The sequence below is a fragment of the Ambystoma mexicanum genome, chromosome 10 (genome assembly GCF_040938575.1).
Source record: "Ambystoma mexicanum isolate Mex_15411 chromosome 10, UKY_AmexF1_1, whole genome shotgun sequence".
Classification (NCBI taxonomy): Eukaryota; Metazoa; Chordata; class Amphibia; order Caudata; family Ambystomatidae; genus Ambystoma; species Ambystoma mexicanum.
In genome coordinates, this window is record NC_090932.1 from 1,087,078,838 (window position 1) to 1,087,223,016 (window position 144,179).

Genomic DNA, 144,179 nt, shown 5'->3' on the forward strand with positions numbered 1-144,179 from the left:
CTGTGCCATCTGAAGGTCCTCCCTGCAAAATGAAGCTTCCTGGGCCTACAACTCCCAGGACTCTACCTGCCAGCGTGGAGGCCACCCAGAGCACTATGATTGGCTTCTGGAGGAACATGCAACACTCTCACCCCCTTATTCATGCTCACCTGGGAGTCCAGCTTGGGTGTCTGGAGACAAGTACCAAAAGCAGCATAGAGTGACTCCATGTTTGGGCATATTGGTGCTTGAAAGGGACTATGCTCAGAATGACTGCTCCAGCCAGACCTTCACCAAGCTCACCACTTTCCTGACTTCTGTTTCCATGCATATGATCCTTCAACCCATTGAATATCCATTCACTACAGAGCTTTGGTTATGCCACAGCACCAAGGAACCCTGCTGTTCTGTACCTGTCAACTGTCTTTTTGGTTTCTTATTGCCCCATTCTAGCCCAACTCAGAACTTAAACTTGCTCCTATTCAGCCAACCATCCACCCCTTCCCTTGCCACTCACCGATCTACCCTCTCTATCTCTTGGGCTGCACCCTTTCTTCATTGTCTTCACTTGCCTATTTATTCTACACTTTATCATGCATCTTGACTATGCTCCATTCCTCCATCTACTTACCCCTCTCCACTTCTCTCATAGCCTTCAGCCTCAACTTGGTGTAACTTCTACATCACTCTCTAGCCTCTCCTTCTTCCTCATTTCCTCCTGAACCAGCATCCCTCAAATAAGATCTCCTGTGTCCCTAGGATCCCCTACTTCAACTATTCCCCTCACCTACTGCACAAAACCTGCTCCACTATCCCACCTCATGTCACCCTTTGACTTGGCCTCTGGAATGCACAATCCCTCTGCAACAAGTCTTGCTACATTACTGACCACTTCGACTCTTATCACCTTCAACTTTTACTTCACTTCTTTCAGAGAAACCTGGACCCCCCCTCATGACTATGCTATACTAGCATGTCTGAACACTGATTCTGCTAACCTCTCCCACTCTCCTTGACCAATTGGGAAGGGCAGCGGTGTGGGGTTCCTTATGAATAAGTCCCTCTACATTGCCACTCTGCCCCGCCTGACAACTCTTCTTCTTTTGAATATGCCACTAGTCAACTCCTCCCTTCTTCTCCTCTCACTGTTCCAGCTCTTTATCATACACCTGGTCCTCTCGTCTCTCTATTCCCTGATCTGATCCTTCTTTTTGAATCACTTTGTACTGCATCCCTATCATCATGCTAGGGGACTTTAACCTCCCAAGCCCTCTACAGCCACCTGCCTTGAACTTAACTCCCTCCAATCTGACCACACCCTTTGCTCCCTCCACGACCAGCCTACCCACTCTGGTGGGATCTCTCTTGACCATTCATTTCTCTTTTATTCTCTCTCTTCATCTGACCTCTTCATTGAACTCTCACCCTCAGATTACTCAATTCTTCACTTAAACAACTCGGACCCTCGAACTTTTCGGTCACTCCGAACTGCTTGGTCCCATCTCGGTCCCTCCACCTATCTCCCTTCTTCAATGACTAAGAGGAAATTCAGCAGGGCTCTCTTGCCCCTTACCTTGATAATTTGAGGAACTATTTCCTGTCTCTTTCCGCTATTCATTCTTCTTCTATTCACTGGGACTACTCTGACTTTCAATATGCACTTATGACCGGATTAGCCCAACACTATCATGCTAGCACATTCACACCTCCCCATCCCCGTCCTCAGCCTTGGATCACCTCTGAAATCCAGACCCTCTAAACAAACATGCGTTGTGACCTACAACAGTGGTGCAAATTACAGCCACCTACCATACTCTTAGCCTACAAAAATGCCCTTGCTGCCCTAATCTTTTCACTGGACTCTGCAAAATCATCATACTTTACAAACCTAATCTTGTCCCTTTGCAATCACCCAGGCAAACTTTCGCATAGGGGATGGGTTGTTTGGCAAACCTTGTTATATAGCTGTGCTGGTGGGTGGTTTTAACCAATGGTTGTAGATATGGATCACTCGATTTCTGTTTGTTGAAATAATGGAGCATCTTGTGACGGGTTGTCATAGATGAAGGTTTTAATGTTGGTACACAATTAAAACAAGAAGCCTAGCAGGAGATGCTAGGTGCATGGTCAAGGGGGATCCAACACGTGTTTCGACCGTAGTCTTTGTCAAGGCAGTGCAATAGTTGTAGGTCCTATATAAGGATTGATTGAGCCAGGTGAGTAGTTCCCAATTTCAATGGGCGGTGGGCTGGTTAGCCAATCTGATTGCGCGCTCCTAGTGTGTCGTAGTTCAGTGTTCCGACAAGCTGTACTATTATTTATCACCAATGAGAGCAGACCCTTCAAACTTCAACCAACCACATAAACTTTCATATAGCCTCCAATATTTGCTCACACATCCCTATCCATCACCTCCTCCTTTTCTGCTAATGACTCTGCTCACTACTTTTCCTCTAGAATTTCTACAATTCTTGACACTTCTTCATCACTACCCTCTCTCCTTCCCCAATCCTTCTTCTGTCCACCGCCTCTCCCATCCATCTCTTCTAATCTCAACTACTTTCCCCTTGCCTCCTCAATTATATTATTACATTTGGACTTTTCAGACGGTTTCAACATGGTTGACCACTCCTCCTTACTCTCCAGGAGCTTGTGTTTGCAGATCTGCTCTTGCATGGATTGCCGCCCACCTGGAAGATTGATCCTTTAAAATCTTTTTGAACTCACTAACCTCTGACCTGCACCGTGCCCTGTCAGAATCCCCCAAGGACCTGTCCATGTACCTCTGTTCTTCACCCTCTATACCTCTACCATAGGAAGACTTATCTCATCCTTTGGTGTTCACTATACCCTTTTAGCTCATAATACTCAAAAAGGTTTTTTCTTTCCTTTCTTCAACCCAGCCATTTTGGAATGTATTACAAACTGTCACACTGCAATGGTTCACTAAATGGCTCTATGCTGCCTCATGCTGAACTCTTCAAAAATCGAAATCAACATCTTCCAATGCTATCACTACGCTCCCTTCTCCCATCTCTTTCCCGTCTCACCTTCTTGCTCACCCAATCCTCGCAATCTTTGGTCCTCTTTCGTAACAACCTATGACTGCAAATATTCATCACTACCACTGCCTTTGCTGCCCTTATTACCCTCCTCAACATTCTGAAAATTCATCGGTTTCTTACTAAGCACTCCAAAAAAACAGTATTCTCCACCCTTTTGCTCAATAATTACTCCTCATCTCCACTCCTCTCTGCTCCTTCCTCCATCTAGACAAAGTCCGCAACTTTGCTACCTAAATGCTCTACGAAACCTACCCAGATTCTCACAACTTATTTCCCGAAAACATGCTTATTGGCTCTCCATGCAAACCACGCCCTTGTCAAGTTCTTTCACCTAGTCTACAAAGCTAGCAATTGAACTTCCTTCTTAGTGCCTGTCTGATTGTATTTGAGTTTACACACCATCTCGTTCCCTCCGATTCTCCTCCATCTCATCGTCCCATCTCCACCTCACCTTCCCATCTCCCTATGTGCCCCGTCTCGCTTCCACTCTTTCTCCTTACTCCCCCCATTCCACTGGAATCCATGGTCCATAAAAATCGAAGCCAGTCCAACTGTGGATCTCTTTAAAGCTTGGCTTAAACTTCACTTACTTGCTACAGAGCAACCCCACGCCCTCTCCACCATTCTCCCAACCATCGCCTCCACTGATGCTTAAAAATCTAATATTGAATAATTACCTAGTACTCCTTTTTAGTTTGAAACATATGTCCCCTTAGATTAACATTACCTTTGTAAGTCACCTGTTTTCTTACATATATATATGAACAAGTGGTCTGTTGCCCGTGTTGCTATCTCTGTCCTGGACATTATATTTATTAAAGCCATTTTTTTTGTGCCTGTAACACCCTGGCTTCCTGTTTCTGTGTTTGGTGAAGACTACTCGCCCCAAACCTCTTCCTGGAGTGCCATCTACTTTCTTTGTACCTTCGTACAGGTATTTTTCTGAATATATATATATATATATATTATATATATATTACTGTACTGTATTGTGATTTTTGCACAAGTAGTCATATGTAGTTGTGTTTACCAGCAAGATTTTGCACAAGCCTTTGTCATCACATTTATATACCATTAACGGGCAGTTGCAATGGTGATTTTTTCACTCATGTGTTTGATGTATTTTTATCCAAGTATTCAGCACAGACCGTTTTTTAATACAGTATTTTGCTGCTTATTTACCTGGTCCAAGGATGGATGCTTGAATGTTTTTATTCTTCATGCGTGAGCATGATTTGCATTATACTCCACTATGGTAATTAGATTACATTCTTAATGACACGGCGGAACTATTCAGCACCATGCACTTTATTGGCAGTATTAAATCTGTCATGACGACTATTTGGCTGTATTTTTACAGTGGCCTGTTTGTATATTGGACATGCACTTTATTGTAGTCTAATTGACATTTTATGCACATTGGTAGTATTTTGACATTATGTCATTATTGTAAATGGCTCAGACACAGTGTGGAATGTGAGCTTCTTTAATGCAGGTACATACTTAGTCAAGGATTGTACTTAGAATTGTCTTTTGCTTTGACTTAAACCTACGTTACTTTGCAATCTCAGGTTTATAGATCAAACCCATGTTTTCTGTGCATTTAACCCGCTTGTAAAGATACCAGTCCAGAATGTCTGCCAGTTTTTTTGTTCAATGCACGCCTAATGCTCCGGCACATTTTCCTTGTTTAGCCACAGTTACAACCATAGAGCCAGCATCTGAGGTTTCAAATACCGTGTTCTTTCACACTTTTGTATTGTGAATAAGCGGCTGGAAAGCTGCGAAACGTGTTAACTGCCAGAACTTTAATTATCGTTCCACTGCACAAATGAAGGCTATTTTTTTCGTAAAACTTTGATGGTGCCTTTTTTTCTGCAGCCCGCCCATTTCGGTCCTCTGCTGCTCTCTGGCATGCTCTCCACTCATATCTACTTGGGTACATTGTTTTCTTTATTACACAGCCACGGTAGTGGCCGTGTAGTTATGGTTAAGTTGCTGTTTCCATAGGAAGAGCACTTTTTGGACGGCTTATAACTCCGCTCCCCTTGGACGAATCCTCACCAAACTTTGCAACAAAAAAAGTATATGGACCACTCTGGATTTTTTTGCAAAGTTTGGTGATGTTTAGTCCAGGGGGGGCAAAATTATAGGGGAGGTTCCAAAACGTCTTTTTTTGCCATAGACTGAATGGGGGAAAACTTTGCGCACGGCTACAGGCCAAACCGCTGGACGGATTTACCCCAAATTTGCGGCAGGGGCAGGGGCTTGGTCGCGAAAGAATGCTTTTCAAAATTTTGTGACAATCTGTCCACTAGTTTCCTTAAAAAAGATAAAGAAGTATGTCTCTAAAAATGTGTGATATCTATGTCCTCTCCGCGGTCACACTTCCCTGTTCGCTCCGTGGAGAAGATTTGAATTGGCTAGTCCATGGCGTGCTGCCCGCGACCATGTTGCGCTTTCACCAATTGGTTGTGCCACAGTGTGAAGAGCGTCATAATCTTTCGATACGTCTGCCATGTTTACTTCGTTTTCTGTTGTACGCAGACATCACCGCCAACATACATAAACGAAGAAGACACCAATGCACATGTTACACTTATGGAACACTGTTTCGAAAGGTGGGCGTTAATGAGATGTGCCAGTAGAAAGTCAACCACTGGTGTATTCTTGTTAGGACTGTCATACGGTACACTGGGACTTGCTACTCATTGTACCAAATGAACTTACTGCGTCCATGTTGCAATACATAAACAACATTACAGAGGTCAGACTGGCGTACTACAGTTTGAAATGTAAGCTAGCCACCTGCACTATTTCGCACACACATCACTTCTGCAGGTGTAAGGGAGTAGTTGTTTGCATGAATAGCTGCTGATATGTGGTTGCAAAATGAGAATGTATTTCCATTCAGAGTGAAGGTCACTTGATGTTCTCTTTTCAATATGAGCTCAGTTCGGACACATATTTGTCGGCACCCATAAGGGTCACTTGTTTTTTAACCTTGAGCTACAGGGAAAAAGCAGAAAGAATGCAGGGAGTAACAGTTTGAAAAGCATATCGTTTGATAAGGTTATGCTTCAAAAACATTTCTAACAAACATGAAATATCTGTTCCCGAAGAGGCACTCTTCCAAAAACACTACTGTCTGACTGAATTGAATGCAATGGAGGCAGTCCACATCATGTAAGTTTATTTTTGACGCCTGTATACTGACATGGCATTATATTTTTAATTTCGAAAAGAAAAAATGTATTTTTGCTAATGATTTACAAGTTTTCTGTGCGGTTGATTTTCTTTTTTCATTTATGGATATTGCACATTGTCGCCTTTTATAGGGTGCCACTACATTTCCCCACATTAAATTAGTATTTAGTAAAAATGGTATGTGCTACAACTTTGTTTTCTGCACAGGTTGCGTTTTGATAAAAGTTTTATTTCCCCTTTCACCGCTCAGCTACTTCCAAACAAAAGTTTTATTATAAATGAAGACGTTCCAGCTTTCTGTGCCATTGACATTTTTTCCCATTACAGAGATTGCACATTGTCGCCGTCCATAAGGTCCCACACCATGCCTTCCAATTGAATTATTTTTTAATGAAAATGTTATGGATTACAACTTTGGTTTCTCCAAAGGTTGCGTATTGATACATGTTTTATTTACTCTTTCCCCTTCAGCTACTTACTTCCCTATTGTGATTGTCAGGGATTGCAGCTGCCGAGTGACAGCTTTTTTAACCGTCAAATGCAACTGTTTGTCACTGGTTGTCTGTGCGTCATAATTCAGTGGGATGACCGTGTCGGACCTCTATGTCCTTACGCTGCTGTCACCAAGGAGTAACATTCCATCCTTTCTGGTGGTGTAGATCACAGCGATTGACGTCGTCTTGCAAATCAGTGTGCGAGGAAAACGACTACTGTGCCGGCAACGCTTACTTTTTCTGTGCGAAAACAACAACGTGGCCATTACCATTAACATTTTCATAGTCAACCAAAGAGACAAACTTACTACTTCTATGGACATGTGAATAGGGCGATCATTTTGCAGAGTTTATTGTGAAACAAACCTACTTTACTAATTGCATAGAGCGATGATTTTGCTCAGTTTATTGTGAAATAAAACTACTTTACTAATTCTTAAATGTTAGTGTTTTTTTTTTTACAAATTTACTCTCCTATTTCAAAATATGGCGTGCTACGTTGCAGGTCGTAATGTGTTCTTTTGTAGGTGATGCATCACGGCACATAAGTCCTTACGGATGCATTTGTTTACGCTGGCAAGGAACGTTATGGAGAAAGGTATTGCATACCAATTGCTTTGGCTACGGGAGGGTCAGGCCCATCTCATGTGCTTTAGTGCCGTCAGGCCAATTTCTCTCACTGTTAGGCTAATTTCTATCACCCAGATGCCCCATTACCCAACATTAGTTCAGAATGATTAGTATCTTTCTAAAAGAGGAAATATGAGGTAGGGCCCACTGAAAGTGTTTGCTGCACAGAAATATTTGTAAAATAATACATGAAAAACAGTATAGCTGAGGTGTGCCAGGGAGTGGAAGCGCTTGAGCAATTAAATCACATGCTACTTGATAATGTACCAAAACTAGCTGCTGCACTCTGATGAAACAAGCAGACACCTCAAAACCTACTTCACGTAGAAAAGAAACAGTAATTGTTTCACCAAGTAAATGTGCTGCTAGCACCATAAGAGTTCAAAGCCTTCAACAATAAGGTTCAATATTGCCACTGAAGCAAGTCCTCAAAGATGCTATTTATGGAAATCTCGAAATTGTATTTCAATATTTAATAGTGTCCATATTCAGGAGTCAGAGTTGTGTGCCAACACGTGTTTCGACCTCCACAGGTCTTTTTCAAGGCAACGCTCTGCTCAAAGTAAGTGATAACAGAACATGTAAATGCATGATGTAAAACACAATCCATATTGTAAAACCAAAAATTGGACAAGGTGAAGGATTACAGGGCAAAACATACAGAGTAACAAGAAAAATACATGTGGATAAAAACTGGAAAAAACACACACATAGGGTATACATTACCAAGAACAAATTGGCGTATAAAGTAAACAGGAACATTTCACCACTGATACATGGAAAAAAAGGAAAAATGACAAAAGAAAACTAATGCACAAAAAGCAATTGAAGCAGAAAAAATTGCATGAAATCCATATAATGTCTAAATAAAATGTGAAGTGGAATAAAATCTAACCGATTAAAACACATGATTCACCAACTGAAGCCCAGCACCTCCAAAAGTTATGCCTGCCACCGCATCCGCTGACGAAAAGTAAAACGTTTTGCACACTGTGTAAAATGTAAAAAATGTAAAAAGTGTAAAGGATAGCCTGGTTTGTACTCATGCCATGCACCTAATTTAAGTGTCAATTCCCATCAAAATGGCATGCACCGTCACGGTTGTGTAACATAAAGGGTTAATTACCCAAATTTCAGTTCTTGTCAAATAATGCTTGTTTCTAAATGTGTTCATATGTGACAGCACTCATAAAGCTGACGTCCTAAATCAATAATAATAGGGGACAAATCACTAGAAACAATTCTTGAGCCATAATGCTATGGTCATAATAATTCAAGGTGAAACTTAGCACATACCTCGAAAAAAGACTTCACTGTTGTAGAAATGAATATACGTCATAGAGCAACTCGTATGTGGATACCCGATTAATCCCAACGTTTCAAGCTTCAAATTGGCGTGACCTATCGGAGCAAAGGGATGTCTGTGTTAGAGACTCACCAGACTCCCAACACAAAAGTTTAAGATGCATCACTGTGGGTGTGCGATGATAAGCAAACTTACCAAAATAGATTGCCGTCTGGGTCTGACAAGTCCGTGCCGCATAGTGGTCTGACCGGCGCTCGTTTCCATATACAATAAGTAAATGTAAAAGGAGGACCTTGCGAGCACCTGACGCGTCACTCGACCCGTCACATGATCTGATCACGTGAGCCGGAATTGCGTGTGGGATAACGCTAAGCGTTCATTATCAACAAACTAGGAATTATTTGAAAGTGTGCCATAAGACATGGATGTCTTGTAGTATAATACAAAAGAAAAAATGATAAATGATGATCCAAGCAATGTATCACGGTACTAATCACTTGACCCAATGCAGTCACATGGTCCAAAGTAAAAAAGGGGCAATAAAGACACTTACGTGGTAAAGAATATTGGTTATTCAGTTGAGTGTTAATTATGTGAATTATTGGAAAATATAACAAAATATAACAATAAGCCCGTAACACAAATGTAATTGCGTAAGTATGCAATAAGTCAAAATTGGAATTGAGCATAATACACGTGCAAGCTACTAATTTGGTGGCACAGGAGAATGTGTGTAACAGTCCCCATAACAGCTCGCAAAGTCCTATAAATGGGACTTTGTGTAAGAAATGTAAATAAGGTTGGTAAAATCTTAAACGCTAGGCTGTATCCAATGTTATTATCCAGCAGGCGCAATGCAGGCACCCTGTTGGTATCCCAGGCTCCAGTGGTAACACATGTGATAATAGTAGTTCGATAAGAATTCAATATTCAAAATGGATGTCACACCACAATGACCACTTACATGAAGACATGTAATTCGGTGTCACTATTCAAACCCAGGGTGGTACAGCGTAATCTACAGATTGAATTTGTGCTTCCGGTTGTCGTAACAGTGCAAGGCGGTCACCCCCCCTGGGGTGAGATCGCGCTTGCATCAAAACAATAAACTATAGGTCTCTGATATTATCCATTTGATGGTGTTCTTGCCAATGGATAGACAATGGCAATTTGGAATCAGTCTTCTTTAGACTGGCAAAATGTTCTCGTATGCAAATTCGCAATTCCCTAATTGTTGAACCCACATAAACCTTACCACATAGGCAAAAAATTGCATACACCACGTTTTTGTATCGATAAACCTTTGTGACACGAAAAAGAATCCAAGCTGATGGGATGCTTGCAGAAATTGCATGTTCCACATCTGAAAAAACCCCTAGGTTTCGAAGGTAGCCAGGTTGCCGACTCTGTAGAGTTAGTTAAAGGAGCTAGGAAAGAAGGACACAGGTGATCTTTAAGTGTCTGCTTCTGAGTAAAAATAAATTTTGGTTTATCAGATATGTATGGACATATGTCCGGATCCAACTGGAGTAAATGCCATTGTTTGGCTAGTAGTCCATATAACAAATCTGAATTCTGAACATATTTAGTAATGATGCGCACATTAGAGTAGCTGTTACGTTTGCAAGTCTTTTTCGCACAAAGTATTTCCTCTCGTGGTATGCTGCTGGCTTGTTGCATACCTTGTCTAATGTTTTTTGCAGAATAGCCTCTGTTCTTAAATCTGTCATAAATTTGACCACATTCATCAATAAAGTCAGATGTGGCGCTGCAGTTTCTGCGAGCTCGGTGGAATTCCCCAAATGGAATGTTATCAATCACTGATCGTTTATGACAGCATGTGGCATGAAGGACTGAGTTAACAGCTGTGGGTTTTCTGAAGGTCTGTGTACGTATCTGACAGTCCGAAATACTGATGACTAGATCCAAAAATTCAATGCTGTTTGAGCTGACATGCCCCACAAATTCAATGTCAAAATTGTTGTTGTTCAAATAATCAGTACATTTCCTGAAACATATCTATAGTGCCGTTCCAAATCAATAAAACATTGTCAATGTACCTCTTCCATACTACAATGCAAATTTATGTGGGTTGTAAATGTAATGTTCTTCAAAACTCCCCATAAAGAGGTTGGCAAGCGAGGGAGCGTACTTGGCCCCCATAGCCACTCCTCTGGTTTGAACGTAATAGTGGCCATTAAACAGAAACTGGTTATGTTCTAACGTAAATGCCAAAAAGTCTTTGATCATGGATATATGCTCTGCAAAAGATGCTGAGTGATTCCGAAAAGAAAAATCATTAGTGTCAAGCACAAGATGGTGTTGTATGGCAGTATACAGAGATCTAACATCAAAACTTGCTAACATATATTTTTCTGACCATTGAATTGAAGATAGCACTTGTAGAGTATGCGTGGTATCTCATAAGTAAGCAGGTAGTGCGATAACCAAACCTTTAATTGCTGTATCAATAAACTGGGACAGACCTTCTGTTGCCCATCCCAAACCACTTAGAATAGGCGTAACTTGTGGCAGTTCGTGGAACTCTTTGTGAATCTTAGTTAAAAAAAATATATTCGGCATGACTGGAGTTGGCCGATATAGAAACTGTTTCTCATCATCAGAAATTAGTCCCCGTGATTGTCAGTTTTGAATTAGGTTTGATAGGTTGAGAACTTTTTGTGAGGTCGGATTACCAGGTAATGGTCGATAACAGCCCGCGGTGGCTAAATGGTCATTAGCCATCTTAATATAGTCAGCTCTATTTAATATAACTATATTTCCGCCTTTATCGACTTCCTTTATGACTATGCCTGAATCATGCATCAGAGTGCTGAGTGCTTTATGCTCAATAGTAGAAACGTTGTTATATTGATGCAACATCTTCCTGGGGTGATCTATAAAGTGGTGTAAATCCTGTGTGACTGCCTGAAGAAACATATCTATGACATTCTCATTCTGCGAAGCGGAATACATTTATATGCCTTTTATGTTCCGGTAATTTTAAGTTCAATTGGTGAATACCTAAATCTTGTTGTAATTGTATTACCTCGAAACCAGAATCATCTGCCAAAGACAAGAGCAAAGTAGTATCCTCAATATCTGATAGCATGAACTGACTTGGAGGGATAGAAATACCTCTCGGTTTATAATACTGCACCTGTGTATGAAAGAATTTTTTGAGCTTCAGCTTCCGTATAAACTTGAACAGGTCTATTTGGAAATCAATAAGATCAGGCTTTTGACTTGGTGCAAAGGACAAACCTTTATTCAATACAGACATCTCCACCGGGGAGAGTACTTTAGAAGAAAGATTATAAACTTTAAAAGATTATAAATGTCATGTCGCCAGTGGTGTCATCAATGACATTTGTAATGGCATCCTTCATGTTCATGGGGATAGTGGTAGCAGTGCACAGTTAATTAGTTCTTAATGTTAATAAAAAAGTGTGAAGGATCATTGGAATAAATTGGTAAGCTAAGCAACCATAACTCGCGCCACCACCATGCACTGCTAAGACTAACACCCAGGACATCAAAGATGACATCACAATAAGATTTTCCAACATTTCCATGTGCATTTTGTGTTATACTAATGGCAATATTGGGGCATTCATCCTCCGTGCCAGTGACTGAATGGTGGATACCGGCCCAGCAGCCCTAGTTATCAGCCCAAGCGAAGCGAGGGTGGATAACAAGGTCTCTGGACCATTATCACCCCATTCCACCCCCTGAAATGGGGGATGAAGACCAATAGCAGCCTAGGCTCCCAAAACGGAAACCCGAGTTGCTAAAAAACAGGATTATTCTATGGCATACCAGTTTAGGAAGGAAAATCCTTTTCCAACATGGCCACCATGGAATGAGAAGGCAAGGGTTCCATACAGGGCCCTCTTCGCTTTCCATGGCAGCCTGCAGAAGGCAAAAAGAGAACCCTATGACCATATTACCACAAACACATTTTTCTTCCCTTTCAGATCTATCTTAATTTCGAATAACTTCGTCACAAAGCCAGTCCCAAGTGGACATGGTCACATGGCCACTTTAATCCTATGTTTTTTCCCTTGTGGTCACGGCCAGTAGCCAGATTGTCCAGATCATGACCTTATTCCATGAACCGGACAATCTGGCCACTGCCCATGGCCACATGCTACCCCTCAGTCAATAAAGGTATACTGCTATTTTTTGTAACTACATTAAGACACTTGTTAAATAATAAAACACTGGCACATTTACAAACCATACTTGTAGATCCTTCCAATGTGCCTTACACATGTTTGCTGGAAATCCACCCATGTTTTATTTTTTCAAAAGTGTCAAATGAATGCACATACAATCGTCGTATAACCTAGCCCCCACTTCACAAAATCCATTCAGAATTTACAAAAACATGTATATCTAGATCTATAATCTTTTTGCACACCTTTGTGTAGATTTGTCAAAGGGCACCACATTTATAAGCCTTTACATTATTTTGGCACCCCCCTCTAATTTTTCCCCCTCTTGACATAATCCCACTAAACTTCACAAAAACATTTATATCTAGATCTATTATCAGTTTGCCAAATTAAGTGTACATTCGTCAAATGGCACCTCATTTATAAGCCATTACATTATTTTGGGACCCCCCTCTAATTTTGCCCCCTGTGCAGAACATCCCACCAAACTTTGTAAACTTATTCGAAATCAAATCAGAAATATCCCATCCCATTCTCATCACCCCTCACCTCCCCAGAGATTATTTCATAAGTTTGACCAGTGCAATGCTCAGAAAATATTATTGTCCCAAGGGTTCGGTCATGTATTTTTATACATACGTTGATCTATCGCAAACATTTCCAATGCACCTTACCTCACTTTTCCTCTTTTATAAACATGTGAAATCTGACAGCAGGGCGCATCCATCTTGTGCTATTCTTATCCATTGAAGCATCGGCCTAAAGTAAAATGCCCTGACGTCACTAAATTACATGCCCCACCCCTGAGCCTCACATCACCAAACCTAGTGATGTTCTCCACCTTTCTCGGTGACATTCCTCTTCAGCATTGCCAAACGCGCCCATAATCATCTACGTGACGTGACGCAGAACCCGAAAAATCAACACAGATGGACTCATAACACAGCACGTCACAATTCAGAATATTAAACTGTACTTTAAAAGAAAACAAAAAAACTGTACAATTTGTATAGTACTTTTATTTCACAATAAAAGCTCTGAGAACATCCGACTATTGCCATATTCAAACAAATTGCAAATTTGTTTTTTCGGTCGCGATCCAAAATGTTTATCGTGAGGCACGCGTTGTTCTTTTTGCGTACACAAGGTGTTTGTTTTCGGTAAAAGCAGCCCTTGGGTTGCACAGTGAATTCCAGTGCTTCTCCATGAACTTGGGCCTAGACCACCATAAAGGATGTTATGTTGCTCCAAATTGCTAGTACAGCATAAGGACAAATGGGCCCATGGCGATCGTCCCAAAATATAGTCACTGTGATCCAGTTATTTACAATGATCTGCAGCTGCCGATTAAAAAAGCCATCAGTTGGCATCTGGAATCGATGACAATTACAGAATGGTAGCATATACCTGTTTCGAAAACATAACAGAAAATGTGTCTCGCTACCCGTACTTGATTACAATTTATCTATTGATTTATTCAGCATAGAGTTTAAACTAACGATTAGCACAGGCATCAAACCATCTCAACAGAAAGAAAACAACATGGAAAGTGATACGCAATTCGACATGGTCATAATGTAACCCAAAAATAATCTTCAGATAATATTAAGTTAATGCTCATTCCAGTATACAATCGTTGCAATCAAACTTACATTATATTCACCATTTCCATTCTCTTGGCGTAACTCAGACCGTAATGCTCACTGAGTTCGCACCAACGAATCTTCATAAACAGAATTTACATGTTCCTTACACACTTTTGGAATGCATACACTTCTCATATCTTCATTATTGCAAACTCCCTTTCATTGAATTGCTGTCGGAATGGTCCCTTTCTCTCAAGGTCAAAAAACAATTGAACCTTACACTGTATGTCCAATGCATGGGCTTCCTTAGCTCGCAACCAAACATTCAAAGCTGCTAACCTTCACTCAGAATCAAAATACATTCCTACTTCGCAACAACTTGCCTAACCACATCCATGAGAAGTGTTATTCTCATCCGCGTCCATCAGGCACTGCAGGTGGCTGCCTGACGTACCAGGCTCTAGGGGGCGCCAGTCTGACTCCATTAATATTTTAATTACATTTTCACCCAGACACATTAACGCTTTATTTGCCGGGCTCTTGGTGTACCACCATCACATCAATTTATAAACATCAAGCGTTTTAATTAAGAGTGTAAAATAACCCGAAATTCCTTCTATTTAATATTAATGTATAATGGGCAACCAATATAAAGAATATAGAGGAACGGGCATTGGGAATGTAGTTTTACCCTGTAATACCACAAGGTAAGGTTGGGATTGCAGACTTCAGAAGCAACAATCTATATTTACAAGTCCACAATTCCATGATTATACATCTCCATCCCTTGAATGCCAGAATGCAATGTGTTTCGCCTGTACTTTACGCACATATTGTGGAACACATCCAAATGTACCGTGTGACTTTCGTGACAAAAAAACACCAATTTTCTGCTTCTAGCAGCCATATCCCATCCCATCCTCATCAGCCCTCACCTCCCCAGAAATTATTTGTAAAGTTTGACAAGTGCAATGTTGTGTTTTTTAATATGTTTTACCGCTCTGTCTGCGGACACCAAACATGGATCCAATATGGCGGGCGCATTGGAACAATCTGACGCACTTCACGCTCTTCATCATCCAATCAGCAAACGCGTCACATGTCCAAGCCGATTATCCAATCGGTGTCCTGCCCGCGGAGCAAACAGGGAAGTGTGTCTGCGGAGCGGACATAGATATCTCTAATTTTTTTAGATCTACTTTTTGATTGTTTTAAAAAAAACTACTGAACGGATTTTCACCAAATTTACAAAAGCACGCTTTTGGGACCAAGCCGCTGCTCCTGCCGCAAATCTGGTGAAAATCCATCCAGCGTTTTGGGCTGTAGGCGTGCGCAAAGTTTTTTCCCCATTCAGTCTATGGGAAAAAAAGAAATTTTGGGACTCCCCTATAACCTTTTCCCCCCTGGACCAAACCTCACCAAACTTTGCAAATATTTTCAGAGTGGGCCATATACTATTTTTGCAAAGTTTGCTGAGGATTCGTCCAGGGGGAGCGAAGTTATAAGCCGCCCAAAAAGTGCTCTTCCTATGGGTTTAGCAACTTAACCATAAATACACGGCCACTAACGTGGCTGTGTAATATATACATGTATTTCTTTTGTTCTGTTTGTTTTGTCCCTGGTAAATGTCTTACTTGTATACATCCTTATAAACTTGCTCACCACCTGTTCTCCTCTTTGTGCTATTGTGCAGACACCCTTCATGGAAATGCCACTGCCACTGTAAAAATATAATTGTAAGTCATTTTCAGATCGAAATTGACATCCTTGTCATTCAAATAATTACAAATGCAAATATGCCATGTCAGGGTGTGCCATGTGCCAGGTCTTTGCATGTTATTGCTGGTCAGAACTATGAAGTGCAAGCAATGCATCTGAAAACAAGTGGGACCAGGCTTACATTTCTCGCCTGCACCAACGTGTACATTTCTCCTGTCATGTGTGCCTGGCAGGGGGGATTTACAATGAGATTTCTATGGGAATCCACCAGCTTTCAGCAGCTCTTAACAGCAGAGTATGCTGGAATCCAAGGCACTCACTGTGTCAATAAAATCAGAAGCTGCCAAAAAAGAATGCGTTCCTGACAGGTGGGGGAGATGAGGTTTCAGTTCATGTCCAGCGCCGCCTCTCAGAAAATAGAAAATCTGCAGAGTGTTAAATGAAGCATAAGAACTTGCGGACACCCTTCACATGTGAGTAGAGTTTGAGACCCTACACTGTAGCGCCAGGTACTGAGATGTTGATGAGAGTACATCCTCTCTAATAATGAGTAGGAAACTTGGTTTGAGAAGGGTAACAAGTGTTTTATTTGTGTAGCTGACGTGTTTCAACCCACAGTCATTTCCAAGGTCAGGCATTGACAGTAGATACATGCAATTGTTTGGTGGATCAGCCGATAGTGTTTTGGGTTCAATCGTGGTTGAGGTTCAAAATGCATGTGACATTGTATGGTGAATGATTGACAATTGAAAAACAGCACATACGTAGTCATTTGGAACAACAGTTGGAGCAATAGTGGGACACGTGTTTATGAAAGTAATGCGGTAGTGGTGGTCATGTGAGACAAGGTATACAGACAGAAAAGATGGGCGATCGTCCCAAAATATAGTCACTGTGATCCAGTTATTTACAATGATCTGCAGCTGCCGATTAAAAAAGCCATCAGTTGGCATCTGGAATCGATGACAATTACAGAATGGTAGCATATACCTGTTTCGAAAACATAACAGAAAATGTGTCTCGCTACCCGTACTTGATTACAATTTATCTATTGATTTATTCGGCATAGAGTTTAAACTAACGATTAGCACAGGCATCAAACCATCTCAACAGAAAGAAAACAACATGGAAAGTGATACGCAATTCGACATGGTCATAATATAACCCAAAAATAATCTTCAGATAATATTAAGTTAATGCTCATTCCAGTATACAATCGTTGCAATCAAACTTACAATATATTCACCATTTCCATTCTCTTGGCGTAACTCAGACCGTAATGCTCACTGAGTTCACACCAACGAATCTTCATAAACAGAATTTACATGTTCCTTACACACTTTTGGAACTCCCCTTTTGGATACCCTGACATGATGTTTACATGTCAGGGTATTTGAAGTACACCAAAAGGCATTGCTTACCACTGTTGCATAACTTGTGACTTGTGATGTGAAACATCTTTGAAATGTACCAATGAGCAAAATGCGTGTCAACAGTGTTTTGACAAATGTATTATTTTAACTGCCAGTCACATAACAAACACCTACAGAATCAGAGCAAAATGTAAATGCAGATTATGATTAAAGTGGCACTTGAACATGTCAAGATGAGTATGTTATGTTACGTGTATGTTGATTGGCATTTGCAAATCACACTTCTGCCGTAGTGTGTGCATCCGTCAAGCACAATAAGCCGGTGGGAGTTGCAGCTTGAGCCCCATATATGTTGACAGCATGAGGAGCAGCAGTGGGTGATTGCAACAGTGGGCGGGGAGATGCCCATCCTGACGTGTCATGGGCGTGTTAGAAAATATTTTAGCACAGGCACTTATTTCTTTAGGAATTAAGCACTGGGCAGCTGTCAGGCTCCCATGAGGAAAAGCCCTGCGCTGAACCCGTTTTTTTTTCCAGCAGCACTCAGCGCATCAAGGAAGAGGCCCACAGAGGCCACAGTTTGTCTTGTTTGGAAGGCATGGCTTGGCCCTCCATGGAATGAGGCTCCGACAAGGCAACTTTTACCGGAAAGTCATTCATGGGCCCTGTTCATGCGGTGGGTGAGGGGAGGTGGCACGTGTTGGCAGTGTGAAAAGTTCAATCAGATGGGCACTACAACAGGTATGATCACATGCTCCAGGGTACTTAGTGAAGCACCTTCCACCATCTCCAGATCCGTACCTCAAAAATGTGCAAGAGGCGATTCAGTCTGCAGTGCGCGCTATACAAGAAAGCTCCCTCCCTTACTAACAGTGCTTCTCAAATATGAATTTTCATTAAATGCCTCAGAGAGCGGGTCTGGTGCATGTCAGTGGCACAGGAGCAGATATTGAGAATGGCTACCATGGAGAGTAATAGTGGAATATTGAAGTGTTGCCATGGTAACCCTGATGAGAAAGAACTCTAGTTATTAGCAAGAAATCATTTTGTGCATGTCAGGAATCCCGCGCCTCAATTCTGGGAATATTGTGTTGCCCTAGAAAAGGAGAGATGTGCAGAGCTATCTCATTAGCTTTAGTAGTGCAGACAGTTGGCCTCATTATGAGGTGGACGTAATGGGCGTTAACGGCCCGGAAATGGTGCCGGTGCCGGTAAACCCATTCCGCCCTATTACAAGGTTCCCTTGCGGGACCCACTCAGGGGGCCTCACTATAAGGTTGGCGGAATGGGTTTACCGGCACCGGTAAAGGTGCCGGTGCCGGTAAACCGTTCCACCATATTACGAGGTCTCCTCGTGGGACCCGCAATGGGCGCCTGGAAAAACGTCATTAACGGGCACGTTGTTAGCTCCATCCCCATTCCCATTGAGCCCTATAGGGGCTCGAATGGGAATGGGGATGGACCGGGTCTGGGTTCCTCGGACGGGGAATTACCGGGTCCGCCAAGGTTGCGATGGCCCGGTAATTCCTCATTCGAGGAACCTGGGCCCGGATTGCGGTATGGAGGCAATCATGCCGCTAAAAGCGGCATGGTTACCTCCAACCTTCTAATGAGGCCCAGAACGTCTGGTCAGACCAGACGTCCTTTGCGGGTCCCGCAAGGGGACCAGGGAGCTAATAACGGGCCCGTTATTAATGGGCCAGTTATTAGCTCCCTCCCCATTCCCATTGAGCCCTACGGGGGCTCAATGGGAATGGGGATGAGTTTTTTGAATGAGGAATTACCGGGTCCTCCAAGGTTGGAATGCCCGGTAATTCCTCACTCAAGGGACCCGAACACGAGTTTGGAGGCAGCCATGGTGCTAATAGCTAATAGCACCATGGCTGCTTCCAAACTCATAATGAGTCGCAGTGTGTCTGCTTATAGAGGCGCGGAACGTGGGCCTACTGACCGAGCATGAACAATGGGCCTCCAGACAGAGGCCAGACGGTGGGCCCACTGACAGAGCACGATCGGTGGCCCTACAGACAGAGATCGGATGGTGGGCCTACTGACAGAGCCCAGACAGTGGGCCTATTGACAGAGCCCAGACAGTGGGCCTACTGACGGAGCCCAGAAGGTGGGCCCGCAGACCTCCGGACTGACTGACTGAGCACAGACGGTGGGCCTACAGACAGAGCTCGAACGGTGGGCCTATTGATGGATGCACAGACAATGGGCCTGTTGGTGGAGGTATCAATCGGGACACAACTTGGATAGGGCTGTAGAAATGAGGTGTGAAAAGTCTAGCCCATGGGGTAAGGGCTAAATTACACCAAAGCTTCATGGGCGAGGCCAACTCTTCAGATTGCAGGTGTGTTGCAATCTTCAGAGACTTTGGAGGTGTGGCAAATTTACTTGTGGTTGGCGTTCTCCCCAAGGAATGTTTGTGGGAACAAGTGAGAAGTTAGGAGCAAATGATGTATTTAAAGTGCATCAGGCCACTGACACTGCCCTTAAAGATATATATTGGTACTTGCCATGATTATGGTGTGATGCGCTGTGTGGATAGCTATGTCAACTGCTGATTAACCGTGTAAGTCCAGCTTCATTGTTCACAATACCATTTAAACCAGAGTGTCACTACGGTTGGATTGTCTTTCAGATGTCAGAAGGGAGGCCACAGGCTACTGATTCCAAATTGTGGGCCCTCGAGTAGTGCCCTGGCATAGTGTAGCTTGACATAGCATGGATTAGCTGAACATTGCATAACAAGGCATAAAGGCTAGAGAAACAATGCATACATGGACATAAACAGACAAAACAATTGCCCCTAGTTGTTGAGCAAGGTACAGTAACAACTAACACATTGAAATCATTCTACTTCCATCCTAAACGACAACATATCTTGACACAGAACTGCAACACCAAAAGAAAGGAGGTTAGCACAATAGAACACACTCCACCGAAGACCATTGGGTCAACACAAAATGTCCCTAAACAACAGATTAGTGGAGAGATATGACAACAAAACTCTCCACACCCTCCTTAACCACTACTCTGCCATGCACAACAGACAACCACACAACAATTTACGTTATCAACCTGTAGTGCACAATAACCAATCCTCCAGTCAACTCACAGCATCGTGAAAACGTACACACCACAGACTGCCCTTACTTTTCAGATCTGCACTGAACAATTAAACAAAAAGCAACTGTTCCTGCTCATCCTACTCGTATGTTAGGCCCCTACCACTACTTTATTAGATCCAGAAATGCCAAGCAGCCATGAAAATGGCTCAGGTTGTGCTGTAGAGGACACAATAGAATAGCATAACAGGGTACTGTAGAGATTTTCACTCGTACTCCTTTGAGACAAAGCGCAGGCCTGCCTACCCTAGCAACTCTGATGTTGTCATCAAAAAGGGAGGACATTAATGCTGTCCCTGCTGCAGTCAGTCGGCTATACTAGGATCCAAGGTGGAGTGATGGGCTGCTGAGACAGTATATGCTTCTAAAATCAAGTAATGTGGGACTTAGGGAAGGCCAGGGCAACAATGCCGCAATTTTGGGCAGAGGCCCTGCGAAACACCAACAAAAGGAGCATGAGGTTAACTATTTTGTTATTGAAATCATTAAATCTGCCCCACTAAAAGGGAGATATTTAAATAGTGTGAGTCACTTCCAAGGGCTCCAGTGTTTGCACTTAAGGAACAACGAGATTAAAGGATTTTGCCCAGGATCAAACACTTTGGTTAAGCAGTGAACTCATAACGTTCACCCACTTAATTTAGGCACCTAACTACATACCTTGAGTTATGTCAGAATTGCTATTTTGGGGATTTCAGGGACAAGTTTTGGGGCGCCTCCATTTTTGATTTCTTTTGTTCTCTTTTTTGGCTCTTTGATTTCTTTTTGGTGTCCAGACGGACTTCTCCATCCGGAATGTCCCTTGCCATTACAACCCTTTATACCTTAGTTAAGGTGATATGATATGATAGGTTATTTATAACATGCTTAATATCCAGAGGTTTCTCAGCGTGGACCCGGGGATCGAACTTGTGTTGCTCTGTGTCGTCTTGCTTCCAAGGCGAGCACGTTGCCGCTGAGCTATCCTTCCAACGGGTGTATGGTATTGGGTCGCCCCTAAAACGCTCAGTCTCAAGGTTGCCTCTCAGACTCCCCATTTTTGTGTAGGTTAGTGGAAGCTGGACCTTTTTGTTTTGGCTTCACAAGGGTGCAAGTTAATGTACTGCATGGTTAGGCCCATGTACAATTTGGGTACCAATGTTTTTTTTTGTATCCTGCTCTCATCCATTGTGTCCTTCAGTGATTCCTTTTTTTGCAGGGGTCTAAATCTTTGGTTCCCCAGATGTTTTGGACTACACCTCCCATCAGCCCCAACTTGCATTGGTGCAAGACCATGGGAGTTGTAGTCCAAAACATCTGGCGAGCCACAGGTTGCAGACCCATAGTGTAGGGTGACCACGACATTTGGTCCGAATGGCTATACTGACCATGCTGACTCTTTGTGAGCCTACAATGGCAGCCTCCATATTGTTCTAAACTGGTTTAGGCCTGTTTCGGGCCCTGGACTATCCCTCTCATTTCCTATGGGGCGAGGGAGGGGCTTTGGGTTCTACTGAACAATCAGAATGGTTGGTCATCTGGCCCTTTGCCCCCAATGCCCTGTGGTGACTGAATGGCTGGTCTTGGCCAGACACTTTGAGCAAGGGTATTTAGGCGTTGCCGTGCCCCTACTTCTCTGTTTTGGTGCTTTGTTCTTACAACTTTGAGTGGCTGGACTGCCAACCTGCTGAAGGAGTTTTCATGCTGATTCCCACAGTTTTTGCCATTTTTAAAGCCCTGACTTGGCATCAATTTCAATATGTAGTGGCTTGGGAATATCCCATTTTGTTTTTTTCTGCCTCTGTTGGAGCAGAAGACTCCTGCTGACTCCCCACATCTCCTGAGTCGAGCCCTCCGCACTGGGAGCATTTTCAGAGGTCTTTACCACCATTGCCACCTTTTCCTGCCAGGGTAATATGTTTTGCTGTCAGTTACTGCTGGTGGCCAGAGGAGAAGGTGTATGAGAGTTATAGAAAAAGGAATTATTAATCAAAAGAATTTAACTTCTTGACGCCTACCAATACCAGAAATCCTTTGATATACATTTTACCTAAAATACATAAAAACACAATTGAGCCCCCAGGTCGGCTGATTGTATCCCTGAGTGGATCGAATTTAGAACCTATCGTCAATACTTAGACTTTTTCTTTAAACCTTTGGCTAGAAACACAACGATATATCTGGCTGACACTTCTGATGTCATCAGATTAGTAGAACCTCTGCCTTTCAACCCGGACAGTGACCTATTGATCACACTGGACGTAGAGTCCTTATATTCTAATATTCCTCAGAGAGATTCATTTGGAATTATGAAAACATTTCTTGAGACAAGGAGGGATAAAGATCTAGTACCAAGCAATTTTCTGATAGCTTTGTTAGAAATTGCTTTAACTAAAAATCACTTCAGATTTAAGAGCACATATTTTATGCAAATCTAGGGTACGGCCATGGGAGTGGCTTTTGCGTTCAACTATGCCACTTTATACATGTGGGATTTTGAAGAAAATAACATGCTGATTGATTCTAACCCCTTTAAGCCTGCCTTAAACTCTACAAAAGATACATTGACGATATGTTTATCGTCTGGGACAGATGTAAGGGAGATCCGAATATATTCTTTCAATGGATCAATAACCTCAACTCATATTTAAAATTCACTATACAAACCAGTAAAAAAGAGATCCCTTTTCTAGACCTTTTGATTAAAGTGGAAAATATTGTCCTTCTAGTAGACCTTTTTAGAAAGGAATCGGACAGAAACACCATTTTGCACCATCAACATTTCCACTCTCAATCACTCAAGTCCAACATTCCATATGGACAATTTATAAGGGCCTGAAGGAATTGTTCCAAGTTAGAAGATTATAAGAAACAAGCAACAATCACTGAAGAGAGACAGAACGATGGGGGTTATCCTAACAAACTACTTAAGCAAGCGATGAAACAAGCTAGATATCAATACAGAGATGATCTCATTAAAAAAGACAATAAAAAAAAAATTGAGAGATGACCAATTGGTTTGTGCTTTAACGTACAACATACAGCACAACAAAATTAAGAAAATCATAGCCAACCATTGGCATTTTCTCTGTTTGAAAATTCCAGCTCTACCCAAACAAATGTATGCTTTCAAAAAAGGAAGGAACATAAAAGATTGGGTTTCCAAGGCAGATCAAAATATTGCACAAGAAAAACAAAACAAGCTAACCTCCAGCTGGGGCTTACCACTTGTCTTGGGTCATTATCTATGCAGCAGTTGATCCAACTGTGCATCGACCACAGAAACTACTAACATTAACATAAATGGGAGAAATTTGCTACTCAGGAATCATACAACTTGTCTCAGTGCCAATGTTATATATGTGATACTATGCCCTTGTAAAAAAGCATACATTGGAAAAACTTCACGCACAGTGAAATTACGCATTAGCGAACATAAATAAAAAATCAGAACCAAACAACTAAATGCCCCTCTGGTCACCCATTTCCTGGAATGTAATCATAGTGAAGAGGAGATAAAATGGTGTGTCCTTGAGAATGTCTTTGGCATAGATGCTGCGAACACTGCTAGTCGTCTGTCACAAAAGGAACAGTGGTGGCTTTACCACACACAGAGTTTTCTAAAAGGGTTGAATCAGCAAGAAGAATGGAATCATTATTCCAAATAGAACATTGGTTCATTTACACCTTATAGGAAGATATATGTAACATTCTTGTACTTTAAGTCAGTACCTTTAAATCTCTCCCCATTTTTTGTCTAGTGCAGGCGTTTTGGAACTAATGCTCCATATATTGATTGGGCACGTTATGGTCACCTACTCCCATCCCCGTATGAATGTTTGAGAGGGAACCATTGTGACCTCGCCACTCCACCTGGCCGGAAAATAGGAATCTTAATGACCCACGGGCTGCTACATTTTTATTTACATTTTTATTACATTTTTTGTTTACTGATAAACAACTTCCTTGCTTATGGAGCATTGGAGATAAATAATAGACATGCTCCACATAACACACAAAATTATTTACCAATGGAATTTTTTCAAAAACCTTGCCGTCACACCACGAAACAGCTTTTTGTCCCTTTTTAGTCTCTAGCACACCTTGAGACTACTGATACGAAAAGCATGCCTCTTTTCCCCTTCCGGGTCGAATTGTAGGTACGGGACACAGAGAAGAGGCAGGCTACGAGGTAAGAGCGTTTATAGATATAAACAAGACGACATGCACCTCGCCCATAATTGAACATAATGGTTACATTCTCTTTTAAATTTTCTTTTTGACGGTCCGTTTGCAATGTGCAGATTCATTCGAACAGCCCTCCATGTGTCTAGTAGGACGCACTTTTTGAGTTTGTTTTGAGTATGCACGCTAGTAATCATGGGTGCTGCAGCCGCAATTAAGTGAAGGAAAGCTTTATAGGTAAGCACTTGTTCGCGCCAGCCGAATGGATTCAATTAAATGACTTCTGATTGTTTTTTTTTTTTAAGCTAACACGTGTTTTTTATTTCCAGCTAAAACGGTTTTGCTTTATGTTATAGAGCAACACTGAAGGTTTACTGAAAAAAGAAAAACGATTGGCAGATTAAATGCACGACAGGTTTTTTAAGATGACAAAATCCTTAAAATGATGTCTTACTTAAGAAAAGAAAACAGTGAAGGTATTTTGTCCATACACTACTTTGCTGAAACAATGCTTAGACCGGGTGGAGGTAGCTCAATTAACCCAGCAACCCTTTTTGCCATGGCTTTTCTACTTCTCCCCGTTAGGCTAGCGGTTCTCCCGTTTTTCACGCTGTTCCAATGAGTATTATATATATTTTTTGTGCTCAGGTATCCACAAGAGAATAGTGAACAGCTTATCAGTTTTGTTAAAACATTTTTCAAAAAAGCTGCTTACTTTGATCAAGGAGAAAGCATTTTGTCTACATTTTATGCACAGTCAGACAAGTATGTTTACCCCCCTTTTTCTTTGCTCTAGTGGACCATAACTTTCACGACTAGACCATGCGAATCTTTAAGACTGAGATTCTTGGAATGTTCTGGAATCTTGCCCACAGGTAAGAACCCAGAATGATTTTTTAATTGATGACTGCACGTGTGGTTAATGAATGCTTACCAGCCATAGGTGTCACTGATACTATTCTAATTATTGGCATGCCCCTAAACATTTGTTATAGAGGTTATTGAAAAGATATGCACATTCTGTTTTTTGTGAAGACTCTGACAGAATCCACACTCTAGACTAATTAGAAAGATGTGATTTTATTTCTATTTCCCTTTCTTTCTTAGCTTATATAGCGGGCCCGATTGAAAACGGGTATCTTTTGAGTTCAGAAAATAGTGAACCGATGTATAAGCCAGACATTGAAAGTAAATGTTCACATATCCTGAAGAAGACCTACAGATTTGGTCTGGAGGACAGCTATCAGACCCTGTTGAGTCGGAACTATTTTTACAGTGGAAGTCCTTTATAAATGAGAGAATCATAATTGGGGACACCTATAGTCGATTATGTTTATAATGTGGACAAGTAGTAGTGAACATCATTTGTCACTAAACACATTGTAATTTAATACGTTTATATGAAAACTTTGAGCTCTTTGAACAATGAACTGTTTTATAATTGAATGGGATGTATGCAGTATGAATTAATGTGTTATTGAATTGGTATTTACATTTGTATATTTTTTACAATTTGAATTTATGAATTATATTTAATCAGAATGAAATAAAATAATGAATCAGTATTTACAGCTCTAGTCTCTATCTCATTAGTTTCTTCTAATTATTCCACCTGGCACTACACCTGTTTTATGCATGAGAGTAATAACTACTCAAATCCCTTTTGCCCGCATTTTTTAAAACGTATTTTAAGGCAAAAATGTGGGTCGAGGCCCTCTTACCTCCAGCCCTCATCCTGTTCTATATACCAATTCCTATCTATATATTTGCTGTAAAATGCCCTACATAATTGTGGGGAAACAGGATTTGATGAAATGGGATGTGAGAAAATGGGGGACTACCCAGAGGAGTGTTGAAGATTTACTACCTCACCATTCCTTCAGTTTGGGGCAGATGAGGGCGCCTCCAGCCATTGTCCCCAACCTGGAAGGGTTTGCTGCTGTGCTGCCTTCGTGTTTTGTTCATCGAGACCCAAGGATCTGTCTTTGTGTGTTCCTATATGTTCCTGGGGTCCTCCTCGCTGGAACATCGGGTGTATGTTTGAGAGTCAATGTCCTGGGAAGAGCCTGTGTTCCTTTCCTGAGTTGCTAGTATCGTCGCGGGATCAGGGTGGAAGTCCTTTGGGAACTGAATGCTAAAAAACGCACCTGTGGAAGAGAGATGTTTACTTACTGGGTTGTTTCATGCTGTTGGAGCCCTTTCAACCAGAAACTACCAATGTGATGACCTCTGGTAGTGGCCCGACATTTATAGATTGGCGTTAGGAGAGTATTTTCAGAGACATTACAGTTTTTTAGGATATGTGTGGTATCGTTTAATGTTTGTATTATTACCTAAGTATGTATTTGACCTAAAAGAGTTTTATGTATATCTTTTGTAAAGTATATTTTCAGTATATCAGTGTGGCAAATTTTTTAGAGGTATGAGTGTGGACTGATTGTACCTTTGTGTCAGCCTACTATCCCTACCTGAGAGTTTGGCCTCATTGCTCTGACCGTGTTACCTACACTTCAATAGCGGTGTAGCTTCCCTTTCTTGTCAGGTGAGTTCTCCTACCATGAGGGTTACTGTTTGTAGCACCCTCAAAAAAGAATGGTACAGAAACTGCCTTAACACCCCCTGGTCTCTATTTAGTACAAACATTTGTTTTGGATTTCACGATTTACAAAAATACAGTCTTGTAGTGTTTACTTGTAAAGTACCCAAACAACCTAACGCAAGGCTCTGCAACCTGAGACTCTCGAGATATTTCAGACTACAACTCCCATGACCCTTCACCATTAACTATGCTGGCGAAGGCTGAGGGGAGTTGTAATCCAAAACATCTGGTGGGCCAAATGTTGCAAGCCACTGACCGAAAGCAACCTGGCAATATTTAAGCATTATATAAACGTTTTAAGCCAAAGCAGCATCATCCTCAATGGAAGACTACAAGTCCCAGAATGCAAACCAGATTTTTTTTCCATATTAAACTAGTAGATCTCATGGCTATAAATTCAGCTTTGAAAAGTAGATTAATGTTGTGACTCTCTTTCTGTGGGCACTCTTGACCCAATGTGGTGCTAGAGCATCTACTTTATTTACAAACACGTCTGTGAGACTCTTACTAGTGAACGCCCTATCACGGCTTCAATTGCCTAAACATTTAGCACTGCTGCTGACATTGAAATGTGCTGCAGAAGTAGCTGTCGATCCTTTGTTAACAGCACAGGTCCAGACGGCAACTACCATCTGTGGGGACTCAGTCTCGCGAGATAGCTTCCCTATGATCTCGTGAGATTTCCAGAGCGCGAAGCGCGTGAAAGTCGGAAGGCGCACAGAATTTGCACGGAGGTGGCGCTCCTCCTGCCATAAGGCCAGGTATTGACTGGGTCTGCCTACAGAGGCCCCCCATCCAGTCAGAGCATAATCCCAAGGCTGAGGGCTGCCTCCTGCGTGCTCTGGCTGCTGCAGTGTGTGAAAGTTAGCACACACAACTTGCAGTCAGGTAACTGCATGAACTGGACAGCCATAGCTGTGAGTAACTGCACCAGCCATGCCCTGGACTTGTTATACCCCAGTTACCCCCGCCCCCCCCCTACACGCGGCTTCTCAATAAACACCCTGCCAAGCCTAGGCAGTGTTGTGTCATTTGTTCAGGCCACAACATAATTGGCGACGAGGACTCTGCAGAGCGACAGCCTCGCGATACCGCCAGAGAAAAGGGTCCCAAACAGAGAGAGATGCACCAAAATGCTATAGATGTACCAGCACCAAGCACATGGCAAACGATCAGGACTATCCAGCCAGAAATAAAGAATGCTTCAAATGCAGACGTTCCGGCTACGTGGCTGTAGCCTGCACGTGGTGGGAAAAGGCCGTCACACACAGTGACAGAGATTCGAGTGACGACGACGACCAACACGACAAGCCCATGGTGATCATGGTCAACGCACCCCGAGAAAGGAGAGGGAAGCCCAACTGCGTCATGAAAGTGGACAGCATGGAGACACGGGTCATGGCAGACTTAGGGTCGGACCTCCCCATCCTCCCCATCCAGACATACAAAGAAATGATGGGACAAGACCAGGTCGAAATCAGGAGCACCAAGCAGAAGTCAACAGTCTTTGGAGGGGCCACCGTGGATTTACTAGGTTATATCAAGGCAAAAACTTCATTTAAAGACAGGTCCATCACCTCGAAAGTATACTTGTCGTCCCAGGGCCCAACCATGTTGGGATGGGACGATCAACATAAACTGAGCATATGGCTAGACCCCAGTACCCCCGATCAGGTTCAGCTGGTCTCCTCGGGAGGAGTGCCGGACCTCAAAGAAGCATTCCCCCGGTTTGTTCCCTGAAACGCCTGCAAAAATGAAAAACTATGTGCACAAGATTTGCCTCCAACCCAATGCAATCCCTGTAAAGTACAAGGTCAGACCGGTGCCTGCGACATCAAGGTCCACACTCGAAGCTCAAATACAGAAGATGGTCAAAGAAGGCACCATAGAGACAGTGGAATCCTCTGAATGGCTGCGCCCAGTGGTACTCATCAAGAAAATGTCTTCCAACGAGCTGAGAGTCTGCATAGACCTACGCAGTTTGAACATGGAAGTGGTCACGGACAGCTTTCCACTTCCCAGCATCAATGAAATAGTACTCATGATGAAAGAAGCAACCATATTTTCAAGGTTTGACATGCGAGATGAATACCATCAAATAAGCCTGCACAAGTCCTCAAGCCTGCTCACTGCCTTCATCACCCCTTTCGGCATGTACCAATACTCACGCATGTCGTTTGTCCTATCCTCAGCAGCTTTGGCCTTCCAGAGGATGATGAACTCTTTATTGCATGGCATCGCAAATATTTCGTACTTCCAGGACGACATTTTGGTATACGTCAAGGATGCAGAAACTCATGACAAAGCCCTGAACGAAGTACTAAGCAAGCTAGAAGAAGTGGGTGTCCACCTACACCATGGAAAATGCATATTCGGCATTGGAGAAGTTGAATACCTGGACTACTACATCTCGAGAGAAGGGGTGAAGTCCAAGACAAACCTGCTGGAAGCCATAAATGATGCCCCGGCCCCGTTGTCGAAGGATGAGCTTCGGTCTTTCCTGGGGCTCGCTCAATACTATGCGAAGTTCGTTCCCAGATTCTCTGAAACTACATTGTCCCTGAGGGAGCTTATAAAAAAGGGCACAGCCTACACATGGGAACGCCAACAAGATGAGGCCTTTGCGGAGATCAAAAGGAGGATCCTGCGCGCACCCTGTCTCAAACCCTTCAATCCCAAATGGGAAACATGCATCACGACAGACGCCAGCGCCTATGGATTAGGTGCCACCCTTACTCAGAAAAAGGGCGAAACAGAAAATATTGTGGCCTTTGTATCCAAAGCACTATCTACATCAGAGAAAAACTACTCCACTGTGGAAAAAGAAATGCTGGCATGCGCCTGGGCTGTGGAATTCTTCAGGTCGTACGTTTGGGGCACAAAAGTTTGATTGATTACCGAACACAAGCCCCTGATACAGATGCTGAGCCCTGGCGGCACCAAAACAGCCACTTTGAGATCGGCCAGAATTGCTGCGAAGCTCCCAGAGTATACCTATGAAATCACCCACATTGCGGACTGGAAGAATGCCCAAGCAGACTGCATGTCAAGGCTATTCGACCAAAACACTCCAGGGACCACGTTCCTCAAAGATGAATGTGTGGTGGCTTCCATAAGCAACCTGAGAAACAGGGACTTCATGGAGATGAGCGAGCAACATTGGCAAGAATAAATGGAACAAGATGGCGTGCTGCGCCGAGTAGCGGAGTGGACCTGCGAAGGATGGCCCAACGAGACAGAAGTCCCTGAAAGTCTTCGCCCATTTTTTAAAGTTAGTGACGATATCACAGTGATGAACGGCTTGGCGCATTCGGGGCACTTGCACAGCAACATGACGAGACGCAGAGTACGCAACGCCTATTGGTGGCCCAGAATGGATCAAGAAATAAGGGCGATGATTGAAAGGTGCCAAGAGTGCACGAATAGTGACAAGCGGCTCACAGTGAGACAGGCACCCATCGTAACCACGGAAATCCCACATGGCATCTGGTGCAAATTAGGATTGGACATCATAGGCCCGCTGGATGGCATGTCAGCAGATTACAAGTACGGAGTAGTAATGGTGGACTACATTTCCAAGTGAGTAGAGGTCAAATTTGTGCCATACATCACTATGAGCAAAGCCATTGAGGTGCTCAGCGCCGTTTTCCAGAGGGAGGGGCTCCCTGAGGAGATTGTAACCGACAACGGTGTGCAGTTAGTCTCCAGGGAAATGGAAAAATTCATGAGGATGCACAACATCCGCCAACTTAGGGCAAGTTTGTACCACCCACAGGCAAATGGATTAGTGGAAAGGGTGACCTGTTTTATTAAAGGTGCTCTGCAACTGGCCTGTGCGTCAGGCCTAGAACCACACAAGATAGTGAAAGAGGCCGTTGCAGCCCACTGCATCACACCAAATGCAATCACTGGTGTGTCCCCATTTCAACTGTTCAGGGGGAGAAGGGCTGAATCCATGCTAGTACCTCTGTGGCTACATCAAATCAGAGACGATGAAGACATTGACATGAGAGACATTAGTGTTCTGCATGCAAAGGAACAAGGAAGTCATGAAATCCCAAGGTGAAAAACGCCGGGCGGTCCATCGCACAGAGGTCATTGAAGACGACCTAGTAAAGATATGCCTGCCCCACAAAGACAGCACTTCAGGCTCCAAATATAGCAGGGCAATAGAAGTAACTAGCAAAGGGACCAACCATGTCCACACCAGCGACCGAAGACGATGGAATCTGGAAGGGGTGGCTGTGTACCGCAAGAGAGCATCCACAAACCACCCGTCCATGGAAGCAGGAAGTGACCAGGACCAATGGGGTTTGGTCAGCGACCACCAACACTTGGAAACAGACGCTTCAGGAGAAAAGGACCGAAGAGAATATGCTTACCTCAGCCCCCCACCCCAGACCCGAGAACAATACTGGGAGGTGACTCCAAAGGACCTCACACCACTTGACACACTACGCATCACCACCCAAGCCCCAGGCGTCATCACCAACCAGGACAGACCCCAAAGGGAGAGAAGAAAGCCCAACAGGTACACCGACTTCATCATGAACTAACAACCATCTTTTCCCACCAAAGGAGGTGTGTCTGGACTACGTCTCGCGAGATTGCGTCCCCGTGATCTTGTGAAATTTACATATCGCGAAGCGTGTGAAAGTCGGAAGGCACACAGAACTGGTTCGGAGGGGAGAAGGGCTGCATTCATGCTGGTACCCCCGTGGCTACATCAAATCAGAGACGATGAAGACATTGACATGAGATACATTGTGTTCTGCATACAAAGTAACAAGGAAGTCATGAAATCCCAAGCCACAAACGCCGGGTGGCCCATCGCACAGAGGTCAGTGAAGGCGACCTGGTAAAGATATGCCTGCCCCACAAAGACATCACCTCAGGCTCCAAATATAGCAGGGCAATAGAAGTAACCAGCAAAGGGACCAACCATGTCCACACCAGCGACCGAAGACTATGGAATCTGAAAAGAGTGGCCGTGTACCGCAAGAGAGCATCCACAAACCACCCGTCCATGGAAGCAGGAAGTGACCATGACCAATGGGGTTCGGTCAGCAACCACCAACACTCGGAAACAGACGCTTCAGGAGAAAAGGACCAAAGAGAACATGCTTACCTCAGCCCCCCACCCCAGACCCGAGAACCACACTGGGAGGTGACTCCAAAGGACTTCACACCACCCGGCACACTACTCATCACCACCCAAGCCCCAGGCATCATTGCCAACCTGGACAGACCCCAAAGGGAGAGAAGAAAGCCCACCAGGTACACCGACTTTGTCATGAACTAACAACCATCTTTTCCCACCAAAGTAGGCTGTTTGGACTCCGTCTTGCGAGATCACGCCCCCGTGATCTTGTGAGATTTCCACAGCGCGATGCGCATGAAAGTCGGAAGGCACACACAACTCGTGCAGAGGCTGCAGAAGACAGCCCCGGCGCTCCTCCTGCCATAAGGCCAGGCCTTGACTGGGTCCGCCTACAGAGACCCCCCCAGCCAGTCAGAGCATAATCCCAAGACTAAGGGCAGCCTCCTGGGTGCTCTGGCTGCTGCAGTGTGAAAGTTAACACACACAGCTTACAGTGAGGTAACTGCATGAACTTGCCAGCCATAACTGTCAGTACCTGCACCAGCCCCGCCCTGGACTTGTTATGCCCCAGTTTGCCCCCCCATACAAGCGGTGTCTCAATAAACACCCTGCCAAGCCTAAGCAGTGTTGTGTCATTTATTCAGGCCACCACACCATTTATGCCGTGTCTGCTCACGACTTTCAGGGTGGGGGGAGCGGGGCGGGGGGTGGTAAATCTACATTAGCCCTATGGTCATTGTGCACCAACTATGAGGGTACAGAAGATCGCTAGCATTAACATGGGAAAGGGAGGGTCTTGGCCCTTGGGTAGATAGCTCAGAGGGGAATCGTACCAAAATGTCGCCCTCACAATTACAACGGCCGGAAATGCTGACTTTTATTTTGTACCCCCCCCCCCCTTACACCACATAAATATGTGGGGGGTATAGAATATAATATTAATATGGGTGGGGGGGATGGGGGTCTGCCCCCGCATATATATGTGGTGTAGAGGGTTTTTAAAAAAAGTCAGCATTTTCGGCCGTCACAAGCCTTCACTTTGAATGTTCAATTTTCAGCATGTTCGGGCGCTTAGACACCATTGTCGGAGCTGCAGTAATGAGTGCATAGCCTTTCAAACGGCTTGAAGGCGGTATTAAGGCCTAAATTTAAATCCAAACCTACAACAGGGCCTCCTCTGAGAGGTTGCGACACATATCTTTCAAGGGCCGCGGACTGTGCCACAAGACTCAACAGTCTTGGGAAGCTTGAGGGCTCCAGGGCTGCTTCGTGATGAAGCACCAGTGGGAGGAGAGGCGAGCGCACGAGCCAGGCCAACCGCAGGGCAGAGATTTCTGTCTGCTGAATGGCCCATCTCTTGATCACATGCTCAATCACTGTTACATTAAGAGTGATCACATGCATTCGCGCTTAAGTGAAGCATGTTAACCGTGATTACAAATCTCAGTGATTAAATGACGTGCGCAGGCTAAACAGGGCTTTCTACCTACGTTTCGAAGTGGTAAAATGCTCTCAAACATATTTCGAAATGTAATGTGCGACTACGTTTTTATGAAGGGTCAGGGCGAAGCGGGCACAGTAAACAGAGTCCTTCATACTTGTGTTCATACTTATCTGTCTTTCTCTTACAATGGCAGTCGTTATTTTCATAATAGTTGCATTTTACTTCATACCACTTAAAAAAAATAAACAATTTCACCAGTGCATTATACTTGTACATTTTGAATTGCGCCTTTGTACTATTCCAACATGTCAATCTTTTCATCTCTGTAATATTGGGGGCATTCTTGCCTTATTCAGGGTGTGGCAACACGTGAAAACGTTGCTCCCTGACTAAGGATGTAACTATGCCCAACTGCAGAAATGAGCTGAATGTACTTATATGTCGCACATTTTATTTTATTTTATCTAATTATTTGTGATGCTTTATCGTTTGTTTATCTGTCTGTTTCGGTAATCATCATCATTGATTTTGCAAATATGAAATTCGGATTTTATATTCTGAAGAAATTTGGGAACAAGTATTGCATTGTATTTTATACGTTTAAGTTTGTGTAAAGTTCACATTTTGAACTATATCACAATAAACTTATTATTATTATTATTATTATTATTATTATTATTATTATTATTATTATTATTATATTAGAGGCATTCTGCCTTGCTGTTGGAAGCACACGCCTGGCTGGCAATGTTCCGAAAGTTACAGAGGTAATGCTGGGTAGAAAAATATGACTACTCTGCTTTGTTTGTATTTTTAAAGCATCGGGCCTCATTTGGAGTTTGGAGGTAGCCATGCCGTTCTTACCGGCATTGCTACCCCCAAACCGGGTACCGGGTCCCAAAAATAGGAAATTTCCAGGCCATTCCGACCTTGGAGGGCCCGGTAATTCCCTTTTGCGGGACCCGGACCCAGTACGTCCCCATTCCCACAATGGGAATGGGGAGGATGCTAACAACGGGCCCGTTAATGACGCTCTGCACGTCTGGTCTGGCCAGGCATCCAGAGCGGAACCCACTGCAGACCTCGTAATGTGGCGGCCCGGAATGAACAGTGCTGGTCCCTTACCAGTGAAGTTAGATACATTAAAAAAACAATTCCTTTCTGGACTCTTTTCTGCTGCAACGGAAACGTTTAGCTCCCATACTAGACAACTCTCCCACTGAGAGTTGAACAGTGCTGGAAAGAGCGGGTGGCCTTCTCAAAGCAAAAGAAACTTTTGGGCACAGCCGCTCTATCATTGATTCCAATGAACTACCTGGCATTCGCATTGTGCCCCTTCCTTAAGCCCTCTGTGGGGCTGGGCATTCCATCTCTCCTCCCATCACGTGCCTGGCATACTCAGGGGTCTCTTATCAGGGTATAGCTTTAGCATCAATAGGCACCCAATGAAGAAGAGTCAATAGTGCCATCCTCAGATTCCATGGTAGGACCCCAATCCCTTATTCTCCACAAAGTACAGACTGGCTGCTGTTAAACATGTGTCAACAGCCTTAAGGTGGACTTTGTTTCACTTGCGAGCTCCCCGCCACCCAAAATAGGGGCATTAGGTGTCACCTTTTGGAGGCAAGCTATGAAGAACCACGGATCATGTTGTGTGTTCGCCCACAAGTCTAACCTTGCCATAGGATTCTTTAAATGTCTGGTTTGTGTGTGTGGACTGCACCAGATCGTGAATAAAGAAGAGCCCCGGCTATGCTGGTGGAACTCTTGTCTACCGAATGACACGTGCTTGGCACATCTGCCACATGTAAAGCACAAAGTTAAGTCTTTAACAAGCATCAAGGCACTGTAGAAAGGACTGCAATTGTTTACACTGCTTTGGGAACAGAGGCTACTGAGGAAATAGAATGGTCTTCAATGGGCTCCTAAAGTCACGGTGATCATGCAAATGCGGCATCGCTTTAATGATTCCCAGAGGCAAGATGCTACAGTGCAAATGGAGTGTGTGCCACGCATTTTATAGAGAGGAACCCATCGCTTGCAGCATTTGGTAGAGTGACCATCAGGAGAGGGAGCGGAGGGAAAAACTTGTTAGAGAGAAATTTGCATCCAGCGATGGATAGGCTTGGTTCCTCGAGCAGGGTGTGTTGAACTCACCTGGATGGCCCACTGGAAGCAAGAAAACTTGCCTCAGGGCTCGTTCTGTTAGGAATTTTCAGAAGTAACCTTTTGGCTTTTTCTGCTTTCTCAAACCTTCTGAACGGCAATAATCAATTTGAGTGTAAATGTGTGCATTGATGATTGAAACTTGGTGTGCGAAAGAAAATAGGACTTGTTCTGTTTATGGGCATTGTTGCCAGCTAATTGTTCATTATTAAAACCCACCTTGTGGACTGTATGATATGATATGATATTTTATTTATATCGCACTCATACACAAGTGTTTCAGAGCGCGACCAAGCAAAGGGAGGGGAACAAGGGAGAATAAAAAACAACGGTCTTACTAGGCCCAGTGACATTAGGAACACACAAGTGCACAGAAAAGGGGGAAAGTGCAAGGAAAGAGGAGAAGTGGAAAAGTGTGGCACACAGGAGAGAATAGAATACGTAATGAGTGCAATAAATAAATGCAATAAATAAATAAATAAATAAAGGCAGAGCCAAGTGTGTCATTTGTCAGATTATATATGATAAATGCAGAAGAAAAATGGGGGACTGTATGGGTACAGATACAGATCCCTGTGCATGGGGGTGGCTTGAGGCAGTGCAGGAGAGAGAACAAGTAAATGGGCCCTATGGTGGCCAGGAGAATGGTGCCAAGAGAGAAAACAGATCAGCAGGTGAGAAGAGGGGCAAAGGCAGAAGCAAAGAGGAAGATCTTGAGGTGCTACCAGAAATGGAGATGGTTCTCTTCAAGTTTCAAAGTGGCCAGGAGGCTGTTCCAAAGGGAGGCCCCCACTGAAGACAGGGATCTGCCCCTAGCTCTGTTCTTTGAAAAACGACTGACGCTGAGGGAGTTAGAAGTAGAGGAATGAAGGGCTCAAGAGGGGAGGTATTTACGGATGGATAGTTGAAGTTATTTCAAAGACTTGTGGACAATACAACTGTAGTCACTGGAGAAGGCTGTGTGCCCAGTCCGCTGGGCCATAAGTGTTCAAGATGTTCTTGGGTAGACCACAGTGAAGAAGCCCTGTTTTCGATGCATTACATTTGAATCTGTTTTCGAAAATCAATTTACTGCAGTCATGCAAGTTCAAAACTGTTTGTGACTGAAGTTGAGTTCCTATGAAGTCTCAGTGGAACTTGCATCTCATCGGCATATGGATAAAAAAGAATGAAAGATTATATCCAAGGGTGTTGCATACATTAAGAAAAAGGGGCGATAATGTGGAACTGTGTGGTATACCACAGCTCACAGCATATGGATTAGATTCAAAGATGCCTTTGGGTATTAAATTGGGCCAAAATGGAGAGGTTTGATTGGATCAAGGCGAAGGTGGTCATCCCGAAACAATGTAGCTGATCCAGGACAGTGGCATGGTGCTGGTGTGAAACAACACTGATAGGGCCAATAAGAACAAGGTGGTACCACCTACAACCATCTGGTTCTATATGATTTTGTGGAGTTTTTTTTGACAAAGTAGATTTCATCAAAACATTTTTGAATGGGTGATTTTGATGACTAAAAATGTGGGGGACCTCCTGTAGCCCCCCCCCCACCACTATTGCCCCCCTATGTTTATAATTAACCTACAACCGCCCCCACATATACTTTCGACAAAATCTGTTGAAAAAAAAACTCAATAAAATTAACTGATGAAAAGTGCTGCGGCAAACTCCCATTGCCCCATCCTCTTGATATCGCCTGTCACTGAAGCAATCATTGCCGTTTCATCCATGGATCGGCTGATGCCAGCTTGTCACACATCCTGCAAATGATAAGATTCAACATGTTTATACAGTTGAGCGGTTATTTCTTTTTCCAGGTCCTTTGAAGGAACTGGCAAGAAAGAAATAGGTTAACAATTGCCAGAATTAGTAACATCAAGATTTGCCTATTTTAATAGTATGAGTAACACTGTGTGACTGCAGTCAAAAGAGTCTATCCCCTCCCTCCTTCTATTATCCTCTCTCTGTTCTCCTTATATTTATCTGTCCCTGTCTCCCCTATTCTCTCCTCTCTTTTGTTGTTCACTTCACTCATTACTCTCCCTCTCGATCCTTCTCTACCCCCCTCCTCTCCTCTCCCTTCTTACTTGCAAATTGTTCTAAATATCGATTTTATGGCTTGATTCATGTTTACTATTTTGCTTCTACTGTTCCATGTTTCATGTGTTACTTGTTATTAACTGTAAAGTGCCTTGGATTAAGTTGCTATATAAAACAATACAAATAGAAATACAAAATACAAAAGAGAGTTTACGGACACTTGGTATGATGTCCGAGCATCTCTGCGATGAGAGGGCTGATAAGTTTGGCTGTTTTTTTAACAGTGTGTATTTTCAAGTAAACCAAAACGTTTTGCCTTCTTCAAAAGAGTATTAAAGTCAGATTGATCTTGTAACTGAAAAAGGGAGGACCATTTATTCGGAAAGGGAGTCTAGTTCCAGCTTGGTGCCATGTATCTGAAACTGAGGATCACAATACCAGTTATTTGCGAATGATAAAGTGGGGCTGGGATTAAGGGACATCAGTACAGGCAAATACACAGTTGGTGCATGCTCAGACCACATTTCCACATTGGAACTGTATTTGCACTGAAAAGAATCCCAAAGTTGCCCCTTGGAATGCCACGTGTTCTCGCGTTGCCCTTAAATAGCATTGCTTTTTCTCAAATGTTTATATTCCAATTTTACATTCTTTTCTACCAATTAAGTAGTCATCTCAAACATTCAGTACAACACCTGTGTTCTTGTGAAGCAGCGCTTGTTGTTGGCTCTATAACAGCCAATGCATTTCGGACACAGTCCATCGTCAGGGCTCAGCCCTTCCTCATTATGGGCCTCATTACGAGGAGGGCGGTAAGGGGTTAATGGTGCAGGTAAAGGTGCCGGACCAGTTAACTCTTACCAACCCATTACGAGGTCCGCTTGCGGGACCCACTCAGGATGCCTGGTTTTGCCAGATGTCCTTAGCGGGTCACGCGAGTGGTCCAGCATGCTAACAACGGGCCCGTCATTAACAGGCCCGTTGTTAGCATGCTCCCCATTCCCATTGAGCTCTATGGGGGCTCAAATGGAAATTTGAGCCCCCGGGATGGACCGGGTTCGGGTTCCCTGAATGGGGTAATACCGGGCCCTCCAAGGTCGGAATGGGCCGGTATTTCCCCATTCAGGGAACCCGGATCCGGGTTTGGGGGTAGCCATGCCCTTATTAAGGGCATGGCTACCTCCAAACTCGTAATGAAGCCATGACTCTTATTAAAAGTCTACTGCTCCTCTGCTTCACTGTACATGGGTTTAAAGCCTTTCAGACATGCAGCATCGGAGAGCGGAAAGGGCAGCAGTCAGTCTTTAGGGCCAGGATGAAGGTATATCAATACGAGCAAAAACACAGTCGGCGCATGCTCAGACCTCACTTGCACATTGGAAATGTATGTGCACTGCCACTAATGAGACTGCGCATTTCAAATCTGTGCTTGGGCAGATATACTGCAAGGCCACTGCACAATAAGGAAAAGATGGTGCATTCAAGTGCATTGGCTCAATGGTTATGTGCTCGCCTCTGCAATATGCACTTCACAATTTCAAATCCTGTGAACGAGCTGACTCAGCCCTTCATGCTTCTGTCATGGACACATTGAGTACCATTAGATTGAGAAACAATATCGGCTGCTATTCCACCGCTTAGAAGCTGGAGGAAATCTGGTATGAAGCACTAGCATCGAACAGCATTTATTGTTATGACAGAGTTCTTCGGAAGGTGAACGTTTGTTGGTTAGAAATTCAATGGATTTCATCTCAGTTAAACTTGAAAATGTTTTTACCAACTTCGGTTGGGATGATAAATGTATGTAAATGTGTTCTCTGTAAAGCACTTTGGCTCAAGGCGCTATATAAATAGCACATCATTATCATTATCATTATTAATTTATCGTGTATATTGTCTCCCTGCTGGCTCAATTAGGTCACCATTGTATGTTATTTGTCAATTGCATCATGTTTGCCAGCCTATATATTTTCTTGTGCTTATTCCTTTGTGTACTATTGGTGAGATTTGTAAATGTTATTGCTAAGAATTGAATTTTCTACCGAAGTATTGGAGTCAAACTCAGTTGGCATGGTAAAGCTGAGGGAAGTCTACATTGTTTAGCATTTTTCTCAATAGAAATTATGGCGGGAGTTTTGGTTGCAAGAGCACTCACATTGTGGTGTAACAACCATGTGGGTGGCCCCTTGCAAGCCATGCCAAGTCAGGCCCCTCCCCCAAGCTCGGAAACAAAACCTAATCCTCATGTCAATCTGTGTCAGCCTGGACCACCACGCATGTACCTGATGATCATGCTGCTGCAGGAACACAACATGCACTGCACTAGGTGAAAGATGTATGTATGTATTTTAATCAAACCTTACATCTTTCCCTTAGCATAAAAACAAACAAGGGGCTGTACCAGGTTCCTGAGTCTTGACAACCAAGTGTACCAGCCAACTCTGTGCATGGACAGTAATACTGCACAGAGTAATGATACCATAACAAACCATGTTCATGCTGGCTCTGTCAGTATATGCCAACGTATCAACATTCTCTTGTTGGGTTTGGCCTTAATCCCCTTAAACATCTCCTGCCACTGGAAGAAAACATTATATTGCTGCTGCACAAATGCTTGCTGAACCTCCTCTTTTGTCTCCCCAACTATCCTTTCTTTCCTCTCGACTAGATCAGTAACTTTGCTAGCGGGACTCTATTTTAACGCCCTCATTTGACACCTACTTCCTTGTACCAACACCAGGCTGGATGGCTGATGATGCAAAAAAGAGCCAGATTAAAATATGTTCTTCTGGTTCATAAATCTATCCATGGTAAGGCATCACTGTATCTATCCTCCTCTTGTGGCTCCTCGCTCTCCCTGTGCGTCCTCTCGCTTCTGCTGTTTCTCTCTGCTTGCTCCACTTGCATGAAATTCTCATCCCCTGGACATCCAAGAAACAGTCCACATGGATTTGTTCAAAAACATATTTAAAGCCTAGCTCATCACCTCAGTGTTACCCTCAACCTACCTCTTATCTGCCGGCTAGCTACCATTTTCCCCTCTCCTCTAACCTGCCTCTGTCCCTCACTTCCTCTTCCTCCACTCTAGCACATCACCCATCATGGTCACATTCTGTGCACAGCTGGCTGTACCACCTACCTGCACCTAAAAATGTCCAATCTTGGTTGTCCTTAATCTATCTATGTATGTCCACTTATGTATTGTGCTTGGTGACTGTTTCATTAACTCCCCTCCACAACCTGGTCAGAATGTCTGGCAAACTCAACCCCATTGTAAGAAGCTCACTGCCTCCAGTCAAATCAGATTTTTTATCTATTGATATTTTAAAGACAAAGGTAGCAGTGATCAATTTGGTAAATGGGTGCCTGCACCAACAGGTGCAGAGGGGCAGGTTACAGGTAGTACCAATGGCTGTTGTAATGGCCACTATAAAAAGTAACACCCACATTCTGAAAAAAACAAATGGAGTCATGAAGGTATGGGAGGACAGATACCCAGATGTATGGGCATATAACAAACTGGATTTTCGAAGAACAAAAGACTCTGTGCCACTAAAGCAGAAAAGCGTACTACAATACATTAAGCAGTATAGGATACCCCCAGAGGTGGCTATGCCGATAAGGGAGATCATTGTGATATTGAAGGAAAGAAAAGTGATCTTAGAATACACCAAATGGGTGACATTTGTATCGCCAGTATTGTCGGTGAGAAAACCAGACCAGTCATATCTTTTAACAATTGATTACAGGATAATAAACCAGCATCTGGAGCCACAACCACAGTTTGTGGCCTCGTTTCTGAAAGTAATGGCAAAAATACAACCATGATGAAAATATTTAGTGTCTTAGACATATCAAATGGGTTGTATTCTATGCCATTACCCACATATTCCTGGAAATTGTTGGCATTTGCAGTGGAAGGGACAGTAAACGTGTGGAATGTGTTACTTCAGGGACTCCGGGGTAGCCCCACTATCTTCCATGCTGCTTTGCAACGTATATTGCAGGACACAGCGTGCTCACATGATGTCACACAATATGTGGATAACGTGTTAATTTGTACTGAACACGACACAACATGAAGAGCACTTCGATGAGGTTTTGCCGACATTACTACAAGGAGGATTAAAATTGAACAGACACAAAGCGCAGATATGTCAGGAGGAGGTGACTTTTTTTGTGGGGGGTCGCCCTATCAAGAGAAGGTAAAATCATATGCGGAGACAGGCAAGTGATTGCCATAAGGATTTTCCATGAATTTTACACCACTTTTTTGCATTATTCATCAAGGTCCTACATGAGCTGCTGAGTACAGAGCTATTTGACTGGACAGAGGAACACACATGGGCATTTCAAAGATATATTGAACGGTGCTGTCAGTTTGGTGAGCCGCAACCTGACATGCTATTCTACATCTGGCCTATGGTCTCCGAGAGTACACAGGTGGCCATTTTGACACAAAAGTATGGGGACTCAAACCAGCTGGTGGCGTGTAATAAAGAGAACTACAAAACTACCAAACTCAAGTACTTCCATTGTGAAAGAGAGCTGTGCACACTGTATTGGGAAATCAATAAATTCATGTACATTACCAGAGGCACAACATGCATCATAAAGCCGAACCACAAATTGTTGCAATTGCTCCTCTCATTTAAAATGTACCAAGGTAATGTCAGCACACAGGGGATAGGAAAATGGATTGCACTTCTGACAACTATACCACTACATTTCAAGGAAGGGGAAGACCAGTATATGCCAGTACAAGGAGTAGTGCTAGATGAACCACAGGAATGTAGGGCAGTAACAGTGAACACACTACATGACGTCTTCTAGACATGTGCCCCTGAAAAGGACATTGATGTGCCCACGTTTTACTGAGACGAGAGCTCGACCTATGTAGACAACAGATTGCATGCGTCAGTGGTGATAGCATATAAACATGACGGTCAGTGGCACCATGGCTCAGTGGTGTTTGAGGGCAAGAGCGCAAAGAATGATGAAATACAGTTAGTGGTATTGGCTCTCAGAGTTATGCAGACTATTCCCCCTGAAGTCATCACCGCAATAGTAGTGGACTCAGACTATGCATTCAAGGGACTTGTGATATACCTACAATGGTGGATGGACCACTGTTTCAGGGGAACGGATGGATCAGCGATACAATTTGCTGACCTATTGAAATATGTTGATGAACTATCTGCCACATGTCACCGAATATGGGTTGTCTAAATGAAGGAACATAAGAAGAAAGGAGGGTGGGCTGGAGGGAAACAACCGGGCTGATTCCATAGCGAAACAGGTGATCAAAGACTATCTACCAGCAACACCAGTACAGGAACAAGGCTGGCCGACACGAGCAGTACAGGAACAAGAGTGGTCACCACCACCTACAATTGACCCAGAGCCCATGGTGCACATAGATGAACAGGAATGGCACATAGTTGGGACACTAGAGCCATGGGAGGCAAAGATTTTCCTGTGGAAAGGCAAAACAGAGGACGAAAGGAAAAAGAGAAAGTCTCCTGGCAGAAAGAGCATGATTTCTTGAAACAAGTAGGAGAAACATGGTGGTACAAAACGTTTGGGAATTGGGTCATCCTACTACCAACTCCACTGCGAAAGCAAGTCCTGGGCTGCGCCTGTGGGTATTGGATGCTCGAAATGGCGACAATGGATACTGGTGCCTGGCAGCAATGGCATAGTGGTCCACAGCCAGAGAGGATTGGCAAGCACATGTGGCAAATTGCATAATGTGTTGGAAGACGGACATAAGAGGAAAGGAAAAGGTGGGATTGCTACAACACAAACCACATAGTACAGAAGCCTAGCATCATATACATCTAGACTATGTGGGTCCCTTGCCCAGGAAATCGAGAGGACACAGATACATACTGATGATTGTAGACACATTCAGCAGGTGGCCGGAAGCAATGGTGGACATACTAATGAAGGACATCATTGCACGATTCGGAGAACGTCGAAGATGACATCAGACAATGGTGCCCATTTTTCAGCAGAACTAACATAGGTACTCGGTGGGAAACGATACATTGCACAGAGGTTTCATATTCTGTGTCACCCAGAATTGGTAGAGATGGTGAAAAGGCTTAATCAAGAATTGAAAAGGAATTGTACAAACAAATGGATGAAGAAGGCACACAGTTGGATGAATGGTTGTCATTTGTTCACCATGGCCTGCAGTCAATACAGCATTCCACAACGGGGTATTCACCAAATGAAATACTATTCGGGAGAAATATGCCGTGCACTGTAAGGTTGTTGTTGCCACTGACTGCAGCTGGATGGAAGGACTATGAGGTACTGGAGGCTGACTACATTTCTTCACTAGTAAATAGTCTATGAGGTATCAACAGGATGGCACACAATACACAGACACAAACTGACACTGATAACGCACATTGGCACAACAGAAGCAGGGAGGAGGTGGTTGTTACACTCACCTAGTATCCACGGGGGCACCACACGATACTGGATGGAGGTTGAAGCGCTATCCCGGACCCCTCACTGCTTGGTTATGTGCCAGACGTTGGGTAGTGCCTCTAACAGGAGAATGGAGGTTTAAGATTCTGGTTCTGTGATGGGTGGACTCCCACCTCCCTCTGGTCCAAATCCCCTCCCTTGGGGTTATTGCTCACCTTAGGTTTTTGTGCGTTGAATTTTCTGTCCTGCGTATCTGTGCAGGGGCACGTGGTTGGTGCGGGTGTTCCATGGACCTAGTTGCTTCACTGGTCCGTGTGCCCTTATGTTGGGTCAGCTAGATTAGCCATAAATGAGAATTCTCCCTAACAGTGTGTAGCGAAATTGTTGTAGGCATATTCGGCTATCCTCAGACATTGGGTAACACCTACAACAGGAGAATGGAGGGTTAAGATACTGGTTCTGTGATGGGTGGACTCCCACCTCCCTCTGGTCCAAATCCCCTCCCTTGGGGATATTGCTCACCTTAGGTTTTTGTGCGTTGAACTCTCTGTCTTGCGTCTCTGTACAGGCGCGCATGGTTGGTACGGGCGTTCTGTGGACCTAGTTGCTTTACTGGTCCGTGTGCCCTTATGTCGGGTCCACACCGGCTGTGAATCTGACTCTGCTTGCTGTCTTCCAGGTGAGTTATAATGTCTTTTCCGTCTTTATTCTGTCTCTTTCTTTCCCTCCGTTTTCTCTGTCTTCTCTGCGTCTTGCTTCACTATGCTGTACCCTAACAATGTCTTTTTGTTTTCACAGGGATGGTTGCGATCTCGGAGTTGCCTCATCGATGGCAAAGACCACAGTGAGTTATTGATGCACGGAGCGCTGCGCTGTTTATTGGTGTTAATTGCTAACCTGTGTTCTCTTCCCTTCTTTGTACAGGTTGCAGTGATGTTCTGGAGTGATGAGCGATCGAAGCGCTGCTTGCCCAGGTAAGTGCTTTGTTAATGCTGACCTTGTTCCTTCTCCCTTGCAAGTTGCGGTGAAACCCAGAGATGGGCAAGGTAAGAGAAGCGCAGGGTGCTGTAAGGACTCGTTGCTTGCCAAGGTAAGAATTGTTATTAATACTGTAATTGGTTCTTTACCTTTGCAGGTTGCAGCGAACTCCGGAGATTGGCGAGGTAAGCGAAGCGCAGGATGGATTCAAGGCCGGTTACTTCACAGGTAAGTGTTCTTGCACGCTAATGCTGTTCTTGTTCTTCCAGGTTATTAATGGAATACAGATATAGGGCTTCAGAATCGGGCCGCTGGAGAAGCAGATCAGCAGGAGCTGGACACGGTGAGTGTTACGTTGCAGGAGTGCAGAATAATGCGAAACATGTTCTGCTGTTTGGGTGTGGTTTAAATAGCCCAGGTAAAGTAGTTCCAGGCCAGGTAGTTCCAGGCCCAGCCACACCCAAAGTACTACACCACATGGCTTGGTTCTAATGAACTGAGCTGTGTAATAGGCCTCCATGTTGGATTAAGGTCCAAAACTGGTATTGCTTTATTCCTGATAATGAGCCTGGCGCCAAAGGCACCAGGACTGACTCCATGTGTGTTTCTGATGGAGTTTTAAGGCCCTTGGGGGCAGTGTGAAGGGCTTTAGCTCCCCTGCTGCCAGGGGGCTGTTATACCTGAGGGGGGTCAGGGGCATGGATTGTGATAGTGGTTACATTTTGGGGGTGCAGTTATGCTTAGAATTGAGCATAGGAGAGGGAAGATGCAACAGAAGTGGAAAGGGCTCTATAGCATCACTGACAGAATAAGTGATTTTGTCTATTGCATTGACCAATGGGATGGTCCCAATCTGCTCATGAGAGACTTATGTCAAATGAAACAGGTGAAGAAAGGGAGGCACATGTACATTTGGATGTTTAATCATTTCAAATGTGCCCCAAACTATGGCTGATGATGATAAATGGGAGCACACTAGTTTGGAGGACCTCAGCAGAGTGGAACATGAACAGATTCATCAACATCATTAAGGCAGGGCCCAGTTCTTTCAATTTCTCAAATTGTTGCTTATGTATGAACTTCCCCCGACATGCACAGCAGGGTATTCCATTAGTGGCTGAACCATTTACAATGCCAACATGGGAGAAATAGGTGACGTTGGGTGGGCGGGAGGGGGTTATATTTGAATAAAGTGAAGCACTCCTCCTCTTTAACTTCATTCCTGGCACCATATTGCATACGTATGGGCAACATATCTAGCTTTATGACCGGATACACTGAGGCCTTGGTGGGCTCATATAAGCCATGCGCACAGTTATGATAAACAACACAACCCAAATATATGGCCTGAAAAATATATAGTCCTCCTCCCACTAACGGATGGAAGTGAAGCTTTCGTCATTATAATACATAAATTGGGTGAAGTACGGATTGATTCACTGGGCATCATACGGTCATCTAGTCATCGTATATGTGCAAAAGTATGGGCCCTCCTCCCTTTAATAAACATAATTAGGTTGGCCTCACAATCTATTGCAACATAATTTCCCAGATGATGTTGAATAAGAAGTATCAGGTGAGATTGTACACCCCGGGAGTGTTCTGGCTATGTAGACAGCGGCTATACAAGACGTTACTGTGGAACTGGAAAGGGGCACGCACTATATGGGATGTACTCACCCAGATGTCCTTATAGGGCAGTTGGTTAAGGGGCAAAATAGGTTTAGAAGGGAGACAGTAGAGACAGTGGAGAACCCTTTAATGATCCCTCAACTAGGGGGATTTGATCTAGAGCGAGTAATGGTGAACATAGCAGCATCTTTGGAACTATTTGCGAATGCTACAGCGGATGCTTTGGGGCTTATGCAAAAAGAAAAACACAGTGTCGGGCCGATGGCAATGCAGAATAGGATGGCTCTGGATTTATTGTTGGCACAGAAGGGAGGAGTATGTACAGTTCTTAATGAATCCTTCTGTGTATTTGTAGGGGAGGAGAGTGAAATCACAAGGGATAGAGACCCCGTAAGGGCACAGGCAGCTTTATACCATTGGGTTACACTGGATAGGACAGCAGCAGTGGACTGATGGGCATGGTTAACAGGTTCTATGGGGGTGTTGGGGCACAAGATAGCAGTTTTTACTATGTTTGGGTTTGCTTTATTATTGTGCATATATGTTATGATGACATTATTGAAATTAATTGTGCATAGAGGATCAAATGTTGCTGAACTGCGTGGCTTCAGGCAGCGCTTATGAGGAGGATAAGAAAATAGGCATGTTATCAACTATAATGTTGTACTTTCTCTCGTTTTCTCTGAGGTCCCCTGTAAGGAGAGATTGGGCTGCGGTCGAGCAGTCGAGCAAGGTTACAGTGCACAGCATGCCTCATGCTGCTGCGGTCAGCTTCGGCCCCTCCTGAGAAGTACATGGTGTACGTGATGGCATGCTGCTTGAAACTAGACCATCAAGGACAGAGGCAGCCTCGTTACCAGGGAACCATTCTTCCACAAAACTTAAACTTTTCCAATCCTTCTCTTCTGCCCGGTACCTCATTGAGGACTTTTGTTATATGGCTGGCAGAGATTTGGCTAGACACTCCATCTGTGCATAAGAATTGTGACGCCTGCGGTGAGGTAGAGCAGTCCTCTCAGGCATTGGTTCCTGCTTGCATTACACGCTATACCTTTCTACTTCTGGTCTCCTGTGTCTTATTTGGTGACTGAGTGAGCAAGGAAGGGCAGAGCAGGATGAGCCGGTAACACTTGCCAATGTTACATTTATTTGATAGTTCTCTCAATCCGGTAAATACATGTTTAGCTGACGCACCCGTCCCCTGTACTCGATTTCCAACATCGTTCTAGGATTATACTTGACGTCTTATCAAAATGCAAATCCATCTTGCGAAGGAAGGCCTCACAAACATTCAGTGAGTCTCGTTCCCCAGGTTCTTGCCCTTTGCCTCTGGCATAAGCATATCCTAATTCAGGGAGATTTTGTCAAATTAAACTGCCATCAAAACCTAAACTGTGCATAAAGACGGGCTATGTGAGGGCCCATGTATTACCAGGACACAGTCTTGGAAATCTTCTTTCCACTTGACCCCAGGTTCCCCTAGATTGGGTAAAAACTGGGGTGGCAGGTTGCTCATGGGACTTGCGGGGCAGAGATATCACCTGACCTGTAGTAAGCAGCAGGTACAGTCTCCTGAACTCAATAACTTGCATCTTCAAACAGCGTTTGATACCACTGCACTCTCCATAAGTGTCACTTTAACCTAGGTAGGCTTTTGGCATTGGAGAAACCCAATATTTCTGGCCAGCAGTTTGACTAACACTTGTTGCTTCTGACCATTAGTGTTGCTGTAGCAACAGCCATTAAACTAGCAGGAACCATCCAATAAGCAGCAGATGGCCGGAGGTGCATTCCTTTAAGGGGAGCTCCTTGCCCAGAGTCACGTGACAATCGTACATCCCTCAGGCTTCCGAAATACAGTTCCCTTCAGTGTGCCGAACTAAGTGCTCCTTTGTTGGCCACAGGCTCCATCCACCAGACTGGCCGCACTGCTCGAGTGTGACACCCTTTCACCCTCCTCCTAGGATTGGGCACTTTGGAATGTGTCAAGGACACAGTGCTTACACGTTTCAAGTGTTGCTGCAGGGTGGCCATTCAATATTTCAAGACATGGCCAACACAGCCCGGTGCCTCAGTGACTCAGTTCCTCACACAGGCTGCTCACTGCCTCCCCGTGCACCAGAAGCTGCTGGCTCTTTATCTTGGTTCCTCACGACTGCTCTGCAGGGCTTAATTTTGAATTCTCTCAGCGTTAGGCTATGCAGCACAGAGCCCTACTCCTGATGGCGGCTCCAGTGGTTGGTGAGGACTTCACACCCAGAGGGTTAGTGTCGAGGGGCTTAACAGCCAAGCGTACGTGGGGGGGCCTTAGTACTCCAGCTTGTCGCCAATGTAAGAGAGTCACAGGCGCATAGGTAAGTGATTCAACTCTTTATTATTTTGCAGGTACATTGGTAAAGAGTCCCCCTCATTAAGTGTGTCCTTCACTGGGCTTTTGTCAAAGCACAAATCCAATGACTAAACCAGACACATGTCTTTAAGAACCATGCCTTTAAGCCGCTTTTGATGCCCTCCCGTTTACAGACAGTGAGTGTTCATCGAAAAGCCCACACCATTTCACAATTTTCAAATGGGCCTTGAATTGCCTCTATAGAACTGAAACGATTTGTGGAATACATTGACCCACTCAGCAGAATTACCATCCACAACCAAGGTGCACTTCAGCAGTTAACAGCAAAATGGCTGCACTGGCTCCTTTGAGCACCACTGCCTCGTATCAAAACTGTGTTTTGCAGCTATAAAAGGATGGCTACACTGTCTTGTCAAGCACCATTGGGCAAGTTGGAACAGGGAGCACACCGACAAAGGCTGCCAGGGTGTGTTCTGGTATGTACTATAGAAGCGGAGTGAAAAAGCTGTGCTGCTGTGCTGCTAGCCCAAAGTTTCCCATTGAAACATGAAAATATTTTAAATTTAAAATGATGCCGCTCTGATGCCCTTTTCATCTGTTCTACATTACGCTTCTTTCATCAGTGACGCCCTGCCATGCCCATCCATATTCAGATTGTGCTCCAGCAAAAGAGCGCATTATCCCTGAATAACAGGCTGTGTCAGACCAGATCAAGGAAATCAACAGAAGCTTTACTTTCAGCTGAATGGAAAAACGCTTGACTTTTGGGCTACAAAATGTCAAAAATCACTGCTTCAAAAAGAAACCCTAGCTCTAAGGGCATATGTCAGTTTCAGTGGACCTGTGTCTTAAATAGATTGTTGTATAAGCAGAACTGACTAAGGCAAAACAATGTTGGGAAGTCGGAAGGAAGAGAAAACCTTTTATAATGGTCAGCCCAGCAGACTTAACCATGTGTTAAAATGCGCTTTAGGAAATAAGGAAAAATGCCTGTTTTAAAAGTGTAATTTTGAAAGAAGGCCCTGTCTTGGCCTGGCAATGTAAAGGGGGGTTTGCTGGGATGTTTTATTTCAACAGACTGGCTGCTGATTGAGAAAAATTAAATACATAAATAAAGGCAATGGCTACACTGGAAAATTAGCCAAATGGGGTTCTACTATGGCCCAAGGGACAGTTGTGGGCTGGGGGCCACAAGGGAGTTCTGGGACACATGAGTGTTAATTGCTACCTTTGAAAACGTTGAATGGACCAAGGGAAAGAAATATCACACGCTCATCAGACTTCTGTCTGGGATTCGCCTTGAGACAATAGATCTGGGACACCTGCGTGCGACTTTTGGAAGCGACAACAACCAGTCAGTCAAACTGGGGAAACTCCACAGCAGCCCTGGGCTAAACTGACATTTGTTGGTAGCTTGAAGAAAAAAATTGTCCCATTTGGGGGACAAAGGCCAGCCCATTTCGGCTTAAAAGACTAGTTTAGTAATAAATCGTTGAGACTTTTATCTCCGCAATCGGACAACACAGAAAGGCGAAGCTTTCACAATCTAGATGCAATTTTGGTGGTTTTAATTCAAGACGTGGTAGCCTTCACTGGCATATAAGGGAAAGAAATGGCAGAGAATTAGATATTCTGAGGAAAGTGTATGGCGCCACTTTGAATTTCAAGATTAACATGCCTTTTGATAATATATATATATACATGTATAAAGTTATAGAATTTTAGGTAAAATAATTTCATTGAATCGATGAAAAAATATTAGACGGACGAAGCAAAGTCCTAGAAACGTGAGAATTGTACTGCCATGCTCTGTGTGAAATATGTAACCTGCCCATGTAATTTGCCAAAAGGCCATGACTGTTCAAATGTGTGATTTATGTTAAGATTGATTTTTGGCAAAATGGACTGTGGGATGGCTTTTCAACTCATAAATACAACCTCATAAACTGAGTCTCCTCCTTCAGGAGGCGATTAACTTAGGCTGACCTATCCAGTTCTTGGAGGTAGGTATAGCTTCATTCTGCCCAACAATATACCCAGTGATGTCACCCGCTTTATAAAAGGTGTGGAGCTCACAGGGACAGGACACTCTCTCCTGAATTTCCAGCACCTGCGTATCCAGACATTCAAGATCCACCTTTGCAAGATTCCAGACCCTACTGCCAGACCAAAGCATTACTGACCCTATCCTAGCAAGGCCATTGATCCAGAAACCCCACTAAAATCCCACTAAAATACCAATTACAAAGGGGAAAAGCTGTGGTACCCTTTGGGAAGTATCCTGTGACCAGACTGGCTTTTTGCCCACTACCTGCATGCCCGCTGTATCCTTGCCATCCCATGACCATACTTGCCCAGCTGTTTACTTTAAGGGGCTCCCGCCTTACTGTGACCAGAACCTTTTGAGTCCAGAACCCGGTTGGCTGTCCCAAATCCCACAGTGCGGATTGTGAGTTTTTCCCTATCCCATAGCAACACATAGCCTGCCCCATCTTGACCCTTTGTCTTTATCCTATTTTCTATGTAATCCTATCCATACCCTGGTAATTTGTTAAGACTGTTCAAATTTTCTGTGCATCCTTTCCTTGATTTCCCAGCCTTAGTGCCACTTTTCTATTAATTTCTGTCTTGCATAGATCATAAGACCTTAGTCATATTTTGAATAATGTAATTTATTCCCACATAAAGCTGAACGCGGGCTGAAAAGGTTGACATTGTGAATTAACCTTGGAGCGTACCATGTCTTTCTTTAACAATATAGGGCCTCATTACACGGATGGCGGTAGGGATTTACCGGTACCGGTAAAATACCGGTACCGGTAAATCCCTACCGCCTTACTACGAGGTCCCTTTGCGGGTTGGGGGATTTAACGCCTGCTTTTTGCAGGCGTTAAAATCCAACCCGCTAAGGGACCTCGGAGCTAATTACGGCACCGCAAAATTGCGGTGCCGTAATTAGCGCCTTCCCCATTCCCATAGAGCCCTATGGGGCAGAAATGGGAATGGGGAAGGGCAATGGCGGAAGGGGGATTTACCGCCCCTCCAACCTTGGAATGGGGCGGTAAATCCCCTTTCCGCCAAGGCGGTGCCGGTATTTTACCGGCATGAGCCATGGCGCTAATAGCGCCATGGCTCACCGCCTACCGGGTAATGAGGCCCATAGTCTTGATAATCTAGTTTAAGTAAAACTTGGCTTTCTTTCCAAACCGATTTTCTCATTGTAACTGCTTTATTTCACCCAAAACCGTATTTCTTTCACCTTGAAAATCTCCTCCAATTCTTTAGCTAGAATCACTCTTTCACTTCTATATGATCCCTGTGATGTGCATCTATTACGCAGCCTAAGAACCACATTCCGATTCTGTGTATTTCACTGTTTAAAAAAAAGAAAAACATTTTGACATTTAAAACTGAAAAAAGGTGAAAACACGTGTGATTTTTACCGAACTGGGGTTCACACTTTCAAATTGCTTTTGAATTGTAGGCCTTTTGTGATACATTGCTTTGTAGTTGCTAGTGATATTACATCCCTGATACTGTTATAAAACATACGTACCTCATTATTTAACCACACATATAATTAATTATTTATCTAAATCCGAATGTCATTTTAAGCAATTGCAAATGGTTTTGAAATCCGTTTTTGCCTCTTCAGGTCAGATTTTGATTCTGTTTGCTGCATAATATCACTGAATCCTTGCTACTTCTTTCTATCCACTCAGAATTTGATTAATTGTGGGTTGAGGGAACATTGCAGGGGGAAACCTTAACTCGGGTGCTATCTATCCTAATTATAAAAGTGCTCCTATTAATTTGTGCTTTGGATATGTTCTTGTAGAAGGTTACCCAAGAGTATTTCAGTGGTTTTCATTGTAATTATCACCCCATTGGTCATTGCTGACATTATAAAAATGGTGTGATTTTCTTTGAATTTCAAATAAATAAATAGTGTGTTACCACCCACCGGCCTGGTTCATGGTCCATTGTGACCCGGGGTATTTGTAAAAGGGGGTGTGAGACGGGTTGGGTATCGGCTCAATTCGAATTCGTAGAAAATAAAAAAAAGCATTTTCATTGCGCGCTACATCTAAGGCTAAGGGCGAAGGTCCTGGTCCAGTGTGTGACGTCCGATTGGAATGCTTCACAGTGTAGACGTGTACTCATCCACTAGTCATTTTAATTGATTGTAGGGCAAAACAATGGCAATTTTGCATCTCTGCTACCCCAGTCCTAGTGTCAAAATACACACAATGGGCCTCATTACGGCTTTGGCGGTAGCCATGCCGCTATTGGCAGCATGGCTGCCTCCAAAACCGGGTCTGGGTTCCCTGAATGGGGAAATACCGGGCCATTCCGAGTTTGGAGGGCCTGGTAATTCCTCCCTCAGTGAACCCGGGCCCAGACCTTCCCCATTCCCATTCAAGCCCCCATAGGGCTCAATGGGAATGGGTGCAGGGAGCTAACAACGGGCCAATTACGACCGGCCCATTGTTAGCTCCCTGGTCCCCTCGCGCGACCCGGTTTTACCAGGCGTCCTTACCGGGTCCCGCAAGGGGACCTCGTAATAAGGCGGAATGGGTTTAACGGATCTGCATCCATTAGCGGCACCCGTTAACCCATTCCACCATTGTCGTAATGAGGCCCAATGAGTCTCATTTGGAGTCTGGCAGATACCATCAAACTCAAATACTGTTAGCCTCACTCTTAATTGATGAAAATCCACCTGCTTTCGAGTGGCAGATTGGTAATGTTAATCCCCATTGATGAACTCCAATGAGGATTTTAACGATTTACCTCAGATGTTCTGCCAGTGGTAATTCCTCAATTTTTTGCTGGTACTGTTGAGGAACAACCTTCATTTGTTTTCTTTTCCATTTTACCTTTAAAGTAGGAATTTGGTGGTGTGGTAAATGTGGCAGCTATTTGTACGTCATCTTTTGCCCTGCACTTTTGGACTCTGCTGTGCAAATGACTAAAAAGTGGCGTAGGGGAGCCTCCTATGTTTGTTTGTTTTGTTTGTTTGTTTATTCATTTGTAATGCTCACCAGACCAGAAGACATCAGAGTGCAGAAAATGAGATGGTACAAGAATATTTTAGGCTTGGGGTTACAAAGTTAAATGAATAAAAGTACATCAAATTACAATAATATATACAGAATTATAAGCAACATACACAGAGCTAAAGTACACCAAGGAGCAATCTGTCAGTGGTTACATCAATTTACAATAGTTACATAGTTTACAGTGGGACTAGCAGCATATTCTCTATATACAATGTACAGTCAAGGCTAGAGTGTAAAGCTATGAGTATAAATGTGGATAATGAGTATTCAAGTGTTAGTGGTCATTTTCTCTGAGCCATTTGATGCTGTTGTGTCTGAGTTTGAGGAAGGTTTGATACTCCCTCAGGGAAGGGGGTAGGGAGTTCCATAGCTGTGCAGCTTTGACCGGGAAGCTGTTACCACCAGCTTTAGAAAGTTTAAATCTGGGTATGGCTAGGCAGTTTAAGTTTGCAGTCCTTGAAGATCGAATTGAGGTCGTTCTTTTGATTCTTTCCATAAGATAGTGATGGGCTGCATTGTTAAGGCATTTGTGAATTAGTGACACTGTTTTTTAGCCAGATTTTATCACTAATAGTTAGCCAATTCTGTTGTCTCATTGCCTCTGAAATATGTTCATTTCTGGCAATGCCCAGTGCTGCTCTCAGAGCATTATTTTGGAGAATTTTAATCTTATTAGTGATGTGCTTGCTAGCGCCCAATTAAAGGGCGTTGCAATAGTCCAACTTGGACAAAGGTAGGGCTCTAGCAAGTGTGGTACAGCTTGTTTTAGATAGAAAGGGTTTACCAGCTCTGATCAACAGGCAGGTATACGCAGAGGCCGAGGCAAAGGCATTAACCTGTTTGGCAAAGGTTAGGGTAGAGTCAATATAGAAACCTAAGGTTTTTAACTCTTTTGTGACTTTAATGAGGTTGCCATCAATGTTAAAGGAGGTATATTTGGGGTCAAGTTTGTTGAATGAACTTCCTAGGATGAGGAGCTCGGTTTTGTCATCATTCAGGCATTGACCATGGGTTGCCATCCATGCCTGGATGTTGAGGTAGATTTTATTTACTAAGGCTATATACATATTATAATCCCCGGTAAGCGGTATAGTGATCTGGGTATCATCAGCATAATTGGTGTAGCTGACACCCAGGTGGTCCAGATCATCGAATAGAGGCTTAGTAAATATATTGTACAATGTGGGTGAAATGCACGAGCCCTGCGTCATGCCACATGTAATGGGAATAGGGTCAGCTGCCGCAAAGGGCGAGAAGACTCTCAAGTTCCTGTTACCAGGAAAGGATTGGATCCAGATAATGGCATCCTGTGCAAAATGAGCAGCTGAGTCTAGGTGATCACAGAGTACTTTATGGTCCACCAAATCAAAGGAGGCTGAGAGATCCAGGAGTAGTAGCAGGGCTGAGTTTCCTTTGTCTCACAGTAGAATCTGTGTTTTGAGGTCGATCAGTGCTGTCTCTGTACCATGCTGGGGCCTGAATCCTGATTGGAAGATTCCTAGAAGTTGGTTAGACTCCAAGTACTCCTGGATCTGGAGATAGGCCACCCGGTCTAAAACTTTGAGTAGAAAAGGCACTGTCATGATGGGCCTGTAATTGGTGGGGATGGAGGGGTCAAAGGATTGTTTTTTAAGTAGTGTGAGGATCCAGGACTCCTTTAAGTTGCCAGGTTTGGTACCTGATACAAAATAGGCATTGATTAGTTTGGTTATGAAGGGTGAGAGGTCTCTCGCAGCATCTTCGATAATTTGTGCTGGACATTTGTCTCCTTGACAGTTTGATGGTTTTAGTGAAAGGATGATTATTTCCACCTCAAGAATGGAGTCTTTAGAGAAACTGAATCGTTGTGAAGGTTTGGCAGCAGCCGCAGGGATGCTGGTGGTTGAGTCTAGATTAGGTAAATTGGCTTTTCTCTCCACTATTTTGTTCTGTTGAAGGCTACATTTATTCATTAGGGCGTTCTGAATATTGACTCACCAAAGTATGTCTTTCAGGCAGTTGTCTGTAGGTGGAATAGGGGCTTCCAGCTCTTTTAGGATTACAAAGAGTTCCTTTGTGCTTGAGTTTGCTTGGGAAATCCTGTCATTATATGTTTCCCGTTTAGTGTTTATTATTTCTTTCTTGTATATGGTCGATATGTTGGTCAGATTCATTTTATTTTCAATGTTGGGTAGTTGTTTCCAAGAGGCTTCGCGTTTTCTTTTTTCTGCTCTCAAGATTTTGAGGTGCAAAGTGAACCAAGATTTCAAGTGCGCTCTCTGTTTACTCTTTCTCATTTTTAGTGGGGCGATCATATCTAAGGCTTTGGTCATGGCATTATTATATTTGTTTACTAGGATAGCGGGATTGTTAGTATCAGGCAATGAATTGAGAGTGGGTGTAATGCGTGGTATAAGTTTATCCAGTATGTCAACACGTAACAGCAACTCACGCCCAAATTGATCATTTAATTAAAATGAGCTCTGTGGAGGTCATACCGTTGAATTTCATAATTTGCAATTTTACGCACTTATGTGCAAAGTGAGTAAATGCCATCTGGCTTGGGAGCATGCCAGGCAGCGTTTACTTCTAATTATGAGCGCTGTTTGTCATGACAATTGGTGCTCACAATTACAATTAAACCCTGCCCAACATGCAAGTATGTCGGGCAAGGTTTCTTTGTAATTGTATACGTGCCTGCCATGTGAGCATGCCAGGCAGCATTTACAATGAATCCCTATGGTATCCGGCTACTTTAAGTCATTCATTTATTTTACATACTCATAGAACAATGGCCCCTGTTGGGCTTATGTTCATTCAAATCGTAATTTAATGGCCCTGCAATGTAAATGTCTCCCTGCCACCAAATTTCATCATTTGCACAGCAGAGTTCAAAAGTACACGGCAAAAGATGGGGCCAAAGATGGGGTACATGTGAGTTTGCTGCCTTTTGCCGTGCACTTGTGTACTCAGCCATGCAAAGTGAGTAAACGCTGCTTGCATGCCAGGCAGTGTCCACTTTTAACTGTGAGCGCGCCTGCCATGCATGCATGGCAAGCAACGCTCACAATTACAGTTAAACCCTGCCCTGTCGACAGGCTTTAATTTCCATTGGGAACACTGCTTACCATGCATGGTAAGCAATGTTCCCAATGGAAATTAAACCTTGCCCGAGATGCGAGCATGTCAGCGGATTTACATTGTAATTGTACACGCTGCCTGCCATGCGAGCATTGCATGCAGTGTGTACAATGGCTCCCTATGGGGTCTGCCTGATTTATGCTTGTGCTTGTACATAAAGCAGGAGGACACCATAGGGATCTCTAGCACTTGGGCTGGCTTGAAAGTCCATGCTGTCACAAAAGCTGGAGCATTTGTATGGCAGAGAGGAAGGGAGGCGGCGGAAACGCAAGTTGAATTTCCGCGTCTTCTCTCCACCCTATAAATGATTGAAAATGAGCTTTGATGTGTTTACGTCTTCCATTTACGTTACGGATCATTAGCACATGAGCTCCTGTGTGTTTCAGTGCCTCGGAGTGCTCAGATTGCCATATTGGCGCTCTCCAAGCCGCCCCACTGAAATAAATCAGCATGGGAATGCTCACACTCGGGCATGCTGCCAACTGCGTGGCGAGCTCGGCAGAATTGTAGCACTAGCTGCTGGCTGTGTACCACCACTCCTTTCCACCTCCCGCTACCGGCTTTAGTGGATAATTCTGCAAATGCAGGTGATTTGCATGTAATTGTGATGATCTCCTACGGCGCGCGAGTTATTAAAGCGCCACAGTGAAAGCGGAAAGTTCCGAAATCTCTCTGAGAGAGGCCAGCCTCTTAATGCCGGATCTTGTTCCTCCATTATTGTGCGCTGAAAGCGATCTTTGCTGAATGCTGATATCGGCAGGCAGGCAGAACGCTTCAAACTGAGCGACTTTTGCCCTCTCCGGATTGCAATTATGTTCACTCAGCCTTTCCCGTCTTTCAAATGTTATGCTGTAACATTTTGTGGACTGTTTGAGACACAATAGAGAGTAAGCAAATGCAGGGTTCGTCTTTGAAAGGGTCTTGGCAAAGTCAGCAGGCCTTTTTTGTGTAAAGTGTACGCAATCAAATTGCAGTGCAATTTGGGGTTCTGAAACAGTGTCGCAGAAGCAACTATGTAAAATGGCTTCATGTTATTTGAATGTCTAACTTCTTTTATGTGTTTGCCTCGTCACTCTCAGCCATGCTTCATTCTGGGTCCGGTACGGCCCTCGCCTTGCCCCACTCACAACCAGCTGCATCACTAGAAATCATTAGGAGAGCAAACCAGGGGGCACAAATACAACAAGGGGGCATGTTATGGCACATCAAATAAGGATCAACAGACCAAATTGGTTTAAGTATACCTATAGTTTACCAAGCTGGTTAAAAAAGAAATGACATTAAGCATGTTAAGATAATAAACGTTTTTCATCAAGTTAATATACATCCTAAAACGTTAACTCTAGTTCAGCATTTGCAAAAATGCCCTTGCAGTCAGCAAGGAACTGCAGTCTTATAACTCAAGCAGACATCACTCCCAGCACAGCTTCAAGTCATGTGTAGTTAGAGGTGGTATTTAGAAGAAGAGCCATCGCTTCCAGCATAAATATTTCCCCCACATATGACAGAATGACAGAGCATAGCAAAGGAGCCTGAACCAATCAAGAGGAGCCGGGGGAGGGGCTCTCCGCCCCAAGAAGTTTTCTAGATAATGGCTTAAAATGGTGCCTTTTACAGCAAACAATATATGAAAAAAGTGATTAAAAAAATCAAGCAATTTGCAATTGGTTATGTAGGGCAACTCTTGCTAAAAGCCATTAGATGCAAATCACTAACAGTGCCCAGGAGCATTTCCCCAACACATTTTCCTGATGCCTTTGTCCACAATATAGGCCAGTACAAAAACATTTCATACTGGCTGTGTCCATACATGCATTTCCAGGCTGGCTGAAACAATATACACCAGTATTCCCATACAAGAACATACTCATGTTTGCTTTGCGCGTAATGCCAGTAATGGTACTATAAGAATACATGTCTATGCTTTTTCTGCCAACATACGGCAGTATCCCCACGTAAGAACAAACTCCATTTGGTTTTTCCATTAAAAATGCCATGCCACCATATGAAACATGTCCAAACTGGCTGCATCCAAATGCAGTTGCGTAACACAGAATGTGGGAGCCCCCCTGTGAGCCATGCTGAGCCCCTCCCCCAAGCTTGTCAACAAATCATGGGTCGTGCTACACTCTGGGCCGACCTAGATTATCACTCTTGCACAATACGCACAAACATGCTGCTGAAGGGGTATGCCGCACAATGTACTAGGAGAAAGATATAAGTATTTGTTGTAATGCAATATACAGCACACTTTCTGAGAAAATTGGCTAAAAAGCTAGAGTGTTTGCAATTGTTTTGTAGGGTAATAGCAATCAAATACATGCAAGTCACCAACAGTGCACAGGAACATCAATTCTTTGCTATTAAAAATGCCATGCCACAATGAAAACATGCCCAACTGGCTGCACAGTGTAGACCAGTGCAGACACGTAATAACATTACAGTAAAGCATGCCAGGCCACATTTAGACATACCTAGACTGGTTGCATATAAATGCCAGTCGAAGCAATAACACTCATCAAGAAGAGAGCACATATTGAAGCTGGGTCTCTGCGGCCTCTAACAACATGGCCACACTCTTTAAAATCTGCACAGAACTGGTCTTGCCTGTTGCGGTCTCCACCTCTCTTGTTCCCTCCCAGGCCCTCTCTATGGCCCTGGCCTCTCACTTCTCTGCTAAAACTCAGGACATTCTGTCCACTATCTCCTCTTCCTCTTCCTCTCGCAGCCCCCCTTTGGCCATCTCTACCTCTCCTCCTTTCTCTCTGACAACATCCGACAAGGTTTCTAGACAAGTCCGATCCATGAAAGTGTTGTCCGAAGTCCTCCAGAACAAACCAGGACCATATTGACTCCCTCACTGCAGCCTTGGCCAATTTCTGTAATCACGCTTTCACCACTGGAACATTCCCCTCTCTCCTTAAGCACTCCCTTGTGCACCCACTTCTGAAGAAGGCGTCTCCCAATCCTACCAGTTTGGCAAACTATCACCAAATCTCCATCACCCCTTTCCTGGGAAAACTCTTGGAATAAAGCTGGCTAGCTCGCAGCTTACTCTCCACATTGAATCTGTTTGCTGTCTCAATTGCCATCAGTCTGGCTTCAGAGATGCCAGAGGCACAGAAACTGCTCTCCTGAACACCCGTGAAGCTCTGCTCTCTAACCTTGATTCCAGCATTCCTTTTGTCCTAATCCTCCTTGATCTTTCCTCTACTTTCCACACAGTCAACCACACCACCCTGATCAATCGACTACGTGAGAATCTGGGCTTCACAGATCAGGCCCTGGAGTGGGTGACTTCCTTCCTCTTGTACTGCCACTCCCAGGTCCAACTTGGTCCCTTTCTCTCCGCCACCTCACTCTCTACTTGTGACATTCCCCAAGGCTCTATCCTCTCACCCTCGTTTTTCAATCTCTACTTGGCCCCTTTGGCCCACCTGAGCTCTACCTTCTCCTCTAACCTCCTATGCGGATGGCACTCAGCACTCAGCATTCCTTCAGGCTCCTCTCATCTCTCACTCATTCCTGACTGTCAATCGTGATTCAGGATTGGTGCACCTAAATAATCTCTGCTTCAATTCCATTAAGATGGAGATCCTTCTCATTGGGAGCCCTGCACCAGCTCCTGGTTTCCCTCTCTCACAACCTCACTCTGGCCTCCCACGTTGGGCCCTCTTCCTTTGCTTTTCTGTGAGGCAAACAACCTTTTATGTCAGTGTTTGTGTCATCAACAGGGGAATGTGTCCTTGTCCCTCCCTGCTCCCCGCCAGTGTGTCCATGTCCCCCCTGCACCCATCAGTGAGTCCATGTGCACCTTGCCCCCACCAGTGTGTTCATTCCCCCAGCCTTCGCCGGTGTGTCCATGTCCCTCCTTCCCCGCCAGTGTGTCCATGTCCTCCCTGCCCCCTCCAATGTCTAGTCCAATGTCTAGTCCCACTCCCCCACTCCCTGCCCCTTTGATATCCCCTTGCCCCCCATGATGATCTACTGCTCCTTCTCTCTCTCCTTTCTTGCCTTACGCCCTTTGCCCCTCCTTCTTTTTCTCCTCCCTCACCCTCTCCTTCCCTTCTTTGCTACCACCTGTCAATTTCCAGCACTACTCCAATTGTCGTTGCAGCCTTCTTGCCCCCCTTCCCTCCACCTTTAAACCTTATCTCAGCACTTATTCCTATCATCAGTTCCTGGACCACTGATAATAGCTTGTCTGTCCCTCCTTTTCCCTTCTTGTCTTATCCTCCCACTCCCTCCCGGCTTGTTGACCTTTAATGGATAGTCACTTGTTTGTTCCTCTCATTATCCCTGCCATTCCTCTCCCCGTCCCCTCCTCTCCTCCCCCTCCTCTTGTCACTCTTGCACTGCAACAATTGTTGTCAGGCATAGTAATGTTACTGCTAGTTTTGTCTCCTTTTTCCCCCCTTACCTCTCCCTTATTGTTCCATGTACTTGTACTATATGTTATGATTGAATGAACTATTTCATAGTTATTTTTCGCATTCTGATCTGTCTCAACGACTTGTAAGAATGTAATTGTATTTTCCCATGTTCCCTCCCTCCTTGAAGCGCTTTGAAACACATTGTGTATAGGCGCTATACAAATAAACAATCAATTCAATTCAATCTTCAACTCCACTCTCTCTCCTTGCATCTCGGACATCGCCAAGAAGTCCCACTGCCTACCAGCTGCTCTTTGAGGGACTCTCTGTTTCTCACATTCCCCCAGAAGCTCACGGTCTCCAGAGCCTTGTATCTCTATAGGCTGGACTACTGCAGCAATCTCTTTCTCAAGATGCCTTCTTCTACTCTCTGCCCTCTGCAACTAATCCAGAACAGGACTGCAAGACTTATCCTAGGCTACTAGTCAAGGGATCATATCTCTCCAGCCCTGAAATCTCTCCACTGGCTCGCGGTGGTTGCAAGAATCAAGTTCAAGACCATTTGCATTGTCCACAAGGCTTTCTGGGGTTGGGCCCACACTACATCCAATGCTCTCTTCCGAAATTCCTTCTTTCTCAAGCCCTTTCCCCAGCTAGCTCCAACTCTCTAATGGCTAGACACTTCTCCAGGCAGAGTGTGGGGGGGGGGCTAGATCTCTCTCCTCTGCAGATGCCTCCCTCTGTAATGGCCTTCTTGCCCTTCTCAATCTTGAGCAGCTCAAAACGCTCCTCTTCTCATCTGCTTTAGCTCTCTCCCTCCCTGCTGACCTACCTGGCCTACCTGTCTGCTGTACGGACTGGTTGCTTGGCTACCCTCACAGGCCAACAAGTCCAGGCTCTTTCTTGATCAGTCACCCTTGCACTGCCTCCAGCCTTCCACGCACTTAGAGGCTGTAACTGTAATTCTTAAGTCCCTTGTCCTCCTTGCACTGCCCAGAGCCGCACTGCCCTGGCTGCACTCACTCAGAGCATTACTGCCCAGTTTTTCCCCTCCCTTCTTCCTTGCACTTCCCCCCTCCCTTTCCCCTTGCATTTCTCATTCTCGCACTTGCACAATCTGAATGACACAAGGCCTAGTACGATCATTTGTCTTGTCCTCCCTCTATCTTCCCTCCTTGCTTGTTGCACCTAGAAAAACTTGTGTACAGACGTGTTATAATATACTTATATCATATAATTTTAACACAAATGCCCCAAAAAATATACAATGCAACAGAAGGAAACGGCTAGACTGCCAGCATCCAAATGCCAGTCTAGCTAGTTAATTACACTTAGGACTGCTTTATCAGACATGCACAGTTAAAAACAAGTCATACCACACTGGTGGATAACTAGCCTGGCTGCACCAAAATGCCTCCCTAGCCACTAATACCACATATCATGCCTGCTTAGCCTGGACATGTACAACCATTATGATTTATCGCACACTCCAGTCCCCCACACATCCTCTCTCACTCCCATGCCCTACCCCAACCTCCAAAATCAGCTCCTTGACTCAGAATTACCTTCATGTCCCTCTTCCTTGTCCCAGAGCTTACGTTTTAGGCTTCTTGCCTCATAGGTAAGTACTGGGTTGATTAAGAGTGGGATTAGGATGAAGTTACAGGTAGCTAAGTCAGTCTATCCACAATCAGGGTGCCACCCCCAATTAAGAGCTGAACCCGGCTCTGGCAAGCAGTAGGATGGGTATTTGCAAAGACGGGACCCGCTGAACCTGTTCAGCAGCGTACGTATTTTAAGGTACCAGTCAGCCATAGGTGGAGGCGGTCTTGTTGGGGGTGCCCCGAATCTCGCTGCAATGTTTGGGAGCTTGGTAATTCCCCAAAATATAAACCCAAAACTCATAATAAATGGACGCACCCATTAGGGAATGAGACCAGGAGAAAGATTGCGAGTCAAACAAAGTATGCTTTATATAACAGTAAAATGAGGCATGCAGAGGACTCTGCTGCTTCGAGAATGTTCTGCCAATAATACAGAAACATGACATTTTAACCACAATCTTCCTCATTGATGACGATTTCTATAAGTGGTACTCGGTGCCATTGGCTCGTTTAGCTAATCCATTATACACTATAAGGTGACAGTGCTGCTGGATTGGCTGGTGCAAACGTGTTGCTTCTTGTGGCATGTGGGTCAGCTGGGCTCATCTGGGAGGGATGAAGGTCAGGCTGGGTCCACACCACCAGTTGTCTAACTAATCTAAGCTACACGGTACTTATTTGCATGTAGTCATTAATATAAGACATAAAACCTTATACAAATATGCAGGGTTGTCTATAAATTGTAGTAAAAGGTGTACATTCTTGACCTGGACCTCAATGGGGATGGGGGCGCAATGGTCCAGGTGCCTTATCAGAGGGTGCCCTCCTGAGATTCATTGACATGGCGCCTCATGGTTAAAACAAATGTATTGATAGGTGTTAGTGCAGGGAGAATATATGATCACTCTGGAATAGTTATATGGGGGCCATCTAGGGTGGCCCATGGGCATGGGTCCTACTGTCTGCTAAATGAAAGAAACACAGGGCAACAAGGGTTATACAGGCAATAATTCTGAAAGGTGGCCAGGTTTAGAGGAGCTGGGGCAGGTTTGTGGAGACAGATGGTTTTCGCAAGCCAGGCTTCAGCCCAGCCACACACAGGGCAATGATCTCAGAAGAAGAGAAGAAATACATTGTCAGTTTGCAACAATTTGCAGCCATGCATCCGTGAGAACAGGACAGCCGTGGCGCAGACAGGGGAGGAGGTGTGCGTGAGCTGTGCGCGGCAGTGGGAGAAGGGAGAGAGAACTTATTAGAAATCACAGTGTGGCCTAGTAAAAGATGGAGTCGGAAATAATACAAAATGGAGTCTGGGGATGTATGAGATGGAGTTTGTTATGCGTCATGCAATGGCTTCCAAGCTCCGTCGCCAGTAGCCTGGACCCAGGGATGTCTCCAGCAATTGAATGAGCAACTTGCTCTGCCAACGCAGTGAGCTGCTGCTCTGTGAATTTGGGCTTACGCTGCCTCATATTAGGCACTCTGCCTTTTCCCGAGGACATGTTTGGCCTTAGCTGGGTGTCTGGATGGCAATCCTATCTCGAGATATTTGATGGATTGTGATTTCCAAAATGGGCACCGTAGTGCTTCATTTCATAGGGATGACTAATTCCGCTGACTGCCATGGCAGTGGCGTTAATTCTGCCATGTTTGGCAGATTTAGGTCATACCACTGGTGGTTCGATGGTAACTCTGCTCGGCCATTGGTATGTGCGCGCGCCTGTAATTCAGCAGAAATTCCACGGCAACACACGGCAGTAACGCTAATTCCACCAGGGCGGAGCTACCGCCATAATAGAACCAGACTCATAATGATACCCATTGTAGGTAGTTGGATTTGAATGCAGCTCCTGTGTCTGCTCCTCATTCACAGGTGAGTGTCTGAAACCTTTCACATAAAACCTGAAGACGTTACAGAGGTGCTAAGCACCTCCTCAAATATCACAATGTGTCCAGCTCACCCAAAACCTTGGGCATGGGCATTGCCATTGCTGTTTGTATCCAGCCCCAGACTGTGAAAAGAGTGAAAGGTGCCATTAATTTCTCTATATATCTATCACTAAAAAACAATTTAACCAAAGATTACCGGCAGAGTGAATCGCATGCTGGCCAAATGATGCATCTTGTGTCAACAGATATTTCAAATGTCAATGGCAAATATAGTATTTGGGCCCTTTCTTGGAGATATCATGCTGGGTCACACATAAGACTTTAACATGTGTCTGGCATTTGAAGGGTACACATTGCAGCGTGTTTATGCTAAATGTGAAAGGGTCTTGTGCCTAAAGGCCTGGTATCAATCGTGCCGCTCTATTTTGTTCTAGCCATTGAGGGAACATTTGGAAATTAAGTGTATGTATATATGCACTATTGCAGTATTCTTTTGTGTAAGTACCAATTCTCTGGACTGGTTTATCTTGTGTGCAATTTCAAGAAAAGTGCAGGTGTTCCTGTGCATTGGTATTTGAAAATAGACCTTGCTGGCCTCCTCTTCAACCAGTATTGTAAATGACAATGCTTTGTTAAAATGAAGCGTAGGTTCTTTACAGTTGTAATACTAGAAGTGCCTGATGCTACACACGTCGACCAATCGAATGGAAGGATGATGGGCAATGAGACTTAAGTCTCAGAGCCATTTTGCTTGGATTTAGGCATGTGATGTTAGTTACCATTCAGCCTTCCAATGCACATGTGCAATTTGTGATGTTATTATGGTTTCGGATGTTTAAAGATGGCAGCTAGTTATTGAATATAAATCTCAAACAACGGAAAGAGATGACCTTTGGGTGATACAAGCATACAGTATTGATAAGGATGACCTAAACTCAACATCTTCACTGAGGTTGTTTACCCCTTTCAATGCACATGTTGGGAAGATGCCTGTCCAATGGAAGTGTGCAAAAGAGTCCACAAGTGTCTTCAGTTTGATTTCTTGTCATCAAAGAGACAGTGGGTTCCATTGTAATGTGAAGAGTTGGTTGGTGAAGAATTTCTCAAGACATTCTTTTGCAAGTGAGGAAATATTAGATATAGGAAAGTAGTTGTAGCTTGACGAAGAGTGAACGAAGCTGAATGGTTCTCAAACAGGGCACTATCTAAAAGATGGTTCATCTAATCAGTTCCCTTCATAATTATTCTCACTGCATTGTTATTTTGGTTAATCACTATAGGAAATTAGTTATTTCGGCTTTCTGTCTCACGGTCCATCACGGCACTTATCCGCTACTTCATATCATGCTGCTTATAGCTCATCGTCACTGTTTATTCCTTCTGGAACTGTACATGGTGGAGGGCGGTGCCTAATGGGACCAATATCTTCAATGATATCCCTGCTGAAGCACCACATCCTCCTCTCTGTTGTGACTGAATGCTATCAACAAGTAGTGTCTGTCATTCTGTGGTGTCAGCTTGTGCACCATCATCTCTTATGTTAAGTGAGGGTGTCTTTCTAGAGGCACTCCTGTGCTGCTCAGTGATACCAATTGCCTCTCACTGCAAAGGCCAGTCTAGCCATGCAATAACACTTGTCATGTTTGTGATATGAAAGATTCTCAATAAAAAAATGGCATACCTCAATAAGAAATGGCTAGACTAGACGCACTAAAATGCCAGTCTAGACATGTAATAATACTTATCCTGCTTCCTTTATCAAAGATATCCATTACAAAACAGCATACTGCAGTTAGAAATGGATAGACTGGCTGCATTAAAATGCCAGTCTAGCTGCAAAATAGCACTTATCATGCTTGCTTTATCATAGGTGTCCAGAAAACATTGTCATGCCTTCCATCTAGGCCCCCAGCACCTCATGCACACACAATCAATGTGAGTCATGGTATATTCTGCTAGACATCTATCATAGATGCCCAGTAGACAAATGCTGTGCTTTCCTCCCCCCCCCCCCTTCCAGGTACCCGAGTGCGTCTGATACACACAATGTAATTATATGTGCGTGCTAGGTTCTGGGGGGCCCAAGGGGTTATACCAGTACCTCTCCAGGGAGCTGATTTTGGACAGTGGGATGGGGTGTTGTGCAACAACGTTTTTAAATGCTGTGTTGCACAGCCCTCTAGCACCCACTCGCCAAAATCAACTCCCTGGGCCACACACACAGCCACACACACAGCCACACACACAGCCACACACACAGCCACACACACAGCCACACACACAGACACACACACACACACACAGCCACACACACAGCCACACACACAGCCACACACACAGACACACACACAGACACACACACACACACACACACACACACACACACACACACACGCCCTCCGATCAACATACACTCACTCACTGCACAAAACAAAAGCATATACACATACATAGTGAAGTAACCGAGGATGTCGTCCCTTCTCCCCTAGGGGGAGACCTTTCCCAAGGGGCCAGGGCGGTGCATCAAGAGTAAAATAATCCAGCTGAGGTTGGTGCACAGTGGGAGGATCACCTGGGAAGGGAAGCCCCTTATGGGACTTCGGATGATCATCTTTAGGAGATGTGGTATAACCCAACTGAAAGGAGTTACATTTCCCACCTATCTGCCCTGATAAGAATGACATGTTTTATTGTGAAACCAATGCAACTAATTAATTCATGCAGAGTAAAAACATAAACAATATTGACGTTGACTTGTTACATCTGAAACCATGTACTGAGACGAGGAAGAGGACTGCAAGGATGAAGATCACTCAGATAAACCAAAGTGAGCAGTCTAGTACTTCAAAAAATTGGATTGGTACAGGATAACTCCCTTTCCCAACGAAGGGGTTTAAATGTAGAACTGTTGATGGCCAAAGGAGAACCCCTACTGGTAGCAGTAACCAGAGAAACAACACTTTCAGCTGGAGAGCAGTGCACATAGACGCAAGGCCTACAAGGAAACAAGACGATGTTTGCCAGGAAAGGAGAAGGAACAAACGTAGCCTGGAGGATGGCTACTCTGAAGGTCACTTACAGTGTAGACGCAAGAGCGTCTTGCTGTGTCCAGACCAATGCCGAGGCGAGAGTGGACCGCAAGAAGGACGCAGGATGCCCCAGATGAACAACCAAACAGAAAGCAGCGTCAAGAGCTACCAAAGCCTTGCAACGGGATCTCGCCAACCAGAAGATGTGAACTGAAAACAAAGGTACGTGGGCTGGCGGGGACTGAGATGAGGTCTGGGGAAGCAGGGTGAAACACAGAACAGACCGAATGAAGGTCAGAAAGGATTGTGGACTAACATGTTAAAAGAAATACAGAGAAGCAATGGAGTAAAACACCCAATCATTAATAAATGCATGACAAGTGAATAAATGACCAGTGAAAACGTAACTTGATAGAAGAGTGAACCAGGCTATTTCAGACAACAATTGCGAGTCTGGGACCCGCACCGATATAAAGCACAAAGTATAAGGGAGTCACAGACTCTGCGTGAAAGTAAGATTGGAAACAAGGAACACTACGTTTGGCACATGAGTAAACCAAATGAACCAAAGGTTCAATTGCGAGTCTGAGACCCGCACCCTAAGGAGAGACCCAGGATAAAATTGTCTGGGACTTTAATCAGAAGCAACAAGGACTAGTGCCCTATACTTGAAACAAGGACAATATATGAGATAACTGGATCTTGGCAGGAGAGTATATCAAGACCCTTCATGTATTGTGAGACTGGGATTCGCACCCAAATAAAAGGTTGGAACCCTAGGGGTCTAGAACCCTGTGTCTGAGAAACGTGTTCTACATTTGGAGATTCCTTTGTGTTTTGTATGCGGAAAGACATGTAACCATTTTTAAATCTAGGGGAAAGGAGCAACCCCCTAGAAATAGCAACATTATTTTCTTGAACATTATTTTGAATCTTTTGAAAGTCCGACTGGCTGAGAACGTTTATGTTGCTTTGATGAACACTATTTTCTGAGTGAGATCATCCTTGTACCATTTTGTTTGTTTTTAGTCTGAGAGACAGAGATAGGTTTTGGCGACATGACTGGACATACTTTATGCTTTGGGACATCTTGACTGTTTTCATTAGTTCTTTTTGAGGCAGGGAAACACCTCTTAGGTTTAGGGATATAAAGGCCTTTTCACCAACCTTTCGTGATCAATAAAAGTCTATATCCCAAAACATGCCATCCTTGTGTCCGAGCCTTATTTCTGGTACCTCACTACATACACATATTTAAATTTACTTACCTTCTCCCACGTAGCACGAATAGGAACCAGGAAGCAAAGAGCGCCTCCTGGTTTCTGCACATGCATGCAAGCGGCAGAGCCCTGTTGATGAAGCATCCCGCTGTTTTTGTATTTGGGGGAGGTGCAGGAGCTTCCCCTCGCACATACAAACATGCAGTTCCCCAGCCAGCATTCCCAAAGGGCAATGCAAGCTGGGGGAAGCAAAACACCCTTGGCGTTGCATGGCCCATTGTACATGCGCTGCTGGGGAGCAGAACTGTGAAATGGAAACAGCGTTTACCTTTGATGGTTTAAGCCATTCGAGGAGCGCACCCTCAGCTGCAAAAAGCAGCTGAGGAAGGGCTCACTGTTTAAAATGGGTTGGCTCCTCGGCTCATCCATACTGGGTGAGGATGCCGTTAAATGGGCGTCCCCTCGCCCATTATGTACGAGCCACCGCTGGTACATCCTCAATGATTCTATGCAAGATTAAATAATGTTGAATTTCAAGTCATATACATGAACTGCACTGGTTGTAATGCAGCGATTTTGAGCACATTAAGGGATCCATAGACATGCCCTACAGTAGAAGGCTACCAGGGTAGCTCTGCAGGTTGCGTGACTGTTGCTGAGATGGGACATATTTTAAACTGGCTGTAAATCTTATATTTTATAACCTTTTGCAAATCATTACAAAAAACATGTGCTGCAAAATGTGTTTGGCGATGGGATGCATTGGGCTTGTGGCTTGCTTATATTCACTGTGGGTTTTGGGGGAATCTCTGAACCCGTAGTGCAAATCAAAGTTTGGCACCCATGAACCTACAGTTAAGTTTCTTAATAACTTTCATCAGCATAATAGAAGCATGCATTTGTGATTAAACAGTTTTACAAGCATATAACATCCGAAATACATCCTGTGATAGAACACAATAGAAAGGGCACAGAAAACGAGTACATTTAAGTTTTAGAAGCATTTTTCAGTTTGAAATGTCTTGTTTGCTTTTTTCCATGAAAGTGTAAGCTGCACACTTGGAAATCAATAGTGTGCCCAGCATGTAGTACGCCTGCTTTAAACAGTGATGGCCCCCACCCCAGTCATATTCATGGCCCATTGATTCCTGTGGTGTCCCTTTCAGGTCAGAAGAAAGAACACAGGCTAATCAAACTAAGTGCCTGGAAATGTGCGAATGCTGGCTGGGTGAAAGAGCACCTTTAAGATCCCTGGAAAGAGTTATTTGCCAGAAAGGCAGTTGAGGGGGCACCAATTAGGCGGGGCAAAGCAGCAAATACGGTAAGCAATTGCGCCCCACACTTTGCCCTCCACTACGGACACCTGCGCTCACAACACATGAAATGACTGCAAACTTCACTCCGACTCTGACCTCTCATGGGCAAGAGCTTCAATGTGCCATTGTGTACCTACAAGGATAGGCCCTGCCTTATGTGCCAAATTCACAAGTGTATTGTATTGGTGCAGCCCAGGCAGTGATGCAAATTCACCAAAATGGTAGGTTTCGCAGAAGTGACACGGATTTTGCGTTGTCCCCAATGACATCACATGAAGTGATAACATGTGCCCTTTAACTTGGATAATCTCAGAGTAAGTGACATCACATCTACTTATACATACACACAAACAATAAAGAGTGCAGTAAACTAAATAGTGATAAAGATGATGGCTAGGGCGTAGGGACACAGAGCAGGTAGATGACCTAGACAGGAGTCGCAAGCTCCAAATCAACAGATGGGGTGCTTTAGTGTGGAAAGAAATCCACACCGGGCCACCTATAAGGGATTGAATGGCTTTTGGAAGAATGAAACCACCCACTTTGACACTGGAGAATGGCAGGTCAGGTATAACTCCAGACACATTCTTGTGTAAAGTTAAGCCAAAGTACTGAAGTTTCCCTTAGTTCTGACCCTAGTGAGGCGCTGGGAGGGGATTTACACAGCGATTGGCCTACGGGGATCAGGTTCGGTGCAATGATAAGCCTCACAGCCTTGAAGGTCATTCCCTTGAAGTGGGGATTGGTCTAAGCAGAATGATTGCCATGATAAATTTATACCAGGATGAGCAGTGAAACAGTGTCTTCGGTGGAACCAGTTTTCAACAAAACGCTACTGTGTCAAAATGCCTGCCCTTAAGACTTTAGAGATGCTTTCCCCTCTCCTTCACTCACTTTGTACCCCCTTTCCAGAGCAGTTTATAATAGACATTATAGTTCCTAGGGACAAACACCATCATGCAACCCTACCCCGCAAACACTGCACTGCATCCCTTCCTCAACAGTATTACACCACTGCAATATAAACACATTCTGCTTTTATTAACTTATAATTATAGAATTAATGGTAATAAGTAGACACAACAAAGTGGACAACAATGTTTAAAACAAGTATTCACTGTCAATACATTACAGAGCCTGCAGCAGCGGCCCTGTCATTATGGTTAAGTTGTTCAACTCATTGAAGAATACTTTTTGGGTGGCTTATAACTTTGCCCCCCCTGGACGAATCCTCGCCATACTTTGCTAAAGTATATGCCCCTCTCAGAATGATTTTACAAAGTTTGGTGTGGTTTCATGCGGGGGTGGAGGGCAAAGTTATGGGTGCTCCCAAAATGTGTGGAAATCCTCGTAGATGCAATGGAAAATATGTTTTGCTTGTGTCTACAGCCCAAATCGCTGGACGGATGTTCACTGAGTTTGTGCCAGTAGCAGCGGCTTGGTCCCGAAAGCGTGCTTTTGTTAATTTGGTGTAAATCCATCCAGTAGTTTTTAGAAAAATGGACAAAAAGTAGGTATAAAAGAATTAGTGATATTAGTGATATCTGGGTCCGGTCTGCGGAATCACTTCTTGATTTGGGGGGCACGGACAGGTCTGGGCCAATCAGGGGGCTGCGTGTTGTCCACGGACATCAAACACGCCCCCTGTTCAGATGGTGAAAAACCTGAGCTGAGTCAGATATCTTGAAACAGTCGCCATGTTGGATCCGCAGATAGGTGCCGGTGTCCACGGATAGCGCAGTGGGGAAAAAGTCTGGAAATCACAATTGGGGTTATTTGGTGGTCAAAAGACGGGCTGGAAAGGGTGGCGGCTGCAATAAAGTTGATATGGAGCTGTTTTTATAGGTGAAAAAGGGCATGCAAGTGATGCCGAGTAGGTGGACATCGCTGCTGACCGTGCACAATGTTGTCAACAGTTTTCAAAACACATTTGGGTTTATTTGGAGATCAAAAGAGGGGCTGGAAAGGGTGGGGGAGTGCAATAAAGTTTATATGGAGCTGTTTTAAAAGCTGAAAAACGTGTTTGAAGGTGCCGCCAAGTGCGCTATCGCTTTTAGTGTCCGCAGACATCATTTGGATGGCAGGGGGTTCTGGGTGGGTCTTTTTATTTAAGGTATATTGTACGTACTTGTTATATGATTTAATTATATTGTGGTGGTTGCTGCGAGTGCCCAGATTCTTGGGGGCATGGCCACGGCCATGCCCCCAAGAATCTGGCCACTGCCAATGCACACTATAGTAATATGTGTAAAGTAATTATAAGTACTGTAGTGGGAGTATACCATATTTGTAATATGTTGGAAATATATGATTGAAGTATTAGTTGTATTTATGATTGCAGTACAATTGAGGATAGTGCTCTTCGATCTTTGCTCCGCCTTTGACACAGTCAACCATTACATCCTCATTAAACGGCTGTATTATACCTTTGGAATCACGTACCAGGCACTGGACCCTTCGTAGCTGCAACTGGGCCGTTTCCTCACCACCACCTCACTCTCTACCTGCAGCGTCCTCCAGGTTTGTATAGTATTGCTGTGGCTCCAGAATATGTATCTCGTCAATTCAATACTGTTTTTTGACTGAATTTCATCGGTTTTGCATTAGTGCAACTTAATCATAACGTCCCTTTAACAAAGTTTGTTTAACTGAATCGTGTATATGTTCATGGTCTGAATGGCATTCTCCTAGATTTTGCATCCCCAACAGAGTTGTCTGCTGCTTCATAATCTAATACTCTCCTAGACTTTGCATCCCCAACAGTGTTGCTTGCTGCTTCATAATCTAATACTCTCCTAGATTTTGCATCCCCAACAGTGTTTCCTGCTGCTTCATGATCTAATTTTCAATTATGTTGCTCTCTTTGGAATGACTAACTAGAGCAAATACCTCTCTTCAGCCAACAGAGGCTGAAAATACGATGTATCTGTTAACATTTGCAGAAATTCATCTATCAGGAACAGCAACCACAACCAAGATACTCAGTACGACCAGCGTGTTCAGAAACAGCAAATACTGTATGCAAACATGTTGCAACAAATAAAACATTTGTACATCTACAAACCATAGTTGTTGACTTTGTCAGTGCAATACTAGCTAAAACCACAGGTGTGGCTTTTTAAAATATCATCTAGTCACACACAATTTTGTTCCAATATGGCCGATTGAGATTAAATGAATTTGCCCAAGATCACACAATTTGGTTAACTGATGATGCTGGAATTTGAACTCATCTACAATTTAGCGATTTGCTCTATATCCTCCCAGCTCTATATATAGCCGATATATTTGTTTTTTGGCCTCCAAGAATACTATGCTTTATAAAAATGACATTATACGGTGAAGTCGGTGGCAAAATGTGTTAATGTATGGCTTCTCAGGACTAATATAACAGGCTTTACAGAGAAGCATATACATCAAATAATAAACTGTTAAGGATTTCAATCAGGCGACACCCACCTTAGTCTCGGCCCAGAATGCAGAGCGCGATTGAAATGCTTATGTTAGATTAGATTAAATATTGAGATGATACACCCCTCATACACACCCCCTTGTCAAATACCCCGGGTCACAATGGACCAGGAACCAGGCTGGTAGGCAAAGGTAATATTTATTTATTTATTTGGAAATTCAAGAAAATCACACACTTTTTAATATATGGGGCAGCAATCTCCAATGGGGTGATAAGAACAATATGAATGTAAGCAATGCACTTAGTTTAAACTTCTATTAACACACTACAAAACATCAGGGAATAGGAGCACTTTTGAGTTTAGGTAAGATAGCACGGGAGTTAGAATTTCCCTCTGCAATATTCCTCAACCCCAAATTAATCAATTCTAAATAGATATAAGGAAGCAGCAGGTAAATAGAAATGAGGAATAAGAAACAGAATTCGAATCCACCCTTCCCTCCCCAAACAAGAGAGAAAAACGGATTTGAACCTTTGCAATGTTAAAGTGACACTCGGAAATGGCTGAATAAATCAATGAATGTGTGCAAAAATCCTTAAACAAGTATAATTCTCTATGGGAGCAACACTGGAAAGTTACAAGCAATCATAAGCAAGGGATTGAGCAAAAGCATACAATTCTAAAATGAATGGAAGGTTTAAAACAATTGATTGTAAAAATAACATGTGTAAAACTTTGCAAAAATGCTCATTCCCGCCTGAAGTTAACCAAATGGTTTTAGATAAAAACAGGTGAAATATTGTAAATATTGTAAATCTGGATTTGATAAAGGCATGAAAAAGGAACAGAAATCAATTCTGACAAGGACAGTTTTGCTTTACTCTAGGGCATTCAGGCTTGGCTACCAGTTTGAGACACAGTAAGCTCCAGAGTTGATCCGCGGAATCAACCCTAGCACCTCTGCGCCTGCCCTGGCGGACCCAGTCTAATTACCTGCAGGACGATTAAGGGTTTAGGATTTCATAAGACAAATTATTAAAGAAGTTAGCACTAGCACAATGAATCAAAGGCAGGGTTTCAAGAATGATTGTGACAATATTACAGTTATCAGGATAAGGATTGGATGACTTAGAGATTGGGATGGAACAAAGCAAGGCAAGGTTTACTATGTTTCTATGGTTCCTATTGATACTCACAGTCCACTTTTAGTTTGGATTTTGGACAGTCAGCACTCTGGATCACCACACGGATCTGGTCTAACACAGGGCAGCCAGACAAACTCACAGGGGCAGAGTCAGATGTGCAGAGACTGGATACCAAAGGATAGTTCTTCTGGACTGGCAGTTCTGATTACTGGATCCTATAGGGCATCAGGATAGCAGGATAGCAGTGAGTGGCAGCAAGCCAGGTAAATTCAGGATGCTTCCCCAAAACACCACAGTGCTTCCCTTGGTTATGGGGATTATTTTAGAATTGTGGACTTGCTGAAGCAGGATCAGCAATTGCTTGGCCTTGTGGTTGGGATCTGGAGTTTAGATGGATAGATGCAAGATGAAAACAGGAACAGACAGGAACAGGATGCCAGCGTAGGAATCAGGAATCAGTATGTGTGTGTTGAGTGTTAGTCAGGGGCTCTTATTTATAATGCCAGATTACACCATGACCCTGTCTATGACAGGGGCAGGATTCACTACCCACACCCCTAACAATAGGATCGTGCAAGGGCATAGTCTCTGCCTTGCTCACAATTGGTTGGATATCAGAAAAGTGATGCCATGTTTATGAGGTGATTTTTACTGTATCTAGAAACTCCCACATTTCCTTTACTGAAAAGCCGATTTTGCCAAAAAACAGATATTTATGCAGTTGCCACCTCTTAGTAAATCAGATTCACAGGTTACATATTTTGTGCAGCACAGATTAGTCCAAACCTCCAGTCTGTGCGACCTTGTGTCACCTTTCTGACACATGTTGGTAATTTTACACATTAAAGATTTGGCCCACATTATCCCAATTTTATACACAGATGCAAATTGTCCCCAGGGATGTATTTACACAATTTGACATTTGCAACATGGATGCTTTTCTGGTAATACAACATATTTCACCATTTCTGTCCAGAGTGTGCCACGACATTCTACCAAACACAGCCCACAATTCCACTTTTACACTGTGAAAATTCCACATTTTTACCAATTTTGACAGCTGAGATATAAGTCTTTTTAAAGTTCTTTATAAAATAGTCTTAAGACAAATGGGGTCATTGTCTGTCATTTTTTTCATCACAGCTAACACCAACTGGCAGTTTCTTCCAAGCAGGATGAGGGCCCTCTCTCATAATTGAAGATTTGATTGCCCTTCACACTTGACAGGTGAGAGTCCCAGGAGTGTTATTGTCCCAGCCTGGAGAAAAGACGAATGTCTGATGAGCATGTGAAATGTCATTGTCCTATCCCATTCAAAGTTTTTCAAGCTGGTATTTCACACCTAAGTGTCCTGGATTTAGGGTGTATCTCCCTTCCTAGGAGGAGGTTCACAGCTGGCAACTGGAATTAAAGGTTTCTGAGAGCGTGCAACTCCAGCCTATGTGTTTTTAAACTGTTTGATTTCTTACTTTAATTTGGTTTGCAGCTTCTCAGGTTGCCACTGTCTTGGCAGCTGTAGTCATTTTTCTTGCAGCAGGACACTTATCTAAAGAATAGATACAGATCTCCATGCCCTGGCTCAGAGGGTAAAAAGTTTCTTTGCACTGCTGCGCCTGGATACAGTTTGTCAAGAAATAAATGTGTTTCCCATGCAAGTGAAAATGAAGTTGCTTTTGATTTCTCTGAGAGTTGGTTTTAACAGGGCCTTTTTACTCACAGTGGTTTCAGAATGACAGATGAAATTGGCATCACAGCAGCATTTTGAAAGGGTGAAACCGGTTTCATTTTGAAGGGGGTTTTGGCTTCTGCAGCAATGGCAGGCTTTCCCTTTCACTTGATTCCATATATGTTTCAGAACACACTGGTCTATTTTTCAGCGTGTCCCCTTGTTCCATTTTGCACGAAGAGTGTGAGGCAAAATGGTGCAGCCATTTTTCTGTTGTTGCTGCCAAAAGCAGTTTTGAGGTCCTCGTGAGCACAGGAGCCAGTGCAGCCAGGTTACTGTTTCTTGCACACAGGCAGCTAAGTGATGTGAAGCAATGCCATTGAGTGGGTCAATATATCCCACAAAACCAACATGACAAAATATAAATCATGAAAAGATGTTGAGCAAAAAGAGTACAAATGCAGCATTATTTTCCCCCATCCTTGTTGGAGCCTAAAAGTATAAGCATACAAAGTTCCTTTTTTTAAGGGTTCATTATGAACTGTGGAGTGACTAGCTCTGGTCAGCAGGAGGGGAGTGAGGAGGGGCGGCCAGAACAGCAGTCCAGCACAAACAAAACAATATGTGCTTTGGTCTTGTACTATCTGAAAATTGGTTGCATTCTGGGACTTAGTCCTGAATTCATAATACAAAATGCAAAACATCAGGTACCAGAATGCAAAGAATAGTCCTGAATTTAAAATACAAAAAGCAAAACCTCAGGTCCCAGAAAGCAAAGAAATAGCCTGTCTGTGCTCCTACCTAACATTCCCCACCAAATAATGCATGGACAGGAACAATTTTCAAAAATGCATTTAAATTGAAAAATGAAATCACTTATTTGCCTAGATCAGGGGGGCTTAAACCACTTCAATCCCTGTTGTGCTTTGCTCCCTGCTTACATTTTTTAAATTCTGTTTCTTGGATCCACACCACACAGCCTACCCTTTGCACCTTTTGGGGCAGCAATGGGGTTAAATCACAGTAGGCTTTGTGAAAGCCCTACTGCACTGTGTCCATGTATCCCTGAAGACAGAGACAGGACACATACCCGAAAAGGCAGCAGGCAGAGGCAAGAGAACGAACTATAATGAAAGTCCACGAGCAGGCCAGGTATTGGCATCTGGACATGGGGGCCTGCTACAGACCAGAGGCATAGCCAGGATTGTCTATTAAGTGGAGCCTGAAGCTAATGTAGCTGTTCCCACCACAGTGATATTAACATCTGTAAATGCCCACACAGCGCTGCTCAGTGGGCATTTATAGATTTTGGGTGTGCCTTGCCCTTTCAGGCCCTACCCTGTCTTTGCCTCTGCTACAGACCGAGCTGGTGGCAGTTGAAGGGGCATATTTGCACCACAATAAAGAAGGACATGGAGCCGTGCTTGTGTGGTTTCAAGGCTGTCAGCCCAGCCCGTCAAGACCCAGACAATTAATGATTGTTAAGGTCTGAGTGCCATGGGCCCCATACAACCAGGTGCCTGTGGGACCTGCAGACCCTCCTATATGGACAGTGACCCAACTCACATACAATCCTGCCCAGGCATCTTTTCTAACAGAGAGAAGGGGTGCAGAGGACACAAAGAACACTACCAGGGCTAAAAAGGAGGGCTCTGCATGAAAGTAACTGAGTAACTGCGTGCCAAAAAGACTCTTAGCGTGATGTTTCACATAACAAAAAGTAATGGAGGTTCAGCAAGTCGAATTGGCTCCTATGTCAATATAACACAACTAAATTGTTAGAATGGCTAGTTTTTTAACAGATTACTTGTGCCATTTTCTTTAGATCTCCACACATAGGAGCATGCACACTTGAAAAAATATAACAGAAGTGCACGTTTAAAATCTATTAAGTGTCGTGAAGACGGTTTCGGAGAAGCCTAGGAACTAGATTGGCCGCACTGGGACTCTCTTCCATACCCGAAATACAAATTGGTTTAGACACGAAAATTGTCGGGGCACATGCCCATATTTTTTTATGGCCCTAGCCACCCAGTCACGATACTAACCACACTCATGTTTGTCTAAAAGAAAAAAATATAATATATGATTTGAGAAGTATATGGACATGTTCTGCTCGGAGAATGATTGTAACATGGAATATGTTTTACTGTGTGTTTTACAGTTTTTATCATGTGCTGTGCATAATATGAGAATAATGAGAATAATAACATAGAAAATGGTGTATACTGACCAACAGTATTATCATTGATTAATGGAGATATACAGCTTGTTGATTAGGGCCTTTCCTGCGACCCAGTTGTGTAGAACCTGGGTAGCTATCTGTGGATATTGGTTGATGAACTGAAAGTGTGGTTGGCCTGTACAAAATGGTGGGGCACTCGGCCCATGACCATTATGGTCGATCTTCACTGGATGTAGCATGTCTTTCAACTATTTCTGTTTCTCTTTTGGAGAACTCGCCTCTAGGGAAGTGCTCACACCAACAAAATAGTGTGCTCTGTCACTTATTTGACTGGTTTGTGAAAAGACCACAGCCAACAACTGATGTTGCCACGAGTGAGCTTGGATTCATTGCAGCCTGTTATCTGTCGCCTATCATAGTTCATTATTATTATTGTTCATGGATCAACGCTATGGTGAATAACCCACGCACTTTTAATATTATCTCCTCCACAAAAGGCACTGTTAATATGATCACCTTTAAAAAAGGCACTTTTATTATTATCTCCTCCAGTTAAATCACTAGTTTTACAGAAACATACAATGCCTTATGCACAGTCATCTTTCAAGATCTGAACTAGATCTCTGTGCATCAAGGCCGACTCACAAAGCACGAAACCACATGGTAATGACATCTGACAAAATATAAGAATCCTTTATGGGAACATGCAAGGCAAACGAAATATGGTCCACTTTTGAAAGAGAAATTCACATAACAGAGAATATATTCTACCCAAGGTAATTCATAAACCTCCAGAGAATTAAAATTCAATATATCATTCTTGGTCTCCACTATGTAATGCCAATTTCATGGGAAAACACTGTGAAGAACTATTTCACACATTTACAAACCCGATATAACTAACTGTATTTCCACATATCAATAGAGATTATAAGCTACTACATTAGAAAAACAATGAGACCACGTATGCAAGGAGCCTACTCTCAGGCTGCAAAGGCATTTGCATTGCAGATTTTCACTTTGCAGGCTTGCAGCGTCATGCCACGCAGATCCCTCAGCGGCTGGAAAATAACAAAGTGAATGTTGCCAGTCTGTAAAGCAAAGCTAGGACATTTGGGAAGTGGAGAAAAGCTAAGGCTGGCACTTGCATGGTTGACTTCTTCATAAATTAGGTATACAGCAGCGAACCAATATGGAGGCTTTTTGCAGCTTTGCCGTATCTGGGTCCCAAAGGGACACTACTCACGTAAAGGCCTGCTTTTCAAAGACAGTTGCCACATCTAGAGAGCAAGAACAGTGGCACAGCCGGAGGCTATGGACCTCATTTAAAGGTTGTGATATATATATATATATATATATATATATATATATATATATATAAAGCAACGTTATGGTAAAATTGCACAAAACCTATGAAATTCAACAACATTGTTAAAGGGATATTATGGTTACAAGTAAAACTGAAAAACCTCAGAAATTCACCAGTTATGGTAAGCTAAGCAACCATAACTCACTCCACCGCCATGCACTGCTAAGACTAACACCCAGTACATCAAAGATGACATCACAAATTTGGATGTCATCTTTGATGTCCTCCCCACCTTATGTTCTAACCTCTCCTGCAAACCAAAAATAAAATGTATGTCAAACAACAACAAAAGGAAGGTTCCTTTAGGAACCACCTTTCACAGTTAAAAAATAGAACAAAAAAAATAATCTTATAGTCTCCAACTACTTTACATTTCTTAGTAAGTATATAGACTCAATAAGATTTTCCAACGTTTCCATTAGCATTTTGTGTTATGCTAATGGGAATAATGTGGTGTTAATCACCGTTCCAGGACTGGAACGGGGGATAATGGCCCGGCAGCCAAGTTATCAGCCCAAACGAAGCAAGGGCGGATAATTAGGACTCTGGGCCGTTAACCCCTGTTCCAGCCCTTGCAATGGGTGTTGAATGCCATTAGCATCCTGGGTTCCCATAGCAGTAACCCAGGGTGCTAAAAAAGGATGTTTCTTCCGACACCGGGACGCCACAGGCATCCCTCTATAGGAAGGAAAATCCTTTTCCAAGATGGCCTCCATGGAAAGGGGAGGTGGGGATCTGCACAGAGCCCCTCTTACCTTTCCATAGCAGCTTGCAGAAGGCAAAGAGAGAACCATATGACCATATTACCACAAGGACAATTGTTGTTCCCTTTCAAACCTATCCCACTTTCGAATAACTTTACCACATAGCCGGTCCCAGGTGGACATGGCCACTTTAACCCCATTTTTCGCCCCTCACGGTCATGGCCAGTCACCAGATTGTTCACATCATGATCTTATGCCACGACCCAGACCAACTGGCTAGTGCCCATGGCCACAGGCTATATTTCAGTCAACAAAAGTATATTACTATTTTTTGTACCTATATATGACACTTGTCAAAAAATAAAATGCAGGCACATTTGCAAAATCATTCTTTAAGGTCCTTGCCAATGCTCCTTAAATGAGTTTGCTGGAAATCTGCACATCTTTCATTTTTTCAAACGTGTCAAAATGCATGCACATAAAATAGTCATATAACTTAGCCCTAACTTGAAAGAATCCATTCAGACTTTACACAAAAATTCAAGGTTGGGCCTATAATTTTTCTGGAATATTTTGTCCACATTTATCAAATGGCAACAAAGTTAAAAGCCTTTTAAAAATGTTGAGACCCCCTCTAATTTAGCCCCCTCTTGATAAAATCCCACCAAACTTTACAAAAACATTTATTTCTAGATCTATAATGTTTTTGCCTTACAATATTTTTAGACCCACCTCTAATGTTGCCCCCTCTTGATAGAATCCCACCAAACTTTGCAAAACCATTCAGAATCAGGACTAGAATAAAACTCAATTATTCCATGCTATTTAATTGAGTGGTGCCAAAGTTATAAGCCATACAAAAACTGATTTTCACCAACGCAGTACTGCAGAAATAGGCATAGATGCCCCTGAACATATGAAGTGTTTGCGAACAACACCTCCAGACTGTTCGCAGACTTCTGGGAGGAAAGACACGCGTTTTTTGGCTTCTTACAACCATATCCCATCCCATCCTCATCAACCGTCACCTCCCAGATATTGTTTGCTTAGTTTGATAAGTGCAATGTTGTGTTTTTTAATGTTTTTACTGCGATGTCCATGGACACCAGCAGTGTACGAATCCAAAATGGCAGGCGTTTCCAAAATCTGACGCACCTCACGCTTTTCACCATCTAATCAGGGGGCATGTACGATGTCCGCGTACATCGTGTCGCCCTCTAGCCCAATCGGAGGCCCGTCCGCGAACCTAACGGGGAAGTGGGATGGATGACTGAAACAAGATAGAACACATTTTATTTTACCTGCTTTTAGCCCATTTCAAAGAAAACTACTGGATGGATTTACACCAAATATACAAAAGCCCTATTTCATGACCAAGCTGCCTCTCCTGCGGCAAATTTGGTGAAAATCCGTCCAGCGGTTTGATCTGTAGGCATGAGCAAACATTTATTTTCATTGTGTCTATGGAGAAAAAAACATTTTCCGGACCGCTCCTATAACTTTTCCCCTCCCTTGCCAAAAACATTCAGACTGGGCCATATCCTTCGTTTTGCAAAGTGTGCTAAGGATTAGTCCAGGGGGAGCAAAGTTATAAGCCGGTCAAAATGTGCTCTTCCTATGAGTTGAGCAACTTAACCTTAACTGCAGGGCCTGTAATAGGTGAGCACACCAATATTATTAATTTCACAACCTTCACAACCTTCCCCTGTCAATCAATATAATATACAACTGATCAACAGCGTGTTTCAGTGCATTGCGCCCACCTCTGAGTGAGTCTTCAAAATGGTAGATGATGTTTCAGCAGAAAAGGAAGTCATATGTGCACTACATGGGGATTGTGGTATTTATCTGCCATTAATGTCTCTTGAGCTACAGTATATATTGCAACACATAGGAACTGTGTTGTAGCCAACTTTACAGCAAATGTGTTCTTTGTTACTTTGTCACTCATATTTCAAAACAGATCCTGTCAAGTCATGTGCTGTGCCTGCATCTGCTTCCTGCACTATTTTAAATGATTACCTTCTCTTTAAAGCCTGGATGCTAAACATACTTTTTTCTGATGGAGACCCACACCACAAATCAATCAATTACATATGCAATGGATGATAACAAGCAGCTGAATTACAAGTAACATTTTCAAAGTCCTCCTCTGAGGTATTACCTAGGAAAAGAGACTGGCAAGCAGAGAGCGTTTGCACACTTTTACAAGATCTAACAAGGATACATTTTAAAGTAATGTTATTTTTTTATACCATGTACAATTGCCATTTGCATGTTCTCCAGGTGCTCTGGTGCATCTGGAGGGGGGTTAGAGTAGTGAGGTGTGAGGGGAAAATGCAGAAAGCAACATTGGTTATGTTATTAGACGCACCTGCACAATATGCATGATCCCCTGGTGCAAATTACCATATCTAGTGATCGCTTTTAAGCAGAAAAGTGGTACTCGTGACTGATAAGTATAAAAGTGGAGGCGAGTGCATGCCTGAGGACTATAGTCCAGGCAGGTGGGCAGACTCACCCTATCTGATATCTGTGCAGCTGTGTTGTGATAACATATGAGTATCTACTTAGGTCTTGATTGATTTGCTGTCAGTGCTGCGAGGTAGGAGATATGGTATCAGCAGACTACCGGTAGGAGTGTGTTGTGATGGAAATTAGTTTACCCCCCCCCACCCCCCTATGTACTTTAGAGTGAGGCGAACCCCATAGGAAGCCATGAGATGTGCTAAGAGGGAAAAAAACGTTCTTATAAATTTGGCACAGAGATAAAGTAGTGGGAATGATAGATGCATAGATTCAGTACACACATGGAAAGAAATGCCATTTTGTAGTCATGGTAGATGCTTAGCCCTCCATGGCCGCGCGGTTTACCTTTAGCTCGATGGAGGAGTCCGAGTAGGCCCTGAAACACTAATATGGTTTGAGCCTGCGTGGCCAGTTCACAAGCTTCCCCTTGTCTCTTCACTGTTGCAATTACTTAGTATCACTGGGAGGAATGCGCCATGCAAGGACATGAGACAACACCAGCTCCTCACAGTGCCCATTAATCACAGACAAACTATCAGCATACCTCTAACCCCCACCCAGCCTACCCAGAGCAATGGCCCACACCACTGACCTGGTCCCAAAACCCTCTGCATTCCATGATAGCGAGTGACCCCAGCCCCAACCATAAAACCACTGGCCATAAAAGATCTGAGCATGTACGGCTGTTTCACCTCTCCACATAAATACATCCTTTGTGGTGCAAGGTACAGGGAGGGATAAGTCATAGACCAAAATGAGGGTGTAGGTTTTGGGTGTGAGGGGCGCGATAGAATGTGTGGGTCAGCGTGACTGCATTTCTTCCTCCCTTCCCCCTGGCACCAGTCCCCAAGCCTCCCAGGTGCATGCCACAGTGATGTAGTAGTAGTCTTAGTGTGTCATAGCAGTCTTGATACTGTAACTTACGAAGAACCTGACCTTCACTCCTCGGAGAGATGAGCCCAGCTGACCCACGTAGGACCAGACCGAGGGCAGAGAAGAGAACCAATAGTAGCCTGCCATCTCCTATGGGTCGGGCCCGTGTATAGGGTCTCACCAACCAGCAATGCTGGTTTTTACTGTACAGCAATGTCAATGACATTGCACTGCCTTTTAAGCTTCTGCTTGTACTAAGTTAGGCCAGAACGTTCTCATGCAGCAGAGTTCCTTGCTGATACCTTTGTATTGTGGACAATTAAACTGTGTTATCCTTGCAGGCAATTTCCTGGCATTTTTCCCTATAGGGTTGTATTCTTTCTGGTGTGAGCGTAAACAGGGACTTCATTTGGTGACCCTGCTGACATGATCCCAGTGCCCCCCCGTACCTGCAGAGGTATCCAGGCGGCCTCTCCGCAAGGGCCACGCTCACCTACAGCGACCAGCCCCAAAACATGTACCCTTGAGCGGCCCTTTGGGAGCTGTCTTTGCAGAATGCTGCCTGTTCTTTGGAGCAGGGTGCAGGCCCAAGGAGAGGTGCAGGCGGTTGTTGGAACTACGTGAACGGAGGAGTTTGGGTGAACACCAGCACGTGATTGTAGCCTGCTAGCAAAGTAGGGTTGGATGTATGGAGGGAACAGTGTGAACACACAGTGATTGAAATTGAGAGGGTGGCATATTTGTGGAGTGTGTTGATTTTAGTTTTATTTGTACATTTTTTAAGGATAATAAGGAAAACGAAAGCGAGGGAACCTCCCTGAGTGAGGGAGGAAGGTAGTGCCACATGTATTGTTCAAATGATGCAGAAAAACACAAGTATAAATATAGGTGCTCCGTATAATTAGAGAGCTAGGGAATAATAGTGGTTGTTGTTTTAGCTTGTTATTTTAGCTTGTTAATTTTAATGTACTTCATGGTATAAGGAGGAGGCCCAGAAGGGGCGTGTTTGTGTTGTTTGTGGATGTGTGAGGAGAGCGTGAGGCGTGGGTGTATTTACAGAGCTCTAAATGGGAATAGAGGGGTGGGAGAATTGAACAAATGATTATGCACTGGGATTTTTCTTGACAACATTAAGTTGCTTTGTTGACAAATTTGAACTGTACATTCCTTACACAAGTTATTGTATAATAACTGAAAGGCAGCAGTATAGACGTAGCCCCACTACAAGACAGCCAGGAGACGCGACTATGGGAGTAGAAAACCCCTAGAACACATGTGCAAGGCCCTGCCATTGTATTGTGAAAAGATCAAGACATAGCACAATCAGTGGGTGACGGAGACTTGAGGAGGGGGCATGACCCACTCCTGGCCAGATGAGGGATCTTTTGACAGGAGCGTGTTGAAACACATGTGTACCTTTCGGACGGCAAAATATAAGGGGAGACAGCTGCAGAATAGAAGGGAAGTATTGAACCTCTGGAAAATGTTTGAGGACACAGAGGATCCAAAGGGGGAAGGGATGACACATGACAGTAGAAAAGAGACAGAATGTGGAAGGGAAAAAAGGAATATATTCGCTAGCAACCTTCCAAGTGGAAGGGTATACTAATCCAACATATGTCTTGGGAGGACAGCTCAGGTGCAACGTACTTGCCTTGGAAGAAAGAAGACATGGAGCAGCACAGGTTCGATCCCCGGGTCAGCGCTTAGAAACCTCTGGGTATTAAGTGTGTTATAAATAACCTATCATAGATCATATCGTATATATATATATAGCATATGTATCAGCAGGCATGATGGTGACAGCACCAGCCACAGTCCCACCTCCCCCGTTTGTCTCACCTTCGGAGGTTGCTGACCACACCGGAGTGAGCGGAAGAGACCTAGAAATAGCACTTGCATCACCTTGGACAGAGTTAGCCAGGCCAAAGGTAGCATGTGATGTAACCCAGGCAGATACACCCATGGGGGCACAGGTTCAACCAGTGGGGGATGAGTGGAAGTCAGAAGATTTCTTATTCAGAATAGACAATGCACCCATAAGAAATGTTCACATGGAGCGTGACGGAGAGACTTACAGCTTGGGCTATGAGAATGTAGGGTCCTGCCAGGAGATGAGGATGACTGGAGTGAATTTGATGAGACTGAGGACAATGGGGAAGGGAACGCAGTACAAGCACCCCAGCACACACTGAGGTTGGAAAGATTGTGTGACAGAAGACTGAGGGAGAGATTTGGGAGGATAGCGTTAGCAAGAAAAAAGGGAAGTGTGACTAAAGGAGGAAAAAGCAAGACGAAAATGCAAATGCCGCTGATACACAAGGGATCAGTGAGGCCTCACTGCGTACCCTGTGTGTAAATGGTGAAAAATAACCTCCTTAAGGCACTCCCATCACTCATGGTCGTGGAAGGGAAGTGGATATTTGCTTTTGAAAAGAACACAGCGGGGATGCCCTTAGCAATAGGGGACATTAAAAGCTTGTTAGTGGCTGCAGTTGGGGACCAAGCTGTAAATGTGTGGGTGAAAGTGGGTGCCCCAGAGTAACACTAAGCAATGATGCCCATGATGGAGCCTCATTCAACAAGGTTAGGGCCTGGGTATGGGATGCATTGTGGCAGGTATTTACAGACACTCCAGATTTGCAATCCATCATGCAGTGCTATATGGGGGATGATGAAGACGCTGCTCAGTATATTCTCATGGTCCAAGATATGTGGGACCAATCAACCCCGTTTTTCTATTTTATAGTGAAACAGGGCCTACCCAAAGAAGTGCAGAAGGCAATCGACAAAATAGCGGGAATGGAAGCAAAAGTATGGCCCGAAATTGAAAACATTATAGTTCACCATTGCAGACGGATAAAAGAGCGCGAGAAAGAAACAATTCAGAGGCGACATGCTGGGGAAGCGGAACTGGTCCAGAATAAGTTAGTGAATGTAGTTGTGATGGCTAAAGGGCCAGCGCCAGCACCGGTGGAGGAGGGAGAGTAACGCAGCAAATGCAAGAATGGCGGCAGTCTGGCTGAAGGATGTCAAGGATAGTGGGGCTGCAGCCCACAATTGCAAGGACCACAGTGGCAAGGAGGGCAGAAACAAGGGCGAGGTGGGGTCTGAGGGTCAAGGGGAGGGGAGGTTTGAGCATCTGGGGCCAAGAGGAGGGGGAACAGGACAGTGGTGGACATGCAGGAGGTGGGGGCACTTCTTGAGAGAATCTCGGAGTAGGCACAGTGTGGGATAGAACTACAATCAGCAGAATTATGGTCCTCCACCCAAATGCAATCCCCAGGGGCAACCTCCCAGAACGACTTCAATTCCCTATATGAGCCATCAGGCTCACACAGAGCTACCCCCGCAGGCTCACTGCCCCTTCCAACCGCAAAACCCACAGCAGGCAGTTCAGCATCATCAACCCTGCATGAACATGCAGCAAGCAGAGAACAGGGACGCCTTCAATAACGCACCGAATGGCACAGTTGCCCCATTCCAAGGCACTACAGTGGTAGGGGGAAACCCTTTCTCATTCCCTGGGACAGACACATACCCTGACTAGGACAGCCCACAGAGAGCACTTGCATGCCCAGCCCTGTCAATGACCTTAAATCTATCATAGGAAGCTTTGGTGGGGGCAGAGATAGGGAACAAACAATTCATCTTTATGGTTGATTCAGGAACAGAGAAGTTGTGCATCAGTGAAGGTAACTTATTAGGCAAAACTCTATATGCAGGGATCCTCTGGGGCTGTTCTACCGGTACCTTACACAAAACACTTAGATGTAAAGGTGCAAGGGAAGGTCGTAAGGGCCCCCCTCTTATATTCGTAGAGCTCGCCTGTCAACTTTCTTGGTATGGTTCTGCTAAGCAAACTAAATATGACAATCTGATTTACCGACAGCGGGATCATCTGCGCAATGCTTGTGATACATCCATGGCACATGATGTAGTGGTACGAGGCTTCCCTGTCAACCCTGATATGTTCATTTATGGCATTACTGTGCTCGCATGAGCCGTTCCCCAGATTACCAAAACTTGCTGGAGAGTACCCACTGATTACATTTTCTGGCCCGTGGTGGCCCCAGAGCTAGTTGCAGGCACAATACTCTCCCTGGACCTCAAGGGCCTGTTGATGTCTGCCAAACAAATTGTGGTCTTAGGTAGTGACACTCAGGGATGCAGGGATGCCAGTGGTGCACCATCTTGTGCATTAACCCTACTATGACCCTTAAGGAATTGACAGATGCTGAACTGTTTGAGGATGGCAACAATGATGGGGAGACAATTCTCGAAATGTGCATACCCTGTGAGATTATGGTACAGTACCGAAGGCTCCAAAGCCCCCTCATGGCTGTTGTCACACCACCCCCATTCAGCCAGGAAGACTTACAACAGGTTCCCACACATTTATGGACAACCACCCCTCATAATGTAGGGATGCTGAAAGAGGTGACCACAGTAAGAATCACACTAAAGGCCGGGGCAGTTTTAACCCGGGTGAATAAATACCCATTGTCCAGGGAGGCAGAAGAGGGCATCATGGAAATGATACAGGCCTTACTACACCAAAGAATCATCGTACCCTCCACCTCTCCATGTAAGACAGCCATATACCCCATTAAAAAGGCATCAGGGGCAGTTGGAGGATGATCCAGGATCTCCGCCCCCTCAATGACATGGTTCAGAAAGAATTTCCACTTTTCCCCAACCCGGCCTCCATTTTGTGGAGTATCTCCAAGGAAGCAACCCATTTTACAGTGGTCGATTTGAAGAACGCCTTCTTTTTGGTACCCCTGCACCCAGACTCAGTAGCTCACTGCATTTACTCTTGGGCGAAAGTGCTACGAACACACTTGTTTGCCACAAGGATACTGTGAGAGCCCGAGCATATTCTATAGAATACTGCATGAAGACCTAGGTAACATCCTGATGCCCAGCACAATAATTCAATACGTAGATGATTAATTGGTGTGCATTGACAGTGAACAGAATTACTGCAGAGACTCCATTGCACTATTGCAACTGTTAGCACATAAGGGGTACAAGGTAGACAAGGCTAAGCTCCAATATTGCCATCAGGAAGAACTTTACCTGGGACATCTCATCTCTGCAGACGGGAAAATAAGTATCGCAGACAGGGCCGCAACAGTGTGCGCCACTCCCAAGAAGGACATGAAGAAATTCTTGGGGCTACGCGGCTACTACAGGGCATGGATTCCTGATTATGCAGCATACAAGAGGCCACTCTTACAGGGCATCAAGGAAGCAGAAAAAGAGAACAGGAAAATAGAATGGACCACAACCATGATTGAGAGTTTTAATGATGTAAAGGTAGTGATGTCAACAGCCCGATCCTCGCCACCCCAGATTACACGCACAAGTTTTACATATTCTCACACTCGAATGGCACACTCATGACAGTGGTACTGACACAAAAGAGCATGATGGGCCACTGGCCTACTACAGCGGCACACTAGACTCAGTGATGCAGTAGCAGTTTGTATGCTAACAAGCTCTCGCTGCTTCAGCCTTTGCAATCGAAAAAAGTTCCACAATTGTGATGGGGTGCTCAGTGACGTGATATGTGGAACACTCAGTAATAGCTATCATTGACCATTCAAAGTCCACCTTCACCACCCAGCGGGCATCAGCATACGAGATTATTCTCTCTAGCCCACACATCCAGGTTGTGAGGTGTATAACAGTGAATCTGACCACGTTCCTCACAGAACCATGCACCGTCGAACTTGTAACAGCATGGCTGTGCAATGTATGAGGGAAAGGAAGAAAATATCCCCAAAGCCAAAGGCAGCCCTTTAGAGGAAGGTGAGGTTCTTTTTGTTGATGGGTTAGCAACAATTCAACAGGACATGGGGCAGAGGCATGTTGGGGCAGCAGTGGTGTGCCTAGAGGCAGATGACTATGAGACACTAGTAATGAAAAGGTTGCCCATGTAATACTGAGCACAAGCAGCGGAACTCGTAGCACTCATAGAAGTGCTTCGGGCATCTATAGGGTTTTATGCCACCATTTACTCGGGCTCTGCATATGTCACCACAATGGTGCACACGGGTCTTTCACGCTGGAGAAGGAGGAGCTTCAGGTGGGTGGACGGCTCACCAGTGCAACATGCCGCCCTTCTTAATACATTAATATCCGCCATTGCAGAACCATCTGGAGTAGTGGTCGTCGAATGTGTAGCACACACTGACAACACTGACAAAATCTCGTTGGGAAATACAGCCGCTGAAGCGGCAACAAAGGCTGCAGCATATCTCCGAGTGCCCACGCCTGCTGAGTATGTTATTGCGGCCATAGACAGAGCCATACACAGCCCTGCACATAGCACAGATAATTGAGCTTCAGAGTAGGGAACCACAGGAAGAGCTAGAGATTTGGCTCAAACATGGGTGCGTACAGTCTCCAACTGATTTCTTATGAAGACAACAATGCCCTGGGAAAGTAGTGATGCCCGTGGAGCTGCTACGCATGGCTTTTGAGCAGCTGCACTAACCTTCTCACAGCTTCAAACAACACTTTGCAGCAGACTTCCAGGAAGACTGGTTTATACCTAATCTCCAGGAAAACCTCTCAACAATGGTTGTTCAATACACCGCCTATCAAGTGTTTAATACAGGGATGACACTCCAGACATTGAGAGACACTCTGCCCCATCGGGCCATTCCACAAGCTGCATATTGACTATGCAGACATGGGGGAGAGATACAATGGAGCACAATACCTTATTGTGGTGGTGTGTCCATTCTGGGGATGGATTGAGGCAGGTCCATGCGCCCACCAAGATTCCAAATGTGCTACAAAATTACTCCTACATGAGGTATTCCCCTGATGGGGGGTATGTGATGTTCTGAGATCTGACAACAGCACCCGTTTTTTCAATGGACTATTTAAAGAAATCACAACAGTATTGAGCATCAAACACTGCATGTGTTCCACTTATCAACCCCAAGCAAATGGTGTTGTGGAACGGATCAATGACCTGCTCAAAAGCAGGCTCTATAAATTGCGTAACACCCTGAAAAAGAACTAGGCGTACTGCCTACCTCTAGCCCTGTTCAATTTGCACGCTCAGCCCAGCAAGGACCACCACCTCTCCCCCCATCAAATAGTGACTGGCAGATGCATGCAAATGCCCATCTCCCCTGTGATGAGGGTGTCAGATGCCCACAGAGCTGCAGCAATTCTGGGAGAAGAATTCAAGCAATGTTTGACACACCTAACAAGTACGATCACGACAGATGGCATCACATCACCCAGAGGAAACACAGAACATCCCAGTTCCAAAGTCTGACCCAGCACCGACCTAACCATTGTTTGTTGCCGGGGGAGCTGGCATATGTCAGGAGCTTTGTAAGAAAATTGAACAATCCCAAGTTCCATGGGCCCTACAAAGTTTTTCTTTCCACCCCTCTTGCAGTGAAGGTGAAAGGGCTCTGATATTGGATACATCTCTCAGACACTTGCAGGGCCCCACCCCATTCCATATCAGCTACTCGAAGCTAACGCAACAAGTCTACCTCATTGCATGTAGCGTAATGCAGACCATCTAAGTGCATGTACAAGAGATATATAAACATGCATTGCTGCTAAAGGCATAAGCTACTTAAATTAAAAAAAAAGATCTCTCTCTCTGCTTCTTCCTTCCCATCCCCATTTTTAACACATTTAACCTCATCCCCACCCCCCCCATTTCTTTGTTTACCCTTTCTTATTCCCACTACAGGTATTGAAAAGATGAAGACTTCAACGTTGAATTGTTTATTGCCCAGTGATAGAAATGTAATCAGCAGTACTAGAATTTATTCTTATCAGTGTGGCCTTCATTTATACGTCCATTTTGTATACATTTCTCATGTTTTTGTTAGGAATATATTGGGGGACATCGTTTATCTGGGCAGGCCATCTAAAAAAAGTCCTTAAATTTAACTGAATTGACCCCAAGCCTGAATCTGAATAAAAGCCTGAATGAAAGCACATCCTTTGGTTTAACTGAACGAGAAAACACAACCACATATATGTATAATACAACCCTAAAAATGTACAGCAATACCCGCATGACTGTGTGTACAAGTAAAATGTATGAAGTATTACTTCCATTTGTCAAAAACCTTTTATGTCGCACGAATAACAGTGTAAATATCATGAGTAGTAGACGTAGATTGACAAGACGACACATATCATGCCTGGAACTGCTCCACTAGGAATGAATACGACATTCAAGCCGATAGACTGACTAAGAAACTGAGGGAAAGGAATTACCCTGAGAGGATCGTTAGACACGCAAAGAAGAGGGCACACTATATTCCAAGAGAATTAACCCTACAACAACACCCTAAAAAACTTAGAGATGATTCAGCTGACCAATACGTTCTCACTGTACTCGCAGCCCCTTGTGCCTGCTCATGCTTCCGCTCCTTCCAACTCTTGCCCCCCCTCCACTGGAACCCATCTTTCCACTCCTTCCTGAAAGCCCTTCTTCTCCACTCTCCCCCTGAATCTCCATCCCTACCTCTCCCCCATACCCTGCCCCCTTCCCCTCCATCCCTCCCTCTCCCCTGACCATATTGGATGCTGTAACCACCCAAGGGTGTTAAGACCTCCGGGATCCTCCCCCATCCCCTTTTCGCTCCCTCACCCACTCCCTCAAGCAAATTGTTCTGTATACTGTACCACTAGTTTGTTTCAAGTTTGTAAATATGCTTCTGTCTTTTTTGTACTGTTGTTATAATGTAAAGCGCTTTGGAGTAAAGCGCCATATAAACTCAATAAACATAAACATAACCAGATCACGGCAGTATTCAGCCACTCCCCTGTGATCAACCGTATCAAAAAAGGGGTTAAAAGATGATGGGACATTTTGAATGTAGGTGAAAATACATTAAGTGTCTCCTTGTTTGCAATGAAGAGAAGAAGAAACATAAGGGACACTTTAGTGCACACCTAGAAGGAAGAGAAAGAACAAGATGAGAACCAACCCACCCTCTGGAACCTGCCCAAAGTTACTGGTCACACACCATGTGGTACATGTACCGCATGTTCCTTTACGAAACGCTCAACATCAATTGAGATTGGCTGTAATACACCGTGGGAACAGAGATTGTTTACAAATTCAATACTATAAATGTGGTGTATTTGATTAAGTGTCCCTGTGACAAAATATATATTGGAATGACAACCAGAGCAGTAAAACACAGATTCAATATTAGAATGAAAAGGACTACTGCCCCATTAGTGGAAAACTAGTTGCAATTTAAACACTCAGAAAATGACATCAGCTGGACCATCTTGGAAAAGGTGGTGGTCCCACAGAGAGCTTGGTAATATGGGTGCCATCCTATTAAAAAGGGAACAACTATGGATCTTTAGACTCAAGAGCCATGTAATTGGTCTGAATGAGGGGATTTGTTGGCAAGCTTTGGCAGTTTTATAATCAGGCCCGGTTGCATTATAGAGAACGAGTTGTGAATGAGGACACTATTAGTGCAAGCTCCAAATATATGCTAATCTACCTGACTGCCAAAAGATACTGAAGTACTGAAAGCTGGCTTACTGTTCATCTTGGAGGTATCTACGACTTACCATGCCTGACTTTTGAGATTAAAAAAATCCTAAAAATGACCTTGCACAAATCCATCTCTTCTAACATTTTCTCTTCCCTCTATAACTAGGAATTGGAGACAGGCAGTCAGGCACTTATTAGCAACAGGATTGTATTGAGGTTCGATCTGATCATGTTTTCTATTTTAATATTGCATTAAAATATGCAGATTTTTGGCCTAAAAAGTCAGATAATGTACAACTGGATTTTGGGCGCAGTAAAGAGGGCTCGTCACAGTGGACATTTCATAAAGGAAATGTCCTTATGTATGATTCCAACAGTTGCTAAAAAACTAAAAGAGGCCTAGCCTTATGCCCTAGGAGCCATCTGAGTATAAAAAGAATCCCTTTTCAAGATGGCAGCTGTTAGCTAACTTAAACAGCAAGGAGATGTGTTAGATCAAACGATGGCTGCTTTTCAGGTAGGTGCGCAGACGCTGCAACAACCTTTATCAAAATGCAACGGCACCTCGCCCGTTATTAGACATTATCCGTGTGATTCCGGAACGAACCACTGACAGCATATTGTATTTATGCTTAGCCAGCACCACACTACTGGTAGAACGCGAGATAGCTGAACGCCATAACGAGGAAGCTGCCGATTACTGAGAGCAGTTTACAACTTGTGAAGCATAAACAAACAGCGAGTACCCTTCATTAGAATTGCTAGGCAATGAAAATCTGCACTGCATGACAAAGGGTTACGCCCGGGTCCAGACATCTACCACCAGAAATAGTGGCCATACATGGCACTTATATTGAAGTACATTATTAGAGTGTCATACCAGACTGCAGCCCTTTGTTGACTAAGATGGCATAGCCTGTGAAAGACAAAGAAGCAGCATGCATGTCTCATTAGAATTGAGACACACTACAGATTGCACTGCCTAATGGGAAACTAGACTCTACATTAAAAATATCCCCCCTTTTCCCTCTAGGCGCAGTGTGTTAATAGGCATACGAGTCACACCGTGAGACCCGGGCATTGGCCAGCAGTGAACTCCTGCCTGTGGTCGACGCGAAATTATCCAATTGGGATGACCACAACATGGGAAAAAGGGTAAGTGGTAGGGACTGTGTCTCACTTTCCAATAGATATAGAATAAACAATGATGGAGCTATAACACTGAGCCTGGATCATTTGTTTCCAGGAGACAAGACTTTCATCATTGATGAGACAAGACGCAACATTTGATGGTGCCTGGTGGTATATACCACTTAGGTAAGATCAATGAATCCTCATGACCATACAGCTGATAGCAGATACATGTATTCACAGATCCCTGATATATGTATTTCTCCCTTATAGGGACTGGATGTACTGACAAGAAGTCCCAGGAAATTGGAAGATGCCCTCTCCAGACAAGAAATTTGAAGATAGTTAATTTGTGATATTGTCTTTTTTATTCTGTTAGTGTGTCATAACATGTCACAATCTAGAGTCCCGAAGAAAGCGCCAACTAGATATCCCCGCTGAAACCGGTCGACATAGGTTGGTTCAGGGTGATGACCTGACCCACTTGACTCACACAGTAGACAGTGAGCTTGGTTATATTACATCTTTTCTTTTAAGATAAGCACAGTGGACAAGGTGTTAACAATTGGACACATGCCCACTTTGCAATTTTTGTTGAGAAGTGATGAGTCACACTGCGTGAAAACAACGCGATTAAAGAGATAGTGGTTTGTTGACTTCCAAACAGTGCGTTCCTATTTTTAGTGAAGCAGGAAAGTAGTGAGTTAGGATAGGGCTAGATTTCTACACTATCCCCTCACCTAAATAGGCGACACACCAGCGCCCCACTAGGGAGAGCGACATAAAGGGATAGAGAGAAACTCTTTGGACATTTAAGTAATTGTAGGGATCAAAGTTGGAGGAATAACCGTTTTGAATAAATTGATTCTGTCTATGATGTGTTTATACATGTCCTACCATAACAGATTAAAAAGAAAAGCATGTAGGCTCGAATTTGATGCATACCATGGCCTAGGACTGGATGTGGTTCAAAATATTAGTCATCCTGAGCACAGTTGGGTCTCTGAAGGCGAACAACTAATAGCAGTTGCTATGTGTACTCCTTAATAATGCACGTAATGTGAGCACCCAAGCTTCTAGTACCACAAAGGTACCAACTATAGGGGCACAATGGTGAATTAATCATGCACTATGTAGGCTCAAAGGCACTTATCAGGCACACAACGTCCATCTACAGCGTATTGACTCAGATGCCCAGAAATGCAAAACCAGTCTCACCAACACCAACTGTCTAAAGCAACCCTACTCCGTGAACGAAGGCGTGAAATACATTAACAAAACATAGCAAGAAACAACCCTCACTTGTAGACCTGAAGGACTTTTAGGAATTCCAGATAAAACGGTGGCCCTGTTGGAACAGACATTCGCACAAATATGGACAGAGCACGTCACAAAACTGACATTGAATACAGCCATGGAGAAGCCAGTGAAAGTGCACCAAGAAAAGACTTATGAACTGTGCTTTTTAAGTGAAGGAACTATCTCTGTCAGTTCGAACAAACAGTTTAACTGTACAGTGTTGATTCCAGACCTCAAGAAGGGCACTGCAGTGCTGATGGACTACTACTGGGTGTGTGGCCAACAAGCGTACTTGCACCTCCCACCCTCCTGGAGGAGCTACGGATCGCTAGCTACGCTACACTGAGCCCTGTTAGTAGTCCCAGAAGAACACCTGAAAGGGGGCCACTGCCCGACGATGCATCCACACTGTCCCCAACCATCGCAGCACAGCACACGCTGCCACCACCAGACATTCGCTTCTTGCCTGGGAAAGAACTGTATGGCCAGCTGCAAAGAAGAAGAGCATCAAATTATCTATCAAAAGACTCATCAGAACTGATTCAACAAATACCTGAAGAATATAAATTGTTTACCTCAGCAAAGAGATTTCTTGCATCCTATTGCTATCTGGTGTGCAAGCACGAGCCAAAATGTTCAAAGCTATATGGGTCAAGCTGCTTGCCCTAATGCTGATTACGATGCAGAATCGCTATCTACTCGACATGCTGACAGCAATGGAAGGTGGTGTTTGCAAAAAGATTGGGAGTTCATTTTGCACATTCGTACCTTCTGAAGATGCTGAAAATGGGACATTGTCACACTTTATCGCTGCAGTGCGTGAGCTAGGTGCCAAGATGAAAAAGGAAGTTGGCGTCCAGGAAGAAGATTGGTTTTCATTCGCTTTTAGCTGAGCCTCATTCTGGCTCAGAACATTGGTGAAGATTTTGGTGTCCATCATCGTATTTGTCTTGGTCATCTCTTGCATGTGCCAATTGTGTCTCCAGTGTTGAGCCAAAGCACTGCCTAATGATGATGGTCTCTATTGGTGTTCCAAAAGTACATCAAGATGCAAAGGAAGTAGAAGTGCAGACTAATCATCCCATTCCTCACATGGTCCCTATCCCCTAAGGAGATGAAGTGGGCCGACTTAATCACACAACCATTGCCCCCCAGACCCTGAAAATTACAAAGAAGTATGGGTTGATCTGGCAGAGGATGGAGGCTGCATTCATATAACATGTACACCCGAAGAGTACGTGCAAGCAGGAGAAAGCTTATGACATGTGTGTGTAGTGCCTGGATGCCAGTAAAGGGAACACCCCTCTGAGGCTGCAGTGAAATGACAAAATATGCACCAATCTGGGGTAGAATGTGTTGCTGTAGAAGTAATGAAAGGGGGGAATGTTGGGATGGAAAGTAGTCTATCCCACCACCCTAGGCGCTTTAGAGTGAGGCGAATCCCATAGGTAGCCATGCGATGTACTAGGGAGGAAAGAACCATGCCAAGAAACTCAGTACGGAGATAAAGTGGTGGGGATGATAGATGCATACATTCAGTGTGCACATGGAAAGAAAGGCCAAGTTGTATTAATGGTATACGCTTAGCCCTGCATGGCCGTGTGGTATAACTTTAGCTCGATGGAGGAGCCCAACTAGGCTCCAAAACACTAAGACAGGATGAGCCCGCACAGCCAGTTCTCACGGAAGCTTCTCCTTGTCCCTTCACTGTGCAATTACTTAGTATCACTGGGAGGAATGCGCCATGCAAGGCCGTGAGACAGCACCAGGCTCCTCACAGTGCCCATTTATCACAGCAAAATTATCAGCAGACCTCTCAGCCCCATCCAGCCTACCCAGAGCAATGGCCCACACCACTGATCTGGTCCCAAAAACCCCTGCATTCCATGATAGCGAGTGACCCCCTGCCCCAACCATAAAACCACAGCCCACAAAAGATCTGAGCATGTACAGCCGTTTCATCTCTCCACATAAATACATCATTCTTAGTGAGAAGTAAAGGTAGGGATAAATTATAGACCAAAACAAGGGTGGATGCCTTGTGTGCGAGGGGTGCGATATCAACAAAGCACATAATGTGTGGGTTAGCGTGACTGTATTTCTTCCTCCCTTCCCCCTGGCACCAGTCCCCAAGCCTCCCAGGTGCATGCCACTGTGATGTAGTAATAGTCTTAGTGTATCATATCAGTTTTGATACTGCAGTTTACGAGGAACCTGACCTTCACTCCTCAGAGAGATGAGCCCTGCTGACCTACGTGGGAACAGACCGACGGCGGAGAAGAGAACCAATCGTAACCTGGTATCCCCTATGGACATATGCAGCGGACCCATGTATAGGGTCTCACCAACCAGCAACGCTAGTTTTTACTGTATAGCAATGACATTGTACTGACTTATTAGCTTCTGCTTGTACTACGTTAGGCCAGAACATTCTCGAGCAGCAGAGCTCTTTGCTGATACCTTTCTATTCTGTACAATTAAACCATGTTATCCTTGCAAGCAATCTCTTTGCCTTTTTCCCGAAAGGGTAACATTCTATCTGACGCAAGCGTAAACAGGGACTTGCTTTCAAGTGTAATTGTATAGGTGCTCATAATGTGATAGAATGCCCTTAGGTTTTTCACACCTTTGACTGGTGACTGGTACAGGCATATAGAGGTGATTCTTGAACGCTGCTTTCTGTCTTGAGGGTGGGTGGAGTCGCTGGGCCGGCTGAAGATCTGTCAGAGCTTTTGGGGCCCATTTCAACATGATGCTTGCATGCCCCTTTGCCCTGACCAGGGAAAAACAGTCTGAGCCACTTAAGATGTGCATACACTGTAAGGGAGAAAAGAAATACAGCCAGGGAGTTGACAGCCGCAGATTATCACTGGACAGGCAGCCACTGATGAGCTGAAATGTTAAATGTTCACTGAAAAGCCATTAATTGGTCTTTGTCAGAAAGGGGCTTATGTATAGGAAACCAGATTTAAAGACAACTAGCTGAGAAGAACACTGCTGGAAACCGCAGAGGCCGGAGAGAGGTGACAGCTTGAGGGTGCTGGCAAAGGCAGCCTGGAACTTGTTCACTGCAAAGCGCATTTTTTGTTTCTCCAGAATTAAAGGCGTATATTGCCAAATCATAAGACTGCTGACTACCAATATGGGGGCAACTGCTCAGTAACCCCCCCCCCCCAGAGGCTCTGGGCCAATCTCAATGAAAAAACACAGCGTGCACATCCAACTGGTCCTATTCCCAAAATACAACATAGGGATGTGGGCAGGGGACATTGCTTTAAGTGGGGGGGGGGGTACGGTGAGGGATTGCTCTCAGTAGGGGCATTGCCTGAGCACGAGTGTGGCCCTTGCATTCAAGGAGCCATGGTTATAGAACTGCCTGCGGGGGTCGCTGACCCTCCCAGGCAACCATTTAACCACAAAGCTCCTTGAATGCAACGGGCTGCCTGCTGCGTGATGTCTCTTTATTCCGAAATGCAAGCCATTTAACCAAGCACGGTTAATGGGTTAATGGGTTTCCTGCTCCATGTTAGCTCTTTACTCAGAAACAAAAGGAGAGGCTGGCCAACCCACCCCTCCTCCTGTTTCTCAATAATAGACATCACGCAGCAGGTTTAGCCGAAGCACTGCTCGGTTACCCAGCTGACAGGTGTCAGCTTCTCGGATTAGAGAAAAGATTAGGCAAAGCCTTTTCTTTTTCTAATCCGAAATGCTGACACCTGCGGGTAGCCGTTTAACCGTGCAGCGCTCGGCAAAACGGCTGCCTGAGAGGTTGGCGTGGCTGGGGCTTGTCGGGTGAGCCCCGGCTCGGCCCCGGCTCGGGAGCCCATCTCAGAGACTGCCGAGGCATGGCTCACTTAAAGCCCTGGAAGGGAATCCTTTCAGTAAAAGGGGGGAATATGGAGCATTCAAAATAATAAACTGTAGAAAGACAGCACAGCAATACTCGCATAGGATGCACTGTAGCTCTGCTACATGCACTGTCAGGAAAACTGGAAACCCAGAGCTCACATCTTAGGCATACATATGTGTGGCAACGTAGGACATTGTTAACTTAGCATTGCATAACACTACACAATGTGATTTTTAAAAAGTATGATTTAGCACAGCACACAATAGAAGAGCATGCGACAGCATAACATAATATTGCAAAGCACAGCGTAGCATAGCATTACATAGGACAGTATGCCATAACCCATTAACCCAGCAGAGCAAGGTGCATATGATCCTACCATTTCCAACAGCTACATTGCCATCCCCTTCCTACATCCTCCAAGCTCTTCAACCAAAACATGGTTGCACAGTTCCAGGCTCACCTCCGTGGAGCTACCTCGACCCTCTGTAGTCTACCTTATACCTAGGGCATGACACAGAAACAACCCTCTTTAAAATATGGAGTGCTGCCTTACATCTTACAAGAGTGCATGCACCCACATCGTGCTGTTGTTTTTGGCATTGTCGACCATCTCTTTGTGTTTTATTGTTCCTCTCTGGCCGTTCTTAGTGACTCAGACTGGGGCTTTGCCTCTCCATCTCCCACCAAGGCTTGTATGAAGTCCAGTACGGGCTCTACTGTGTCGTTGGTGCTCTTCCTATGCCTGCCCTTCCTGATCCGATGATCTTCAGCAAGTGTGTCGTTCTCTGGCACTCGTGTCGTTCTCTGGCACTCCTATGCCGCTGACACCCAGCTATGCCGCACTGGAAACAGATGACTGCCACCTGCTCCTGCATAGCAAGGACTTATCTGAAACTTAATGGAAGCAAAGCAGAACTTGTTTTTTTTTCATAAAGCCAACGTACAGCCACCTCTCAAAATACCAGGCTTGCCTCTTCATCCTGGTCCAGCCTACTACCCTTAAAAAAAGAAAATGGACATTAATGCCCAAATATCTTCTGCAGTCACGCCAGCACCTCGATCTAACCATACACATACTTCCATTCTGCTCAAGGACATCCCTCTAGCAGTGGAAACCTCTATCAATTCTAGATCTGACATCTCAGGTTCTCTTCATCTCGGCCTGGCCAAATACCACATTTCCCATTTCCCCAAAATTCAGGGCGCTGCTGCGAGTCCTTTCACCGAGAAGAAGCCCTGGGACAAAATCACACAGATTCCCAAATCTGGACACTGCACAAAGGTCCTCTGCCTTGGAATGTGCTCTCTACAATGATACACATAAGCCATCTATTTAGCCTTCAGAAAATCTGCACAACCCAGACATCCTCAGTATGTCTCTATATCAGAGAGAACACTGGGCACGGGAAACTGTGATACATCTGGTGGGATATGACACAGCAGAACCAGCAAAGCCTTGCACGTCTGGATGCTCTTTGTGGCACCCAGAATTCTTCCCATCGATTCTGTGTTATAGAGATAGAAGGTACCCGACTGTAAAAGCCTAAAATACACAGTTATTCCAATTGCATCAAATAAGATGGACAGGCTTACAAAAACAGCTCTCGTGGTTACAATTATCTTCTATAATAATAATAATCTTGATGGCTCGGGAGGATAGCTCAGGGGCATCGTGCTCGCCTTGCCGGGTCCACGCTTAGAAACCTGTGGGTATTAAGCGCGTTATAAATAATCTATCATATCGTATCAATGTATTTGCAAAAAAGCGTTATGTTAAAGGAAGATCAGCCACGACATTTGCTCATTCTTTCTTCCGTCCCTTGTGATCTCCTGTGAGCTGATGCTACTATTGGAGAGATGCAAGCACAGAAAGATGCAATGAAGCTTCTGTCCATGTACCGATATCTGACAAGGCTCCTGCCATGCCTACCCAATCCCGGATAATTGATGATGCTAAAGGGCTCCAATGAGCATTGTCCATGCTCTGTCTTTCTTTCACTGACTATTCACTATTATGGACCCATAGAATAAACTTTGATTCCAAAACATCATCAAGCACGGCTATTTTCTGCAATCATCAGCGCTGGTCTCCTCGCGGATCACTGTCTCGGTGCACCCTGGGCGGACTAGAGAGGGTATCTCACCCTCAGTTTCTTAGCACAAGCTCAGCTATAAGAAGATACAAGCAGCCTGTGTACGCCATGTGCTAAAGCTAGCTCCAGGCCCCTGCCATTCACCCCACTATGGCATTTGTTAATAGTATCTTGTGCGTCCTCGGTGAGTTCAGCAAAGGACCTCATCCGCCGGATCCTCGTCCCCTGGGGGAGTGGGAGGACACTCGGCAAGTCCAAGCACTAATTATTCCTTATCTTTCCACCACCCCATGGTTTACAATGTGTTGCTGCTGGCTTAAACCTTTCAGCCTCTATGCCTCACACTCAAGGGAAAACGCCACTCCTGTCCTGTCCATGCTTTCCAACACTCTTCCTTACCCCTTGGGAGGATGTTTGGGACCTGAAAGGGTCAGTGCCAGCTCACATCAGTTTATGTTCAATATCATGAGTCAACGCCTGACAGTAGTGCATAAATCCCAACATCCCATCATAAAACACGTTCTAATAAAATTAGTCATACAAGGGAGAAAAGATCTAATACAAAAATCATAAATAGTCTAAAATCTGCCACGCCACTTAATTCTGAGTTTTTCTACTGAAACTCATGTGTTTACCTGCTTTTGTGCGGTGGTAAATATCCCCACGCAGAAGTAATACGCCATGCAGCAATCACCACATGCGGTAATTAACGGACCCTGTTGAGTCTTATAGGACTCCAAACTGGGGAGTAATAGAAATATCCGAATGATTTGAAATCACGTGGACCTTTCTGGACACCTGCCAAATGACTGCATGTGGTAACGGTAAATGAGCTTGGTGGTAGTAACATAGGTAATACCACCAAAAACTTAATCAGGTCCTTAGACTGAAAAATTGAGAAGAACCTACATTATTTGCTCCAGCTTCATGTTCAGTTTGCATAAATACAATATCTATAAAAACAGAGCTACACATTTGTCTTTCTGTCATAAAGCTTAACCAACCACAGTATTACACTTTAGAGCCAACATTTGGAGGAAAGGGGAGGATTTAACTCCAATACATAGATTTAATCCGGGTGGAATACCCACCCATGGTAAATCCACAAATGTCCCCAATGGAGTACTATAGACTCCAAAAATGGTGATTAGCACTGCCATGCAGCCACTCGTAATCTAGCGCTAATGCCGCCAGACTGACTGACAATAAAAGTAACGGATTGTGTCTGTATTTCTGCAGAAACAGCACAGGAATACCACCAAACTCAGAATGACAGAGTTGGTCCTCAACTTTCATGCCCATCTCAGATTATTAACCACCCCAAATCTCACATATGGTACAGTTATTGATTTGCACATGCCCATGGAATTCTTAAGTGGGCATGGTTTGGCATCTGAGTACTTTCTTGACTTTCTGCATAATAAACAAATACAAATAACATGTATGTTGTCCTCTATCACAAAAAGGCAATGAGTACAGTTAGTGCTGGCACCAATGGACCAGTAAGAAGCAAAAGGTGCCAATAAGCAATATACCCATGCATGACTTGCTGAACAAGAGCCTCAGAAAAGCAGGTGTTACATTATTCAGGTATTCCTCAACATTGTCTTTAATAACCAGGTATTACGAGAGAAGACTCTTAGGACAGTTTTTCTAAAGTCCAACTAAGGGCTTCATAAAACCATGACTCTGATGCAGTTGATACGCTCCACTCTTAGTATAAGGCTGTACCGCCTGAGAATGTGGTAGCATGGATAGAGCAGGAAGGCTCATTTTAGGAGGGAGAGGGGACTGTAGCTTGTTGCAAAGAAATTGTAGTATACATATGGTCCAAAGAAATACAGACACAATATGTATTCTAAAAAGAAAGGGTCTATTTCAATGTGAGTAGGCCAGGATAAATCTTGGGTAAATGTGACATAATATAAACACCATCATAAAAAAACAACGCAATAATTAAGGGATATAGCCCAAAGTATAACCTTATTTAGAATAGCAAACAGCAGTTTAAGGTGAGTCAAACCTATACCACATTCAGAATGAGATCAGCTATTCTTGGGGAGTAAAACCAGGTTATATACACTTTTTCAATACAGTCAGTAATTTAAAGGTAGTAAACCCTGTCATTCACGCAGTGAAACTCAGTTAAGAAATCACTTAATAAAACAATTCATATACTTTCTGGAGAGGCCTTAAGCTACTCAATGACAAGTATTAACACACAATAACTATTTCTGAATGCACTCAGCAATTCAAGGAAAGTAAAATCCAAGTACACTTTAAGAAAGATCCAAGGTCTTCCAAGGTAGGTAATGGACCCTTTGACTATTTCTGAACTGCACTGAGCAGATTCAGGGGCAGCACAACCCAGTGTTACAAGCTTAGAAGAGCAGTTTTACGCTCACCTGGTATCCACGGGGGTGCCACACGATACTGGATGGAGGTCTAAGTGCTATCCCGGACCCCACTCTGCTTGATTATGTGCCAGACGTTGGGCAGCACCTATAACAGGAGAATGGAGGGTTAAAATACTGGTTCTGTAATGGGTGGACTCCCACCTCCCTCTGGTCCAAATCCCCTCCCTTGGGGTTATTGCTCACCTTAGGTTTTTGTGTGTTGAACTCTCCGTCCTGCGTCTCTGTGCAGGGGTGTGTGGTTGGTGCGGGCATTCCGTGGACCTAGTTGCTTCACTGGTCCGTGTGCCCTTATGTCGGGTCCAGACCGGCTGTGACTCCGACTCTGCGTGCTGTCTTTCATGTGAGTTATAATGTTTTTTCCGTCTTTATTCTGTCTCTTTCTTTCCCTCCATTTTCTCTGTCTTCTCGGCGTCTTGGTTCACTACGCTGTTCCCTAAAAATGTCTCTTTTTGTTTTTAAAGGGATGCTTGCGATCTCGGATTTGCTGCGCCGATGGCGAAGAACACAGTGAGTTATTGATGCGTGGAGCGCTGTGCTATTTATTGGTGTTAATTGCTAACCTGTGTTCTCTTCTCTTCTGTGTACAGGTTGCAGTGATGTTCCGGAGTGATGAGCGATCAAAGCGCTGCTTGCCCAGGTAAGTGCTTTGTTAATGCTGACCTTGTTCCTTCTCCCTTGCAGGTTGTGGTGAAACCTGGACATGGGCAAGGTAAGAGAAGCTCACGGTGCTGCCAGGACTCGCTGCTTGCCCAGGTAAGAATTCTTATTAATGCTGTCCTTGTTTCTTTACCTTTACAGGTTGCTGCGAAATCCAAAGATGGGCGAGGTAAGTGAAGCGCAGGATGGATTCAAGGCTGGTTACTTCACAGGTAAGTGTTCTTGCTTGCTAATGCTGTTCTTTTTCTTCCAGATTATTAATGGAATCCGGATCTAGGGCTTCAGGGTCGGGCAACTGGAGAAGCAGATGAGCAGGAACTGGACACGCTGAGCGTTACACTGCAGGAATCTAGTTGTTTCGGTGTGGTTTAAATAGCCTAGGTAAAGTAGTTCCTGGCCAAGTAGTTCCAGGCCCAGCCACACCCAAACACTAGACCGCATGGCTTGGTTCTAAAGAACTGAGCTCTGTAATAGGCCTCCATGTTGGATTAAGGTACAACACTCGTATTGCTTTATTCCTGATAATGAGCCTGGCACCAAAGGCGCCGGACTAACTCCATGTATGTTTCTGATTGAGTTTTAAGGCCCTTGGGGTCGGTGTGAAGGGCTTTAGCCCTACTGCTGCCAGGGATCTGTTATACCTGAGCGGGTCAGGGGCATGGATCATGACAGCACTCCCCCCTAATGTTCCTCTCAAGGTATTTCCTCCATCTGGCCCTGGTTTGGTCGGATGGTTCTGATGCAATCGTCTTACCAGGCGTGGCACATGGACATGCTCGCTAGGCTCCCATGTCCTGTCCTGAGGGGTGTATCCCTTCAAGTCCGCTAAGTAATATAACTTGGACCTGGTGAGTTTAGAATCTAGGATGTCCTTGACTTCAAATTCGGGTTCTCTATTAACCAGTACCAGATTTGGTGGTGTTTTGAATCGAGTTCCAGGTTGAACAGGTTTTAAGAGTGACACGTGGAATACGGGATGGATCTGCATATTTGGTGGTAAAGCTAGTTTTACTGCCACAGGATTTATAATAGCCTTGATGGTATAGGGCCCTAGATATCTGGAACAAAATGTTTGAGTTCCTCTTATGGGCACGTGCCGAGACGCCAACCAGACTTCATCTCCAACTTGGTAGTCTAGGGCTTTTTTTCGGTGTTGATCATAGAATCTTTTCTGTCTTTCATTGGCTTGGATCAAGTGTTCTGCTGCCTTTTTGAAGGCTTGAGTGATGGTTGTATGTAAGGTCTTCACTGCGGCTATTTCCAAGGCTATGGGATTATTTAATTCGGAAGTACATGGATGCCTTCCATATACAGTATAGAATGGACTCTGTCCGGTACTGGTGTGTAGCGAGTTGTTGTAGGCATATTCGGCTATCCACAGCACATCCTTCCAGCTTTCTTCCACTTGATGTAACATGTACCATAGGTATTGTTCTAGTGTCTGATTCGTCTGCTCCATTTGGCCATCAGTTTGGGGATGGTGACTAGTGGACAGACGGATATCGATTTGGGCAATTGCACAACTCTTCCTCCAGAAGTAAGACAGGAACTGACTCCCTCGGTCAGAAATCAGGACGGAGGGGAAACCATGTAATCGTACGATTTGCTCTAAAAACACCTTTGCCAGACTGGATGCGTTTGGTAGACCCTTAAGCAGAATGAAATGGGCCATTTTAGAGAATAGGTCAACAACCACTAGGATAGTGTTGAACCCTTGACCAGGAGGCAGATCTGTGATGAAATAGAGGGACAGTGTGTGCCAAGATGCAGGTGGATTTTCCAGGGGTTGAAGAATGCCCGCATGTCTTTGTTTCTGGGATTTATTCTGTGCACAAATGCCACATGACGGAATAAACTGCATAATGTCCTTTCGCCAAGTCGTCCACCAATAATTTCTCTTCACCTTGACTAGGGTCTTGGCAATTCCTGGATGTCCTTCTATCAGGGGGTCATGATAACCAGAAATGACTTGTTCTTGTAGTGCCTTATTTGGTAGATATAAACACCCTCTGAAATATGGGAGTTGGTTCTTTGTTGTGTAATGTTCTCTTTGAGGGGTCCAGTCTTGTAGAGCCTCGGAGTTGATTAGGAGCCGAATTTCCTTTTGGAGTACGCCCAGAGATAACGTTGTAAGTCCTAGTTGTTTGTCACCTGGAATAATGGCCACCGGGTCTGGGGTTGAATATGCGTTCTCATCAATACTCATGCAGGATAGGGCATCGGCTTTTCCGTTCTGGACTCCAGGTCGGTACGTGATTATGCAATCATATTCTGTGAAGAATAAAGCCCATCAGAGTTGACGGGATGATTGAGCCTTTGCCGTCTTGAGGTATTGTAGTTTGTTATGGTCGGTGTTAGGGAGATTCTCATTTATGGCTTATTTCCCTCTCCAAGTGAGTCCCTAAGAAGCGTTGCTGGATTTCTGGGGTTTATTTGTTCCACCTGGTAAGAGTGTGAGCCTTTTTCCCACTCTAACAAGTGTTTTGCCATGTGTATTTCTACTTTTTGTGTGATCTTGGGCTCTGGAGCCACACCACTCCATGAGCCCCACTTTTCTGTGTGTTACACAGCACCTTCAGTGCAGTGACACAGGGTTGTCTTTGAGACTTCCCACCGACTCCATTGTTCTGGAGCTGACTACTGTCCCCCAGAAACATGTAAGGTATCCATTAACTTTATGTAGCCTCTTTAAAACTACATACCCAGTACACCCCATCTTACATGGAGTATTGGGAAGGGTTAATTCCTACCCCTTTTTGTCTGTGCCTCTTGGAGCTTTGTTTTGCTCTCTTAACATTAAGACTTGGCTGGTGGAAGTGGTACCTACCCTAACTTGTCTACCGCGATTATACAATATAAACCTGGTACTGTTTTAGGCTATTGTATTAGCCTCAAACATAAACTCACTTAACCAAATACTTTTTATTTTGGCTCCGGTCGGGTTTAGTCGTCATTTCTTTTTGTTGAAGTCCTTCTTGTGTTTTACTTTTCATGGCAAACCAGGTTTGCCTTCTTTGTTCGCCGTGCTTTGGCGGGCTTCTGCCCAGAAGCCCTCCTTTGGCGTCTGGGTGTCTAGGTGGGCTGAATGTGAGGGAGAGGTTTAGTCACCCCTGTAGTGGTCTGGATAGCCATCTGAAGAGCCTCTCCTATTTTAAAGGAGATACCTTTCATTCACCGTTGCTTCGCTGCTGCTGGCTTCATCCCTGCGTAGTGCAGATCGCTCCAGACGTCCTCCTGCTTGTCCCCACGACTGAAGCTCCAGGAACTGTGAATCTGCAGGAACTACCAGGAACTACCAGGAGCAACTGCCGTAGCACCAGCTTTCTTCAAACGAATAAGGTACTGTGCCCGACTTTGAGGAATTGGGGTGAACCTCTTTTTCCTCACCAAAAGCTTGTCCTTTTCTTCCTTCCCTCTTATAACTTCCCCTTTGGACAATATCAAGTACTCCTGCAATCTCGAATCGTGAACTGTTCTAACCTTGTGATCCTCGACAACAAGTTTCCTGTTCCATTAGACACTGGTGCAGGCCTATTGACTTTCATCTACTTTTTAGAAAGTGTCCTCTGATTCTATTTGCCTTGACGAAAGTATTGCCTATGATTTTTATCCCCTATTCTCTTGTGTTAATTCATGTGCTAAGTGTGTTTGACTTTGGTTGCATTTCTTCCCGTGGGTACGCTTTTCTTTCGTAAGACCGAACTGTCATTACTGTCAAAAAGTGAACGTGTAGTAACCCACGGTAACGTCTTTGTTTCACAACACCGGTCTGTCAAATCCCAAAGTACTTACCTTGAATTGATCTGCACAAGGGGAATTGGTTGTTTGTAGCATATTTGGAGTGTGGTTTTAGTTTAATAGAAGTGAAGTTTTTTGTGAACAGATGGTTTAAAAATAAATGTACTTATATTTTTTAAACAGAAACTTTGAGTCAGTGTTAGCTTGAGTCACAGTAATTGTAGTCCTTTGTGTAATCTCTACTACTGATCATTTGCTCTTGAGATAAGACTGGCTGCTCAGCCATTGCTACCAATTTTTCTGTGTAGTACAGGCTTGTACCAAAGGTGAAATCGTACTACCACTTGTAGTCTTAATTGTGTGCAGTGATACCTAAGGGCACTGCATAGGATTCTGCTTAACAGTCGGTGATCACTGTTTTGGTATGTCTGGCACCTAGGAGGTAATGCCGCCAAGCCTTAAAGGCTGCCTTGATCACTAGAAGTTCCTTGTCTGTTATTGCATAGTTAGGTTCAGGTGTAGTACATTTTCGTGACCAAAAGGCCACGGGATGTAACTGGCCTGTTTCGGGATCCCTTTGGGAAAGAATAGCCCCATTGCCATGCTGGAGGCATCTGTATCCACTACATATGGGAGATCTGGGCGGGGGTGTCGTAGCACCGGGGCTGAGGTAAATCTTTTCTTGAGTTCCTGGAAGGCCGTCTCTGCCTCTTCTGTCCATTGGAACAGTTTGTTGTTTTTTCGTAATAAAGAAGTGATCGGGTGCACAATCTGGGAGAAACCTGGGATGAATCGGTGATAAAGGTTTGCAAAACCGAGCATACTTTGGACACCTTTGAATTAAGACGGTGATGGCCAGCTAAGGATGGAGTCTACTTTATGCATATCCATCCGGACGTCTCTGGGAGTGAGGACAAAACCAAGGAACTCGACTTCAGTGACATGGAGGAGCATTTTTCAAGTTTGGCATATAGCTGGTGCTGTCGCAGTTTTGTAAGGACAGAGCGAACGTGTGTGACATGGTCCTGTTTAGAATAGGAGTACACCAAGATATCGTCAATGTAAACTAGGGCACATACGTCGATAAATTCCTGTAGTACAATGTTCATGAAGTACCGGAATGCAGCAGGAGCGTTGCAAAGCCCAAAGGGCATCACCTGATATTCATACCTCCCATATTTAGTACCAAAGGCGGTCTTCCATTTGTCTCCTTTTTTTACATGCACGAGATGGTATGCCCACCTGAGGTCCAATTTGGTGTAAATTTGGGCATCCTTGACTTGGTCCAGCAGTTCTGATGTAAGGGTTAGAGGATAACGGTTTTTAACTGTTACCTGGTTTAGTGCATGGTAGTCAATGCACGTTGTCAAGTCCCCCTCCTTCTTGGGTACGAATAATAGGGGCAAGGCTGCCGGGGATTTGGACGTGCGGATAAAACCGCTTGCCAGGTATTCTTTCAGATATGATTTCAAGTGGAGATTTTCAGGTTCGGTGAGTGCATCCATTTGACTACACAGGATTTGTGCACCAGGTACGAGTTCGATCTGACAGTCATATGGCCTGTGAGGGGGTAAGGTATTAGCCTGTTCTTTTTGGAAAATGTCTTGGAAATCGTGGTATTCGTTTGGTAGTGTACTTGTTACACCTAGTACCAATGTCTCTTTATCTTGGACATGTGTCTCTGGGTCAGACAATGCATTTCCACTTGGTAGCACGCATGAGCACACACATTGGAGAAGGCTAATTTCTTGGCTCGCCAGTCGATGTTAGGATTGTGAGCCACCAACCACGGTATCCTTAGAATCACCCGGAACTGAGGGGCCTTGATAAGGTCGAAGGCAATGGCTTCTCGATGTCCGTCTTGGCACAGAAGGGTCAATTTTGCTGTGCATTGAGTTACATGACCAGAAGCTACCTTTGTGCCGTCGACAGCAGTGACCTTCTCAGTTGTCGATTTCTGACAGAGGGGAAGCCTCATCCTTGTTGCCAGGCCTTGGTCTATGTAGCTACCAACGGCTCTGCTGTCTATGTATGCCCCCACAGCACAGTTGGTGAATGATCAAAATCACAGGCAGGACAAAGGGTAAGGACTGTGGCTCTTTTTCTTCGCTCGACAAACAGACCTCTACGCTTGCCAGGCCTGGATGTTTTCCAACTCTTGTTCTCCTCCTTCTTTCTTTGTAGCTCCAACTGTTCTCCTAGGGGGTTTTATGGGACATTGTCTGAGGAAGTGACCTGATTTCCTGCATACAGGCATAATTGCTGTTGTCCCCTTTTGTCTCTTTCGGCCTTGGTTTATGGGCTCCATACCCCCCCCAATTTGCATGGGTTCCGAAGTGTTTACTGATGAACGCGGACTGTTCTCCTTTGAGCGTATATACACAGTCTGATTCTCCGTGCTGGCTTGATCTGTCCTTCGATCTTGCAGCCTGTGGTCTAGCTGCACCACTAGGTTGATGAACTCTGCACAGTCTTTTGGCGGGTTTACTGCCTGTGCTAGGACGTCTTTCAATTCCCCCCGTAATCCTCGATGGAATAACATTGTTCGTTTCTCCTCAGGCCACCCAGTTTCAACGACAAATCTGTTAAAACTGGCAATATATGTTAACAAATTTTGGCTGCCTTGGCGGAGGGACAGATGTTTATTATCCAGAGCTTGACCCTCGGTATGTCAGGCGAACAGCTTCTCCATCTCCTGTTGAAACCCCCTGAAAACCCGCAGGAGTGGGTTATCCTGGCTTACTAATGGTATGGACCAATCCACGGCACTGCCACTCAGATATGACAGAATGAAGGCAACCCGCAACTGATCGTTAGGAAAGGCTCCGGATCTACAAAGAAAATAGAGGTGGCACTGGTTGATGAATACTGCATATTTTCTTGGCTCCCCTGTAAAAGGTTCAGTTGGGGCCAAAGGAACTTCCCCAGGGAGGACCACCTGCACTGGATTGATGGATGTGGCTGGAATACTTCCTGGCAACTGAGCCTGCCCAGCCTGTGTTTGGAGCAATTGTCTGGCTAATTCATCAGTGCGGTCCTTGGTGACAATCAACTCCCTCCTAAGGGTGTTGGTTTCTTGCTGGGCGGAGTGCACCTCAGCCCGTAATTCTCCCAGTAACTGGGCTAGTTGGTCAGTGTCTAATTTTTCCATGACGCCCAAGTGGATGTTTTAATTGAGGCTTTGCGTTCTGTTATGCTCACCTGGTATCCACAGGGGCTCCACACAATTCTGGATGGAGGTCTAAGCGTTATCCCGGACCCCTCTCTGATAGGTTATGTGCCAGACGTTGGGTAGTGCCTATAACAGGAGAATGGAGGGTTAAGATACTGGTTGTGTGATGGGTGGACTCCCACCTCCCACTGGTCCAAATCCCCTCCCTTAGTGTTATTGCTCGCCTAAGGTTTTTGTGCGTTGAACTCTCTGTCCTGTGTCCATGTGCAGGGGTACGTGGTTGGTGCGGGCGTTCCATGGACCTAGTTGCTTCACTGGTCCGTGTGCCCTTATGTTGGGTCCAGACCAGCTGTGACTCTGACTCTGCTTGCTGTCTTCCAGGTGAGTTATAATGTCTTTTCGTCTTTATTCTGTCTCTTTCTTTCCCTCTGTTTTCTTTGTCTTCTCTGTGTCTTGCTTCACTACGCTGTTCCCTAACAATGTCTCTTTTTGTTTTCACAGGGATGGTGGCGATCTCGGAGTTGCCGCGCCGATGCAAAGACCACTGTGAGTTATTGATGTGCAGAGCGCTGCACTGTTTATTGGTGTTAATTGCTAACCTGTGTTCTCTTCTCTTCTTTGTACAGGTCACGGTGATGTTCCGGAGTGATGAGTGATCGAAGCGCTGCTTGCCCAGGTAAGTGCTTTGTTAATGCTGACCTTGTTCCTTCTCCCTTCCAGGCTGTGGCGAAACCCGGCGATGGGCGAGGTAAGAGAAGCGCAAGGTGCTGCCAGGACTCGCTGCTTGCCCAGGTAATAATTGTTATTAATGCTGTCCTTGTTTCTTTACCTTTGCAGGTTGCAGCGAACTCCGGAGATGGGCGAGGTAAGCGAAGCACAGGATGGATTCAAGGCTGGTTACTTCACAGGTAAGTGTTCTTGCTCGCTAATGCTGTTCTTGTTCTTCCAGGTTATTAATGGAATCCGGATCTAGGGCTTCAGGATCAGGCCACTGCAGAAGCAGATGAGGAGCTGGACACTGTGAGCGTTACGCTACAGAAGTGCAGAATAACGCAAAGCGTGGTCTGCTGTTTGGGTGTGTTTAAATAGCCTAGGTAAAGTAGTTCCAGGTCAAAACACTAGACCGCATGGCTTGGTTCTAATGAACTGAGCTGTGTAATAGGCCTCCATGTTGGATTAAGGTCCAAAACGAGTATTGCTTTATTCCTGATAATGAGCCTGATGCCAAAGGTGCCAGGACTGACTCAATGTATGTTTCTGATGGAGTTTTAAGGCCCTTGGGGCCGATGTGAAGGGCTTTAGCCCCACTGCTGCCAGGCGGCTGTTATACCTGAGGGGGTCAGGGGCATGGATTGTGACAAGCAGCTGCTATTCAAGGTAAGTAACCATTTACTTTTAAGAGGGGCGTCAAGCAACTCAGAGGCAAGTATTACCTCAGGGACAGTTTTAGGTCTGTATGAAGCAGATTAGGAAAAGCAACAACTTATGGTACACATTGGGAAGAAAACACTGTTATTCAAGGCAGGTAAACCCTATGGGTAAGCTTCTACACTACACTCCTTCAGTTAAGCAATGATAAAGCATTACTAACACATTACTTTCAGAAGGGAGAAACACCATTCAAAGTAAGTAAAGCAACTTATACACTTTTTAGAGGGACAAAATGCAGCTCAAAGGTAAGCATAAACTTAAGGATACTTTGTAACTTCTATCACAGAGATACTGTTACGATACTAATTCTTTAAGCAAGTAACTACTTTTAAACTTGTTATACTTTTCAAGACAGAAGCCTTTTCTTATCCAGTTTCTACCTAGTCTATTAGAAGAAGGACCCTAGTGGTCTAGGCGGCAGCTGTAGCCAGGATGCGATAGGTTTCAACTGCAGGAAAGTCATAGGTCCAGAAGAGATCTTCTTTACCAAGTAAGTGTTACATTCAGAGTTAGTTAAAAGTGTTCAGGGACTTGAGAGATGGCTCCCTGTATGTCTTCCACATAAGGTTGGGTGTGCTGGCTCACTTGTAAAAAATGTAAAGCGGATGAAAATCCCACTTTACTACTTGGGAACAGTAGTTCACCCAAGTACATGAAAGAAAAATTAACAGGGCAGCTGAAAGGGGCAACCCAGCCTAAGCCCGAAAGATATAGGAAACTATAACTCAAACCATACACTATGGAGAGACATACAACGGTCACCCATAAAAAGAGTAAAATACCAGGTAAAGGGGAAAACGATTCCCACTCATCTCGGGACAAGGTAAAATAATTACCAAGTGCATGCAAAAAACTCTTGGGTTGACAAAGGTCAGTAAGATTTATCATGAATATGAAAATCTTACCTAACAAAGACCATCTTGTCTACCATTCACGGACAGCTGCCACAGGTACCACTCATCAAAAGAAGACTTTATTTTCTGCTTTCAATGCTCTTATTTATGAGGTAAAGTTGTCCCTAAAGTGTAGTAAATCCAAATTCCTGAGGATTACCCTACACTGGACACAAGCCAGAGAATTTGCTCCGCAAACCCCTAGCAACACTTCAAGCACCCACCTCTCACACAGTAGTGATGGAGAGCACCAGCTTCTTAACTGGATTGTGACCTTAAGATTGCAGGCAATCACCAAATAACCCAACTCCAAAATTCAAGGAATTGAAGGAGTACTAATTGGTAGAATTAAGGCTTTGTTTAGGATAGTATTTCCCCTAATTACCAGCTTGTTCACATTATCTATGCACCAGATCTCTGCTCCATAGGTAGCAACAACAATTGTGTTGGCTGTATATATTGCAACAGCCGGACCAAAAGACATGACTGCCAACCAGGGTGGAGAAATTCCTTAAAACACTGAGGGTCATCCCACTTTCAGTTACTTGTTCCACTGATTCACTTTCTCACATCTCACATTCACAAGCAAGCACTCCACAACACATCTCCTTCCTGTCCAATGATGCACATCCACTTGACATTCACCAACAAGCACTTCGCAACACATCTCCTTCCTTTCCCACATACACTGACAAACACATCCCCCTTCTTACCCCAACCATCACTGAAACAGGGAACACAACACAAGGCATTCACATAAGACATCCACACCGTGCATCTTTTTATCGAGATGCAACTCAAAAAACAAAACTTTAGGGACGCTATCCCTACCTAACTGAGACACTATCCCTACACTCATTTTGAGAGACGCTATCCCTACTCCGGTGCGCTACCCCTTTACTACACTTAACAGGGACGATATCTCTAAACCTTATGTTAAGGGACGCTATCCGTTCTCAACACGGACGCTTTCCCTGCACTCCTTTTGAGGGACGCTATCCCTACCACTTACTTGGGACGCTATCCCTATACTGGTGCGGGACACTATCTATACTTCACTCAGGGACGCTATCCCTATACAGATGAGAGACGCTATCCCTACACTGGTACGGGCGCTACACCTACACAACTCAGGGATGCTATCCCTATACAAATGAGGGACGCTATCCCTAAACTGGTGTGAGACGCTATCCCTACTTCACTCAGGGACTCTATCCCTATACAAATGAAGGACGCTATCCCTAAACTGGTGTGGGACGCTATCCCTACTTCACTCCGGGACGCCATCCCTATACAGATGAGGGACGCTATCCCTATTTACACAATGGATGCGACACTATCCCTCCTTCACACTAGGGGACGCTATCCCTTGTACCTCAAATGGGATGCTATCCCTGCCACATATTCGGGATGCTATCCCTATACATCAGTTGGGACACTATTCCTACACCTACACACTGACTTCACATTGATGGTTTGCTATACCACGCTTTTCACCATTGGCGACTCACTTCACATATATTACGTTTTGCATAGTTACACATCCATGCCAAAACAAATCTGCCCAAATATGTGTCCCTAAGAGTCCATGTTGCATTAATGCAGCCTAATTTACTCTATGCACATACTTCCAAAATCCTAAAAGTCTGTGTTGCCTTAGACAATGTAACCCTAGAACTCCTCAAAAGGTTACTTCTATCTCACTCATGCTCTCTTTCTTGCACTGCCAGGCATGCCTAAAGCACCTCTCACTCATGGCAACTACTGTATTCTTCAATGTCCATAAGAGTCCTTTTATTTCTGCAAATCCTCAAAAAGTTATTCTCACGTTGTGGACCATATATGTTCACTCTCAACACAATTTGCATTCTCACAGTAATAAAGCACTTCCCTTATCACATTGTTATCCTCTACACATAGCTCTACAAAATACGATGCAGCTGTAATTGAATTATAAAGGATACAATCTTCTAAAGCATCTTCTGAAGCCTCTCTGAGCAACTGCGTGGGATATAATCTTCTGCCTAGTCTCCGGCTCCTTGTTACAAAAGCGCTACAACAAGTTCCCAGTGGGATGCAAAACTGACGAGATGCGCAGCCGTTTCCCCGGGTCTTTTATTAGCTCTTCGGGTTCTCCTTAACGTGCACTTCCAGTTCCATTGTACCTTACTCTCGCCAAATCTGCAAATGCAGTTCATCATCTCTGTGTGAGAGTCCACTGTTATAATGTAGATGTTATAATTTAGAATGTCACTCACGTGTATAGTTCCACACAAGAGTGTTCTACCCGTGTGGTTCTGGAACTTAGGATTGGAGCCACACAGTAAGAAGACAGCCGTTGCATGGGGTTGGCTGTGGGGGACTCCCTTGATGAATAAACCTACATTAATCATATACCAATCGTGTGGACATTCATCTACATAATAACTTCACAAGTGGCGTCGAGGAGCTGTCCACGGAGGAAGGGAGTCCCCGGATGTGTGCTGATGCAGACATTGGTTTAGGAGACTTGAAGAAGCAATATAAAGACAGCTGGACCCCATTGCAGTAATAAGGTACAAAAGCTGACTATAAGATGATAGTTAACGCACATTTTATGGCATAGAATATGTAAAAAGGCCCACCGCAACACCACGTTTTGTGAACTTGCATCAATTGAACGCTGCACGAGCTTCGGAAATCAACGACAAGAATCTCCAAGCAAAGTACATGGTACGTGGGCACATCGAGGACGTTAACGTGATAGCACTGCAGAGCCATATAGTGTAAAGCACCCAACGACATGCATTGCGTGCAGCCATATTGGTTGATTGTGGGTTGCTATAACTACATACAAACAACTACTTTACGAACGACACCTAACGAAAATAGTATACGCATCGTTTGGAGGATGAACAATGCATGCAAATAAATAAAGTGCCCGCTCATTACATTAGATGCACGGACATTTGCAATCGCACTGTATAGACTGAAATGAACATTGTGAATGACAATTATAGACTTTGCTAACGAGGGGAAAAGTGGCACAACACAGTTAGTGTTATCTAAGCACTGACTGGATGAACATTTAAAGGCACAACATAACAATTTATGTTGGATTGAACATTTCCAATGTGGCAAGAACCAACTTGTACAGGGAAGATCCAGTGCTTATGGATATGTGAGCAACGTTGCTAAAAAAAAAAACAAAAAAAAAAAAAAAAAAACACATCCTAGCACAACAAAAACAATTGCAGTATTATATAAAGCACACATCCTATCACAGCAACAACTTCAGATAGAGAGAACCATAGCAACCCAGATTTTGATCCATGCTTTGAGAGACTGAGAGGCATTATTGTGTGACAACTTTTCCTTATACCACATATCTCACCATGCAAAGCATTGTAGCCCCAGTAAAAAATGTTGGCACAACCTGGGAGTCCTATCTGCTCATGGGAACAGTGGTTGGACAACTTGCAGGTCTATTTGACAGCAATTGGTGGGGCAAAATATAATGATGATCTGAAGGAAGCTACTCTACTCAATTGTGTGGGAGCAGAAGCTCTAAGGATATGTAGAACCTTACCTGATCTTAATGATACGGAAGAAGGATCTGGAGATTCCACTGGTGGTTCCAGGAAATATGAGACTGCGTTATTGAAGTTTGGCAAATATTTTGGAAACAAGACACATATAGTTCTTGAACGATATAGATTATTTTCCAGGAGACAGAACAAGAATGAATCTGTAGATACATATTTTGCAGCAGTAAGAGGTCTCATATCTACGTGTGAATTCACAGGTGTGGCAGACAAGTACTTAAGAGACCAGCTTGTTCTACATGTGGCTGATTCCCGGATCCAACAACGGCTATGGCAAGCAAAGAATCCGATGTTAGAACAAGCTTTAGAGATACCCAGATCAATTGAACTGGGAGAAAAATGTATGAGAGAAGTCCAAAATAAGCCAGATGCGTTGACATTAAATCAGTTCAAGATGTGAATGATGGAGGATTTAGTAAAGACGAAGAAGCCTTGGTCGCTATGGTGAGAAGAATTGTTAAATCAGATCTTGCCATGAACTCCAGGCAAAACAGGGAAATGTTTCACAGATCACAAAACAGATGCTATAAGTGTGGGTGGTACAGACATCCAAATCCAGATAAAGATTGTCCGGCGTTGTTGGCCGAATGTTGCAGATGTGGACAAGTTGGCCATTTTGTCAAAGTCTGCCGCAATGCCAGAGGAAGAGGCAGATTCAATGCACGCCATACATAATGTAACAAGGAATTATCCTCAAGTAGGAAGAGGTACTCCGACTGGTATAAGATCTATTGAAGAAGCTAGTGGTTCTGGTGATTTAGTAGCAATCACTGGTGAATTTGAAGAGGAAATACAAATATTGGCTCTCACATCAACGCAAGGGGCTGTTGGCCCGTGGGTACCTACGGCTATCAATGGCATTACTCTACAAGTCATGGTTGATACTGGGTCTCCATATACAATGGTGGGTATGGAGACATACTTGAATGTATTGAAGAAGAGGATGGAGGATTTACACATGACTAAAGTTAGAGCAACTGGCTATGGTAAGTCTCCAATTAATATTATAGGCTATATTTGGGTACACTTGAACTTTGAAGGGAGAAAGACATATTGCAGGTTATATGTAGTCCAAGATGGATTCTCAATAGTTGGCTGGTGGAAACAAGCATCATTGAAAATCAGAATACACCTAGGTGAGAACACACCCATTTTGAGCGTAATAGACAACAGTTGTGATTCTGCTGCAAGTTTGGCCAAGAGTTTTCCCAATGTTTTTAATGATAACATTGGTACCCGTGAAGGTTTTAAACATCATATAATACTTAAAAGAGGAGCAAAGCCAGTAGTGCACAAAGTAATAAACATTCCAATTGGCACTCGAGAGGCACTACAAAAGGAATTAGAGAAATTGTGTTCACAGGACATCATTGAACCTGTAGAGAGCTCTGAATGGCTTTCTCCCATCGTGATTGTAAGGAAGCCGGATGGGTCAATCAGGATGTGCATTGGCCTGAGAGATCTTAATAACAACATATGGATAGATCGCCATCCCCTACCTAATATTGGAGAAATGCTCACCACCATGGAACTTGCAAAATATTTCACTGCATTAGACTTGTCCTCCGCATACCATCAGGTGGTTTTAGATGAAGAGTCTAGGCACCTTACATCGTTTATAACGCCTCTGGGTGCATTCAGGTATAAAAGAATGCTGTTTGGTTTAGCATCGGCAGCCGCCATGTTCCAGAGACTGATGCAACATCTTTTTGATGGTCTACGAGGTGTGCACTATTTTCAGGATGACATTTTGGTTTCTGAAGAAGATCATGACGCCAAACTACTGGGGGTTGAAGTGGGAGAATGGAAGAACAGGCTCCCGCCCTTCCCCTCTCGCGCTTGGCCTAGAGGATCACGGCCTAGACACCCGCCACGAGAAGAGTTTGCCTATCTACCAGACGACCAAATACCCTGGTACAGGAACATACGGATGTGCCCACCTACCTGCCCAGCAGCCCGCCCTGCCCATGCCGACACCTACGGCATGGATCAACTCGACTAAACCTACACGTCGTTAGAGATGCCATGACGACCTAGCCAACGGTCAGCACACCTGTGCAAACATGCACACCGGACACTCCCACACCAATCCACACGAAGAAAATACTCAGTGCTATGACGTAGGCGACAGACATACCCACGGACGTGCATCTTTATTATTTTCCACATAGGCTCTCAAAATGCAGAAACGCAAGACGCATGCTGAACTTATCTAAAAAGGCTTGCTCACGCTTCTTCTAAGAACCATGTACCATAATGAAGAATATAACGGAGACCCGATACTGAGGATAGAGCAATATGATACCGTAACCTAAAGCGCTCTGCATCAAACGGTTCCACCTATGCACCAGGCCCAAGTAGGCCGCAAGCAAAAGCTTCCATGAACATTGAATGAGCAAGAGCTTGGTTGCTGAGCCTGCAGAATGAGCCCGGCGAAAGCACACCGCCAAGGGCACGATGTTGCAATCTCGCACGCCGCAAGCCGGCGCCAAGGTCGCACCTGCAAGATAAACCAGGCACACAGTGGGAAAAACAATATTAATTGTGCTGAATTCTGCCTCAAACACGGTCCCACCTCACGTGACAAAGCCGAACCTGACAGGATGCCAAGCCCAGGAGGAAGGAGACGCCTGAATCCCACGTTTCAAGACACAGGCAGATACAATTAAAAGGCTCATTGGACATCTGCAGCAGTGGGAGTAGTCGACCTCCCAACATATGAATAAATGCTCACATTGTTTACACCTACCCATAGTAAAACATTGTTGCAAATGACAGGTGCACCGCAAGCTGGGAACAGCGATAGTCCCAGACTGGGAGGCTCGTGAGCGGACCAATCAGAACATGGGGCTCTTATCACTGACGCCATTAACATTGACCAATCCTCAGAGGTCTTCATGTAACAATTTTCATGTATCAAATTGAAGGGACAGCCCAAGTATATCACCTGACTAACCCTCAACCACCGTTCTCTATATGTATGCTATACTAACCCTACCACTCGAGTAACCAATCCAGAGTGGAAATAGGTTTTTTGCTAAACTTTCTAAGGTGACGCAAGTAGCACGTCATACTAAGGTAAAAAGGGCCTGCGAGCCCCACGATTGTGTGTGTGTCAGGACGGACGCGTACGATCCTTGACCCATCCCTGCCGTTTTGTCTAATAAACAGCAGAGTCACCTTGCTTCTTGCGTGTGTCTCATACTCTATCTCTTTTGGGATATACGGGAGGAGTTGGGGCCTCCCTGCCCGGAGGTCTACGGACGGCCCGGCCGACCCCGGCAGAATTTCCCCCCGACAGGGTGGTGCAAGTTATACAGCAAAAATGCCTTACCCTAAAGATTGAAAAATGCAAGATAAAAAAGAGAGGTGACATACCTAGGACATTGTATCAATGCTGAATGGATTAAACCTAAAGAGACTTGGTGAACACCATCCTCAAGCTTCCTGATCCCACCAACAAGGATCAACTGAAAAGTTTGTTAGGACTCACTGAATACTATTCAAAATGTATAGACCATTATGCTGATAGAACGAATCAGATGAGAGGTTTGATGATTAAAGGTACAAAATTTGAGTGGTCTGGGGATGCAAAGATGAACTAAAGACAATCAAAATGTTAATTAACAGAGCACCTGCCCTTAAAATGTTTGATTGGATTGCAGTGCAAAGATTATGGTATCCGTGGATGCCAGCAACACGGGGTTGGGAGGTGTTTCAGAACAAGTGCAAAATGGAAATGTAGTGCCAATTGCTTTTGCTTCCAGGACATTGAAAGGAGCAGAAATTAACTATTCGACTATCGAGAAGGAAGCTCTAGCTGTCAAATGGATTCTAGAGCATTTCAAAGGACTTATATGGGGAATTCCCATTAAACTCAAGACGGATCACAAACCTCTTATACATGTTTTAAATCCAAAGAACCCGCATTTGACATCCCCGCGTATTAGAAGATGGATATTAATTATCATGCAATATAATGTGATCATTAAATATACCCGGGAAGAAAGAATATTGTGGCAGATTGTTTCTCCCGCTTGCCATGCTCCTCTGAAGAAGAAAATTCTAGTGGAAATGATGAGGAGACTGATTGTGTCATAGCACAAATACATCCCAGTTTTTGTAAGGAGGAATGGATTGAAGCTACAAAACTGGATTTGGAACAAGGACAATTGAGGAGAGTGGTGGAGAGTGGCTGGAAAGATGTAATTGGGGATATAGGATCTTGGGAGAAGATAAAGATGAATTATCATGTGATGCGGTAAGCATTTACCGGGGAGATCACATTGTTCCACCTGTAAACTTGAGAGGGAAGATTATGGAAATTGCACATGAGGGGCATATAATGAGAAGTCTAACAAAGAGAAGAGTGAGAGAGGCGTACTGGTGGCCCAACATGTGGGATGATTTGGAAACAATGGTTAAGGAGTGTTCTGCTTGCACAGTGAGTGATAAAGGAAAGGTTACCAGGTTCACACCACTACAACCAATACCTATACCAGATTCAGTGTGGACAAAAGTGGCTATTGACATTGCTGGTCCATATGAGATATTGGAACCTCAAAAGATTTAGTTCATTGTATTGGTTGACTATACATCCAAATGGGTGGAGTGTGGTATTATTGAAGAATTTGTTTCTGCTATGAAGGCAAAGAAATTCTTGGAAGAAATTTTTAACAGAGAAGGCGAACCACAAGAATTGATATCTGACAATGGTGCTCAATTTATGTCACAAGAGGTTCAATGTTTTCTGAAGGAACGAGCCATCAAACACAACATGACGGCATTATACCACCCATGAGTAACGGTCTAGTTGAGAGAATGAACCACTTTATAAAGGATGTTATTCAATTAGCCATTGTAAATGGTTTGCCATGGAGAGAAACACTTAAGGAGGCACTGAATACGTACAAAGTCACTCCACATTCAGTGACTGAAGTGGAACCTTTTACTCTTATGAGAGTAAGAATTTCCACCAATAGACTTAGACCCGCTTGGTTGACTTTAAAGAGAAGTAAAAACATTGTAATGGAAGAAATTGTAAGAAGGATAAATAGGAAACAAGAAGAATATAAAAAAATACTATGACAGACAAAAGCATACAAAAGAAAGCAAAATTGAAATGGGGGATTGGATCAGAGTAAAGGAACCCAGGAGAATTATGAAAGAAGAGTCTAAATTCTGATCTCCACAGAAAGTGGTTAAATGTTCAAAGAAGTCAGTGATTTTAGAAGATGACAACAAGTGGTCATGTAACAATGTCATCTTGGCAAGAGAAAAAGACCGACATAGGTACAGTCTGCCAAGAGTCATAGATGAGAACAATATGTCTACAAGTGATGTTGAATCGGCTGGGAAATTCATGAGTCAGAGGACACATGGAGGAGTCTCTGAAGACAATGCAAGTTTCATGAGACCCAGAAGAATTGTGCAGAACAGGAAAAAAGATTTTATTTATTGAAATTTATTAGAGTGCGTGAATCACCATCAATCACAGCCACATTTTTGTATCTCTTTATTTGCTTGTACATAGTTATACAACCACTCCTTTGTAAATTTTGTGGAGGAGGAGATGTTATAATGTAGATGTTATAATTTAGAATGTCACTCAGGTGTATAGTTCCAGACAACAGTTTTCTACCCGTGTGGTTCTGGAACTTAGGATTGGAGCCACACGGGAAGAAGACAGCCATTGCATGGGGTTGGCTGTGGGGGACTCCCTTGATGAATAAACCTACATTAATCATATACCAATCGTGTGGACATTCATCTACATAATAACTTAACATCCACTGCAGCTACGTGTCACGGGTGCGTTCACCCCTCTTCTTCTCTTCTGGCATCATGGTGATTGGACCTGCCCACGATTCATGAGCACGGTCTTAGGGTCCTTTGCTCAGCTCAGAGCTCAACACAGTTCTTCACTTCTCCCTCGGCGCTGCGTATCAAAACAACTTCAAACTTCTTCAACGGCACCATGGAGCGAACAATGGCACACCAAGGTTCCACTGGATCGCCAATACACCTGTACACCATGTGATGTCATCACTTGCAGAACCGATGCAGCACAGTGCTGAGCTCCAATTTGACCCAAGGTGCCCTCGGTCGTCCGTTTCTACGCGCCCACCTACCCACGGTGAGTGCTAAGGCATCGTTATCACAAGGGCCTACTCTTCCTTCTACTCCTGCATTCAGTTTATGTTCCTGCGCATTAAGTCTTACACCGCCACTTTCACTCCTCAAACACTGCATTGCCATTTTTAGAAGACCATCAATGGGCTCTGTCATGGGGTTTCCTTCACCTTTCAACCCCCCGGATGCTCTGCCATACAGCCCCTTTCTTCTTCACTAGAACCAAGGTCCTGTGCTTTGTTCTCCCTGCCTAAACTTCTCCTTTTTGAGGCCTGCTTCACTTGGGGCATCTGCTCTAAACTAATTGTTTCGCTTTTGGTGAGTAGGTTCACATTCCTCTGATTACGTTACTTCTCTTTATCTTCTTTTTCTACTTACCAGACTTTGCCCCCTTATCTCTATGCATGTGATTCCCCCTTCTTCTTGCCTTGGGTGATGGGACATACTTCCTGTCTCTGGGAGGCAGTGGTTCCTTCCTTTCCTTTCTTTGCTGCTCCCCCTCAGCAGTCTTCTTTTTCTTCTCTGCACAGGTTCTTAGTGATCCTCGTCGCCAGTGTAATAATAATACATCTGTACACTCTCGTAGCTTATTGACATAGGCTTTATTGTAAGTTACATTAAGCGAACAAGTAAGGGAACCACTGGGTACCATCACCCAGGCTTAACTGACATCAGGTAGAACACTCATACAGCATTCACACATCAACATTCCAACATGACATCACAGGGTCTCACATTCACAAGCAAGCACTTCAAAACATGAACAATCCACTTGTTATGCTCCCTCTACCACCTCTGCACATAAACCAACTAAGACACACCCAATTTACATCACAGAGCAACAAGGCCATGGAGCATCACATTAATGTTGTATATAGCAATTCAAAACCCAGGTGTCCAGCCCACCCACAATCCCATTGTCATACAGTCAGTGGACACTAATTAGTACATCAGTCACTACATCTCACCCCTCCTCTGCCCCCACTGACCCTCTTCCATTTTACCATTATAGCCCCTCTTGCAGACCGTATACAGAGATGCTGCTTTGAATTGTGTTATGATGGGTCTGGCATCCATCGTGTCATCTTGCTGGGTCCTAGCCTTGAACTATGCCCAGCTACTAAATTATAATATATGAGCATGGAGACTTTGATTGTCCCAGTCTTGGTACAGCTTGTAGAAATATTTAGGTGCTGATTCATGAAAATAACAGCACATGTGTACAGATTCCAAGGGAAGCAAAAGAGATGTTCATTGACAGTGTTTAAGAGCAGCCATTTCAAAATGCGTGCAAATGACAGCTTTTCTCAGCAACAAGCTAGTAAAATGAGTGTTATAAAATCATTCAAGGCAACAAAGGGATGATTATTTCAAAAATACCCAGCAGAATGTGCAGTCATTTTAAAATGCAGAAACATGCATATTTACAAATTGAAAGCTTTTCTATCTGTGTGGAATGGAGTGGAACTATATAACCAACAAACCTTACAAATAAAAGCCCAGTAACCAATTAACTGTCCCAGTTAACTTTATAATACAGTTCGATAGACAGAGTTTGAAATTCATTTCATTTTGTGTTTTTCCATGGGGAGATGCACAGTAGAAAAACCAGAAGGCTGTCTTTGTGCAGGCTGAAAACTTCCATTGTCCTCGCAGGAAATAACTTGTTACATGTATGCCCATGTAAGGAGATTGGCTAATGTGGTCGGCAGTTCAGGAGGTGTTAGAACCACATCAGGGGAGGTTGATCTAATGTTGATGGACAGCCAGAGAAAATTTAAGCAGCTGAGAGAGGGGAGTATTCAGTGCTTACTGAGATTTGAGTGTGATCAGTGCCTCCCGGGGATGTGAGCTCCGTGGCTGCAGTCTTGAAGACGGGGCAGAGGGGGTGGCGCCTGGCTTTGAAGCATTCCCGAGGCAGTGCAAGGCTCGGGACTCCCGTGCATATAGCGACTACAGCAAGAGATAAACCAGGCGAAAGACAGGAGCCTCGCATATTATTGTAAGTGCTGTTTCCAAGTGAGGAGCACGTGGGATGGATGACATGGTATCAGTCAGCATAGGGTTATAGGTTTGAAACCAAAGTGTTTTATTTTGGTCTCTTTCTTTCTGCATAAAAAGAGTTGCATACCACATTTATTATCTCTTCCATGTTGCCATGTGTTGTTTTCTTTTTATCTCTCAGAGAGTGGGCTCGCTGTTGGTAAGAACATGTAACTTTGATATCATGTAATGTATTCTTTTATTTTTCTATTAGTGCAACATAATAGTGGTAATCAAACAATAACAGCATTAAAAAAAAGAAAACAGAAGAAGGCTATTGCTTGGTTTTTGTGTTTTACTTTCTGCCTCTGATGATCGCTGAGTTAGGGGAAAGGTTAGTGGATGATCCTAGTATTATACCACTGTGCTAAACATTTGCTACCTCATTTACTACCTGGGACAATTTTAGGAAAAAGAGTAAATACATACAGATGACCCAGGTAGAGTGTATGTATGTGGATGGGCTTTCTTTACATCCTGCAATGAATGATATGGAGAAAAATGGTGCCTAACTCCCTTTTCAAATTCTGGCCAGGACATGTTTTCCTGTTCATTCAAAGCTCTGATAATACTGGCTGTGGCAGCATCAAGAGTTAAGAAGTATTGTCTATATTGTTCCTTGGGTATATCTAAGGCTTTAAATATATCATGCACTGCTTCTAGATTATCTTCTATACATCACTCCCCTACTTTCTTGAACGGTTTAATTAGGGCCTTAATTGATTCCATTATCTTGATAGGGCTACTTGATGCTATGTTTGGAGTTGTACTATTCCGTGGTTCAACCCTTATTTCAGGTGTCTGGGATTGGTGGCAGCCCCCAATGGGTGAGTCGAATCCCCCAAAGGCATTGCAACCAGGCCCAGACACCGGCACAGCCACCGGGACATTATTTTCCCGTGTAGAAATGGAGTTAACCTCAATCCCATTGAATGTCGTGCCTTGTCACTTCTCCTGAGACCTGAAATCGCATCTCCGCTGTTCCAAATCTTTGCACTTTTTAAGGAGCCAGTCTGCCTCCTGACCCAAATAAGAATTCTCATTACCCATTTTATTAATCCCATCCTGCATCTGACTTATTTTCATTTGGTACTGATCAAATTATTTGACCCTTTAGTCTCTTTCCTGAAACATTTTAGCTATTTCTTGCTCAATGGCTTGGAGCTCACATTCTTTCTCTTTGTAGAGCTTTCATCTCTAAGATAACCTCCTCTTTGTCATGTCTAATGTGGCTTACCAACCCCTTTATGTGTTTCAACTCTTGCTCACTGTCTTCAGATTGTTTTCTTCTTTGAGACAATGGGTGTCAACTTCAGTGCATTTCGATTGCATGTCTTTTTGACATAACTCTAGGTATGCTTTTAACTTTTTCTTCTGTTCATTAGCTCAATCTAATTCAATTTTTAGACTGCTAATTAGTTTACCATCATTTTCTTGCATTTGCAGAGACCTATTTAAAACTAACCACTTTTTGGGACAGAGCCGTATCAAACAGTCTCTCTCTGAATTTTTGTCATCAGCATTAAATAATCTCAGAAGACAGACCTGAATTATGCTGCCCTCTTCAAAAATGCTGTCCAGTGGTTCTTTCTGCACTTCCCCGCACAGGGGGTCATGCCACTGTATGGCATTATCTGACGACCATACCCCATGCGCATATAGATTTGTCTCTAGATATTTTTCCAGCTCAGGAAATGTGGTTTCAATTTGAAACATACTGAAAATTCAGTTTGTAGTGCTACACTAACCTCACAAAATTAGTTCCCTTTAATGCACGGATGGCAGTGTGGAACACATTAGCCACGCCCAGTAGTTACTTCACAATCTGTTCCCGGCCTACACATCATATTATGTTGTAGATTTTGTCTTTGTGGCTAATTCCTGATTTGGCTGTAATTTAGTATTGTGGTATTTTGGCAGTATTTTGGTGGTAAATGAACCTTACAATTGGTGGTAGTTCAGTATTAACCTATTTTGATAATAGCTCAGAACTATCTTATCCTTGTGGTAATTTTTAGTTGTGTCTTATTTTTGTGGTATAGTGCTAGTTTTACCTTCCATCATACAGCCCAATAAGATAAACCTTCCCTCTTTATAATTATGACCCACCTTTGGCGGTCAATAAAGAACCTTTGGACCTGGTACACTTTTAGGGAACCCAGTAAAATTGTACAGAATTCAACTTATTGCATGTAATTCATGTTACTGATTTTTACACATCACTAACCTACGTGCCTTAGAGGGCACCGCTTTCTCTTCAGCATGCAAAGAAAGCCCATCCATAAACACATACATACACTCTACCTGGCTCATCCGTATGTATTTACTATTTTTCCTAACATTGTCCTAGGTGGTAAATGAGGTGTTCTTACCAACAGCGAGCCCAGCTCTGACTCTCTGAGAGATAAAAAGAAAACAACACAAGGCAACATGGAAGAGATAATAAACGTGGTATGCAACTCTTTTTATAAGAAAGAGACCAAAATAAAACACTATGGTTTCAAACCTATAACCCTAGGCTGACTGATACCATGTCATCCATCCAGCGTGCTCCTCACTTGGAAACAGCAGTTACAATAATATGCGAGGCTCCTGTCTTTCGCCTAGTTTATCTCTTGCTGTAGTCGCTATCTGCACGGGAGTCCCCAGTCTTGCACTGCCTCGGGAATGCTTCAAAGCCAGGCGCCACCCCCTCTGCCCCGTCTTCAAGACTGCAGACACGGAGCTCACATCCCCGGGAGGCACTGATCACACTCAAATCTCAGTAAGCACTGAATACTCCCCTCTCTCAGCTGCTTAAATTTTCTCTGGCTGTCCATCAACATTAGATCAACCTCCCCTGACGTGGTTCTGACACCTCCAGAACTGCCGACCACATTAGCCAATCTCCTTACACGGGCATACATGTAACACGTTATTTCCAGCGAGGACAATGGAAGTTTTCAACCTGCACAAAGCCAGCCCTTCTGTTTTTTCTACTGTGCATCTCCCCATGGAAAAACACAAAATGAAATGAATTTCAAACTCTGCCTACTGAACTGCATTATAAAGTTAATTGGGACAGTTAATTGGTTACTGGGCTTTTATTAGTAAGGTTAGATGGTTATATAGTTCCAATGCAGTTCCACACAGATAGAAAAGCATTCAATTTGTAAATATTCACGTTTCTGCATTTTAAAATGACCACACATTCTGCTGGGTATTTTTTAAATAATCATCCCTTTGTTGGCTTGAACATTTTTAAAAAAACACTCATTTTACTGGCGTGTTGCTGAGAAAAGCTGTCATTTGCACCCATTTCGAAATGGCTGCTTTTAAACACTGCCAATTAACACCCATTTTGCTTTCCTTGGGATCTGCATACATGTGCTGTTATTTGCATGAATCAGCACCCAATTATTCCTACAAGATGAGTCCATCTCTGCCTGGACTATTGAATAGCTCATGCCTTTACTCGTTTTCTCACCTCTACCAGATACGTTGTTTACTCTTACCATCAGACTAGTGTAGTGTTAAGCACCCCATCTGTTTGTGGAATTGAGTGGTAAAATTCCATCATTCTGGGCCTTGTGAGGCTGAGTGCTGCAAGAGGCTTGGTAAGTGTTCTGTGCTGTTAATGCCCTAATGGGAACTTTGGGATTAACACTGTTGGCACCCTGACTCAACATCCAGGGTGCTAATTCAGTTTGTTTCTTATTGAAAATCAACTGTGCACATACATCAGGCCCTGAAATGAGATGAAGGCTGTAAAAAGTAAAGAGAGGCAGTCCCTTTACTATTTTCATGGCTTGGGAGTGGGCTAATGGGACACTGAGCATAGTGCCGCTGACAGAGATGAGAATTGTAAAGGCTGGGTGTAAAGTTGAGGGTTGGAGTGGGAAGGGGGTTCAGGATAGCAGGAATGAAGAGGGCCGAGTGGCAAGAGGATGAATATTAGGATGCAGGCTGCAGGCTGGGAAATAAAGAGTGGTCCACTGAGAGGAACAGGTGGGTAGCATGGAAATGAGGTTTATACAGCTGTTTTCAGCGTGCATCCCTGCTTGCCTGATTGTCTGGTGTCATTTGCCATGGATGCTAATTTCCTATATAGCCAGAACATTTATAGCCGAAGTCGGGGATGTGAGGTGAAAGACTTGCAAAACAACCTAGATTTGTGCTGAGCCACTGTTGTGCTTAACTCAAGATATCTAAGAGTTTCCCCAGATGGGTGTAAATATGAAACCAACACGTTGCCCCTCATTATGAGCATGCTGTTCTGGAATAAAGAGCTGGTAACAACGGTTACCGTAACCTTTTCCAGTCCGGCATACTCTGTGTCTGCCGATAGTGGGTGTGAACTACCAGCAGGCCTGACCTGCTAGTAGTTCAGGCCCCTACTGGCAGATAATTCACTGAAGCACCAGCACGGTTACTAATGGTGCCGGTGCTCAGTGTTTCCCATTCCTGTGCAGTCCTATACGACTGCACGGGAATCGGAACTTACCGTTCCTACACCTCCGGTAACATCCCAGTACTGCAGGGATATCGGGCCGTGGAAATAGTAAGTCGAGGTTGCTGGTAGGCTGCCTGTACTACTGGCGGCCTAACGGCAACCTCATAATGAGGCCCTTTGTCTAAACAGAGGAGTACTTGTGTTCCAGTCCTAGCAATAGGATATCCCAGCTCATATCGCTGGTATATCATGTGGATCATGTGGAACCAGGCTGCACATTACAAAAATGTTCTCTCACAATGACTGATAACTAATCACAGTCAATAACACACATCCATAGTTTGCCCTTCCAGTATCTAATCCCTCTTTTCCTTGCATCTTTCGGGGGAAAATGCATCTCAGATAATGGGCAAAAATAAAGCGAATTGAGAAAGGGCTTTCTGAAAGAGCACAAGAGTGTGCCAAACACAAAATACGCCTCCTCTATGGTTTGCACATGTTGCTCACTGCCATGATGAAAAGCATGCCCCTGGAGAATGTGAGATGCAAATAAATACATGCACGCTTAAGAATTATTTTTTTTAACAAAGTAACAGAATGTTTCACAGGCTCTGACCATTTCCAAAGTCCTTTTCAATAAATTTTATTGTCAATGTTAAAGACAGGACAGACACTGTGATTATTAAAACAGAAACTTCCTAGATGACAATGGGCCTCATTATGACCCTGGTGGTAGAGTGATAATGGTGCCGATAGTGCTGCTGGTGCCGTTATCACTCTACCGCCACATTATGAGATCTACTCGCGGGGCACCCCTGTATGCCTGGTCCGACCATATGTGCCGAGTGGCACCCGCGAGCAGAACAGGATGCTAACAACGGTCCCTCAAATGGGAATGGGGACATACCAGTTCCGGGTCCCGTGAATGGGAATTACCGGGCCCGCAAAGGTCGGAATGGCCCAGTAAATCCCATTTTTCGGGACCCGGAACCGAGTTTGGGGGATTGCCTTGTCGGCAAAAATGGAAAGGCTACCTCCAAACTCGTAATGAGGCCCAATGTAAGAGGCCTGATTTCATACTTTAAAGAAACAAATGGAAATTGCACATTTCTTCAACTATTGCATGATCAATGTTAAAGAAATGTGGAATAATTCACATGTTAATGTTAAAGGATATTTGTACCATGCACTATCACCACCAGAGTGGTCCCCTGGCACTCTGGCAATTACATTTCCATGTAAATGTGGCACATGTACAGAGTATGTTACAAAGGAATTCAGCAGGCCTCCAGAACACATGTTTAGAGTTTGTAACATTGTTGACAGAAAATGTACTGTGAATCATAACAAAATATAACTGGTTTAATTATCTTTCCACAGGTTTTCAATTCACTTTGAACAATGCTTTGTTATTTAACATTACTTGAACATGCCCAGACATATTGCTGGAATAGCTTGGGGTAACTTGAAACTGTCCGAAATTACTCTTCCTAAAGCATTAACTTCAGCTCAGGAATGTAAATTATAAGGCAAGAGTCCACAAAGCACTGCTAAATTCACTGAGGTAAACTAGTTCTGAAGACTATGCAAATTAAACAATGCCCGATTGTTAGGCCTGTTAGTTTCAAAGAGACCTGTAACACTTTTCTTTCCAAATGCCTCATAAAACCCATTAATTCAGATCACGAGAGAGAGAGAGTAGTGATCTCTATACAAGAGCAAAATAAACCCTGCCTTAATATGTATTCATATCAGGAAAGGGAAAGTGCAGTGGATAAATCAACAGTGGCATTTGCAGGCCAAATTCAGCATTTCTTCCCTCTCAGACCTGAATAGAAAATTAACGGGTGGCATTTTTATTCAAAACAGATAATTCTTTGAAAAATCATATCTTTGAAAGAAAGGTCCTATTAATGTGGGACACACTGCAGATTGCAGACAGAACATATGTTGTTTCACCCCATACACAATCTGCATGGAATATCCTCTGAAGATTGGGAAATAAATACGAATAACACTTATCTTGGAGAATATTTAACACACCATGAGCATTCACACTCATGAGCATTTACAATGATTTACAGAATCTGATTTTATTGACTCTATTAGTCTTGCACATTGACATCCAGAATGATTTAATATAAACAGAATGCTGTTTCATAAACGTAAGACTGAGTTTCCCTCCTCCCTGCTGTATCATGGGACTGGAGCAAACCACAACTAGTCACATGGCTGGGGGAGAGTCAAAGATATATAGTGGCAGGCACACAGGATAGAGGGATATTTGATTAAATTGGGGAGATTAACATTGAACATTTTCTGGATACAACTGGAGAGAGGTGACCAAGGGAAAAAAGAAACGGAATCCACCTGGATGACTGATCCCATGCAGACTGAAGACGGAAGCCATTTAGACAGTGATGAAAATAAATATCAGCTTGGAAATTGGTTTCCATTCTGCCAGCTGTAAAGAGAGTTTTCTGATGGAGTAATTCCAGACTGACACAGGCTTGCTAATTCTCCCCAATTCAAAAGCTGAATTTTAAAAGCAAGTAGAAGCAGGAGCTAATCCACAAACTTTCCCTATATTATCCATGATATAATACCAGGGATTAAAGGGGCTGGAAATCAAAGGAACATCTAATTTCACAAAGACACATGCTTAGTGCTTGATATAATGTTCTGTATCTCCCATTTACATTGAATGCGGAGTGAGAAGTAATTTACTTAAAGCTTTATGCATTTCAGTATAGAAAGGTGCAATTAAAAATACACAACATTTTAGTGTAACTTAAATGCCGAGTGCCTTTGTAAGACTAAGTACCATTAAATAGAATGTTTTGCTCCTGTCTACCCAGAAACATAGAGGCCATAGTGTAGTAGCAACACAAAATTGCCTTATATGATATCATGCGATAAGCAGCCAATGTGAGTCTAATCATAAATCAGATATTTGCACAATTGAAATTATCACAGAAACTGCATTATATTAATAGAAAATTGTGCAAAGTGTTAAACCCCTGCATTCCTTATATTGAAAATCACAAGCAGACCTATGTGTAATGTGACAGGGCAAGGGAGCTGTACAACTGTACCTTTTACTGGGCGAGATTACCTCTCTCACAAACGTGTTGAACAGAAGGAAAACTCAATAGAAATATATTGAAAGCAGTGCATACACACACACAGACACACGTGTATTTATAGTTGCAATCACACATATACATTGAATGTTCACATGTTCAGAGAAAGCTTCACAAACATATTCTGATAAGCAATGCACACATATGTGTTCAGAGAATAATGCACTTCTCTGAGTGCATTATTTTTCTAATCCAAATTTGCAAAAGTCTGATTTTTTTTTGTCTATATTTAAATGACTTGCCCATAACCCATACAATCACAACCCCATACCTATATGCATTCAATAAATATATGTTTTTATATGTTTTTTTGTCAACCTCCTAGACCCAGTGCAATCAGGTTTCAGACCACTAAGGGGAACAGAATCCTCCCTAGTCTCCATCTGGGACGACTTAAAAAGAACAGCTGAAGCAGACGGCTGTGCGGTTCTCATCCTGCTAGATCTTTCCGCACAATACCATTGATCACTCAATTCTATTAGTCAGACTACAAACACTAGGAATCACAAGCAGAGCCCTTTCGTGGATCTCCACCTTTATCTCTGACTGATCCCAAATTATGCATCTTGACCACATATCACATCCAATTCGTGAAGGTGTCCCCCAAGGAGCGTCCACATCACCGCTAATCTTAAATTTCTACATGTAACCCATTACCACAATCATCCGCTCGTACAACCTTACCTGCTACAACTATACAGAGAATACCCAGATCATCCTCAAAATTCCAAAATCCGAAGGCTCTGCCAGCCCAGACCTGTCATCGTGACTCTTTGACATTGATCACTGGAAGATGACCAACCACCTCATCCTCAACCCTGGTAAAACTGAAATCCTAGTCTGCAGGAAAACATCACTCACCCCCCAACCAATCCTGTGGCCCAAATCACTAGGACAAGCACCTGCACCTTCTAATGTGGTTAGAAACATTGGATGAAAATTTGATTTATCCCTCACCCAACACACCACCAGATTATCCAAAACCTGTTTTTTTCCACCTAGGGACTCAGGCGGATTTTCCCTACCTCATCCATCCCCATCATTTCTTGGGCATCAACTCCATCATCCTTTCTCGCCTAGACTACGCAAACTGCCTCTACCTAGGAGCCCCATCATCCCAAATAAGGAAACGCCAAAGAATACAAAATGCGGCAGCATGTCTGCACATTAACCTGCCCGCCTGAGAACACATTAGCCCTACCCTGAGATTCCTCCACTGGCTCCCTATTGCTCAACGCATCACCTTCAAAGCCATGTGTATCACCCACTGTGCAGTCCACAACACCGGCCCTGACTGCCTCCAAGACATAATTGTCCCCTACCAACATTCCAGGAACCTCAGATCTTGCACTGCATTTTGCCTAGTGATCCCACCCCACAACTCCATTAGGCTTGGAGGTTCCTCCCTCTCCGTCCAAGCGCCAATCATCTGGAATTTCCTACCGCTACACATTCACAACACAGAAAATCACCTGAAATTCAGGAAGGCCCTTAAAACCTGGCTCTTCCCAATTCTCTCCTAATCCACTGTTCCCCATGAATACATCACCAATAAACGCCCCTGTATCAATCACAACTCAGGGGCCAGCAGCTATTGCAGCAGTTTTACCTGACACACCACCACATATTGCTCAGCAACGCTCCTAGCCGACAGGCACTCCAGGCAAGCCAGCAGCTTTCGTTGTGGCACACCTGACCCACCATCAACCGACCCACAACAACACTCCCAACGGACAAGCACTCCAGGTAAACCAGCAGCTTTCAACGTGGCACACTCGCAACACCCACAACATTCTCACCATGCCCCCACCCACCATCCCACATGAGAGGTGACTAACAACGAAATAAGTAACCCAGGATAGCACACTCCCATCACTAAGTAATTCACTGCCACTCTTAACCTGCATCGCTCACTCAGGGAAGCTCTCAACACTAGCAACTTCCCACCATTAAGGTATTCACATATCAAGGTACAACAAACCATCAATTTCTGTACCATAGGCTGAAGCCTATGGCAATGTGAAGCCGAGGCGCCCCCCACGCCCACCATGCATGATTCTCAGATCTAGGAGTAGCCTTCTCCCTGTTTATTACATGACGAGACCTACTGCATTTTGAGACCGAGGCTACCTGTACGCTATACAGGATTCCCAAATATAGATGTAGCCTCCAGCTTTGTTTACTCTAAGATTAAATGTGTTGCATTCTAATACCTAGGCCTCTTCCCACTGAACAGGATTCACAGATTTAGGCATAGTCTCTGTCTTTGTTTACCATATGCCTAAACCTACTGCACTGTGAAACATAGGCCTTTCTCCCATTATACAAGATTCTTAAATCTAGCTGCAGCCTCGGACTCTCTTTAATATATGCGGATACCTGCTACAGTATGAAAGCTAAGCCCATTAGTATAGGACTCTCAACTCTAGACCTGGACATATTTTGCCCCAGCCAAGCAATCTCACAGCCTATGGTACGAATATCCTCATAACATTAGTGTGGACACAGGCAAGCATCCATACACAATAGAATACGGCTATGGCCAAGCACATCCGGTCTAGTGCACACATAGCCACCCAGACTGAAACACATGATGTACCTCAACACCTCTGCCACTAGCCCACAGCAACCACCACCTGAAAGGAAACGGTATAGCTGGCTGCACATAGACTCTCTCAGCAATAGCAATCTATCTCTAACCCTCAACGGCTCCCGGCCATGTGCCTTACCTCTCTTGGGCTGCCTAGTCAAGCCTTGCCAGCCACCCAGGTCCTAGAACGGCAACATGCACACATGCATCTCCTCAGCTAAACTCCGTAAAATTTCCAACCACATTGACTACGGTCACAAAGGGCCTTCAACCGAGGAAAAAAACGCATTGACATCGAACAAATGGGGAAAGAGAGCTATATAAATAAGCAAATACAAATACAAGTACCACAGAAACCGGTCGGCTATTGGAAGACCTACCTAGTGCGTATGGATCAAGCACAGGCATTGTTCTTCCGAACTAGAACCCTTGACTATTGAACACTAAGGGCCCAAGATAATTCTGCAATTTGAATTAAATGCAAATTTGAAAAAGAGGAATCCACTGGAGAAGAAAGTGTCTACCCTCCAGAATTTTAAAACATATCTGCACCTGCCAGACGGAGAACACCCATTAAAATCCTAAGAATTGCTTAATCCGAAAAGCAGCAGACACTTGGACAGCCCCGAGTAGCTGAACTTGTGTTTTTCAGCATGCCAGAGTGCACCCACATGCACTTGTGGGCTTAGATCAAGATACGTACTTACCTTAATCCACCCCAGCAAAGAAACTGTGTGTTCCTTAGTGTGACTTTCAGATAAATGCCCACAGTGGCTGAAAGCAACAATGTTATCATTGAAATACATTGGGCCTCATTACGAGTTTGGCGGTAGCCATGCCTGTTTTACAGGAACGGCTACCGCCAAACTCGCTACCGGCACCGCCACCCGCGATTGGGCAATAACCGGCCCATTATGAGTTGAATGGGCCAGTAATTGCCCATTCGCGGGTGGCGTTATTGTCGGGCTCCCGATCCCCATTCTGCCACATAGGGCAGAAAGGGGGTGGGGTGCATGGTTGCACGGGCACCGTTCATAACGGTGCCGTTGCAATCACGAGTTCTGCTCGCGGGTGCCGCACAGCCTGTCAGGTCAGACCTGGAGGGCTGTCAGGCACCCGCGAGCAGAACTCGTAATTCGGCGATATGGTATGAACGGTGCCGGTGCCTTACCGGCACCGTTCATATCGTAACCGCCAACATTATAATGAGGCCCATTGTGTTGCCTAAATAGAAGCAATAGAAATGTTAACAATGCCTACTATCTTTTTAGAATGTATATATATAGTTGATTTGAATGCTTGACTGAGAACAAGTAGTAAGATTCTTGTAGACAGGGAGAATTGTGTTCAGTTGATTAGGTATACTGAATCCATAACATAGTAGTGATTTCATTGACAAAGCTGGAGACCACCCTTTTTAAATTTGAGTACATTCTTTTAAGTACATTTTAAGTTTTGAGAAACACTCTGTCTGTTTCATGGCTCCGAATTGCGCAGTGGGACTGTATATCAGGGGATACTAAATCACTTATGTTGACCTAGCAGAGCCCATAAATTATCCTGTACATTCAAATATTTCTATACACTTCATCCCCCAATCCCTGTTTTTCCTATCCACAGACCAAGGTCTAATGGCACCCTGGTGGGGTCACAATGCGCCAGCTCTTAGACAAGGTCAGGTCTCAGTACAGTAAGACCTTTACGGTGGTGATGGGCGCAGTATAAATACTTGACAACATTATATAATATGTGGCCAAAAATTGAATGCTGCAAGGCAAAAGGGCCTCCTTTGTGTGTGTTGCGTACAAGGAAAAGGAATCAGACACAGCCCCGATTATTTTAATCCTGGCTTCCATTTCACCTCCCAGGCGCTCATTCGGATAGTGGTGGGTGTGGTAGAAAGTTCCGGAAAGTCTTTTCCTCAGCTTTCACCACGTCTGCCCCACAATGGAATGATTCATTTTGCACCACAGTGGGAACCCCAGGAGGAAACTCCATACAGTCTTCCTTGCTACATGCAGGGAATTTTCAAAGCCTATTTGTGAGTCTAGGTATTCCAATCCATGCACATAACCTGGATTCCTAGGCAATTACTCTGCATTTTTTGCAACTGCTTAAAAACCGACATAGTATGTTATAATTATAATGTCCCTTGTGTTTTCATGAAGGCCACTATTATTGATCTCTGCGGTGCGTTCTTGTACACTGCAGAGTCATACAAATTCACCTCATGAAGCAGTGACAGGCGGTAGAACCTGTGGTTGGTTTGTATCCCTGTGCATGACTCTGATTAATGTGGTGAATTAGGCAGAACCGGCACGCAGGGCCAGTGACCACGTATGCAGGAGTGGATGGGTCTGTTTCCTCTGAGGTTCCTCTAATGCGATGAGACTGGGTTACAGCTGTACGGACTGTACCAAGGAAGGTTGCAGGGTGGGCTGGGGACTATTATTGACTCTTGTCCTTTTAAAAAGGTGCATGTGGTGATGAGAAATGAGAAGGATGCATAATGCTGCATGCTGTATTAAATAATGACTATGGACATCATTACGAGTTTGGTGGTAATGCCAGTGGGATACCACCAAATGGAATAAGCATTCCTGACGCCTGGTGGTTTTTCCAGGATATTACAGGTGGGGGGATGCCAGTAATTCCACATTCCATTGAGTTCCATTCGACTCCATGTGCTGATAATTCCAGCAGTGTTTTGCGGGTGGGGGCCTGATTTACATCCAGCTATTGGCTGGAGGTAAATCAGTCACCCGACCAGCAAACTTGTAGTTTCCTTGTGCGGGAAAAGTGCCATTGGCGGTATTACCACCACTTTTATCAGCATTTTTCCCAACCTGAAAACTTATAATGACCCCCTATGGTTTTAAAACCCAAGGGAGATTTCTTTCGGCTCACATTACTTTGTGTTTTGCTATTGTGACATGTCATGGAGGATAGAGATAATAAAGCTACAGACATTTTCTCTTTGCTCAATATGTTTTTTATGATGTTTTACATAGTGGAAGGTTAATTTATTATGAAATAGTCCTTTATTATCTTATGTAATGTGGGTTATGTTCAGGGCATTGCTATAAACAAAATATTACTTAAGAACATGAAACCCAAAATAAAACGTTAAATATTTATATCAACTAAACCTGGGAACATTTATGTTAAATTTTTTAAATGGCCCACATCCTAGTTTCACCATTTAACCGAAGGGTGTGATCCTGCACAACACATTTTATCTCGCTGTGTATTATTTGGAGCCCATGTAAGTGATTCAGTTCATAGCTTATGTTAGTACATCATGCTCTTATAAAAGAATACATCAAATAACTCACTCACGGCTTAATGACTGCAGAGTTGTTCCATATATAATAACACTGTCATTCATGTATTTCATACCACAAAGTTATTATATGGCAACTTCTTGTAATTTCACATCCTATGCTGTCTCGACGTATTAAAGACGGATGCTCCTTGCAGTGCCATTTTCAGTGAAGTCTCCTCTGTTGGTGTCAATGCATATGTAAATTAGGAGGTTTGCATGTATTTTGCCCCACAGTGCCTGAACAGAGCTCTAATCCGTGAGTTCCCTGCATGTATAATGGTTCTACATTTTTTGTATTTTTTGCAATTTGTTTTAAACATCTATATGCTCTCTATGGGCCTCATCATGACTTGGGCGGTAACGCCGGCGCTATCTGCCCTACCGCTGAACTCCCCGGCGCTAATAGCGCCGGATCACAAGTTTGGCGGTAATGTTAATCCCCATTCCCCATTGAGCCCATTCGGGAATGCCCCATTCCCCATTGGGATCAGTGGGGAAATTTCGCGCCAATACCGCCGGTGGATTTCCCGCCGGCGATATGAGCGCACATTTTTGGCAGATATCCCCCCAGCTCAGAGCTGGGGTGAAATCCGCCAAAGTCCTGCTTTGGCGGACCCTTAAATCTGGCGGTAATAGCGCTACCGCCAGATTTAAGGGTTACCGCCAAAGTCGTGATGAGACCCATGTGTTGAAATACCACCTGCCACCAAAGTCAGCAAAAAAGTTTTTGGGGTCAAGGGGCACGAATGATACCTTGTGCATTGCACTGTGCTACTGCTGCGCTACCATGTCTAAAGTGTCCTGTGATACCATTTTGTAAAGCTCTACTATTGGCCACTCTAAAGGGCAGACAATGAGAACCCACAGGGTGAAGTATGCTAGCCATACAGCCCGGCAAAGAAATATGCCCGGGCTGTACCCTATGCATGGGGAGGAATGAGCAAGCCGTGTTGTACTTGCAGGGAGGCATGCACTAGCAATGCTCTACCCGCGAAGCGCAGCATTATGACTATACTGCATGCACGGAGGCATGCACTGGACTGGTCATACTCTACCTACGAGAAGCCAAATGCTAGAAATACTGTTCCCATGCTCTAGACATGTTAAACCTGAGGGGGAGGCAGGGACTCGCCATTCTCTACTCGCAGGCTGCGGTGCACAAGCTACACTGTATCAGTCGAATGGCATGCATTGGTCATACTGCCCCCATGGGGCGCCATACTGTACCCACGGGGAGACACACTGACCGAAGTGGAGGCGTGCACTCGCCATACTCTACCCAAGACAAGGCATACACTAGTCAAGCTGTCACAGTGAAAGTCCTGGAGAACCTACCCCCTGGAGAGAGGTACTCTGATTTCTAGCATTTTTCATAACCATTTAATTTCCACTTGAAGACATTTGAGAACAGAAAGCTTTATCTCTGGGACACGGCACTCCTTGGACATGGCATGTTTGTGCAGGCGCGAAATGGGCTTCGACTGTCACAGAGGGGCGCGGAGGGATATGAAAGCGCCACAGCCTGCAATTACCGCGCGCCAGGCGGCAAGCCCGCTGCAGTTGCTTTCATTCAGGCCTATCCTGTGACGAGCAGAGAGCAGCATTGATCAGCCAGTTTATACCAATTAAAGAGCAATCTGCTCAGCAACATAATTACGGCGGCGTGGAAGCCAGCGAGGTACAGAGGTTGGCAGCACAGCGGCATGTCGGGGGACGGCTGGCAGAGCTTGAAATAAGAGAAAGAGCCGTGAGGTTGCCCACTGCTGCACACTACCTGTCCCCCTCATGATAACTGCTGATGGCATGGCGCTCCTGATAAAATGTGATGGCACTAAGTCTTCGAAATAAAGACATACAAGAAACTCGGTGCCTGCCAACCATGTCCCATTCACGTCACCGATGGGGCAGTGGAACTTGGGAGTTACGCTGACCGGCCGGAGAAACATCTGCTCCAGACATTACATAACCACATAAGCAGGTGAAAGACACCGCGCTGGTGGAGGAAAGACATGGGCAAATATAGGGTGATCAGACGTCCCGGTTTTGCTGGGACTGTCCCGGTATTTGGTGTTCTGTCCCCCTTTCTTAAGATTATGTTTCCTTTGGAAACTGCAGTGTTCCTGGTTTTGGTAGCATGCCTTCAGCTGGCAGGCAGGACTGCACACTCTCGCACAGAAGAAATGCTTCATTTTACAACTTAAGATGGTGTTCGTTTGTGATAAATTAATTATAATATGTGTTTATTTGAACAGTAACACTTAAACCCCCTTCTCCTCCAAACGCTACTGAAGTGTAGAGCCTTGACAGCCACTTTCGAGAATTTGTCCAACTTTTATGTTAGTTGCCCTGTCCCGGTTTTTTACTTTTTGAATCTGGTCACCCTGGTAAATATGGATGAGAAGAGACTGCTCCGAAATGGACAGCTAGGGCCAGATTACAGAAAATGTGCACCAGTGCAAACTTTGCCCTAGTGCTAATACTGTGTAACTTTGCACTTGCACCGGTGCAGCATTTCTGTAATGTGGCCCTTGGAGCAGCAACCCACGGGATGCCTCTGTCTAATAACAACCTATCAGAAGACATTGCACTAAAATACATTTGGAAATCACATTGTGAGTAGCCCAAGGGGCCGGGCATATATTGCAATCAATCAAAAGGCTCTATAGTTTGATAGGCAAAGCACTTTGGCTGGGAGTCAATGGAGAGTCTGAGATGCGGCCTTTGTGTGTTGTTATGTGCACATCAAGCGTCACCCATCCCACCAGTTAGTCCCACAGACCCGTAAGCCTGCTGACCATCAGTAACCGCTTGCGAGGAACAGAGTAGAACTTCTTCCTGGAGGACCTCAGACCTGAATTCACCCGGCTACAAGACAGACCTTTCAGAGTATGGCACAAAACCTATGTGCATACAAGTAGCAAAACCCCAAAGTTGCTGGGCATTCACATGTGGCCGACCAGTCCTTAATTTGTGGGTTTTTTTGGCAGGGCTCAGCCCTGGCACTTATGTTTGAGTCCCGGCACTTATCATCAACTACAATGAGCAGGTGCAAGCTGCATGGCAACCCCGAATATTTTGACACTGTGGGGAGCAGCTGTGGGAGGTGGCAGCAGTGGTGGGGAACTGCCCACCCGCATTGTCACAGGAGTGCTAGAAAATATTTGTGCCCTGGCACTTATTTTTTTTTTTTACAAATGAAGCACGGCAACATAACCAACTCTTGCATAGACACGTGTCTCTTCCAGGCTTTTAGGCTTAATACTAGCATCACACCGTGATCTGGACAGGTTTAATGTTGAAAAGCAGATCATTACAAAATATGAATGCGTGTGTTTATATACTTCACTAACGAGATTGCCTTTGTCTGCTGACAACACTATAAGTAGTAGCATGGGGACTGGGGGGTGAGAAGGGGCTTAGTTAGCATCACCCAGTAAATACCTGTTGTTTTGGGGCCCTGAGAAATGAAGAACATTAAGTGACTGTTTAAAGGCCCGAAGGAAATCATTCTCTAATTCTGGTTGGACCTTTCTTTAACGGGCAATCCACGATGCCCTCAAGCAGCAAAGCATGTCTTGGGTACAGTGACAGGCAGATTGAACTATCCAGTGAGCAACAGCCCCATGAAAACATGTATGCCCCGATCA

General features: G+C 44.2%; 1 long non-coding RNA gene across 7 annotated transcripts; it reads left to right on the plus strand.

Annotated features, from left to right (window-relative positions):
* Positions 1 to 24,776: 24,776 nt before the first annotated feature.
* Positions 24,777 to 99,528, plus strand: LOC138491999 (uncharacterized). 7 transcript variants are annotated; one of them, XR_011276122.1, is made up of 8 exons: positions 24,777 to 24,839; positions 25,189 to 25,308; positions 25,629 to 25,707; positions 73,647 to 73,721; positions 76,903 to 76,986; positions 95,633 to 95,754; positions 95,846 to 95,916; positions 96,004 to 99,528. It is a non-coding gene; the product is annotated as an uncharacterized lncRNA (long non-coding RNA). The 7 variants fall into 7 exon arrangements; XR_011276120.1 differs by having other exon boundaries at positions 92,821 to 99,528; XR_011276119.1 differs by having other exon boundaries at positions 95,633 to 99,528.
* Positions 99,529 to 144,179: the final 44,651 nt, after the last annotated feature.